We start from the raw sequence: 110,896 nt of genomic DNA, 5'->3' as shown, positions 1-110,896 counted from the left end.
CAGGCCTTGGCCTGCATCAGACGCAGATAGAAGGTTCGACAAACGCAGATAAAAGGTTCAGACGCAGATAGAAGGCTCCTTTCATATACCAAGATCTATATGTACGGCTCTGCTCTGCTTTAGCCCTGTAGAGTGTGCTTTTTGCTGAACACCGGTGCACCGCAGGAAAACAAAGCCTGTGAAAGCAAGCTTCACAAGTGCTGCTTCTCCGCAGTGCACCGGTGCTCGGAAAGAAGTGCGCTCAACGGGGCCGCGAGGACAAAAAGTATGAATTACACGAAAACGTGGTTCAAATTAAGCGGCTTATGAATATATTGAAAACGTAGCGGGACAGCCCAAGTTTTTAAATTTGTTTGACTTAACCAGAGGTATTAAATCTCCGAGTTTGAATTATCGCGAGCCTACTGTCTACTCTAAAGGAGGTATGGCTCACTTGATTGTGCTTAATATCACTGAATGGTTATGCAAATTTTAATTTGCTAGTTTTGATTTCTCAAGCACTTGTTGTGTTGGGTATTCAAATCAATGCAAATTTTTACTTTGGTTCAATTTATGGGAGGTTTGTTTTATATATCATGTGCAGTAGAAAGGTGGGGAGCTGGGCTAGGTAGTAAACACGTTGCCTGCTGATGTTAACCATGTATGTCATATACAGCTTGTTGTGATTGTGTATTGATTTCGAATCCTCTTCTGCTCTTTATTTCAGGCTGCTCTTATACGCACCATGAAGATATCGAAGAGTTCTCCAATTGAACGACAACTATAAGCACAAGCATGGAGGGGCACCTAGATGGCGAGCGCAAGGACAACTGTAATGTAAAATTTCTCCCAACTTAAAGCAAGGCATGCCTTTTTCCAATAAAGGCATTGTGGCAAAACTTCTTAATTGGTTTGTTTGTTCAGCTGTCATCTCCACAAACAGCTGATCTCACACAAACGAAATCCCGGCAAAGAGTAGTAGAGGTTGTGTGCTCTTTCTTGTTGAACTCTTTTTGTTTTGTGTAAGGATAAAAAATTATACAAGTTAGTATATTGAATGACAGAGCCTATGAACTCTCCATACCAATCCATACCTCAAAAGTTTCATGTGACTTCGGCTTGCTTGAATATGGAAGCTGTTTGCACTAAATAACGGAGCACTAGACCTTTCTGTCTTCTTGAAGCCCATAGCTACGAGCCATCCGCACCAATCCTGCACCTCCAATACGTCAGGTGACACCCCTGACAAAGGTATAGCCCTTCCAGGGAAGTCGCCTGATGTGTCGGAGGTGCGGGTGGTACGGATGGCTCGTACCTTTGGCCTTATCTAAGGCCGAAAGGTATAGTGCTTCATTATTTAGTGCCGACAGCTTTCATAATTCCTACGGATAGCCCTCCGTAGTGAGCTACAGACATTCCGTCATTTTACGAAATTGTGTGCCTTGTTTTTACAGACTGTCCAGTTTCTAGATTACGGGAAATCTTGCCGGCAATATAAAACCAGCAACTTTTACCAATAAAATGGGAAAACGGATAACTGTCTGTTAAGTGGAATATAGACGTTCCGTCATTTTACAAAATTATATGCCTTGTTTTTAACAGACTGTTCGGTTTCTAGATTACGGGAAACCATGCTGACACTATGGAACCCGCAACTTTTACCCATAAAATTGAGTGAAATTTTTTTGCAGTGCTCCCATACCCCTTGTCCAAGTCGAAGATGGTCAGACATCTCCGATTCCCACTAAAATGAAGCATCCGTTTCCATTGAAAATAAAGAGTTTCACAATTGATGTCGTAGCACGTCATTTGCGTTCTTACGTATCTTAAGAAGACATTTAAATCCCAAAATGGTTCAACGATAACGGCCACAAAACATTTTGAAAGACGGCTGTAAAACGGTTTCGAAAGACCGCCGAAAAACGGTTGACAACATCGGTCAGAAAACGGTTGGCGATATCGGTCTCAAAACTTTCCCCGTGATCGGTTCAAGTTATTGGACCGATCCGGAGCCCGGGTGCAAATCATTATTGGACCGTTATTTCCTAAAACTGACCGATATTTGTTCGTTATTGGTCCAATATGTTTGTGCTGTCTGGGCTCGTCCCCCCTATCTCGTCGGGAAAACCTGTCCCCCTATCTCGTCGGGTGAGCCTGTCCCCCCAATCTCGTCTTGAAAAGTAAGCGTGGCAACGCCTCTAGGTGGCGTTGCCGAAGACGACCAATGTAAAGAGCCTCCAAGAACGACTGAGCGCTCCCGCTTTCTCGAAGCTACGCATCACAATGACGTACCTCCTTCGGTGTCTAACAACCTAAGGGTTATTATCGACGGCCACGACGCATCTGCACTCGTGGACACCTGAGCAGACTATTCAGTCTTGAGTGGGAGGCTCTCTCGGTACCTGCGAAAAGTGAAAACGCCGTGGGAAAGCCCTGTAATACGAACCGCCAGCTGGTGCTCCATTACAACAGTCGTGAGATACACTGCACGCGTCGAAATCCACGATGAGACGTGCCTTCTGAAGTTCGCCGTCCTGCAAGACTGTGTGAGGAACGTTATCGTCAGAATGGACTTCCACTGCGAGTATGGTGCCGTCATTAACCTTGGAGCTAACCGGTTGACGCTGCAAAAACCTGTTTCACCACCGGAGGAACCCGAAGCGACGTCATCTGCGGTCCGCGTCCTCTCAGGCCACGTGAACGTATCGCTCGGTCGAGTGTTTTCGTACATTTTGGGATCACCGAAGCATTCTGCGGCGAAGTTCTGCTGGAGAGAAGCCTCCAGTTGCTTCTAGAAAGAGGAATAGGCGTCGAAAGAGGAGTAGATGAGCTTCAGGATGGCCGCATTGTTGTCCTCGAGACGAACTTCCGAAATCTAAACGCAACATATCCCAAAAGGTGGAGCCGTGGGCCACGTTGGGGAACTCCGAAACTCCACCGAAATCGCAGCCATTACTGACGAATCCTTTCCACCTCAGCAAGACACTGCGTCGCCAGCGCAGCTCAACATTGACCCTAAGCTTCTCGGCCCGAAATGACGGCAGCTGATTAACCTCCTCACCGAATACCGCGACTGCTATGCCACGTCGTCGAAGGAGCGCCAAACCGCCGTTACGAAGCACCGCATCGTTGCTGAGGACGACGCGCGCCCTGTGCAGTGATCGCCGTACAGAGTCTCCGTTATACAAAGAGAGGTAATCCATGAGAAAGTTCAAAAGATACTGAACGACGACAGAATCCAACTTTCAAGCAGTCCGTGGGCCTCTCCAGTCGCACTGGTTAGGAAGAAGGACGGAATGCTTAGGTTCTGCGTGGACTACCGGCAGCTGAACGCCGTGACAAAGAAAAACGTATATTCACTCCCTTCATCGACAACGCACTAGGCCGGCTGCGCACACTCTCGATACTTTTAATCGATAGATCAGAAGAGCGGCTACTGGCACATTGAAGTCGACGAACGGGACCGAGAAAAGACAGCTCTGTTCACGCCAGATAGACTGTACGAGTTCAAGGCGATGCCCTTGGGCTATGCACGGCGCCAGCAACACTCCAGCCTGTCATTGACACCATACAGGTTGGGCTGAAGTGGCAGAGCTGTCTCGTCTTCCTTGACGACGTCGTAGTGTTTTCAAACGACTTCGACGAGTACTTGCGATGACTCCGAGTTGTACTCCAAGCTATACCAGCCATAGATCTCAATCTCAAGCCGTCGGAGTGTCGGTTCTTCTACGACGAACTGAAGTTCCTAGGCCACGTGGTTAGGAATGATGGTGTTCGCCCAGACCCAGGACGACTCGTGCCGTCACGGCAAAACTAGTGCCCACAGACAAGAAGGCTGTGCGAAGGTGCGTTGGACTATGTGCCTACTATCGGCGCTTCGTTCGCGATTTCGCTAGACCTTCCACACCACTCACAAACCTCACAACGGACCACCAGAAGTTCGAATATGCCGAGAAGCGACAGCACGCATTCGACGAGCTGAAGCGACAACTTCAGACCCCTTCAGTTCTTGGACACTTCGATCAAGATGTGGAAACCAAGATTCATGTGGACGCAAGGAACGTCAGATTCGGCGCGGTACTGGTTAAAGTGCAAGATGGCACGGAGCGGGTCATCGCCTACGCAAGTCGGACCCTGTCCAAAGTGGAGATAAATTACTCCACAACTGAAAGGGAATATCTTGGGGTCGTCTGTGCCATAACAAAGTTTCGCCCGTACTTGAACGGCAGCCCGTTCCGCGTTGTCACGGTCACCACTCGCTCTGTTGGCTTGCGAACCTAAGGAACCCTTCAGGACGCCTCGCTCGATGAAGTGTCCGACTGCAGGAGTTCAAGATGAATGTGTTCTTCAAGTCAGGCCGCTAGCACAGCGACGCCGACTGCCTGTACAAAACCCCTGTCCAGACATCTTCCGGTCGCGCCAACGACGATGATTACGAGTACATCCTGGCGCAGTGAACACCGACAACGTGGCACGATGTCAAAGAGACAATTCCTACTTGTGCGCGCAAATCGAGCACCTCGAAGGACAAGCGGTTCCATCAGCCATGTCTTCTTGAGATCCCTGCCGACTTTTGTCTTCCGACATGGTGTGCTTTGCTAGAAGAACTTCGGAGAGAACAACTCGCCATGGCTGCTGGCAGGGATGAGCAGTATTTCAAATACAAGTATTTAAAATCCCTATTTCAAATACTTTGTGTATTTTGCATTTGTATTTAATTACAAATTGGGTAATGTATTTGACGTGTGTATTTAAATACTAAAACGTGGGTATTTCAAATACAATTGTAATTAAATACATTTTTGTGGGCGAAAAAACATCCCTCAAATTTTTTGTCACGACAATTCTCGTTTTTATGCATGTTGTTGTAGGATATAGTTTCCATCATTTATTCGGCCGTTTCTTCTTTTTCTTCTCCTGCTTTATTTTAAAGGCACTGTACACAACAGGAAGAAAACTACGTTCTGCACCGAGTGCAGTGTCCCTCAATCAAGCACAAGCGTTTAGTGGCTTTGTGATTACGTTGCTAGTCCAGGGCAAGTAGAGTGTCCAAATCGGCGTTCACAGGAAGGCTGGCTAAATAAGTGCCTGTGACAACTTGTCATGCTTTCCATCCTGATTTCCATCCATATTTTTGCCTGAAACATTCTAAATGCGCGGGTCGTCCAAATTTTCGTAACTGTGCGAGTTGCAACAATAAAAAAATTTCTAACTTCTGCTGCGCGTCTTGGTCGTCTCGCTTCTTTGTTGGTCTATACCAAAATGTAATCCACCAAAAAAGCTGCTTGAAGCTCTGTACTTCTTTCATGTATCACGTCCAAGCTGATTACATTTTTTTAATTATATTTCTATCACGTTACTAGAGCCTCGCACACTAACTCCCGAGTGTGCGATGCAAAATTAAAATGAGATACCCAGAAACCCGCTGCAGGTGCTCTGAAGTCGCTGAAACTAATTTTGAAGAATGTGTTCAGAAAAGTATTTGGAGGAGACCAAATACATTTGGTTGTATTTGTTTCTTGTACTTAGATGCTTTTTTTGGAAATGTAATTAGATTTGTAATCAAATACATTTTCGACGAAGTATTTTGTATTTGTATCTCGATACATATTTGCATGTATTGTGCCCATCCCTGGCTGCTGGTAATCCCTACAGATCTTAGGGCGGAGATCTTTCAAGCCTCCCACGACGACCCGGCGTCGGGACACGTTTTACAGCTGTACGCTGGCCCGAGATCGTGAAAAAGTTCTACTCGGCCGAGCTGCCGAAGCCCGCTCACCTCTACACACGATCGTGCCACGAGTGCCAGCGACGCAAGAAACCGCCGACGAAGTCGGCAGGTGTCCTGCAGTCGATTGTCCCTCCCCCCCCCCCCCCCCCTCCCGGCCGCACCGTTCCAGCAGATCGGAATGGATATACAGGGTCTTTTTCTTCCATCGACACATGGAAACAGACGGATAATCGTTGCACAGATTATCTCACGCGGTACGCCGAAACGAAAGCCCTACCTTCAGGGGCTGCTGTGAAAGTTGCGAAACTTTTCGTCATGTCCATCGTCCTCCGGCACGACGCTCCCGAAGTTCTGATCCCAGATCGTGGATCCTAGTTCATGGCCCAGCTGACGCAAGAAATCCTTTGTCTCAGCCACACCAGCCAGCGGTGCACCACGGCGTACCTCCCGCAGACCAACAGGCTGATGTAGATGCTTAAAAGAACATCGCCGACATGATTTTCATGTACGTCGACGTGGTACACAAGACATGGGACGAGGTGTTGCAGTGCGTAACATTAGCCTTCAACCCGGCCGTGCAAAAGACAACCGGGGTGACACCCTTTCAACTGGTTCATGGTAAAGAAGTAACAACAATGCTCGACGCGATGTTACCTCACGAAGCGGCTGTCGACGGAAGCGACGACGCCCAGATGGTTGCCCAACAGGCAGAAAAAGTCCGTCAGCTCGCCACACTCCGGATTCCAGCCTAACAACGTAACGACGCTGGCCGCTACAATCTTCGTCGTCAGAACGTCCACTTCCAGCCCGGAGATAGGGTGTGGGTGTGGACACCGATCCGAGGGTATGGACACCGACTCAGCGAGAAACCCCTGAAGCGCTACTTCGGACCCTAGAAACTGCTTCGTCAACTCGGGAATTTGAACCATGAGGGGATGCCCGGCGGAACACGGACTTCATCACGCCGCCCCCCACGACCGGAAATCGTCTACGTTGAGCGCCTCCAGCTGTTTCACGATCGATAGGACTATAAATTGCGTTTCGTACTACGATCGATAAGATTTTGTTTAACAAGTCACTGTATTTTGCCGTTATTCTTGTTTGTTTTGGTCTTTTGTTTCCCGGCAGGTCGCATCAAGACGATGTGCTTTTAAAAGGGAGGAGTATTCCCACGCGCGCCGCCGAGCGAGCGCGTGTAAGCTAACCGAAGTTAGAAGGTTTGAAGATGGCTTATAAAAATTGCATTACAAGTTTAGTTGTAAATAAGAGAGTTACAGAAAGCATTGAGATACGTTGTTCAATTTTTAGAACCGTTTTGTTTGAGACTTCTTCGGAACGATAACGTACGTGGTTTTAAGCTAAACACGAATGAAGTAAAAGTCCTGTCGTATGCGGATGGTCTTGCGGTTCTTTGCGTGGATCAAGAAAGTATTCGCGAAATTGTCAAAGTTGCCTCTTCTTTTTGTGCGAAAACCGGGAGTGTCATTGATTGGGACAAAACAGTAGGGTTTTGGCACGGTGATTGGGATAGAAAACCAAATGTTTTTATGAATGTTAGGTGGGAGAGTTTACCCACCAAGTATCTAGGTGTGCCGTTAGTGCATTATCGTGACAGTACTTCATACTGGAATAAAGAGACTCAGAACGTTAGAACAAGGGCGGAAGGGTGGAGGGGGAAGGATTTGTCTATTTTCGCGCGTTCCACTGTGTGTAATGTTTTTTTGATTGCGAAGATTTGGTATGTCTTACAGGTACTCTATATGTCTCGGGCCAATGTGGAGAAGTTCCACAGAGTTCTTGCTGTTTTCATATGGAACTCAAATTGGGAGCGCTGTGCCCGCACAAATCTTTTTCGTTCAGTGCGAAGTGGCGGACTAGGGCTAGCACATTTATTTATAAGGCAAATTGTTTCGAGATTTATGTTTCTTAGGGATCAAAACGACCCCTTCTTACGTACTGTAATTCAAGTTCGCCTGCAAAGTTTTCTGCCTGAATTTGTTGTGTCATCCGGTGTTGTAATAGGCGCAGGTGTTCATGGGTACATGAAAGACGTTTTATGGTCTTTCCGCATGTTGAAAGTCCGTTTTTCTATGGAATATTTGGCTACAGTTTCAAGAAAAAAATTGTATAAAGATTTAGTCGATGTTTTGTTTCCTATACCATTGTATAGATCATTATACTGTGTCGGCAGTGGTTTAGACGTACTAAAAAGAGTGGAAAGAATGCCGGTCAGGCCATGTGTTAAAACCTTTTTCTTTCAATTACATTGTGGCGTTCTTCCGGTGAAAACTTGGCTGGAGGAAAAGGGTTTATTTGTCCCCTGGTCCACCAATTGTTTATTGTGTAAGAAAGCCGAAACCGTAGAACACGTGTTTATCGAATGTTGGGACGCTGTGTTCCACTGGGACATCCTCCAGCGCACCCTCAAAAAAGATTTACCTGTCAACCCACGCGGTATTCGTTATCTGGCTGTGAAAAATGAAGATGAAATTCCGTATGATATGATTATGTTATTGAGTCTCCAGAGTATGTGGAAGACTAGAATGAGTTTACGACACGCAGACGTGAATGTTCGCACTGTGCGTGAAAACTTTATTGAAAACATTGTCTATGTAAGAGAAGTTTATCGCGCCCTCGCCGAGCCTCCAGACTGGTTACCACTGTTGGATCAGTTGGCCAGTTTTAAACGCTTTTAACCGCCAAGGCCTTCGTACGGCTGAACCGTTTTAGCCTTTCCCTTTTGTGTGTATTGTAAAAAAAAATCTGTCTAAGCAGGCAATAAAGAAAAAAAAAAGGTGTAAGCTAACCGAATGGTTAACGCGCTTGACTGTCACGCGGAAGGTCTAGGTTCGATTCCAGTCAGCGGAATGTCTGTTTATTTATTTTTCAACTTGACGTTTTCGCAAGTTTAAAAACATTTTCTTCAGATCGAGTTACGAATGTTCTACGCGCCGAAAGTTTTATGCCGAATGTTATAGAGACTGATGAGGGTACATAAGGGATACCGGGTTTCAAGCTTCAGTCAGTCTCGCTCCAGCGTACGTTCCAGCTGTTAGTTGCCATTGACACCCGCGACGTCCTACTGTTATCTTTCGTTTCCTTTTTGTTCTAGGCAGCAGTTCGCCCCGTTAAACGTCTATATTTTTCAGTCATCATCGTCTCGTCAATTATCATTCATGTCAGTATGACCTTTGACAGGAAGCTTACTTTTTTCCCACTTAAATTGTTTTAAGGAAAAATGCCTTAAAAGTATGAACCCCTCATAAGTCTTGGCTAAGAAGATTTAGGGGTGAAATAGAAGATGTCTGCAGCTTAGATTCAATTTCCTTGTGCGATCCTTTGTTCACTAAGGTGCTATAGTGAATGGATCAGCACAACAATCGGCTATGAAAATGTTGGGTCTGCTGCACCTCCTTGGTTTACGACTACGTGTGCTTTCCGTACATCCTCCATTCTGAGTTTATACGCCGAGTGCGACGAGTTGTTGTACAAAAGACGCCAGTGTCTAAGTATGACATATTCCTACAAAACCTTAGCTTACCGTCGCAATCGAACGTATGATTTTATATATCGTTCAAGGTTCTCTCGCCTTTTCGAAACCAAGCCCAGCATGGTGCGACCATTAAGCTTCCACCTTGCAGACTAGCGTACATCTCTTCAGATTTCTTCTAATAGAATGGCCTTACTTTCACCCGTTGACAGTATTGCCCCCTTGAAGATACTGCCGGTTCGTAGCGACTGCACGCTTACAACATATAATAAGCACAGTGTTACCTCGGTGGTGACCCTGCAAGATTTTTAAGAGCTGCAGACAAGGTATGCTGACTATTGTTGTTTTTATACCAATAATGCTAAAGCCCAATTCTTCACTAGATATGCCATGCATTTTGCTAACTTTTTCTGGAACTAAGCGCCTTATTTTTATCGCCAGTATCTTTACAGCAGAACTGCATGCATTGTTGTAGCAGTTGACCATATTAACTGATTAGAACAGTAGGGTCGAGAATTTATATGGACAGGCAAAGCGTGATCATTGCAAATAGTTCCCTAAAAGACTCCAGAACTATGCTTGTACAGCTTGAGCGTACCAAGATTAATTTTGCATTGCAGAGCGGACATCATATTATACTTTGCTGGGTTCTAAGTCCTGTAGGTATATTGGGTGATGAGAAAGCTGATAGACTCGCTTCTACCTCGGCAGTTAACATCCTTCTTACCTTACCAGAATATCAAATCGGTCGTGAGGGCATCAATATTTTAGATATAGCAGACAGAATGGGACGAAGAATCTGGCAATAGCTTCAGTTACCCAAGCCCATTTTTAGACTGTGGGGGAGTGCCTTTTTAAAGAATCGATTCCATGAGGTTTTATTATTTCGCTTTCGCATAGGCCATTCCAATATAACTCACAAATATCTCCTCTGTGAAGAAGATCCACCCCGACGTATACATTGCAGGGATGTTATTTCCATCATCCCAGCAATGCATATAATAAAAAAGGGAGACATCATTTGTCTGAATTTTTACATATCATATGCCTATTAACATTGTTATTTTACTAGGAGTTCACCCGCTTATCCCATGGGAGCGTGTGCTCAGTTTTATTTCTAGCACTGCTTTTTACACCAGCAATACACATATGATAATGGAAAGCAACATCCCATTTTAACTATAATGTGAATGAACAACCCAGTCTGTCGCAGTTTGTCCTCAGTAGCATTTTGCGCCATAAAGCCTCATGTTATCATCATGATGTCAGACGATGGCCTCATCAAGAACTTAACTAGAAGAAAGTTTTACGCATAATATAATTGGAGCTGGAGATACTGGTCGTGAGCGTTGAGTATTAGGCGTTTTTGTAAACTTTCCGTTTTTGTTGAGTGTGTTTGTGACAAAGAATTACAAGCTGCAGAACCCAATTCAAGCCTTGACCTAACAAGAGAGGACAATAAACGAACAACACAGTAAAATCGATAGGTGGGCTAGGTGGTACATGTTTCACTTGCAACCTTTTGAGGGTAAAAGCCATAAAAACAACGGACAAGCAAAATAAACGAACAGATAGCGCTACGTGCAACTAAAGTTTATTCTGGGAAAGCATGCATATATATACACCTAGAAATCATGGCATGTATGACAGAAATTTTGGTATTATCTAAGCTGTGCTTGTCTATCTGCTTTCTACTTTACGAAATATTTTAAAAACGCCACCTCAGAGCCAAACAGGGCTATAGATGTAGCGCTGACACGCGGTGCTTCAAGGCACACCCTTATTAAAAACGCTTCGTATATCTTCCTTTTTTATTTTGTTTCGGTTTCAGGCTAAGATAATAACGTTGTCAAATTTCGGGACACCCCTATCTGTTACCGTGCACAGCCATATTTCCCGAGGGTAACGATATAACTGACGGTGCATGCTCCAGAGCCTATCATTTATAAAACCCGTATGGCCTGTACATAACTTGCCACATGATAAATGAATCATGTAAACCCCGCCCTCGCTACACTCCACACACCTGGTCTAATGTTTTTTTTCCTCTTGACCGACACCGACGCGTGCCTCCTCTCGTCCTACTTTTCCACATAATCTACCCATCTTTAAGGAGCTGAGAGTAATGCAGGAACACCATGTTTTCGATCCACTTCCTTTTTATTGTGGTTCACCTTATGCACATAAGGTATTACGACTGGTATACGCCTTGGCTTCTCTCTTACAGCACCACATCCTTCGCGAAGTTTCTTTATCAGGCATTCCGCCACCCCCTTCCCCCCTGAAAGTGTAGGTGGAAAGCATACTTCGTCTAGCTTCACAACTTGAAACCTAAAGCTATCTTCTATCATATGTGGGCAGGACTTCGTGAAGGAAGCCCTCAGGCATGTAAAGACTATAGCCCTCTTAATTACTTTGAGTAATTATAATCAAATGGTAACACCCCTTTCTTACACCTAGCGCAATAAAACCAACAGATATGCAAATGCCGAAATAAAATCTTCAGATCTAAAAACTGTAAACTATCGTCCGTGGTACTTTCAATGGTGAAACTGAGCCCTGAAGCACTGTCCCTAAACACCCCTAACAGTCTTGAACTGAAGCCCTGCCTTTCAAAACCCTTCTTCAAATGAAAAAAAAAAAACACTTAGTAATTGTCTGCATACCTAAAAACTCAAATGACTTTTTCACCCAACCGGCTTTAAATGTCCCTGTCCCACTTAGCTAAAAACAGGTCGCACATCACCGGCGACACGCTCGTCCCAATACGTAAACCGTCCTTCTATATGAGCTTTACCCCTCCAAAAGAAACATTGGTGGAGCTCAGATAAGAGCGTAACGATTTTAAAATAAAGTACCTCATACGCGCCACACTCATTCTGAAACTTTGAAACTAAAAACGTATTAATAGTTTCTCTAACCGCCTAAAAACGTGCCTTACATGGGATAGAATAAAAAAGGTCTTCGACTTTGAAGGAAACCGCGTCACAAGTACCGGGATTTAAATCTTTAAGGTATTCTACCACACCCTCAGAATTACTGACCCTAAAAGGATCACGCAAATGGAGCTGCGACTGATGTCATTGAAGGTGCGACGACAACTGTGATTCCCCCGACCCCTTCTACGTGGCTATCGCCCTGAAGGGCACAGCCTCCTTGTGTGTTTTAACCGAGAAAAAGATGATCAAGTGAATACCTTTAGCACGTACAACCGACGCTTTCAATCTGTCAAGGTCCAGGTTTCGACACATATCAACAGCCCTGTACATAAACTTTGCAATTGAAACCTCCTTCACCTCCTTAAAATTCTTCTCCAGCGCGTGGTTTCCCCCACTCGACCGCGGCGGCAGGCTCACGTGGTTCACAATGACTGAAAGGGTGGCTGGCGTAGTTTTGGATCTCTCCGGAAGTACGATGCGCTTTCGCAGCGTCAACCTGTTTGCTTCAAGGTCGATTACGGCACCCTACTCACACAGGATACTCAGGCCTAGGATGGCGTTCGCGAAACGTCCTTGAGGACGACGAAGTTCACTGTACATGTCTTCCCGCGGATGTCCACGCGCACAGTACACCTTCCCACTCTTGTCGTGAGATGTCCGCCGACGGATCGTATTTTCGCTCCGTCGCACGGCGTCTTCAGTTTTCGAAAGCAGCGAGAGAACTTCCAGAGTAATACCGAATAGTCTGCTCCGGTGTTGATGACTGCCTTTGCGTGGTGGTTGTCCATGAATACGTCAAGGTTATTCGACACCGTCGCAGAACCGTCGTTCTGATGCGTCTAGTTGCTAGTGTGGGAGCCCTCCAAAATTTGTGGAGGATATTTGCGTCGTTAGACCTCTGCAACACTATCTCCCGGTATTGCCGCATTTAGTTTTACTGGCGGGACAAGGGAGAAAGGCTCTCTCGGCGGGACCGATGCACAGGTGATGCAGGCCGTCGAGGTGGAAGCGAGCGAGCTCCTGGCGGTGCAGCGGGTGAAGGAGACGATGGACGCCGAAGATACTCGTCGATGTGTCTTGGGCGCTCACCGTAACCTAGGCGTGGGTCGTTCTGGGGGATCCCGGGCAGCTCGAGCTGTCGCTAGGGGCATCGGCGATAGACATGGTCGGCTTCCCCGCAAATGTATAAAAGCGGGCGTCGGTCGGCCGTTCGCCACACGTCGGTTTTTCTCGGCGAGGATCACTCTGGGCAGACGTCCTGGACCCGTTCTTCGCGACGTCGGGAACAGTGCGGTGCTAGATGCTAATGACGTGGAGGCTCCACATAGGGACGAACAGGTGGCGGTGATCGGCGGGCCATTGCGGCGTAGCACAGCGTCTGTTCTTCGGATGTTGGTAAGTCGACGGGAGTTTCCAGCTGCAAGGGCCAATGTACCCCGTCGCGCACGATCACGGCGACTGACAGCGACTGCGGGCACTCAGCAGCGCGGAGCCGCTTGCGGGGCTCCTCTTGGACGACGTCTCGGATGATCTCGCGTATGTCCGATTTAGTGAAGCCCAAGTAGCAACCTGATGACGCGGATGCAGACGCCAGGTTGTCGCTGGTAGTGGGAGGCTCGTGCTTGGTGAGCACGTTCAATATTCATGGCCTCCGTCACAAATTGTTCCATGGTCGGCGGTAAGTGGCGCACAATACCTCCGAATTTCTTCTCCTTAACGCCACGCGTGAGAAATGTCTGCTTCATTTCCCCCGTCACATGAGGGTCGCCACGTGCACTTAGACGTAGCGAATCTTCAACGAAGCTGGTTATGCTTTCGTTTTGGGCCTCAATCCTTGTTTGAAGCTAGGCCTCCCCCTTCTGTCGCCGGCGTTGGCTCGAGAAGGTTCGTTCAGCTCGGTGGTGCAATGTCCCACGAAGGGAGCGAAGCCTCGTGGGTCTCGAACCAGTGCCTCGCGGTGCCTGCCAGCGATAAGTTGAAATTCTGGAGGCGTTGCTGAGCGTTGCATTCGTTATGGTGGGGCACGCGCTCGTAGTGTAGAATCCAGTCCTTGACGTTTTTATAGAGTTTGCAATTCAAGGGCATCGGCGATGGAGGGGCGACGGGCATTTAGATGACCGGGGAGGCGGCAGGGGTCTGCGACGATTGGCTGCTCATTGTCGGCTTCGTCGGCTGGTGGGTCTTCTCCGGCAGTGGACCGAATTCCGGGGGCAAATGCTGGACACTGCAGCCTCATCGTGTCTCGGTCAATTCCCCAGACGGTCCTCTGGAACCGGGAACTGGGCTTGCGCTGCGATGCCTCAGAGGGGTACGCTTCATGGGCTGCAGTACCGCGAGCACCCATCAGAAATGTAACGAAAGAAGGAGACGAGATGACGAACAGTGAACTAAAAACAAAGGTTTAATCGGCGAACTTGTTCCTATCAAAAATGAAGAACGAGCGTCGAGGCAGCAGAAAAGCGGGCGGCGATTTGGCGTTGCAACGGTAAGCGGGAGCGAGACTGACTCGCCAAGCTCGCGGGCAGCTACATATCTACAGTAGCGTCACTGAATCGAACGTTCTGCAAAGAAGGTTTGAGCGTCGCGCGGTCGGGGCGAGGACGAACTTGGACTTTCGAGAACAAGAAAGAAGGACAAAAGTTACAACCCTAACCAGGACAAACGCGAATATTCTAGAAGTCCGTGACCGAGCGTTGCTTCTTCGGTCCTGCGGGCGGCAATATCAAATTTCATAAAAAAAAAATACACGAACAAATCTAATACTTTTAAGACGTTCAGGAATGGTCTATAAAATGAACCGAAGAAATGTAAAGCTTTCTATTAAAACTTTTTGTGCACTACGGTATCGCACCACCCTGACGTAATGGGGAGAAATATAATTCCTGTTTTGAATCGTAGCGAAATGCAAACTAATATGAAATCGATAACTTACAAAAATATTCGATTTACTAGAAGTACCGTCTTTAACAATTTAAGGGCTTTTCTTAAAAAATTTGAGAGTTAGTGTCTCGACCTTTATGAAGTAAAAAACAAAAAAAATCCACTTTTGCGTGCATGTCCTTGTTTTGTTTGTTTCTTTTTAATTGACAAACATTCAGCTTTCCAGCAGCTCTCACCCCTTCACCATCTTCCGAGTCACGTGCCCTGTGACGTGAATGGGGGACGCGCGGGATTCCGGTGAAGCTCTCTCTCCAGGGCCATCAGTGAGCAGCGAGAACTCACCCGCTCGCGACCACGTGACCACGTGCTTGAGCTGCGCGATCTACATGGCGAGAGGAGGCAAGTCTCGTCCGGGCCCGGCCATCCCCGTCCGCTCTGCACGGTCCGCCTCCGGATTCTGGCGGCTGTTCGCGGTAGCAGACAGAGCTGACGTTTCTTTTTTTTCACCTCGGATAGTTGGCGCCACTAAGCCTTCTCATAATAACGGTTCTATCGGTGATGCCAGGTTTTTGAAGCATTTATATTTATGTTGGAACGACAAGATATATATATAACGTACATTTTATCGAGATGGTATTCGTACAACTTCCTATATTTTTTTAAAAATCACGCATTGACGTCACCCTAGTGAAAAAAAGTAATTTGTATGAGAAATGTCTTGTGTCCCATAAACACATATGAATCATACAAGATATAAGAACACATAAGAACCATATAAGAACTACATAAGAGCTATATAAGAACTATATAAGAATTGTATAGGATATGTAAGAATATAAGAAACTTTTAAGAAACTACCCGCAAGTTTAATATATATCTTGCATGATTCATATGTGTTTAATGGACACAGAAATTTCTTATACAAATAAGAATTTTCAATAGGGTATGGCGCCACGTTAAGTAATGTCACATGATAAACAATGTGAAAAGTCAAAGATGCAAATTCTTTCGACGTGAGAATCGTTAGACAGCTCCTTTAATGATTATTTTTCTGTAAACCTGTGAGGGTATTCACACACAACCGGCGCATGTCATTTTGTGAACCTTAACATTGATGATAACATTTATTAAGATCCGGGAACTGAAGGAGAGGTAGTATCAGTATTCCGCGTACTTGTGATGACTGTTTGCGTGCAGCTAATGACATCAGAAATCGTCTCAAAATATGGGCTAGTGCAAATAATCACATAAGAACTAAAAACAAAATAAAGGCCGTGTTTTAGGTCCAAAATAAGGAATCTTGACTTTCCAAGTGATATTTGTATTGACTCCTCTCTTATTGAAATATTACGTTCCAAACTTTGGAGTATATTTTACGAAGCTCTGGACTTTAACTGAGCATGTGGATGATACCATTTCTAAGCTGGCGGGTATTAGTAGTATATTGCCGCGCACATGACCGAGAAGCAACGCTTCTCCGTGTGTATTGATGTTTTGCGTTTATTTTCACCCCGAGTGTAAAATATAAGGTTGCCAGGTTCACTTTGCCTAGTAAGTATCTCCGTAGCTCTCTCCCAAGTATTCTAGGTTAAGTATTTGAGGTGACGAGCACAGTATTTAAGGAGCCGAGCGAGGTAATGCCGATTCATTTACCTGAGTCACTCAAGAAATTGCTGCCTGCTGCCGACACCCCGCCGTCGCCGACGGTAGGTTGCGATGCTTTGCGAACGGTTGTTGAAAAACTCTGCTTAAGGTATGCTCGGCGCTGGCAAGGCTTCGCAGCCATCAAAAGAGCAATGGATTCGCAACGACAAAGTAGCGTCTTTCATGTTCAGTAAGCTAACGGTTGTCGCGAGGCTTGCGCTCACATTTCAGCACAGCAAGTGCGGTTGGCTAGATCGAGGCGCAGTCGGGTCTCGCGTCGCGATTGCTAAGTCGTTGCTTTGCCTATAGTGATGACAGGTGCAGTGACATTGGCAACAGCTCTCTCAAAATTGCAAGCGAGTAAAATAAACAAATTTCTAGGGCGGTGGAGGGTTGTGACAAGTGTAGTACTCACCTCGAAAGCAGCGTAAGGAGCGCGTGATGATCGCTGACTCCCGCGTCCAGAAAGACGAAACGTATACAAAAAATATTAAATATACAAACACAGTAAAGAATACGATACGCATACTAACAAACAATATAACGCACTGTAAGAAACAAAAATGAATAATTACAGCTAGAAAAAACGGAAGCTTGAGATAACCTAAGTGCTGAGTAAGGGGATGCGAAAGGAGAGCAGCCCGGAGGCACAACGTCGCACTAACGATTCGTCAGGCGCGCACAGGGCACTTGGACAAAACTGCAATATAAGACGCTTTTGTGCTATAGCACTCGCGACATACGCCGCATTAAGTTGTCTGAAATGTAACGGTTGGCTATCATAACTTCAACGCGCAGGTCTCTATAACATAATAAAAATTAAAAAAAACGATAAAAAGAAACAATGGCATGCGCTTGCTCGACTTCAGCAACCGCATGTATAACTATTTTTCACTTTTCTATTTCTGCATTGCTAAGAGGAAGCTCGCGGGTTTAAACCCCAGACGACGCAAAACTCCATTGCGTCGGCTAAAAAAAATCAATGGTCGCGAGTCTCTAGCTTCAGAGACATACATCATTTTATAGCCGGCTGAAGACCATTAAAAGGACGGAGACCTATAACTTTTGTGACATATAGCACCATTGAGACGGCTAGAGAAGATTCAATGGTCCGGATTTGTATATATGTTCAGGCACATAACGTTCCTCTACAGCGGGCTAAAGCAATTTTTTATACTACGGTGAAGCAAATGAATTGCCGCGATTTTACAGCCTTCTAGACACACATATTTTATTGCCGTCTATAAATATTTAAACGGTCTAGATTTTATAGCCTTAGAGACACATTATTTTGTAGGTTGCTTTAGCATGTTTTGTGAATTCTTATTGCTGACCATTGAGAGCCATATGCAGTGATAGCTCACCCTATAGACTTCTGTAAAGGTCCATGGACCTTTTTGTTATGGGATGCACACTTCCTTTTGAACGTTGATATATTTTGCACAACGGGCAGATCAAAAAATGGTAGCTGTTTATAAATGCGTAAAATTTCCCAAACAGAACCATTTTTGGGGCAAAAGTCCGTCTACTGAACGTGAGAGTGCGTTGTATTAGCAAGTATGGTTTATTGTCGCCTTAGACTAAATTGCCAATATAAATCAAGAAAAGATTAGTTTCAACTGGTGAAAAGATATTGCATCACATTTAGATTACCTGTAAAAATGTGCTCTCACTGCAGTAATTGAGAGTGTAAGGCCGGGCGTGGTAAGTCATCGACTTAACGCTCAGACGAAAACCTTATTGCAGCATCAGCGGACAATGAATTTTGAAGTGCAAATGAAGACTCAACACGCATGATCATAATAGGACACACTTGAGTTTCTTAATAATTTGTGAAACAGTTAGAGGATATAAATGGCTGACGCAGCCTTCCCGCAATGTTTTCTTAAGTATTCGAGCTACCCGCTGGAATAAGATCATACAACACCGATCAATTTGAAGGAAGATAATTAAGAACTGATCCATAAGAAGGTTTACAGTAAAATTTTAAAAGTTTTCTAGCCAGATTTAAATGATTGTGAATTTATTTCCTTTTTAGTTTAATCGATGTTTTTTTCGAGGCGATTGTCTTCCTTTATTGCACAACCAAATCTTTCTAAAATCTTGTGCGTAAAATGCTACTGTACTGCAAAAACGAATATATCCCAGTTCTCATCTTTCTGGCTGTGTTTCTTTTCTTGCCTTTTTAACAGTTTGTCAAGGACAAAGAAACTATTAGAACTCACCTCGATGCGTTTGAGGTACGTATTTTTTAACCAGTTTTTCAAGAGCTTGCTTAGTAGGAGCCCAGGTGCACATTCCAGAAAGATATAAATTTGCTCTACGGTTCAAACAAGGCATCGTCGTATTGATATGTAGCACAAAAAATTATACCACGAAATGTTATACGAAGCGAAGGTTTACTGCAGTTCCTTAGGGAAAGGGACGATCCGGTGCAGATGTGAGGATAATTCTTTTGGTTATTTTGTGTTATATATTGTATCACCTACGTTGATTTTAGTATATATTTTAGTTTTCCTAGAAAACGCACGTGTCTTTGTATTTATAAAAAAATAAGAACAACTAAAAAAAAAACAGGGAGCACCAATACATTTAGGGGGATACGTTATACTTTCAAATAAAATGGCGAAACACAGGTTTTAGAGGAAGATATTTTATTGGACGTATGAATGTTTCGTGTTAGTGAGTGCGAAAATCGTGAGAAAATAAAATTTGAGAGGAGGGAGCTGGGGGAACGGTGCTTAAAGGGGGACCAGCCGAGATATTCTTCCGCCTGGCGGAAAGTCCTCCTTGTCCTCTTTCTTTCCCTTTTCTCTTGTATTGTAGCACGGCGAGGCGAGGGGAAAGGTCCCCTTTTGCGCTGGCTTCTTCTGAAAGGATAAGCCGAGAAAATCCCCTTTTTGAGGGACGGGCGATGGGTGCGGCAGCAGCGACCTCGTGACTTACAGGTAGCTTCAGCTCCTATCGCGTAATCTTCCCTATTTTTTGGCGCTCGCCAAGCCAAGCCCCTCGGGTGTAGGTTGTACGAAGCTGCAAGGCTGCGCCCTCGAGGTCACCGAATTTGAGCTGTCGAAGCTCTTTGGTTCCGCCCGTGGCAAAGTAAACGCATACCTGGGAGCTGCGATGCATCCCCGCACCTATTGAAGGAACGTTTCATATAAATTCTCGGGTGATCAAGGAGCTCAAAACACAGGAGCGAGATGTGACTTGAATATATCAGGATGACTTACATCTTCACAAAACATTCCATCTTCAAGAAAACGGCTGATCACGCTGAAACCTGCCTCAAATTGGGATCGATGGAAAAGAAAACGATGTAGCTGGCGCGGGCATCTTGTAGAAGGTCTCTGTTTTTTTTACAGCGGGCACAAATAATTATGTGCCTTACTCACACTGTATATGATGACCAACGAATGTATATGACATTTATATTTACGTATCCCAACAACCAAATGAATTTAGAAGCCAAGAATGGTGTGTGTCAATACTGAAATAATTTAGTGGATGTGGATTGCTTTCAGCGTTAGAATAACCTTAACCAACAACAATATATAAGCTATAACCTTTCTGAGAGCATTCGTTATCGAGTGCGGCTATCGAAGCGTGTCGTGTTATAGTTCAACGTTGCTTAAATCGGTGCTATAGCACCTGCTGCCACTTCAAAGTATTTTTGAAGAATTCAAAATAAAAATACATCAAATGTAGCCGATCTTCTTTAACATGAAACGCGTTTCTAATTTGTCATTGCAAACACATTTTAGGTGCACTGTCAAACGGTTAGCACGGACAAACTACCGCGGTCTTCCTAATTTTGTTTTCTTAGAAATGAGTGATGTTTAGAAAACCGTTAATGCCACTATCCTTGCTAAGTGGCAGAGCTCAGTGCTAGACAATACATGTTGCTGGGTAGAAATAGTAAAAAGCGCCGATGTCGCGTTCGCGCTAACAGTGCGACGTAATGGTCGCATACCGCTATAAGATCTGCGCGAGCATAATATGGCAGTGAATTAATTAAACAATTTGTTTTAATAGATGAAGGATTTAAAGAAATCGTCGCAGCACCTTGATTATCACAGATCAACACGAGTCACACTTATTAACGGCTTAGGCTTGCTTTATCAAGTAGCCAAAAGCAGTCATCTCCGTAGTTTCAGAAAAAGTGAGGTTCAGGCTTGGTCGGAGATTGTTGCGGTTACACTAGTATGAATTTTTTCAGTTCTTTCTGGAATATATACGCTTCTTGCTCAAAGAAACAGGGGCATCTGACTTTTCGCTGATCTTGGCCTTTAGCGCCACTGTTAACAAGTCCTGGAACAGACCAAGCAAAAGTGATTTACACAGGATTATAGGTTGAGTAAAATATTTACAAAGTTCGAGGTTCCCTGAGTTGTCTTTTGTATTCAATTCCCCCTCCACTCACCATCACTTCCTTTCCTCCAAATAAACAACGTAGATTATTGTGTGAACCACCAGTAATACAGCGCACTCGCGAAATGTCTATTTGGCGTAAGAAAGGCCTTGTTTAAACGTTCGAGCAATGAACTCGTCTTCTTACTGTGCGTGACACAGCTAGAACGAACACAATAATAACATTTTTACGCAAGGGCCATGCAGAATTTTGTGTATAAGAACAAATTGATGCCTCGTAAGTTGGTGTCCACTGGAAACACTCTTTACCGAATTGACGAACAGTGGCCCGTGTCCGACTCGTTGCTGTGGCCGCCGGCCCTTCGCTGGTCGGTTCCTACCTAGCATCAGTTCCCCCTATCTCTAGCCGGACAGGCTGTCCTATCCCTCTCCGCGCCCGCACCCAGTGACACGAAGCTTCATTGTTCCCCGTCATGGTGAGCTCATACCTGTCCTTACCTGAGCGCACGCGCGCGCCCCTGCCGGGGACTGGGGACGACCTCCGCGACTTCAGCAGGACTGTGTCGCGTGCCCTTCGAGCTCAATAAGTTTGTGGACCTACCATTTCTTCGTCCCTTTCATTTGTATATTCATCATCATTTCACCTGTTAACACAGAGCCGAGGAGGCAGCCAGCACTTGGTTGTAGGGGCTTCTGCCTTTTAGCTGCCTCAGGCACTCGGCTGTGTGAAAGTAGTGCCATTAAAGACCTTGAACTTTGAACCTTGAACCTTGTATAAAATAACAACTTTTCAACCATAAAAAAAATAACTCCACTTTTTGGGGGCCACTAAATTTACTGATTTACTCCGTTAACGTTGATTGTGTAGCGAAATGCGTACATTACGCGACACTTAGCGCAAACACGACATCGGCGCTTTTTGCTATTTTCCCCAGCAATGTATTGGCTCGCACTAAAATCTACCAGTTAGGTTGGATACTCACATTAACAGTTTCCTGACAATCATTTACTTCTAACAAAAAAAAAACGTATAAACACCGGCGATAGTTTGTTTATGCTAACTGCGTAGTGTAGGGTCTCTAAACGTTTTTTTACAATGTTAAATACAATTCTGTGTCACGTTAAAAAAATTGTCTAATTTTGCTTCAGTTTCTTTGAGGCACCACAAATACTTCGAAGTGGCGGCCCGTGCTATGCTACCAATACAAGCAACGTTGAACCAAAACACAACAAGCGAGACTCGACAAAAAGGGGTTTAATATTGTCTTTTCCGCTCTATAGCCGCACTCGATAAAGAATGTTCACAGCGAGTCTAGCTTACATTTCGTTTGGGGTACGGACCGTACGGTTATCGAAGTGGCTAAAAGCGGCCCACTACAACTTTCTAATATTGATATCCACCCTTGATGCACTCTCACGTCAGGTGGTTGTTGAGAATGTGTAAATATGCATTTCATACATTTTGCTGGCCATCATGTTCTGCGAGTTAGGCACACAACAGGGCATTTTAGCAAATCGTTTTCAAAGGCCCGCTGCCCCTTGAAGCGCGCGCTTCAGAGAATGCATCGAAGTGACAGCGCGAGCTCCCGCTAAATATAGCGTGGCCTGAAAACATAGTCTGCTAAAGTTCTGCAATGATTTGTGCTAGCTGCTAGAAAAGAGAAACCTTCTACGAGATGCCCGCCCCTGTTCTATCGATAGCAATTCGAGAGAGGTTCGAGCGTGATAAGCCGTTGTTTTTTGAAGATGGAATGTTTTGTGAAGATGTAAGTCATCCTTACATATTCAAGTCACCACATTTCGCGCATGTGATTTAAATTCCTTGATCGACCGAGAATATCTATGTAGCGTTACTTCAATACGTGCGGGGATGCATCGCAGCTCCCAAGTATGCGTTTACTTTGCCACGGGCGGAACCAAAGAGCTCCGAGAGCTCAAATTCGGTGACTGCGAGGGCGCAGCCTTGCAGCTCCGGTTAACCTACACCCGGGGGGCTAGGCTTGGCGAGCGCCCAAAAATGGGCAGATTACACGATACCTGTAACTCACAAGGTCGCTGCTGCCGCACCCACCGTCCGTCGCTCAGAATGGGGATTTTCTCGACTTATCCTCTCAGAAGAAGCCGGCGCAAAAGGGAACCTTTTCGCTCGCCTCGCCGTGCTACAATACAAGAGAGAAAGGAAAATAAAGAGGGCGAGGAGAACTATCCGCCAGGCGGAAGAATATTTCTGCTGGCACCCCTTTAGTTAAGACATTATTCACAACCACTGCAATACAGTACATCTTAGTCACCCATGAAGAACACCGTAGATGATCTACTCACAGGAGTATTGTACCCGCTCCACAATCAAATAAATAATGGCTTGTCCGCTTTGCGACAGACCTCTTCAGATGGAGATCAAGATAGGCTCACGAGTGACTCGAATCAACCTGGACACATTTTAAGAAATGCTTCTAGATCTCCAAATAAAACCTTCGGTAATAACACTGAAGCCGAACACCGACAAGCCCATGGTTCCACTGGGATTAATTCAAATAGGGATGTGGTGCAACAGGCAAGTCAAGTGCCACGAAATCGAACGGGTGAAAAATGGGGTACCTCTAGGAGCAGGAGGGACATGGCTTCAGGACTTCCAGTGAACTGAAATGAAGAACGCAACGTGTAAACAGAAGGATTAACTTTTGCAAGTGTGCTAAAGAAACATGATTCTGTTGTTGAAGGTCCAGGATAACTGAAGTTCTATACCTTGAAACAGCGTAAATGTAGATGCTAAACCAAAGTTTCTCGTGCCAAGGTTAGTTCCATACGTTATTTTTAAAAAATGATTAGAGAGGAGCTGGATCGCAGCCAATCATACTTATAGGTTTCTTTAGTTTAAGAAAAAGAAAGAAAGAAGGAGAGCCAAGAACACGTTTGAACGAATTGCATCGAGGATTCCGGTATAGCAAAATGAAGGAGCTTGCACAACACTACTTGTGGTGGCCGCTTTGGATCATGGCATCGAAACGCTGGTTCGAAGTTGTCGACCATGCCAGTTAGTAAGCAACGGGGCACCCAATGTTCCCATAGACCCGCGGGGATACCCCAAAAGAAATGGCAACCACTGCATGCAGACTTCGCATGAATATTGCCACGCGCGTCGCCAAGCGAGTGCTTGTGTGATCGAATGGTTACCGCGCTTGACTGCTCCAGAAAGCCACAAGGGAACATATGGGACTCCGCATGGCGAGAGGAGTCAGTCGGGCAACAGCGCTCGCGCCAGCTGTTTCGCCGACATGGACGCCTGGGACGCTGACCTTCTATTTTGTTTTCGGCACGAGGTCGCCAGATTAAAGGTTTATTTTCTTCAGTTATTCGCCTCGTCATCATTTGTGATTCGTGACATTTTGGTGGACGTGTTCGTGCAGCATACGTATGCAAGGGCCCATAGAGCAAGTCTAACTCCGAGCCCGTTGAGAAGAGAGCTGTACAAGGAAACTAAACCCTGGTCAGCCGCCTCATCGAGGGGCAGCAGGCTTTTGAATTTGGTTTGCTGCTGGACAATACCCAGTCGAACAAGACGACGATGGCCAACCAGTCGCAGAGCCCGGCCGCTTCTGCCGTCATATATATGCCCGTCGCACCAGAGACGGCTGCTCCTTTCCACGGTAAGCTCAACATAAACGTCGAACATTGGATCGGCTAGCACGAACGAGTCGCTCTCCAGAATGGCTGGACTGATGAGCAGCGCCTGCTAAACGTGTTTTCTCACTGGAGGAGACTGCCAGGTACTGGTACAAAAATCACGGGTCTTTTTGACATCGTGGAACGTTTTCAAGAGCGAGCTAAAGACGACATTTGCCAACCAACACCACCAAAAAAGAGAGTCGAAGACCTACCTCGAACCAGGACCCTAGGCCGCAACGAGAGAATCATCTGCTTCGTGGAGAAAGTTCTGCACTTGAGCGCCCACGCCGGCTCTCAGGCTACAAAAGGAAAGGTTAGCGTCCCCCTTCGGCGGCCTTGTCCGTAACCCTCCTACAGCAGTCAAAGGTTTAGTCACCGAGGCGATAAACATCGAGGGTGCCTTGCCAGCACAAGCCAGTACCAACAATCATCTGATCACGCTGTCCTCGCGCCGTCGAGCGGCAACTTTGGCTCCAGTATCCCAAGCATTCGCGAAGTTATTCGCGGCGCCGCACGGGAGGAGTTCAGAAGCTGCTTCTTTCTACCAACCAGCCGGCTTCGCTGTCGATTGCTGAAGTCGTACGCGAAAATGTTCAGAGGGCTATTAAACCGGAGGCTCCACCCAGCGTACCAGCACCCGTGGAGCCCACCCTGACGTATTCTACAATTGCCGGGAGCCCAGCGCCACCTCCCCCGCAGTATTCCACTCCGCCGTGACGTGAGCCAGTGCGTCAGGGTTTTCGATGTCAGGAAGGGCAGCCGCAGCTCGTCGGCACGGATAAACCGACACATAGAAAGACAGATCTGCGACGCACGGCCGGTTGACGACCACTCTGTTATCACTGAAGCGAGGCGAACCACGTCTACCCTTGGTGCCCGTACCGAGAAGTGGGACTGCAAGGTGTTCACCGGGCGACCGACGACCCCACCTCAGGGAGCGACCAAGGGATATCGAGGAGTACCTCTGACGACCCCTGTCTCCGGCGCCGACTCCACAGCAAGGTTCCAGTTCCCATTCGCCTCGACTTGCTCTCTCGCCCCACCGCCGCTCTCGTTCGACAGCCTACCCCCCCCCCCCTTCCTTATCTCGTTGGGAAAACTAAGTGCGGCGATGCATGGAGGTGGCGCTGCCGAAGACGTGTGAAGTGAAGAGCATCAAGGAACGTCCGAACGCTCCCACTCTCTCGTCACCACGCATCGTAACGACACCCCTGCAACGCTTCTCAACAATCTAAACGTTGTTATCGAGGGACAGGACGCATCGACACTCGTGGACATCAGAAAAGACTACTCAGCCTTGAGTAAGAGGTTATCTGGCCGCCTTCGAAAAGTCACAACGCCTTGGAAAGGACCCCAAATAGGAACCAGTGGAGGACACCTCTTAACACCAATAGAAAGATGCACTGGTCGCGTCAAAATTCACGGTGAGACATGCCCTGTAAGTTCGTCATTCTGCAAGACTGTGCGAGGTACGTTATCCTCGGAAGGGACTTTTCCTGCGAGAATGGTGCCATCTTTGTCCTCGGGGCAAACCAGTCGACGTTGCGAAAGCCTGTTCTACCGCCGGTGGAGAACAACACGACGTCATACGAGATCAGAGTATTAGCGACCATTTCAACCTGCCACCGCCGATGGTTGTTTCCGCAATCGTCATAACCGACCCAGCCATGCACGGTCAATCTCTTATGGAAGGTAGAGTCCTACCGCTCCTTGAAAAATGAAATGGCGTTGCGCGAGGTGTAACAATTCTCTAAGAAGGACGTTCAACTCTTCTCATGAGGAACGTTCTAGAATAACCGCAGAAAGTAACGAAGGCTGCCACCGTGGGCCACGTCGAGAAGCTTCAGGGGAAAGCCGTGGTCACCGCAATCTATAATAGAACCTCGTCGCCACGGCACAAAAACACGAAGCTCGATATCAAGCCCGCGCTCCCAGCTTCAGAGCACCGGCAACTGGTTGGTCTACTCGCTTAGCGCAGTGACTGTTTTGCCACGTCGTCAAAAGTTTGTCAAACACATGTGGCTAAACATCGCATTGTTACCAACGACGATGGCCTGACAGTCCACCAGTCGCCGTGCCGAGTCTCCTTAAATGAAAGGAAGGCGATTCAAGGTAAACTCTAGAAAATGTTTGACAATGACATCATTCAACCGTAAAGAAGTCCGTTGATGTCCCCAGTCGCCCTTGTAAGGAAGAATGAAGGAACTCTGAGGTTTTGCGTAGACTATCGTAGACTGAACGCGGTTACTAAGAAGGACGTCTATCCGCATCGACGATATGTTAGACTAACTGCGCCACCCTCGATATTTTTCGTCAATAGAAGTCAAAAGTGGTTACTAACAAATTGAAGTCGACAAATGTGACCACAACAAATAGCCTTCGTCACTCTCCACGAACTGTACGAGTTCAAAGTGATGCTGTTTGGACTTTGTAAAGGACAAGATACCTTGTAGAGTCTCATGGGCACCGTGCTGGCAAGTCTAAAATGGCGGAGCTGCCTTGTCTACCTACGCGATGTCATGAAATTTTCATGGAATTTCGACGAACACCTGGGACGACTTCGAGCCACGCTTCAAGCCATCAACACCGCGGGCCTGTCCCTCAAGCCAACAAAGTGTGGGTTCGCCTACAGTGAACTAAGGTTTCTTGGCCACGTCGTGAACAACAAAGTTGTTCTCCCTGGCCACAGGACGACCCACACCGTACCTGCATTTGTGACAGCATCTGAGAAGAAAGCCGTGAAAAGATTCCTCGGCCTCTGTGCCCACTACAGATGGTTTGTTCGGGACTTTGCCAAGCTGTTCGCATTACGGATGCACCTCAGGAAAAATATTCTGTAAAGTTTATTGGACAGAAGAACACCAGCAGTCATTTGATGAGCTCAAACGAAGACGCCAGACACCCCCATTCTTGTCTTGGCCATTTCAACCAGTTCACCGAAGCAGAGATCCCCACTGATGCCATCTAACACCGGACTTTGCGCTGTACTAGTTTAAACGCAGGACGGGGCGGACTGAGTTATCGCATACGCTGCCGAACGCTGTATAAGGCGGAGAGGAACTTTTCAAGGAGTGAAAAGGAGTGCCTTGCTGTCGTCTGATGAATAACAAAGTTACAGAGCACCACTCGCTCTGCTGGCTCGCGAATTTAAAGGAGCCCTTCGGGCGCCTCACCCGGTGGAGCCTATGATTGCAGGAGTGTGACATGACCGTGGTGTACAAGCCCGGCCAAAAGCACAACGACTCCGACTGTCTCTCAACGGTTCCTCTCGAGGGCGGATCTGCTTGCACCGAACACTACGACCGTGAGCGTTTCCTCGGCGCTCTGGATTTCAGCGACATGACAGCACTCCAACAAGACGACTCTGACCTGCAAGCACTGATCAAACACCCAGAGGGACAAGCGAGTACGGTTTCCCGTGCTTTCTTACGAATCCTGCCTAACTTTCCATACGGCAAGGGGCGCTGTACAAGGAGAACGTCGTCGACAAAAACACAGCGTTTCTGTTGATCATTGCTTCTATCCTTCGAGAAGAAAACTTCCAAGTTGCCGTGACAACCCAACGGCTGGGCACTTTGTCTACACTGGGATGCTTGCCTGGATTCGGGAAAGTACTAGTGGCCGAGGTACCTCTACCCTCGATCGTGGAAAGAGTTCAACGAGACAAGAAACCACCGACGACGCCGTCAGTACTTCTGCATCCAACTGCTCACCCGTCGACGCCGTTGGAGCAGACCGAAATGAACCTACCTGGCCCTTTTCCGCCGACAACTTCGGAAACCGCTGAATAACCGTCGCCACAAATTATCTCATGCGATACGCAGAAACTAAAGCCTTTCCATCAGAGACTGGTGTGGTCGTCTCCAAGATTTTCATCAAGTTCCTCGTCTTCCGGCACGGCGCTCCCGAAGTTCTGATTAGAGATCGCAGGTCATCGTTTATAATACTGCTGACGCAAGAGATCCCCCGTCGCTACCTCACCAACCATTGGCAAACCACAGCCTACCATCCTCAGACTAATGGGCTAACTGAAAGCCTAAACAATACCATCGTCGACCTGCTGTCGATGAATGTCAAAGTAAAGCAGAAGACGTGGGACGAGGTGTTACCTGCCTGCCGCTTGCTTTCAACAAGGCTCTGCAAGAGACAACAGGGTTGACACCGTTTTTACTGGTGCATGGCCAAAAAGCAATGACCATACTCGACTTGATGCTGCCCCATGCACCAGCTGATGATGGGAGCCAAGACACACAGGTTGTTGCTTAACGGGCTGAAGAATTTCGCCAGCCCGCATGACTCCGGATTCAAGATCAGCAACGTGCCGTCGCTAATTGTTACTATCTTGGTCGGATCGACGTTCTCTTCGAGCCCGGAGACCATGTGTGGGTTTTGACCGCGATAGAACAACGCGGTCTAAGCGAGAAACTCTTGAAGCGCTACTTCGGACCCTACAAGCTGTGTCGTCGACACGGGGATCGGAACTAAGAGGTGATACCCGACGGAACACAGACTTGATTGCGCCTCAATCCATACTACGATCGATAGGACTGTGACCTTCGTTTTTGTACTACACTGGGCAGGACTGTGTTTTACAAGCCTCCGTAGTTTGCCATTTTTTGTTTTGTTTTTCTGATTCATTGCTCGGAAAGCTGCATCAATACGATGCTTGCATTAAAAGGATAAAAGTAAGTTCGATTCCATTCAGCGGAATATTCTTTTATTTATTCTTTCAACTTGGAGTTCTCGTAAATTCGAGAACATTCACGTCTCATCGAGTTGCGAATGCTCCACTCGCCGAAAGTTCTAACCCTAAGGTTCCAAAAAACCCACGACCGTACATAAGGGACTCCGCATTGCGAGAGAGGTCAGTCTAGCCCCAGGGCTCGGCCCTGCTGTTTTGCCAACATCGACGCCTGCGACGCTAACCTTATATTTCTTGGGGGTCACCAATTCGTCCCATTAAACATTTAGTTTATTCAGTTACTCGCCGCCTCGTCATTGGCCATTCATGATAATATTTCAAGAAAGAAATTTCTTGCTGAACATTGATGCATACAGAAATGGTGGTCGACGACTTCGGCAGACACAATAAGATTTTTTGCCTTACTCTATCTTCAAGATATGAAAAGCCAGCAATTATTATAACAAGCTATAGCCCGCAATTCCGATCAAGCGAATATCTGGATTTCTCGACAAGCACAGAATGCAGCAGCCATTTTCACCTGCCAACCATGTCGCAACGAACGGTATAATAGAAAACTTCCTGGAATCATTAACAAATTTGTCAACGCACGCTTCAGGTCAGGGACAACCATGAAAAAGGCATGTCATAACTTTGTTGTGGCACACCGGACGCCCGCGCAATTGATACCAATCCCAACATGTGCCAAAGTATTGACTGGAGAATATTTTTTTCGAAGTTAGACCTTCTTAGCCCATCAATAACCGATGTTGCTCATCTAAACGAGGCGTACAATACACATCAAGCTTCTGTAAAGAAATACATCTACATTAGAACCGGTGGCAATCAGTTCATCGAACGACGGCTCATCGACAGACGTGTTTATCGCCACGCATTGCTTCATCGACAAATGGCTTCAACGACAGTTCAGACTAGCTATTCTAGTAATCTGCTGCATCTGACTATCGCTGCGAAGCGACGCGTATGGATGGGCCAGATGGGTCAATGTTTGTGTAATAAGCCGCCAGAGACGGTCGCAGGCGAAGCGGTTTCAACGGGCCGGCCGGATGGGTTAACACGCGCCCAGGCAATGCACACTTGACGAAATGTCCCTACAGCGTGCAATTCGCGTAACGAGTGTTGATGAAACGTATGTCCGTGAAACGCGTGGTCATAAAGAGTTGTCCACGAAGCGTAATTTAAAGAAACCAGTTTTGACGAAACGATAGGGGCACAGAACGGCCAGTTCTGGGCAAGAGAAAACAGGAACGAAACGAATTGGTCGCAGGGCGTCGTCGTCTGAGTTCTAGAAAACCAAATAAGCAAAACTCGCACGAACGACGGAAACGCCTGGAAATGGCACATTCAACATGTATAACATTTCCCAAAGACGAGTGTATATTTACACACCAAGAGGATAGCCGCAAGCGCAAAAAAACCTAGAAAAGTTCACGCTTTCCTAAAGTATTGTCATAGAGACGGTTCACCACCTCCGATCTCTATTGAAGACTTTCTAACTTCATTTAAAGACCGTCGGAACTACGCGGCAACACCGCAGGCAAGCACTCCGAACTCGACAACCACTCCGCTTAATGGCACGCGGGACAAAGACTCGGGGGCAGCCCTCCTGTTGTCAAGAGATCAACACGAACGTGCAAGACACCTTTGTGGCTCTGCCTGCAAAACTTTAAAGTTTTCTCCTTTTTTTTTTTAGAGTGAGGATATTGTCGTGTATTACGAGCGTGTTCGCCGTGCATAGCGAACACGACCTATGGCACCAGAACAACGGCATATGCAAACCGAGGCACCGGAAGGGGAGAGGCGAGAGCCGTTTATGGAGCGCGACGGTACGCTGAAAGCAACAAGCCGGGCGTGATCGCAGAAGATACAAGACGCTTCTCACACCGATTTTAACATAAACTGTTAAAGATATTGTCGCGCTCTTGGTGAATTAATGAGTTTAATACAATTAAGAGAGATTTGACTATGATGGTGTCGCCAGGACAATAGTTGGAGCAATCGTTCGTGCGCACCTCGAGCGTTTCCGCTACTGCCCGAGATGCGCGGGGCTTTTTGGTTTAGCCTCACTTCTTCTTTCTTCCTAAGAGCTATCTCCCCGTTGAAAAAGGGCCTGCCCGTCGGACATGCTGCTTGGGGACTTGGCGGCGGTAGCGTTTCAGTCGAGCGACGTGGATGACATCAGTAGGTTTAGAGCGGTTGTCCCGGGGCGGAATGACGGGAGTCACATCATGGTTCGTTGGGACAGCTTGCGAGAGATGAGAAAGGGGCCTCTGAATTGTTTTTGGAACTTTTCGCATTTTCCGGACTTCCGAGAGGGCGTCCAAATGAGAATCTCGTCGCCAATGTAGTAAGTAGGTAACCGGAGTGTGGTGCTCGGCGTGACCCCTAATTTGTTACTGTTGTGATTCTAATGTTCGAATGCGGAAAAGTTGCCAAACTACTTCGGCGCGGTAGACGATGGCTGGGGTGTGAACGTCCAGAGAAGAGTCATCTATGTACGGAAGAAGGGTGTCGATCGTAGACAGTAGCTCGGCGTGCATACAATAGGTGATGCGGAGAGTAACCGCTGGCGGCTTGACGCTTGGCATTGCAGGCGTATGTAACGTATGGTAAAATTAAAATCCCAGTTGTCTCGGTCATCTGTGATATACGTGGAGATCATGTCGGTCAGAGTGTGGTTGAACCGCTCCGCCAAGTCATTTGTTTGTGGATGATATGCAGTGATGACGTTACGAATGGTGTTTGCAAGGCGGCATACTTCTAGGAAAAGGCTTGCTACAAACAGCGTGCAGCGGTCTGTGATAATATATTGGGAGGCGCCATGTGGGCGGACGACGGAATGAAGAAAAAATGGGCTGCATGAAGAGCTGTGGCGGCGGGAGAGTTTGTAGTCGATAGCTACAATTATTCGTTGACTCTTTTCTTGCAACCGGGGGAACAGACCGAGGAATTCGAGTTCTATGCGCTGAAATGGCTGGCGTGGTGGAGAAAGTGGGCGGAGTGGGCCAGGAGGTGCAGTTGTTGATCGTTTCTTTGCTTGACATAAAGGGCATGCGCGCGCATATTTATTAATAGAATTGTGCATGCCGGCCCCGATAATTTTCACGGAAACTGAAATAATTTTTAGAAAATCCAATGTGTCCGGTTGTGGTGTCGTCGAGATTTCCGGCTAATATTTTCTTTTGTAAGTGTCTTGGAACCACAAGGAGCCATGGTCGTCTTTTGGGGCTCGCAGTTTCGTCTATAAAGATTGTCACTACAAAGAGTGAATAAACGCGGGCGTAGTTTGGTGCGCTGAGGGCACGACGTAGGTGTGCCTTGCAAATAATAAATCAGCAATTGCAAGGAATCATCTGAGAGTTGCGCTGTAGCCATATCGATGTTGTCTAGAGTTACTCTCATCTGTCCCTTGTGCGTGCGGAGGAAGGTGCGCGTCGTTTGGAAGCGGACATCGAGATAAGCTGTCGGCGTCGAGGTGCCGCTTCCCTGATTTGTAGACGACCGCGGAGACGCGAAGATATAGTTCTGGAGCTTCGATGACCAGCGGCCGAGATGTCCGGAGGAATCTTTCAAACTAGCCTACCAACAAAGGGCGTAGTGGTCACTAACAATACGGAATGGGGGGCCATATATGTAAGGGCGAAAGTTAGATACAGCCCCTATGACAACTAAGCATTCTTTCTCGGTGGTAGAAAAGTTGCGTTCAGCTTTAGTTAGGGTTCGACTGGCGTATGTTATAACGCGCTGCGGGCCGTTGTGAGCTTGGGCGAGAACAGCGCCTATTCCATGGCCGCTGGCTCAGTGCGAATTTCCTTGTCTTGACCTTCGGCGAAGTGGCCAAGAACGGGAGCCGATGTTAAGGCCGTCTTGAGGCGTTCAAAGGAGGTTTGTTGGTTTAGACCCCACGTGAAAGCAATACCATTCCGTAGGAGGTGATTGAGAGGCTCAGCATTATCGGAAAATCCCGAAATAAATTTTCTGAAGTAGGTGCATAAACCCAGGAATTTCTGTAAGTGCTTGATGTTTTGTAGGGCAGGGAATTGCGAGACTGCCCGCAGTTTGTCTGAGTCCGGTCGAATACCGTTTACTGTGACCAAGTGGACAAGGACTTCTATTTTCTGGGCACCAAAAGTACATTTCTTGGAATTCAGTAGCAGGCCAGCAGTACGCATGCAGTCAAGGACTCTACGAAGCCGAGATATGTGTTCGTAATATGTAGAAGACGACAATGTCGTCGAGGTAGCAAACGCAAGTGTTCCAAGTAAGGCCACGGAGCAGGGCGTACATCATGCGCGTGAATGTTGCAGGCGCGTTGCAGAGGCCGAACGGCATGACGTTGAAGTGGTAAAGTCCATCAGGTGTTATGAACGCTGTTTTAGGCCTGTTACCGGACGCAAGAGAAACTTGTCAATACCCGCTTCAAAGGTCCATAGATGAAAAGTAGGATGATCCTTGTAGCGTATCGAGGGTATCATTTATTCATGGCAGAGGGTAGACGTCTTTTTGTGCCACTTCATTGAGGTGGCAATAGTCCACACAGAAGCGCCAGGTGCCGCCTTTCTTTTTGACAAGCAGCACGGGGGAACACCAGGCACTAGATCAAGGTTCAATCATTCTTTTTTCTAGCATGTCGGTGATGTGATCTTGAATCAATTTACATTCCAGGGCAGGTACTCTGTATGGTCTGCTTCAGAGTGGAGGGGAGACGCCACTATCAATGTGATGCTCGACAAGCTTGGCACGGGTTAACACTTGACCTCCGAGATCGAAAACATCTCTGTATGAATTTAGGAGGGAATGCGTCTGATGACGCTTGGCTTCGACGACTGTTGAAGACATAATCTTTTCTATTGCCTCGTTAGAATTATATTCAGTGAATGGTTTGTAATTGAGGATTGCGGGGGCAAGTGCAGCAAAGTCGTCTTCAATATGCAACTGAAGAGTGGCGACGCGGCTACCTGGGGGAAGGATCTGGCGCTACGACGAAGTTTTGGTTATCTAGATGTGACATCTGTCGTCTTTGATTGTGGCGAGATTATAGGAAATGACGATTTCTTTCTTAATAAAACAGGTCTCAATAGGTTCAATGAGGCAAACAGATCCTTGAACTGTATTTGTCATAACCAGTGTAGCAGCGGCGACAGACTGAGGTGGTAGGAGTGAATAATCGTCTGTGTGAAGAGCTGCGAGTGACGCATCAGAATGGGGACTGATGCGTCACTCGCTTAAGCTGAATTTCACTATTGGCGCAGTCAATAAAAGCGGCGGTTGAAGATAACAAATCCGATCCAACAATGATGGCTGCGATGCAGCTCGAGAACACGGTGAACATAACCACATATCGGTTGCGACCGTTGCGACCGACATGCAATGAGGCTGTGCAATATCCGAGCGGCTGCACCAGTTTGCCATTTACCATTCGCAACAGGTGCCCCCCCCCCCCCCCCCAAAGAGGGGAGTGAAAACCTTGCGCAAGCGCCTTCTAACACGTTCAGGAATGCAGAATTTCGCTGCTCCAGTGTCCACCAAAGTGTGAAAGTTTTGTCGTCATATTCCTACAGTTATGTTTGTCGGTCCCAGAAACGGAGGATTTTCCATAATTTCTGAAAGTGCAGCGTGACCTCCATTGTCAATGCAGGCTGTGGGGTTTAGTTTAGTAAGGTACGTTGTTGGGCTAGTTGGTTCATCTTAGTAAAACATATAAAATAGCGCAACAGAAACAAGGACAAGAAGTAATCAGGACAGGCGCTATTCCTGTTAGCTATTAGCACCTGTCCTGTTTACTTCTTGTCCTTGTTTCTGTTGCGCTATTTTATATAGGGTTTAGTTTGACTGGTGCAAGATGGAAGGGATAGAGTCATTGAAAGGCGAAACTGAGCGGCGGCGAGCAGGATAGGGTGACGGCCAACGACCACGGGGGGACTGTGCTGTCGCGAAGGGGCTGGGCGAACGGCGGTCATAAATATCTTGTCCGACGTTAATGTTGTCTGAATAGGATGCGCGAGAAGCAGGGAAAAGCCGGAAAGAGGAGTTACCATAGCGGCGGTGGTCATAGGAAGAGCGGCAGTCTCCGGAGTTATTGCTGTACTGGTTGTTAGAGGGTGGCGTGCTAGTATCGGCGATGTGGCGTCGGCAGTACCGGAGAACGTGATCAGGCGTACTGTGACAAAACACATACCGGTCGGTTGTCGTCAGTTCTCCAGATGTCCGATTGGCGACATGTTTGACGAGATGGCAGGGGTGGTGAGGCGTATGGAGGTGGCTAAGTCTGGTATGCGCACAGCGGTGTCGTGGGAGGGTGCGGTTGGTGTGCAGACGGAAGGGGCGTTCGGCAGGGGCCCTATAACAGCACGAAGCTCGTCACGATCCGTGGGCTGGGTGTCAAGGCGATCACCGCAGGGTTCGTTGTCGCAGAAAAAATCTCAGTTCATCTTGGATGATGATGAGTATCATTGTTGAAATAGTTGTGTCGGGGTATGACCCATGAGACACCTCGGGGAGACGATTGAATGGTCTCCTTAATATTCGCGCGTCGTCCAGTTGCTCATACTTCCGACATTCTGAGACGAGCTGGACCACGGTTTGCGGAGATTTCGCAGCAACAATAAAAATAATTGTTGGGAGAGTCCTCTGAAGAGATGACGGATCTTGTCATCTTCACTCATGTGAGGCTCAACCCTGCGGCAGAGTCGGAGGACATCTTCAATATAAGCTGTTGATGTCTCGGTTGTCGATTAGTAACGGCGGATCAGTTCGTCTGGCGCTTTCAGTTATTGGTGTTTAGGTTCACCAAAAGCCTCCGCAAAAGCTGTCTTGAAGCCGTCCCACGAATTTATGACTTCATGGTTGTCGAACCACCGGAAGGAAGTATCCTTGATGGCAAACACAACGTTGGCGAGCTTAAATAAGCCATCCCACCCGTTGGGTTGGCTTACCCGTTCATAATTCTTTAGCAAGTCTTCCACGTCCGAGTCAGGACATCCTGTAAATATCGGAGGGTCGCGCTGGCGATGCTTGATTGTCACAGTGGGAGGACGGGGCCTGGTGGAGTGTCCTTCTTCAATGGGCATGGCGAGTGGACGGGCCTGCCCGTCCACTCGCCATGCCCGTTGACGGCGATTGCGAAAGGTAAGGAGCCACAGCCCTCCGCCAATCCGTCAGGCTCTTGGTGAATTGATGAGTTTAATACAATGAAGAGAGATATGACTATGAGGGTGTCGCCAGGACAATAGTTGGTGCAATCGTTCGAGCACACCTCTAGCGTTTCCGTTGCTGCGCGAGATGCGGGGGGCTTTTTGCTTTATCCTCAATTCTTCTTTCTTCGTAACAATATATAATCTAGCATTATCCTCTCTTAAAAAATACATATCAACCTCCACTGTCGTAAACCAACCCAAGCTATACGCGCACCACCTACGTGTCCTCCATCGTGGTCTACCCATTCACTGGTTACACGGGCCTTCCAGAATACCCGATAAGAAAAAAAAAAAAAAAAAAAAAGCTCCGGTGATTGCTTTTAGGGTATTTCCAGGATGCTGCTGCTCAACATGTTGGAACCCGGATTTAGCTTTCACAGCATTGCTTTGGCGCAATGAATGTGAAATAAATGTTTAACCTCCACCACCACCCGTGCGCTAAGGACTCATATAAGAAGTGTCAATCAAACACGGAATCAGAACTTAGAGAGTAAGCGAAAATGACGAGAAAAGACTCACACACGGGCTGAAGAGGCGGCGTACCAACCAAAGCGGCATCACGAGGATAGCGTATTACTCTAGCGACGGTCTCGCTGTAACAAACGTTACTAAATGGCGTAAATGAACTGACACGTTGTTTTCGAGGACACGCTGTGCATAGCCAATGCCGTCTAAAGCCTGCGCTTTCGCCTCCTAAACGTCATGAGCCGTGGATCCCAATAGCGCCGTGTAGCTTCCGTCAGCCTGACCACCAGAGCATTGTGCAGAGTCTCAGCCAGCGTGACACCAGCACGCGGCGACCGCAAGTCACCGCCACCTGCGGCGTCTGTTGGCGAGATTCATTGTGTGTAACGCGTGGGATGGGGGGAAATCCACTAACGATGACGTATATTTGACGCCTTGTTAGCTAGATCGTATTGACATAACGGGTGACATGTCGAGGTCGTTGGTTCATGTAACTCATTTTTCTTACCCAGGAATTGTTTAGCCAACACGGGAGCGTGTTCATACAAAAAAACTTCGACGCAAGTGTTGTTACTTTAGTTCTCACTTTGTTTTCTCGCAGGGGTGTGTCATCGAAAATATTGAAAAGCTTGAAGCACCGATATAAGTGCTGCGTCTGAAAAGCTGTTACTCGGATCCCCTCAGAAGCTTGGAGCGTGTATCTGAGAATAATAAAATGGCTTTAAATAAACCGTTCAATCAATAATCTGACCGTCCCAAAAGTCTTTTTTCCACGCGTGTGACGAAGATTCGGAATAATATTATCGTTGCACTATCCGCGAAAGATTAGTAATCTTTCTAATTCTAAAGGGCGCTGGCAGTGCCGCAGATTGATTCTTAGTTCAAAAGAAGGCGTGTATTCAGTGACATTCTAAGAAACGCCGGGTGAGCAGGCATCTTATTGCCGCTCTTCAGCAAATGAAATGGTGAGCTTTGAAAGCCATAAAGTCGAAGAACAAATCCCGAGTCCTGAATCGCCAACATCAAAAATCACGCCTTGCATTTCTTAAGTCGTCGGTGTCTGTAGTATAAAGAAAAGAAACCTGTGAAGCATATCACCATCATCAGTATCATTCATTTTGCTTGAGAGCCCAGGGGCCATTATACAATGGAGTCAACACTTCGAAAAACAAACAAAGAACACAACTATTTAACAACAAAAACATGCTGCAGTCTAGTTATAGTCCAGAAAAAAATAGGGTAATGGCCGCAGCAAAATTTTTAGTGTCATATACGGAAAAAATTACGTCACGCAGTGCGTTCCAGTCGTCTAAGGCAAATAGCAAAGTACACATTTCGTGAGGGACGGAAGACGGTGAAATCGGACGGAGTTTACAAGAATGGTCGAGATGGGGGAAAATTCAATAAGGAGGCGATAAAAAACTTTGTCTAGATGACTGTTCTTATAAAATATTCGATGAAGAAGAGAAAGACCAGACACCCTGTGGCGGCGAGGAAGTGTGTCAAGGTAAGCCGATTGGCGAACCTCGACACATGTCAAAGTTCGCCAATCGCATATGCTTGCATAAGATGTGCTTGCGTAAGGGAAATAGTTGTAATAAATAAAACGGAGGGCTCTTCTTTGAACAGATTCCAGGTTGTTAGTATGCCTTCCACGTTGACAATAAAAAAGAAGCGAATTCTAGTTTAGTTCCGACTAAAGCATTATCAGCTAGTTGTTCTACTGGGAATGTAGCTTGTCTGAGGTTATAGGTTGTCTGCGGTGGTGAGTAGTTCATGACAAATCAGTTGTCAGATAAATTCCAACTTACTTAGAGGATGAGCACCCTATTGAATAAAACAGCAAGGATATCAAGCTGGGCAAGCTGGGCAAGCTGGTTTTTAAGCTGGTTCGAGGTCGTTCGGTAGTAATCAAGCTGTTTTTTAAGCTGGTTCGAGGTTGTTCGGTAGGTAGTAATAAAGCTGGTTCAAGCTGTTCAAGCTTGTCATGCTGGTTCGAGCTGGTTTGAATCGGGCCCAAGCTGGTTCAAGCTGGCCAAGCTGGTCTTGCTGGGAGCGCGCACGCCAAGGTCGGCTAGAGATAGCCGAACTGGCATTGCTGGGAGCGCGCGCGCCAAGGTCGGCTTAGGCTGAAACGAGGCCATGTCCTGTTCTTTGTCCTCTCGTTTTTGGTAGACGACCGGGCGCGTCAGGCGCGCTACAAGTTACCTTTGTGTGCGAGAAAATAGAGAGAGAGACTGGTATGGAACGGAGAATTTCAGACGCGTTTGGCTATCTTGGACAGATTTTCGAGGGGACGGCTGTGTGTGCGTTGTTTGGCGACTACTTGAACGGCGGTGCAAGCGAAGCGGGATTTAAGGAGACAGCGAGCGGCAGTCCGTTCAGCGCGGAAAGAAGTCGGATGCCCCGACTGAGGCGTCGTTTCGTGTCTTCGAACATCTGTGTGCTCGTGAATGACGGTGGTGCCGAGGAGTATCGCCAATGCCATCCAAGTTACACGGATTTCCTCGTCTCTGCCGACTACGCAAGAGGACGCTTCTCCCCCATTACGGGTGGGACCCAGGTTCGCTTCTCCCATCCGTGTAGTATTTTTCATTGTTATTGCTTGTTTTTGGCGTGTGTCTAGTATTTTTCGTGTTGAGAGATAAGCAATGTAGTTTTAGTAGCATTGTTTGTTTTCCACCGAGAACTACTATCTGTGCGCCGGTTAGTACTGTGTCAGCGCAGTGTATACGTAGCATCTCAGCTCATGTGAGCAGACCGCGAATACGAAAATATTAAATAAGATGCCGAGCTGACTTTTCTAAAGAGTTTGGCTTGTTTATCCTGTGTATTCATTTAAACTGGTTAAATTGGTGGGGAAGTACACCAGCCTAACCAGCATGAGCAGTCTACACAGCATCACCCAGCATTTGCCCAGCATTCACCCAGCTCGACCCAGCATCCAACCAGCTCGACCAGCACGGCAAGCTGGGCATACTGGAGCAATAACCGAGCATGAAGCTGGGATGCTAGGACCAGCTTGTGCTGGTTTTTTCAATAGGGCAAGCAGTTACTGTGACGCTAGAAAGCTGGTAAGAGGATGATGGAACATGTGAATTGCGGGAAAACGATATCGATTTACATTTATAATAGTTTAGAACCATTTGCCGTTTTTGACACCAGTGAATTATAAGCTGGAGATGGCTCTGTGATATTAGCTGATAGTGGCGTTAATGCATCGGTCTATAGATAACACAGTCATCGGCGAACAAATGTACTGCAAATGAGATTCCGTAGCGGAGATCATTAATATAAATTAAGAAAAGGGGGCCGCGAACGGTTCCCTGAGGGACGGCAGAAGAAACTGTACTTGTGGTACACTGTTAGCAAAAATAACACGCCCAGACGTGTAAACCGTTGCCCCATAGCGGACACGTCGAAACGTGTTCGTTTTACACGAGGCCATCAGTCTTTTTCGTCTACACATGAGGTGCGGTGTAAACTTACCACGCTACACCGTGTCTGCCTTCCGCAAAAACGTTTCGAGCGTGTTCCTTATGAAACATGGCGGCCAGCGGCCGAGAATAGGCGCGCGGTACAGCCGAATTGAAAGCACACAAGGCGCGTTAGTTCTCGTTCGATGTCTTTTATACACAGTAAAGTCTCCAAGCGGCGGACGTAGCTACTTGCAAAGGTACGTACGTGCGTTGTCGGCGGTCGGCGGCGTCGGTAACTTCAACAAACCGCTAGACAAAAAAAAAAAAAAACGACTGTCAAACTTACATGGATAAATAACTTGAGCAAACTATTTAGAATCGGGCGGTAACTTGCGCCACCTATCGAGATTTCTAGCAGCCTGTATTTAAAAAAAAGACGAGTCTGTTAACACTGCGAACTACCACGACCACACAGCAACCCTACATACAACGCAGGCAACACCAGTACCACGTACTACACAGCACCGACATGTACACAAACACAACAACGACACTACGCCCGACACTTCCTACTCGATATCCATTTCTCCCCGCGGCGCATATAAGCTTGACATGTGCGGGTGAGCTCTTTGGTCGCTGACCGTTACAGATTTAAATAAGAATACACAAAACACGGCGCAATGGACAGCCGTGTGTTAGAACTGTTTGCATTTAAAAAGTACGGAGGCAAAATCTATAATGTTAGTCCGTTGCAATAAATTACGATATGTTAACAATAAATCTTAAACCGGTCATGAAAAAGTTCAAATTTTTGTTATTTTCTTGCTTGACCAGTGTTATGAGCAGTCCGACTAGCTTGAATGAGATAGGAAAAAAATTATTGGGATTGTGTCATTACGTATACAATAATAAATGAAAATGATCCTTGCGCCAAGCATTTTTCGTATATTTCTGTGAAGGGCATCCGGACATCCGCCCAACACTTCACTTCCGCTAGTTGCAGTACGGGAGCAGATGCCTTCACTTTTGGAGCGTTTTGATGCAGTTTGTTGTCGTATGTCGTGTCGGTGTCGAGAGGAGCGGTGGGGCTTGGGAATTTGTGACCGGTGTTATCCGTGAACACTGGTTTGGGGCGCTGATGCGTCTTTTTTTTATACTGCCACCACACCGAACTTTGAAGATACACGGGCCCGTAGCAGTGCATTTTGCTGAAAAAATAGTCAGAGTGCAGGCGAGCTGGTGTAAGTTGAACATGATCGTAAACCTGAGACTGGGGCAGGAAGAGAACACAACAGAAGGTAGTAAAAGAGGAGGCAACGTCTCAATTGAGACGTTGCCTCCTCTTTTACTACCTTCTGTTGTGTTCTCTTCTTGCCCCAGTCTCAGGTTTACAATCATGTTCATTATGCTGAATCGCGAGCTCCTTCTGTGTTGACGTCGGTTTCCTGGTGCCACTCGTGGATACGGCAAGCGTTTAAACAGTGTGCACCGTCTCGCCTACATCCCCGGTGACGCACTCGACCTGTTGAAACTTATTGCTTCCGTCATTTTATAGTGCGCAAGGCAGTTATCTCGTTGGTCTGGTTTCGGTTATAAAAGCAAGGCAAAACGCTCGCAGTTCCCGCCCTCAGTAGACGTTGGACATCTTCCACACTTTGACACCGGATAACTGAATGAACGAGGATTTACATTCACTTCCGAGGTTACTCTCGCCGCTTCCTCACCGTTGAGCAGCAGGATGAGCTGGCGACAAGCTGCGGATGAAAGGCTTGAGCATCAGCAGCCCAAGCGCACTCGGTGCCGATGCGGGCGACGTAGGTTTCTGTCAACCGGGAGGCCAGCACAAACCGTGACCGTTCCAGCTCTTCGTCATGACACGGTGTTGCAGAGAGCAGGGTAAAATACAGCTACACGGATCACCGAAGCAAACGCACTGCTATCTTAAATCTTGGCTTGTGATAGCGCCTTTGTAGTAGATCATCTTATTCTTTTTGCTGGAGAGACGCAAACGACGGGCATAAGAAAATCGCTTGCATATTCCGCATATCTCACAAAAGCATTTACCCTGTCACCTTGCGAAAAGTGCGAAACACGGAGTCCGCACCGTCCTAAGCTTCCCGTTTTTTACCTGATTTAGAGCAGTTTGTACCTGCTAGTAGATATGCCTACTGAAACTGAAACAGGGCAGTGCCAAAGAAAAAGAGACAAAGTTGGGAAAGCTTGCTCGTTCTCCAATTTCTTAACTCTCAAGTGATTGTACCATAAGAAATGCACCCAACGCCTCTTCCAAAATAAAGAAAGAGCACTACGTTCACAACGTAAAAAATGGCCTCAGAACATGCATCTGTGGGCACGTAGGAAACCTTGCCCTAATTTATTCACGCCGCATGATTGGCGCAACTAACTCCTTGCAGGACCGAATCATTTACTCGAGCGGTGTGCGTCGCTGTGCAAACGCAGTCCAACACGAAGCATAAAAAAAAAACGGCAGATTTAAGACAGCAATCCGGAGTCCATTATTCAATTAAAACGACGTAATTTTGTTGAAAACGCCCGCTGCTTCTTACTGACGGTATGTGTCGGGATACTTCCACAGTTTGAAACGGAACGAAGGAAGATTTACTTTTAAAAACGCTCCCTGCGTCCTCCCGGACCAGCTGGACCGGATCAGCTGACGACGACGGGACTCTACCCGTTGAACCTCCACCCCGCAACAAACAATTTGCGATCCATGTTAAAAGCGTGGTTCAAACAGACCCGGAATACGAAGAACCGCACCACACACGACGAACGTTTCAGCTCTTTTTCGCATCGCCGGGTTGCACCAAACAGAACGAGATCGCCGAAGTCAACTCCGCGCTGTCGTGAGCCTTGGCTTGTGGTTGCGAACTCGTGGACCCTGTGACTCCCTTCGCTTTCAAAGCACACACGACGATTACGAATGGTTTTTTCCGTCCTCCAGGAACATCACAGGGGCACTACTCCGGTCACGTCTTCACTATGTGCTCGCAAACTCCTAAGCTCTATGCGAAGCTTCTCGCGTCCCGTCAAACCAAAACAGTAGCGGCGCCATGCGTACTTGACAGATTTTCTCCGGTCAAACAAAAACAACGAATGCCAACAAGCTCTTGCTTCCAGCGTACATCGGCGCTTGCGCCGTGGCCAGATCGTTTGCAGTTGAAGGTTGAAGAAAAAACGAAACCAACTGCAATGTCACGTGTTCACATCGAGGACACGCTTTTTATATCCATTTTAACTGTTTGAAACGAATAATTAGACCCATGACTTTATTTGTGGCGTGTAAGAAACTATTATCAAGACCCCTAAACTAAATACAAACATGGGCGACATGAGGGAAGCCGCATTGCCATCGGCCAGAAAATGGCGGCGAGCACGGTAAGCGCGGGTTTCGCCAACGTCCTGCGACATGGCGCAATTGCTTTTGGTGCATATCTGCCTCCGAGACATGTTTCTTTCCGCGGCATTTGTCTCGACGGTCCTTTCTAAGTGCGTGCCCAAGCATTCCGGTGCTACGATAGCCGGCAATGCCGCGGTCGTCGCCGGGGGCGATGCGCGTTATTGAGGTCGGCTACAAGGTTATGAGTGTATGACCGAACCAAAACACGTTTTTTACAACCTCGCATGATTTCTGAACGAATAATCCGTTACTCATCGTGTAAATTTATGGTAATTTGTGTAAATAGCGTGGTTTTTACCCCAAATATTCGCCAAATACACGGGACTTGCTAACAGTGTAGATATTATTGTTAATCGAAGTATACTGAGTGCGATTAGTGAGCAATTCATTTGAGTGCAAAGGGGTGAAGGATATATCTGAGTTTCATTCAAATACGTTGATGAGGAACCGTACCTAATGTTTCGGAGAAGTCAATGAAGACGGCGTCAGTTTGAACACTGGAAGCGAAATTTGTGTAAACTTCAGTTAAAAATGCTGTTAGCTGAGAGTCGCACGAGTATAACTTGCGAAATCCGTGCTGGTGCTTAAAAAAGAGGTTATGAGAGTCAACAGAGTTTATTATGATTGAATAGACAATAAGCTCCAAGTGTTTACATAAAACGCTGGGGAGCGAGATTGGACGATAGTTGCTGATTAGTTTGCAACCGCCTTTTTTACGAATGGGTATGACGTAAGCGAATTTCCAATCAGATGGAAATTCTGAGCGTTTAAGAGATTCAAAGAATATGTCGCAGATAAAAGTGGAAGAAATGTGTTTGGTGTTTAATTATACCTTGGAGCTAATTTTGTCGTCTCCTGAGCTAGAGGACACTTTCAGTTGATCGATCGCCTTAAGTACTCCAGTTTGGTCAATTAAGATAGGATTCATAAAAGGTGAATGTATTGAGACGAGTCTGGAATATTTAGCAAGTCCTCATTAGTAAAGATATAGCAGAAGATATTGTTAACAGCAAGAGCGCCGTGTATACCTGAAAGCGGAAGTCCGCCGCCATCTACAAATTGCAATTGAGGTGATAGTGCCGGATTGATTATTTTCCAAACCTTTTTTGGTTTGGTGGTTAGTATGTTGTGGAGGCTGTGACAACAGAATATGGTTTTAGCGTGATTAATGGCAGATTCTAAGCTCTACCGCAATCGCGGTAGGCGCTCCACGAAGCCGTAGTGTTGACAGCCTTAGCCCGCTTGTATTGTCTTTTTTACTGTTGGATTTTATTGGACCAAGGGTTGGTGTTATCAGATATAATACAGGTCAGTGGAACGAAATGTTCGATTAGATCACCTTGCTTTCGAAGAGAGTTCACTCTTCATTAGCCGCTCATTTCCAGAAGTTAACTGAGAAAGTATCAAAATAAATATTCGAGGTTCGAGTCGATAGTTGCGTAGTCAGCTCTATCGTAATTGCGCATGTATTTTTAGTAATGTGGTCTACGAGGAGCAGAGAGAGATAATTATATTCGAGACAAGATGATCACTAACTCTGGGTAAGTACATGATGTTACTAAAAAGTGAGGGGTCTAGGCTTACGCATAAGTCGAGCATATTGCTGCAGTGATTAGTAAGTAATAATTTTTGAAAACAAATATAAACCTGAGGAACAGACGCTTTTTGTTCTCGATAGCTTTGAGGTTTTGTCAAATAGTAGAAATGGCCAAAAAAGAAGGTTGAACTATGGTCGTAATAAATCAAAATTAAAAGTAAATAAAAGCAAAAGAAATGAATTCTTCTCAACACAGGCTCTTCACTTCAAAATTAAAAAAAATACGACTTTTTTTATAATAAACTTGTATTAAGCCCTACAAGGAAATATACTTGACGTCAGAGATGACTGATAACGACCGAATCAAAATCGTGGGCCGAGTGAGCACCAATAAAGCAGTGGGATACGATCAATGTAAGGGCAAGGGCCACTAAATGCCACATGCACATAATAAAACCAGTTCTGGTCCAGCAATATAACTGCATATTCTCTAGTGTTTTCATTCCTGCAATACTTAAGGCTGCCATTGTTCGGCCAATATATAAGAAGGGCGAGAAAAAATTTACGTACTACAGCCCCATTTGTATACACTCGGTAATTAAATATACAGAAGGAAAATACATAAATAAAATACTTCCGAGTTTCATCGCAAAACCTATTATATTGACTGATGCGCAATATGAGTTCAGAGAAAAATCGATAAAGTCAGATCGTCTGGAGTACTCTTTTGATTATGTATATAAAAACATTGACTGTACAAAATATGAATTGGTAGTTTTTATAGATTTTACACGAAAGAGCTTAAAAAAGATAAATTACTCTAGTTTCATTAGGTCGCTTGTACAGCATAGGCTTTTTGGGAAAAGTACACGACTTGTTACAAAATTATCTTCCAGACATATATAAAGTAGTGCGACTAAGATCAAAATATGGTAGGGCAATTAGGGTAAAACATGGAGTACCGCGAGGTACAGTTCTGGGCCCTCTACTGTTTAATTTATGTCAATGAAATTGCTCAAGTAAAACTGACAAGCAAACTATTCCAGCTTTCAGGAGATACAGTAATTGTATATGCCCACAAAAATTACGAAGTCGCCGTTCGATAAGTACAAGAAGGTATTCACAGTATTTTTCAAAAATCAGACTATTGTAAATACCTCAAAAACTCTAATAATGTGCTTTAGAAACCCCAGAAAAAAAAACTGCTATTGTTGTGTTTGTGTAGATGTCGGTGCTGTGTAGCTGTGTGCTGTGTTGCCTGCGTTGTATGTAGAGTTGCTGTGTAGTCGTGGTCGTTCGCAGTGTTAACAGACTCATCTATTTTTTAAAAACAGGCTGCTAGAAATCTCAGTAGGTGGCGCAAGTTACCGCCCGATTCTAAATAGTTTGCTCAAGTTATTTATCCATGTAAGTTCGGCATTCGTTTTTTTTTTTCGTTTTTTTTTTTGTTTAGCGCCTTGTTGAAGCTAGCGACGCCGCCGGCTGCCGACCGCCGACAACGCACGTACAAACCTTTGCAAGTAGCTACGTCCGCCGCTTGGAGACTTTACTGTTTATCAAAGACATCGAACGAGAACTAACGCGCCCTGTGTGCTTTCAATTCGGCTGAAAGGCTGGCGGCTCGCTGGGCTCGTCTCTCGCCTGTTCTCGGCCGCTGGCCGCCATGTTTCATAAGGAACACGCTCGAAACGGTTTTGCGGAAGGCAGACACGGTGTAGCGTGTTAAGTTTACACAGCACCTCATGTGTAGACGAAAAACACAGATGGCCTCGTGTAATACGAACACGTTTCGACGTGTTCGCTATGGGACAACGGTTTACACGTCTGGGCGTGTTATTTTTGCTAACAGTGTAGCTACGCGCCCCGATCAGCTTGTGCCTGGATCGGATAAAGTTGGATCTTTCGGGCTTCGTGTTTTGGATCAGCCTAAACATGACGTCTCTTATATAGACGCTTTGCAGCAGCTGTGCATGGACGCCGCCATAACTGACTTTCAGCTTTTGTTTCCTCTTTTTTCGTTTACTTCACTTCATCATTACCATAGCAGGCTAGGTTATTGCCGCATTAGATTCAACTGTGTCCCTTTCTAAAGCATCGGCCTTTGTAGAGGATCGTCAACTACTGTTTCAGTTGCTCGGCATCTCGGTAAGACAAGAGAAGATCAGCAATGGCGGCTGTAATTTGGCGCGTGTGTAAAGCGTCTATATTGATTATACAACAAGGTTGCGATGCTGCGCGGGTCGTTGCTGACAAGCACTGCTGCGTAGGGTACGCCCTGCACGAGAACGTTTTTGCGTTCGCACGGCAAAGGCTTCTCAACGATAAAGCAACGTCCTGTATCAACAGCAAGCTAAGGCTGCTCGAAAGTCCCACGCTCAAATTTTCGGAGAGCGAACGCGGACAGTCAACGTAGTCGCGGTCATCGTGGTCGCAGTTAATTTTTCATTTTATATTGGCATCTTCAAGCTTCCCGTTTTGGGGGCCATTTTCGGGCTTCGGAGTTCCTTTGGAAGTATGGAGCAGTCCTGTTCACTCGGTATTGACAGCAGAGTAGACGATATGCTTGTTTTAGGCCAATGGTGTCTCCGGGTAGGATCACGTGACTACAGTCTCCAAGGGAAAGAGATAAAAAAAGCACGGCACCTCCCGAAAGCAAAGGCCACGGATAACATCCACTGGACCATCAACTTTGGGTCGAACTTTCAAGAAGTTATAAGTCACAAATCCTCTCGTTGTGTTCGTTGTTGGGATACCCCTGAAGATAAGCCTCTTTGAGCCCAACCCCCTTTTGACCTTGAAGGAGCTGTCACTTTCCTACCCCTTCTCTTTTTTCGCCTCTCTTCCTAAACTGAAAGGGTGGAAGAATGTAAGAACTCGCCGAACCAATCAATAGGAGATTTTTTTATGAGTTCACTCCGCCCTCTGGGTGCGGGTAACTTCAGCACGTTGTAGAAGTATCCCGGATGACGCAGTAGCTTATCCCAATCCCGGAACGCCTGCTTCCTGGCCTACTTTCTTTTGTGCTAGGCTGCGACCTGTGGGACTTGTGTAGATTTTGTCCGCGACAACGTATCCAAGGCAAACAGTATTTGAAAAGTACTTTGCGTATAACGGCAAAAAAGCGATTTGTTCAAAGAAGCCTAAGAAATTCGTGTTACGCGTTTAGTGTGCGTTCGGCAAATGACTACTTCTGCCACATCGTGCTAAATGAATCTTAACGGACCCCTCTCTTCCCGTTTTTGTGAGGTTGTTCTGCAGTGCCCGTATTGACATATATCTCGGAATGCATCTCTCAAGTCCGCTAAGTTTATGGTAAGTGCACTGAACCCGACTTGTTGAAAACGAGTGACCGCTGTTCTACGAGTACTCTACAAGATTATTTATAGAATCAGGCACTATCTATTCTCTCGGCAGAAGGATCAATAATTTCCCCGAAAGTCTGCCCGCAGTCGCCTCCAAATAGCTGGCTGAAATCAAGCGCCAATTATACCGGACAATATTTATTTTCATGTTCTCTAGGCATTTTGTGGAAACATGTGTCATAGGCGACTTTTCGTGAATGCTCGTTTGAGCGGCACGCTTTTGTCGTCAATAACATATCACCGACACTTGTTACGCGAATTTCACACTGCGGGGACATCTTTTAGCGGGTGTGTCGATCAGTGGCCGGCAGTCCCGTCCACGCAGCTTCGCGGCGACATTCTGCAACGCCTCCTTACAGAAACGTTATCCCACGTGGCCCACCCTACAAGAAATTTTACGGCGACAATCTAAGGTGACTTCTTACAAAAAAAAGAAAAAAACAGGCTACTCATAGTAGCTGTTTATAAAACAATCTGTAGATGAACGATCCTTCGACAAACTAATTGATACCGCCAATGAGATGCGTTTGCAGGTACAATTTTGGGGAAGTTATCTTTCCAGCTGCCGGGAGAATAGGCAACGTATACCGTAGTCTTACTCCTGTTCTTGTAGGCTTTGCATTCTTCTCAGTTGTATAAAAGCTTAGAAGCACCTTTTTACATTTCGCAGAGCGCTTCCACGTTTGTACCTATCTACGGGACATGCTGTGCGTAATAAACTTCTAGGAGGTTTGAAAGCAAACTTTTATGTCTGTCTTCCTGCCCGTTTGCAAACACCTGCGCGAGTAATTTCTTACGGGTTTCCTTCGTGTTTTAAGTAGGTTAATTCACTTCGGGACATCTTTAATAAGTTTGAGATATCCAACCTTCCAGATGGTGCCCATTTAGGGTTAACGAATAATTAGCCGGGGTGCCAGATTCTAGCTTGAAAGCGATTTATTTAAACAAGCATTGGTCAGTGAAAGGAATGCCGCGGCTATGCTTCTGCTAGAGCAAGTGAGCCAACCCTGCCTCCCGTGGCTTGATCGCGTCTGTTCATTTGCTTGTGCGTGATATATTCAGCTGCATAGTCCAGAAAGAGCTGATGATGGCCAGTCATCCTCGACATCACGACGACTTGGTTGAGGTTACGGAAAACCTTCTAGCCTATTGTGAGCCAAGCTCTTGAGAACATGTCGATGAAAGATAAACAAGTGAACTTATGTAGAGCCTTGGACGTCGTCAACCTATGCGGAAGAAAACTGGAGTCGTCGATAGAGTTGGAATACAAACAAGGCTCGAGAAAGAGCGGTGTGCGTGTGTGTTGTAACAATTGCGGTGCTATACTACGCTTCGCTTCCTGATAAGATTAGTTGGTGCGGCGCGATATTGCATTTCTTTCTTTTTGTCCGGTCCTGATTGGATACAGGATCCTTAAAAGCGAACTTGCTTTTATAATAAAGACAGATCGTTCTTCCAGCAGAGAGTCTGCCTGTTCCGTCGGCAGCCGTTCCGTCGTCGAACCGCCGGAAACGTAACAGCTGTTGGCAGCGGTGGCGGCGGTATGGAGCGCATGTCGGCGGCGGCCTGGTGCCCGATTTGGTGAGCGCACGATTTCCTTGCTATCATTGGGAGCCTTAGCTGGTTGAAATTAGTGGTAGCGTGATCTTTGACATTTCAAAGACCAGGCAATCATGAATCTCACGTCGCTAACGAAACCCGAGCTCGTTATGCTGGCTCAAGAGCTAGGCATAACAGCACAGAAGGCAATGCGCAAGCAGGAAATTGTTGACGCAATATACAAGTGCGGGAGAGCAGACGACGAAATAGAAGAAAGCTGGAAGGCGGTCTCTTTTCAATTAAGAAAACGTAAAGTTGAATTAAAGTTAATAGTTTCAGCCGCACAAACTTGAAGAAGGTGCAGCCGCATCTGAGGTAGCCACACGCCGCGAAAACTTCGACATGCGCGGTTTCCTGCAGCCGTTTTCTGTTGGCAACAACATCAGCTTGTACCTTGTGAACTTCGAAAGGACATGTACAAATGCAAGGTTTGAGAAGGACACTTGGTCACAACGGCTTCTGACGTTGCTCCCAAACGAGGCTGCAGGCGTAATCGCACGAATGACTGTCGAAGAGGCGCGTGACTACGACAAGGTGAAACTTCAGCTTAGGCAAAGATATAGTTTGTCCACGGAAGCCTTGAGATTGAAGTTTCGTAAACAAGGCGTCGTCAAGGGGAGTCATACTCCGAGTTTGCGTACAAAGCCATGAGCTTTCTGGAGAAATGGCTCAAAAGCGCGAGCGCGTATGACAATAAACAGAGTGTTATTCAGCTGATAGCACTTGAACAGTTCTAACTCTTTCGGAACCGATGAACCTGTGGATTCAGGATTAGCCAAATGTAACTACTTTGCAAATGGCGGCTAGTCTAGCTGATGAGTACTGCTCCCGTAGGCTGGATAGTTCGGAGGAACTGCAAAAAAAGAAACCTTCGGGACCGTTCAGAATGTTTCAAAAGGGATCAAAGGAAACAAGCTCGGCGAACGCGTCCGAGAAGGCAGAGCAGCCCCAAACGGCCAAGAAAGAGGGAGTAAAAACTTCAAAGTTTGAAGAAAAGCGGGCGTTAATTTGCTATAAGTGCCAACAGCCAGGAGATATCGCCGCGGGCTGCCGGCAAGCAAGTGTATCTGTTAATTTGCTCACGGAAGAGAGTGACTTGCTTCTGCCTTACACATAAGATATGCCTGTGGATGGGCGTCAGCTGCAAGGTGTTTCAAGACACGGGTGCAACTTTTGATGTCGTTCACCCGTCATTCGTTCAACCAGAACATTTCACAGGGGCATGTGTATGGGTACGGCAGGCACTCCAACCAGACACAAAATGCTTGCCGGTAGCGAAAGTTGAAATGGAAGGCCCCTTCGGCAAGTTCCAGACGGAAGCAGCCGTTTCCGATAAGCTCCCTCAGAAAATTCCTTACATTTTTTCCAACAAGTCGATGAGGGAATTACAAAATGCAGCGATGGAGCCAGACGTAAAGCCAGTCATGGTAATCACAAGGGCCCACACGAAGCGAATGCAGGAAGCTACCATGACTGATGCTGTCGCGGTATCGGAAGAAAATGACGCGAGCGAGACAGTCACCGCCGTTCCGTCCGCGTCTGAACCAGATCTCGACGATAGTGAGACCGCAACTTCTGAATCAAATCGAGAGCTGATAAGCCCAGTCAGCGAAAACTTTAAGCTTTTAGCGAAGGTTGATAAACACGCGCTAAGAAAGGAACAGGCAGACGATGCGTCACTGCAATCGTGCCGGAAAAAAATTGGATGTAAACGCAAAGGAAGCATTTTGTTATGAAAGACGGTCTTTTGTACCGAATGTTCAAGAACAAGCAAAGCCGTTCTTTCGAACAGCTGGTCGTGCCGCAGAAGTATCGTACAGCACTTTTGGGCTTGATTAACAGTGACAGTTGATCTAGCCATCTAGGAATAAACAAAACCAAGAGCAGGTTGCTAAACGACTACTACTGGCCGATGTGCTTCAAAGATTCTGAGAACTGGGTACGCTCGTGCAATGTTTGCCAAATGACGGGTCGACCAAATGAGAAGGTCAAGGCACCTTTGGTTCAGGTACCCATAATTGGTGAACCATTCCGTAGGTTGGTGGTAGACATTGTTGGCCCGTTACCGCCAACTGCAGAAGGAAACAAGTACCTGCTGACGCTACTTTGTCCTGCAACAAAGTTCCCGGAAGCAGTCATTTTACCAGAGCTAAGCTCTACAGCAGTCGTTAACGCGCTGCTTGGCGTCTTTTTGAGGGTCGGATTTCTAAGCGAAATCCAATGTGATCAGGGTTCGGTCTTCACCAGTGCGCTGACTCCGACCTTCCTAGAGAAATGTGGCATAGCAATCCACCACAGCTCAGTGTACCATCCGCAGAGCAATTCTGTGGAGAAGTTTCACTCCGTAATGAAGCGCATTTTGCGTACGCTTTGTTACGAAAAGAAAGCGGATTGGGACACAGCTGTTTCGGCAATGCTTTTCGCATTGCGCTCTGTTAGCCACGAGGCGACTGGATTTACTCCAGCTGAATTGGTTTACGGGCGCGCACTAAGATCGCCGTTAACCTTGTTGAAGGGCAAGTAGGAAGACAAATTCGTCCAGAAGACGGTCGTCGAGTATGTGCATACCCTGTTGAAGCGCTTGCGCGAATCGCAGGAATTAGTCGAGCTGAACATGAAACAAGCAGAGCAGCGTGCGAAAAAGTACTACGACAGGAAGGCTCGGAAACGAACATTTAAAGAAGGTGACAAAGTACTGATTCTTAAGATGTCAAAGGCAAATAAGCTGGAAGTAGCATGGGATGGTCCGGTGGTGGTGCAACAAGATTTAAGGCACTAACTACTTAATGACGTCCCCTGGCAGACGGAATGAGGTGATAATTTATCTCTGTAGTTTAATAAAGCCTTTTCTGGAACGCACCAAGGTTGTTAGTATCGCTCTAAACAAGCCTGAAGAAGTTGCCATACGAATCCCACCACTCCCATCCCCGTGCTCGCTTCCTTCTACAGAAGAGATATTACCAAGGACAACTGAAGGTGAACGGTTGAATGCACAGCAAAAGGAAGAATTAAAAGAGGTGCTAGACTCGTACAGGGCCTTGTTTAGCCCGCGTCCAGCTAAAAACTAACCTGTTACAGCATGACATCGAGTTGACCTCAGAACAAACTTTCCGTACGCGAGTACGCAGAATTTCACCCCGTCATGAAAAGCTGTTAAATGAATCCGTTTAACACATGCTGGACTTGGGGATAATTGAGCGAGGGGAAAGTGATTACATCTCCCCGATGTTCGTTGTCGAGAGTGCTGGTAAAGAACCGCGGCCACGCATAGACTACCGCAAACTCAACGCGATAACAAAGACAAAAGTGTTTCCCATTCCGAATGTTGAGGCACTCCTTGAAAAAGTGTCGGCGGCGCGGTATGTGTCAACACTAGACCTCGTGCGGGGCTATTGGCAAGTGCCTCTCACGGAGAACGCTAGTAGGCTGGCAGCTTTCATTACCCCTCCCGGAACGTTCCGCCCCCTTGTCCTTTCGTTAGGACTTCAGAACGCGCCCTTTGTTTTTACAAGCTACCCAAGCAGCACCAGAAAGTGAATTTGGATCGGCCGACGGTTGGCCAGTGTCTGGACAGCTTGGCCACTTTAAGTGCTTGGCCACCGGAGACACAAACAAGGCCGCAAGAGTCCGGCCACAAACTAGTTGTTTTTAGCTTGTCCGCCGGAGACATAAACACTGCCGGCAAGCGCCTGGCCAGAAGTGCAGATTTTCAGCTTGGCCGCCGGAGACATAAACACGGCCGGCAAGTGTTTGGCCAGCAGTGCTGATATTCAGCGCGGCCGCCGGGGACATAAACACGGCCGACAAGTGTTTGGCCAGAAGTGTTGATTTTTAATTTGGCCGCCGGAGACATAAACACGGCCGGCAAGTGTTTGGCCAGTAGTGCTGATTTTAGGCTTGGCCGCCGGAAACATAAACATGCCTGGCGAGTGTTTGGCCAGCAGTGCTGATTTTAGGCTTGGCCGCCGGAAACATAAACATGCCTGGCGAGTGTTTGGCCAGCAGTGCTGATTTTCAGCTTGGCCGCCGGAAACATAAACACGGCCGGCGAGTGTTTGGCCAGAAATGCTGATTTTCAGCTTGGCCGCCGTGGACATAAACATGGCCGGCAAGTGTTCGGCCAAAAGTGCTGATTTTCAGTTTCGCCGCAGGGACACCAATAATCTAAACTTTCATCGCGTTGACGAAGCTTTGGCATGACGACAGGCAGCGAGAGAAGCATCATGAGCGAATGGTTGGCAGGATATTAGTGCGTGCACCGCGCGAACACTGTTAGCGCAAACGATCGATCATCGTTTTATTCAGTTTTCTTTTCGTTAGACTTGAAAGGCTATTGTCTTAAATAGCACTGTCGTGCGATATGTTCATTTGGAACATTACCAGAAGTGGGAAAATATTGTGCCCGTCATTTTTCGATGAAAGTAAAATACGAAAACAGTGCCCACGTCATTTTCGCGCTAACAATACCGCTCTGTCGCTGCGCGGCACTCTTAGCGCGAATACCCCATCCGCGATTTTTAGGTTAGTGCTCCACATATTTACTTCCCAACTGCATTCGAAGAAAAAAAGTTGTAGTCGGGTGCATCGGGCGCACATGCTCCCCTTTCCTGGAAAACGCGCCCTCCGTTACCCAGCCAGAGTATACTTGTACACCGACCATAAGCCCCCTTCTCTACCTTAAAAACCTATAGTTACATCAATGCACTCAGCTTAGTAAAGCGCCACGCTAGACACGCTTCCCGATCAGCTTGTGCTTAAATCGGACAAGATTGGATATTTCAGGCTTTGTGTTTTGGAAGAGCCTAAACAAGACGTCTCTCATATATTGAATAAACTTAAGCTAGTCTCAGTAATGTTTTATATAGGTGCTAGGATACTGATTTCCTGAGTCAACGAAAGCTAACAGCTTCGGTTAAAACCGCAACGGAAACGTTCAAAATCGAACCACACGTAAAAAAAAATGAACATCTCGACCTCGATGTGCAGAACGCTGGTTTTGTTGTTAACAACGTGGTTGTTGGCGGGTGGTGGTCAACGCCGTGGCGCTATTGACGCTATCGTGGTGATTGACGCCAGTGATGCTCGGCCGTACTACACAGTAAGTGTTCCCTATTGAAAATAATTCTAAAGGGCCCATCAGCCTTGAAGGATTATGGGACCGCACAGGCCTTCAAAACCCTTCAAAAATACCCTTCAGGTATACCCCTCCGAAAAAACCCTCCAGCCCCACAGCCCTTCAACCCAAACCCCTTAGCCCATCAACCTTTTAGACGCCCAAATGATTGTGAACCATAGAAAAAATTCAGTTCAAAACGTCATTGAAACTTTATTGCGAACATTGGGTTTTACATGCGTATTAAACTCAAAAAGACGATAAAAACCAAAGCTTGTTCAAACCCGGGCACAAGCAGCTGTCGACGAAAGAGATCATATCAAATAGGAAAAACTAACTTTTTTATCACAACGAAAAATATATTTCAAAGTACTCACAATGCCGTTGCGGAAATTCCTGATGTACGGTAGTTCAGCTAATAAAACGGAGCAGGTGCACCTCACGTACTCATACACAGTCTCAGTAAGCACGTTTAGCGAAAACCACGAATTCGCAAGCAAATCCCGTCACCATTGAGAAATTCCGAACAAAGTCACGGTTTCGTCCACGATGCCGTCGGGCGGCGTCCTCGGCGTATTTTTCGCTCGCCGGATGCTTCCGAGGCCGGTCGGACGAAGAGGCGCAAGGAACAAGGCGGGACAGCGGCCGTCATCCACCGTCCCAGGACCCACGGTGCTATGATCCCGGTGCGCAGGCACTACATGCGGTGGGACGCTGATCCCAACTGCCAGGCTTGCTGCGAGTAGGCCGACCCCAACCACCATCTTCTTGAATGCGCTGAACACGATGGCGCTCGAGCGGTACTGAAGGCGGCCAACGCCGAACTGGGGTTCACCTGCGAAACCAAGGAAGAAACGGCACGGATTAAAACAGACCAAGGGGCAAGCCCTCAAAGCAGTGCTTACCTTTCTGGATGTAGGAAACCGGTCCGTTCGAGATCTCCATGGCAATGAGAAACAAACCGCCCACGAGCGGAAGGAAAATGGCTACAGCGGCCTCCTGACTTCTTCGGCTTCCTCACACCACTGTCTCCCGCCGACCATTGGAGAAGCGTGCTGTCCGGAACTGGTGGTATTGCACCCTCTCCCTATTGCCGGGCGGAGAGAAGCGCAGTGTGTGTGTGTAGGCATTGTAGAAGGGGGGGATTTGAGTTGCCTGTTCGTGTTTTTGGCGACGACGAAAAAGAGAGGACTTCCGACTCTGGTGAAAAGCAAAGCGGTTTTTTTTTTTTTTTTTTCCTTTTTGAGGACCGTCCTTCGCGGGCAAATCGGTTCCCGGCACGAGTCGCTGCAGCTTCGCCCTCGGAACCTCCCCAGCGTTCCTGAATTTGGGCAACGCGCTGCTCTCGGCTTGCCCTTTTTTATTAATATTGATGCAACAAGTAAAGCTTGTTCGCCTCAAAACGCCGCTCGGCCAACAACATTCGGCCCGCTTCTTCTCAATTCTCCACATGGGGCGATCGAACCCGTAGCCCCCTTGGCGACCGAACACCCGGCCAGTGACAGACGGGTCGAGGAGCCCAGTTCTGTTTGATAGAAGAGGAGTAATAAAAAAACTGACCGTACACACATACGATCGACATTCTCCAAATAAGTATTTGTTTTCCCGTTGTGAACAATACGTAGCTGTGTTCTAATTCTGCGACATGTATTTTCTCCACCTAGACCGTGTCCCCAGAGATATCTCAAGAAGCCTGAAGGTTTTCCCGACCCCATCAGAAAAGTTCTCGACAGGCTTTCAGACATTTCAAGGCATTGTAAAGGGGACTTCAGACATTTCAGGAGAGCCTCTGACGGGGCCAACGAACCCACCAGGAAATATCGGTGCACCTTTCAAACATCACAAGAATTCCTGAAGTCCTCTTCACACCATTTAAAGAATTCCTGGAGTCCCCTCAGAGCGATTTTCAATAGGGTTTACACCTTTAAGGGTGTAAAAGGGGTGTTGTAGCTACTTACACCCTCTGCTACACCCTTTTAACACCCCAAAATCTAGGAATACAACCTCATAATTTTAACGAAAAGGGTGCAGTTTCGTGTTACACCCTACATTTAGTGAAGAATGTGAGCAGGGTGCAGGAAGAGGGTGCTAAATAAATAATGTGAAATGGTTTTGGAAAGCTTGTACATATATGGCTCTGTCCATAATGTACAGGTAAGATTTGTGCTTGAAAAGCAACAGTTGTTAGCAGTCTAGTTTTTTATAAGGTCAGTTGTAATTTATGCAAATAGCTGATAATAAAGTGCCTCTTTTGCATTAAATTCTTGTTTGCAAACAAAATTTTATATATGAGTTCATATTTCATTTTCATTTACAAATCACTCCATGCTCAGAAATTGGAAAGTAGGGTGAAATGCTCTATACTAGCATTTTTTACAGATATTTATTGGTGCAAGTGTACAGATAAATAAATCAGATAGTCTCGAGTTTATATCTGGAAACATGAAATCAAGATATAGTGAAAATGTTTGACAAATATTAATGACTTGCTGCTAGAACCTGTCACATGACCATGTCAACCAGAGTAAAATATTCATTTGAGAATATGGTGACATGCACAAAAACTCACACACATAAAGAGGCAAATCCCATAATAAACCAGTCCGAGACCTCCAATACAAAAAGGGCCTATGGTCGTCTATGGAAAATTAATGGCAGGCTCTAACACAGGCATGCAAACGCGCAAAACCCACGCCCGCGCGCAGACGCACACGCACCCACAACCAGAGACGCACACACGCATGCGCGCGGACGCATCCACACGCGCGCGCAGAAACACGCACGCGCTTATACACGCACACACACGCAAACAATTACGACGAAGGAAACGTTGCTCAAGTTAGTTTCGGTTTCGGTTTACACAAAAAAGAAACAGCCTAAAGTTTAAATAAAACCTAAGATTTACTCAATTTTTGTAATGTTTTACATTATTATTCTAAGGACATTCTTATTGTTACTAATATAATAATAATTTGCGTAGTATCGTTCTAAAAGAATAACAATAAATAAAAAGGAAATGAGACTCTTGAAGACTGCGCAAGGCAATCGCTATTGCAATCAGCTTCCGTTTGGGTCGGTTGAGTGGTCGTTGAAGTTCCAGAGGTTTCGGAACTCTATTTTTTTTACGTTTTAGCCGTTTTAGTAGATGTTTTAGATATCTTCCTTACGAATACCGTGTTCAAGAATATCAATCGATGAGTGAGAGCTGGGAGACGCTGCGTCTTGCCAACGCCCGTAAGTTCAGAACCGCCCATGCACGACTCGTGCAAACGCCGTCACAAGCAGCACGTTGTGAATGGGGAATGGGCCATCGCTGGCAAGTGTACTATGGCCAACCAGATTTTGGATGGCCCAAGCTTGGCCAAAGTGCTCGGAAATAGAAGTGTTTTCATCCTCGTCTGGTGACTTGCCATTCACTTCATGCCAGTCGCTGGCCATTCACCTTTGTCCAGTGGCTGGCCATTCACTTTAGGCCAGAGACTTGCCATTTACCTTTGGCCAGTGACTAGCCATTCACTTTAGGCCAGTGACTTGCCATTCACCTTTGGCCAGTCACTTTCGGCCAGCCACTTGCCATTCACGTTTGGCCATCCACTGGCCGTTGACTTCCGGCCCGTCACTGGCCGAAAGTGGCTGTAGTTATACACTTAATACATAATTTATCACAGACTGCAAGAGAATTTGGGTGTTGCTCAGAAGACTGTCAAGAGTTTCGGGAGGGCAAGTTTTAGAACTCAACCCCAAAAAACTCTTACATAGTAATGACACGCGAAGCTGCCGCAAGGCTGCTCAATATTTTTTGGACTTTTTGAGGACTAAGACTTACGACGCTGGTTGCTACCACCATTCTAGTCGTCGTGGGTTCAGGGATGGTATGTTGTTCCACCATTAGGATCCCCCGTTAATGCAGCAGTAAAAAAAAAAAAGTAACTTGGGGGGGGGGGGGTGCTCGCGCGCCCAAGCGGGAAGGGGGCCTCGCTATTAGTCAAGCGAACTCTGCCCAGCGGCAGTCGCCGCCGGGAACTGGAGAGGTAATAAGCACTTGTCTCTTGAACTAAATTCCGGGTGCCGTACCCCCCTACGGGCAGCAGCAAGGTCAAACCGCTGCAAACTTTAGGTGTGTACATTTGAGGTGTACAGCTGTGTACAGCTGTATACCTCAAATGCTGTGTACATTTAGCTGTGTACATTTGAGTTTATTGTATGGGTAAGAGGCCACCAATAAATGCACAGATGAGCAACATTATCTCTAAAAGAAGGCAAAAAGCAGGGACGTGTCGGCAGACACGCTTTCTCAGGCGGTGTCACCGGTCACCAGCGTTCATTAAGTGCGATAATGGCTTCTTTTCGGTATCAGCGAACATAGCCAAGGGAAGTCAAATTGCAAAAAAAGGGACAAACACCGACAGAAGGCGGGGAGCTTAGGTGCTGCAATCTGTTTGCCACACACGCACCCTTCTCACCTCGCCACCATGCATTTATGAACCGTATAGGGCTGCCGACTGACCATAACGGTACATGCTAATGTTTTTCCCTTGGCCAATGTTAATTTTTTACCTCCTCCTCTACACTGAAAAACCCAAAGATGAAGGTTACAGAAAACAGCCAACATAAAAATGTTTCGCATGTAGCTGTAGAAATTAATTTTCAAGGGCTACATTTTAAGTACAGTCGCCGGCCATATGAACTCCCCCGTCCGAACACCAACCGGTGCAGCAAAAAGCCAGCATGCCGCGTGTCGAGGTTGAGGGCTGCGGTTTTCAACGGTGGAGGTGGTGATTACATATTAAAAGGTGCTCGTGATTATATATTTCTACAGCTATCTATGATACATTGCTGCGTTTGCACCTCAATGCACCCCTCGAATCCGTGACAGACAAAATTGTTCTGACAAAATATACAATGAGCTGTCTGCGTCAAGAGAAGAGCAATCTCGGTGGCCCAAAAGGTAACCTGCGGCTGCTGGATGACTTTATGTAAACGGACCCAGAATTCACGGGCTTGGAGAGAGGCGCAGAAACTATGTGACATTCAACTGAAAAGTTAATAAGCTCACATTTTTATCCATTTTAAGCCAAAATCCACGATTCGCACATGCCTATTATTTTCACAATGTCGCCAAAGGCGAACCAAGTAGTAGTCCGTTGATTTATTGCCGAATAGAATACATTTTGAGTACCAAACTGGATGCTTTGCTTATGTTTGGAAGGTTGCAATGACGAATGCAATACTTAATTATATGAAAAGCAAAAGTTTTGTAACAATTATGTGCATGATTACATTCTACAAGTCGTTTTACGTGTATACACTCTGCACAGCATTCTATTTGAAAGCTAACAAAATTTAAAAAAAAGAATGCCGTGAGAGTTCCGTCGATGTCTTCTTCACTGTGTTCGTGGGACTCGGCGGACATTAGTAAAGGGGATAAATGTCACAATACGTTGACTAATTGACCAAAATCTGTTAGCTTTGTAATTCATGGCTTTATGGACCATGTTGCAACTGCAGTGTTAAAAGCCAGTCAATATTAAAGGCTATCCCTATTTAAACCATTCACAAAAAGCCAAGCGGCTTGGAGGTATTCATTGTCCAACTTTTGCGTTTTTAATGTCGAATGCAAAAACCGTGCTCAGCTTGAGCTCAAGATTTCGTGCCGTTAATAATGGGCAGAATAGTCCCCTAGTCATACCGGGTACGTCGTCACTATCTCGACAGTGTGTCCTTGGCGGAAGCATCGGCGTCATACTTCCGGGATAGTGAAGGTGCGTCCGAAGCAACCAGGTCCGCACGACATCCTGAGGCCTTCTGAGCGCAAGATTTTGGAGCTAGGCCACGAAAAGGCAGATTTTTAGCACTGAATATTTCGAAACTTGTTGCCATTCGCAAATCGTGTCAATTGTGCTAGTCTTTAATATTCACTGCCTTTGAAACTAGAATTGAAACATGTCCCGTACAACCATTATTAAAGATTTTGGTTAATTAGTTTTGAATAACATACTGCTAAGGGTTTTCCCCTTATGTATTCTGAGCCCCACAAACACACATTGAAGTCAACATCCAAGTAACACTCACGCCGTTTTTTTTTTTTAAACTTTGTTTGAATCAAAATAGAAAGCTTTGTATTTATGTATATATATATATATTTATGAATTTCATAAATACCGGGTGCATGCACATGCAGCCGTGCACCATCCCACTATAGAGGTCCACTTTTTTCTGAAGTAAAACTGGATCAAACGGATAAGGCCAGTTTTACTTAAACCCCCAGCACTGCATGTACCAAAGACTGCCAAACTTGATTGCTCACCTCATAGAACACTCGGCGCGGCTTGAAGATAGCGGCTTGCGGTCTTTGACGGTGAGTCTACTCGTTTGGTGCAGCTGGGACCTGCAATGAATTCACTACCGCTTGCCATATCCCACAAATTAACAAAGAAAAGCCAGTAATACACAAGTCTACAGCACGACATGTCCCAAGGACCGCTAGAAATTCTCGCTCGACTCGTAGAGCACTTCATGCGAAAAAACCCTGCATTAAGGACCGATTGAACTTAGTATAAATGTTGCAGAAAAATATGGATCTGTATTCAGCTGTGTCAAAACACGTGATCTAATGTAATAATTGTGTGGCCTTAAAGGGGTAGGGAAACGAAATTTCAGTGCTCATTTTCTAGCTTGAATGTGTTGCATGTTGCACCCTAATCTCAAAAAGACCAGCCTTCCGTTGAAAGGCACAAGAAAACTAATTTTAAAGCTAAATAAACGATCTCTCAATGGGCACCTGGTGGATGCATGCCGAGCCTATTTGGGAGATAATCTAGCAACACTGAGGAACTTGCTACGTAGTCGTGACATAGCAGACTCCTTCGGAGCAGCGCCGCCCTTTGGAATTTAAACACTTTCTTTCTTAGCTTTCCTCCTGGCTCAACTCACAAATCGTGCATCCTACCAAACGGTCCAAGATGACGGAAAGGAAGGACTCCCTTCATTCTCGGACCTTCGTTCGTGCAACCGGAAACAGCCATTCTACCCCTAGAAGATTAGCCCGTCGCTCAAAACTCGAAGGAAAGTTGCTTTCGCCATCCCGTTCAGCCCTAAGCTGACAGTGTTGCGGACGCTACGTGCTCCTTGGGCCAGCCCACGTGGGCCAGCCACACGCTCGTCACGCCACGGGTACATCGAACGGCTCGGTTTTAACGTGCTGACGCTATTGACGCCACCACAATGCTGACAACGCCACCAAGGGCAAAGCTCATAACCACGCCTGCCTTGCTACTCAACGAACGCGGGGAATCTTTTCGTTCTGTTTTTGTTTGCGCCGGATATCCCATGACGCATCGCGCTCTCCGTTCGCTTCTCTTCGAGCGCTTGCTCGAGTGCACCGTTTGAAACGAAAAATATAGCCAGTCGTTCAAAATACAAACGTGCGATTATCGTTTACGGTGATCCGTCATGCTTGACTCACTTCCGAACGAAATTTGAATATTTCAATTTTTGTTTCCGTACCCCTTTAAAGAACACAATTGTGACGATTTAATGAATGATGATGATGAAATAATTTTGACTAAAGAGAGTGACCCGATGTGTATACTGAAAGAATCACTAACAATGATGAAACCTAGAAATCTATTAGTACCTTCCCTTTGTTTTGCCATCGAGTGGAAGAAGTTTCTTGGCCTATATTTTTGTTAGAAACAGGTGTGATGCGTCCGTCTGTTGTTTTTTCAATCTTGATGTTGTGAATATTGTTTATTTCCAAGGTTGAAAGCTCAAGACATTCCCTGTTTGTTCAATCACATTTACCCAAATGTTAGTAGGTTGCTTTTTAATGTTTACTGTCCTTGGGTATGTCAGGGGTTGTGAACAGTAAAACGCTGTAAGGCCCAAGAAGGAATTCCCTTTGTAAAGTGGTGGCAAGCAGAAGAGAAATTGTAATGAATGACTTCATGTCTTCCCCTACGTTTTCTTTTTTGGGTCGCCTATACATTTTTTGCTCATTAATACTCAGCTGTGTTTGATACTTCTCTGAGTTTGTGTCATCCTTCAGAGAACCCGTCTTTATTAAATTATGTGTTTAGCCTGTTTAGCTAGCTTGCACCCTCGTTTTTGTTTATTAATAAATGACTGTAGGATTCAACTGCAAGCACGGTGTTAATGCATACTAATAAATAGCAGCATACTTTTATTGACTAATGCTGATGATTGGACTAATTAGTAGCCAATTATTGAAAGGAAATCATGAAGAATATGGGAACAGAGGATATGAACACAACACAGCGTTTTGTTGATCTCCTCCTTACCATTCACATTCCATGTTTTTAATAACACATTTATTATTAATTTTCTGCTTGGTATCATCTGTATAGGGGTTCACTGGAACGACCCAACTGCTATTGCATTCACTTTAGGGCAGCTCCACCTTCCTCATGGTGCCATGGTTCAGGAAGTGCAAGGCGGGTGTGACTCACTCTTGTGGTTCAGTTCCCCAGGTTCCCATAGGTTTCAAGCTGGTAGCCAAACTGAGTCAGGCCTTCCAGCCCCGCAGGAATTGTCAATTCCACTCTTTCAGACGTAGACACCCACATTTTGCGTGTACGTGAAAGAAGCTCTAACAGAGAGGAAACAAAATGATTGGCCTTTTTTTTAATGCATCCTGTTCTTTTGCTGAGAACATACATAAACGTTACACGCTTTTTGTAAATTCAGTGGTGCGGCTTAATTTAGGAAGAGCACCTTTTTTCATAACTTTTATATAAAGAAAAAACTCAATATACTGGGTCGGGCATAAATGGTTGCTATGAACTGCCCTATACATTTACACAATACCTGATATCATCAAAAGAGTAGAGTAGCGTAGGGCTGCACTGCACCAATTACGACTTTGTATTCAATTAATAGTTGGCATTTATTTGTTTATTACTATTGGCTATTATTCTTTAACAGAAAGAATAACCGGGCAAGTTAGTACGGTGGTAGTCTTTGAACTCCATAGAGTATTCAGGTTTGATATTAGTTAATTTTTTCCGCCTTTTTTCGTGTTTTTGATTTTTCTAGCTGCTCTGATTTTTGTAAGGGCCTTCCCCACTACTACAAAACGTGACATCTAAGTCCTTTTATTTTTTGCATTCCACAATCGTAAACGTAAAAAGTGTGCCGGTTCGGTAAACGAGAAGAGACCTAATTTCCGAGGGTAAAAGCTCTGAAAACAACGAACAAGTAAAAGAAACAAACAACACAGGGCGTTGGTTGTCCGTTGTTTTTAGCCCTTTTACCCTCGGAAATACGACGAAGAGACCGCGCGTCTCTACGGCGCAGGCATTAGCTTATGCAAAAAATCATGCAGCATGCTTGCTCTTGTAACGTTTTTCTCGCTCCCGCTTTATGGAACAAATCGGTGGCGAGCGGCTGTTAGGACAAGACGTCAGAACTAGCATGACCTATGATTAACACTTTGGTACGGCGACTGAATGCTTGAACTGCCGTCAGACGGCACTTGAACGCTCCGCAAAAGCGTCGTCGGACGAGCGCCGCACGACGGTGCCCAGAACATGCATGCCCACAGTTTTGCCGCACGGGAATCTTTCTCACACTGCGGAGCGAGACACAGGTTTTGAAAAAGATACGCTCTTTCAAATATCGAAATAACATAAGGCAGAAGCATAGTTAGAATCAAGTATAGCTTAGCAAGCACACGGTGCACGACAAAGTTTGAAACAGCAGCCCACTTCGCAGAAATAAAAGAAAGTTGCTTACCGGCGTTTGCACGAGTCGTCCATGGGCGGTTCTGAACTTACGGGCGTTGGCGAGACGCAGCGTCTCCCAGCTCTCAGTCATCGATTGCTATTCTTTAACACGGTATTCGTAAGGAAGATATCTAAAATATCCACTAAAACGTCTAAACCGTAAAAAAAGGGAGATTCCCGAATCCTCCGGAACTTCAACGAACATTCAACCGAGCCCAACGGAAGCTGATTGCAATAGCGATGGTCTTGCGCAGTCTTCAAGAGTCTTTTTCCTTTTATTTATTGTTATTTTTTTTTAAACGATACTAAGCAAATTATTATTATATTAGTAATAATAAGAATATCCTTAAAATATCAATGCAAAACATTACAAAAGGTAGGTAAATCTTAGGTTTTATTTAAACTTTAGGCTGTTTTTTTTTTGTGTAAACCGAAAACGAAACTAACTTATGCAACGTTTCCTTCCTCGTAATTGTTTGCGTGTGTGTGCGTGTGCGCGCGGGCGTGGGTTTGCGCGTGTGCATGCGTGTGTACGTGCGTGCGCACGTGTATGGGTGCGACTGCGAGCGCGCGAGCGTCTGTTTGTGCGTTCTATTGCACTGCGCCCGCAAGAAGAACTATGGGACGTCCCTGGACACTGTTAAAACACTAACTTATTGATTATTATTATTATTATTATTATTGTTGTTGTTGTTTGAGAGGTCCATTTCTTTCGCTTCTAACTTTTTAACCAACCGGTCTCGGATGACTTTGGTTGGCGACAGAAAAAGTTCTAGGGCTTGGCTGAGAGAGGGGGTGCCGCAGGGCTCTATTTTGACACCTCAACTATTTAACATTTATGTTAACGACGTGCAATGTTCTATTCAGAACTGCACCCTTTAGCAGTACGCGGATGACACCCTGCTTTTATCTCGCCATATGCAATATAGTACCGCGATAGATATGCTACAAGATGACGCCATACACCTGATGGATTTGTTTACGTCGAACCTTATTACTATCAATTGCTCAAAAACAAAACTTGTCTGTTTTTCAAACCCTCTGAGGAGTGTTTGCCTAGATAGGCCCTTGATTTTGCATGCATCATGTTGTGCCGATTGTACATGTGTTCCTGTTGAATATGTTTCTGATGTTTAGTACATGGGAATTGTGTTCGATTCTGATTTATCCTGGAACACGCAGATGGCAAATATTTGCAAAAGAATGAGAGGAGTATCCTGTCTATATTATTCTATAAAAGTGTTTGTCCCGATGTCAATTCAGATACATATTATGCAGACACTGGGATACAGTATTTTAAGGTATGGCATTACTTTATTTGGAAACTGTCCCAGGCGATAGCATACCAGGATTGTTGGTATCTTGAAAGGTATGCTGAGAAGTGTAGCTTCCGACTCGGAGTTTCTCGCAGAGGACAACTTGTTTAAATCGTTTCAGATGCCTAATTGTGAGACCCTGTTCAAGCACACCATTATCACCAGGCACTACTGGGACAGTTCCTTTAAGAATCCCAAGCATGTGTCTAGGTCTTTCAGGAACAATCAACGGTTTGAATTGCCTGAAGAAGAACTCATTATGGAGAAAGCGTAAGATCATATTACGTAACCAAAGATATTTAATGAGCTTCACAAAGACTTACATAACATAGAGTCGTTGCAAAAATTAAAGAAAGCTCTCAAGTGTGTTTGCTAAGGCCCATCTCAAGACCGATCGAGAAAAAAATGCTCATGCTTTGTGCATCTCTTCATTAGGTTTGATGGTAATGCTGTGTCACATAGTGTGAGCAATCGTATTAAATTACCTTTTTTCTATTTAAGTGACTACGGAAACACATTTTGTTAGCATTTGTGATTTCTGTTTCATTTCACGAGCAGCATGCTCATCAAGATGGTGTTCATCATACAAGCCCTAGTAGACTTTGATGAACCCGAGTTTGTTTTGGTTCTGTGTTCGTGCAATAAACTATTATTATTATTATTACAATTATTGTTGTTGTTGTTATTCAAACATAGCCCTGAGTCTTTAGACACAAGGCCCTAAACTTTTCTATAGCTGGCTGTAGCTGTATCTATAAATTTCTAAGGCCGACCATGCAAAGCTACAGGGGGTGATAGCCTGCCATTGAATTTTCCAGTGACGACCATAGGCCATTTTTGTATGGGAGGTCTCGGACTGGTTTATTATGGGATTTGCCTCTTTATGTGTGTGAGGTTTTGTGCATGTCACCATAATCTCAAATGAACATTTTACTCACGTTGACATGGTCATGTGACAGGTTCTAGCAGCATGTCATTAATATTTGTCAAACATTTTCACTATATTTTGATTTCATGTTGCCATATATAAACTCGAGACTAGCTGATTTTTTTACTGTTCACTTCCATCAATAAATATTTGTAAAAAATGCTAGTATTGAGCATTTCACCCTAGTTTCCGATTTTTGAGGATAGAGTGATTTGTAAGATTTAATATAAACTCATATATAAAATTATGTTTGCAAACATAAGAATTGTATGCAAAATATTCACTTTATTATCATTTATTTGCATGAATTACAACTGACATTAAAAAAAACTAGACTGCTAACAACTTTTGCTTTTCAAGCAGAAATCTTACCTGTACATTATGGACAGAGCCATATATAAGCTTTCTAAAACCATTTCATATTTATTTAGCACCCTCTTTTACACCCCTCTCACACCCTTCACTAAATGTAGGTCGTAACACGAAACAGCACCTCTTTTGGTAAAATTATGAGGGTGTACTCCTAGATTTTGGGGTGCTAAAGGGGTGTAACCAAGGGTGTAAGTTGCTACAACACCCTTTTTACAACAAGGTGTAAAAGCTTTTACTGTGTAGTACGGCCGAGCATCACTGGCGTCAATCACCACGATAGCGTCAATAGTCAATAGCGTCACGACGTTGCCCACCACCCGCCAACAACCACGTCGTTAACAACAAAACCAGCGTTCTGCACATCTAGGTCGAGATGTTCATTTTCTTTTTCTTTTACGTGTGGCTCGATTTTGAACGTTTCCATTGCGGTTTTAACGGAAGCTGTCAGCTTTCGTTAGCTCAGGAAATCAGTATCCTAGCACCTATGTAAAACATTACTGAGACTAGCTTAAATTTAATCAATATATGAGTGACATCTTGTTTAGGCTCTTCCAAAACACAAAGCCTGAAATATCCAATCTTATCCGATTCAAGCACAAGCTCATGGGGAAGCGTGGCTAGAGTGGCGGTTTACTAGGCTGAGTGCATTGATGCACCTAATGGTTTTTAAGGTAGAGAAGGGGGCTTATGGTCAGTGTACAAGTACACTGGCTGGGTAACGGAGGGTGCGTCTTCCAGGAAAGGGGAGCATGTGCGCCCGGTGCACCCGACAACAACTTTTTTTCCTTCGAGTGCAGTTGGGAAGTAAATATGAGGAGCACTACCCGACAAATCGCGGATGTGGTATTCGCGCTAAGAGTGCCGCGCAGCGACAGAGCGGTATTGTTAGCGCGAAGATGACGTGGGCGCGGTTTTCGTATTTTATTTTCCATAGAACAACGACGGGCACAGTATCTTCCCACTTCCGGTGATGTTCTAAATGAACATATCACATGACAGTGCTAATTACGACTTTCAAGTCTAACGAAAAAAAAGAAACTGAATAAAACGATGATCTTTTGCTTCCGCTCACAGTGTTCGCGCGATGCACGCACTAATATCCTGCTAACCACTCGCTCATGATGCTTCTCTCGCTGCCCGTCGTTATGCCAAAGTTTCGTCAACGCGATGAAAGTTTAGATTATGGGCGTCCCTGCGGCGAAACTGAAAATCAGCACTTTTGGCCGAACACTTGCCGGCCATGTTTATGTCCACGGCGGCCAAGCTGAAAATCAGCACTTCTGGCCAAACACTCGCCGGCCGTGTTTATGTTTCCGGCGGCCAAGCTGAAAATCGGCACTACTGGCCAAACACTTGCCGGCCGTGTTTACGTCCCCAGCGGCCAAGTTGAAAATCAGCACTGCTGGCCAAACACTTGCCGGCCCTGTTTATGTCTCCGGCGGCCAAGCTGATAATCAGCACTTCTCGCCAGGCGCTTGCCGGCAGTGTTTATGTCTCCGGCGGACAAGCTAAAAACAGCTATTTTGCGGACGGACTCTTGCCGGCCTTGTTTATGTCTCCGGTGGCCAAGCACTTAAAGTGGCCAAGCTGTCCAGACACTGGCCAACCGTCGGCCGATGGAAATTCACTTTCTGGTGCTGCTTGGGCGGTAAACAACTTTCTTTTGTTTCTTCAAAGTGGGCTGCTGTTTCAAACTTTGTCGTGTACCGTGTGCTTGCTAAGCTATGCTTGATTCTAACTATGCTTCTGCCCTGTGTTATTTCGTTATTTGAAAAGGGCGTAACTTCTTCAAAACCTCTGGCTCGCTCCGCAGTGTGAGAAAGACTCCCGTGCGGCGGAACCGTGGGCATGTTCTGGGCGCCGTCGTGCGGCCAGCCGAGTGCAGCTGTAACCTCCACCGTGGTAAGGAGAAACTAGCGCCGCAAGTCGCATGTGGCAGAAAGTAGGGCGTGAGACTGAAAAAAGTAAATCAGTCAGTCAGTCAAATGGGCCAAAACTTTTTTTAAAACAGGGTGGGCATTTGTAGGAGGAGTGCCTCTCGTATCGTGAATAAAATAAAATATCGAGAGGCCGCCAGATGGCGCCATCAATGTCGTTGGCGTGCGCCCTCCGGCCTTCCTCCTCCTCCTCCTCCTCTCTCTCTCTCTCTCCCTCCCTCCCGCTCCTTTTTTATTATTTTTTTTTGTCCGGTTTGTTTTCCTCGTTCGCTCGATCGGTGTCGAGCTGGCCGCTGCAAGCGGCCAGCGCGTCAGCGGTCAAGCAGACGAGCCGCCCGCGCTACACTTCGCAACAAATGCGCTTCGTGAGATATTAATTACCAGTGCAATAAAACAGAAACAGCACGTTCATTGAAATGTATTTTTTATGGAACACCATTCAAATAAGTTGCAGTATTTCAAGCACGTATTTACAAACTCCGTCGGCAGTCCACCGCCCCTTAAGCGGAACCAAGAACTGTAGTAGGTAGTAAACGTTATCAAATATGTAAAAACAAACAGAACAGCACTTATAGTCGAATAATCTAAATGGGTCTATGAACTCCTGCAAACAAAAATGCTGAATACCCAAACAAACTAATCAACTCCGATATAAAGCAGGCTTGCATTTTAAGTTAATTAATGCAGGGTTGTAGGCGAGCTCCATAAGAATAAAAGATAAATAAGCCATAAACAAACGCGCTAATTGGCAACGCAAAGAAAAAAAAAACTCTTCTGGAGTGAATATGTATCTGTCTGTGGGTGCTTCTAGGTACTCTATCCTAGGTATAAACACGAAGCTGTCAAATTAACTAAAGGCTGTGACAGCAACTCACTTGGAGGAACCAGTCCTTGCAGCAACGGATTCGTAACAAGAACGGTGAGGCACGCGTTTTTCCGCAAACGAATCTTCCTACATTTTGCAAACGCGGTTGCGTGGGCGTGCTCGCTGCACAGACGACACGGACGCAGCTTGCTCACCGGCAGGCTTCCAAAGTACTGGCGCTTTGCATACGCAATCCATTTCAATGCTGTAATGGAAAGATTGCGAGATCGTATATTTCAATGCTTCAAGTTTCGAACGTTGACAAAAAAGTTTGATATAAAGGCTCACCCGCCGTTTTTTGGAAACCGGAAGAATAAGCACTCAGAGTTCTTTTGAAGAACTGTTACACCACTTGGCCGCGCAGTAGACTCCGTAATACGCCGTCATGAGGCACGCAACCCACTCGACAGAATCTCTGTCAAACTAGAGACGTCTCTAATCCCTCTAATCATGTTCTGAGCGCAGACGCGCTGCTCCGTACTCAGGAAAATCTACACTTTCGATTTCAGCACGCGCGGAACAGTTTGAAAGCTTGGAGTGACGAGCTCAAGCAAAAAGAGAAGAAAAAAACGGTCGTTTGCCCTCACACTGAAGGTTGGTGATTGGTCGGAAGAGCCCAGAGTGCTTCGGTTTTTGTAGCGAAGATCCTATCCCCGACGCCAGCGCTCAAAAGCACAGAGGCGAAACAGTCTGGTGTGAGACTGTTGGCTAGACCAACGAATCTGCTCTTTGGGTGGACGTACGAGAGAGAAGCCAGCGACGCGGCGCCTCTATCGGCCCAACCGGAAACTCCGTTAGCTGCATTCGGCTGGTGCGGCGCTCGTCCGACAACGCTTGTGCGGTGCGTTCAAGTGCCGTCTGACGGCAGTTCAAGCGTTCAGTCGCCGTCCCGAAGTGTTAATCACAGGTCATGCTAGTTCTGACATCTTGTCCTGACAGCCGCTCGCCACCGATTTGTTTCATAAGGCGGGAGCGAGAAAAACGTTACAAGAGCGAGCATGCAGCATGATTTTTTGCATAAGCTAATTAATGCCTGTGCCGTAGAGACGCGCGGTCTCTTCGTCATATTTCCGAGGGTAAAAGCGCTGAAAATAACAAACAACGCCCTGTGTTGCTTGTTTCTTTTGCTTGTCAGTTGTTTTTAGAGCTTTTACCCTCGGAAATTAGGTCTCTTCGCGTTTACCGAACCGGCACACCTTTTACGTTTACGATTGTGTGATGCAAAAAATAAAAGAAGATTAGATGTCACGTTTTGTAGTAGTGGCGAAAGCCCTTACAAAAATCAGATCAGCTGGAAAAAGCAAAAACATGAAAAAAGGCGGAAAAAATTAACTAATGTCGAACCTGAACCTTTGATGGAGTTCAAACATTACCACCGTACCAACTCGCCCGGTTATTCTTTCTGTCAAAGGATAATAGCCAATAGTAATAAACAAATAAATGCCAACTATTAATTAATTACAAAGTCGTAATTGGTGCAGTGCATCCCTACGCTACTCTACTCTTTTGATGATATCAGGTAATGTGTAAACGTATAGGGCAGTTCATAGCAACCATTTATGCCCGACCCATTATATTGAGTTTTTTCTTTATAAAAAAGTGATATGAAAAAAAGTGGTCTTCCTAAATTAAGCCGAACCACTGTATGTACAATAGCGTGTAACGTTTATGTATGTTCTCGGCAAAAGAAAAGGATGTATTAAAAAAATGCCAGTCATTTTGTTTGCTCTCTGTTGGAGCTTTATTCACGTACATGCAAAAGGTGGGTGTCTACATCTAAAAGAGTGGAATTGACATTTCCTGCAGGGCTGGGAGGCCTGACTCCGTTTGGCTAGCAGCATGAAACCTATGGGAACCTGCGGAACTGAACCACAAGAGTGAGAGTGACACCCGCCTTGCACTTCCTGAACGATGGCACCATGAGGAAGGGGGAGCTGCCCTAGAGTGAATGCAATAGCAGGTGGGTCGTTCCAGTGAACCCCTATACAGATGATATCAAGCAGAAAATTATTAATAAATGTGTTATTAAAACATGGAATGTGAATGGCACGGACAAGAAGGAGGAGATCAACACAGCGCTGTGTTGTGTTCATATACTCCGTTCCCATATTCTTCATGATTTCTTTTCAATAATTGGCTACTAACTAGTCCAATCATCAGCACTAGTCAATAAAAGTATGCTGCTATTTATTCGTATGAATCAACACCGTGCTTCCAGTTGAATCCTACAGTCATTTATTAATAAACAAAAACGAGGGTGCAAGCTAGCTAAACAAGCTAAACACAGAATTTATTAAAGACGGGTTCTCTGAAGGATGACACAAACGCAGAGAAGTATCAAACACAGGTGAGTATTAATGGGCAAAAAGTGAATATGCGACCCAAAAAAGAAAACGTAGGGGAAGACATGAAGTCAGTCTTTACGATTTCTCTTCTGCTTGCCACTACTTTACAAAGGGAATTCCCTCCTGGGCCTTACAGCGTTTTACTGTTCACAACCCCTGACATACCCAAGGAGAGTAAACATTAAAAAGCAACCTACTAGCATTTGGGTAAATGTGATTGAACAAACAGGGAATGTCTTGAGCTTTCAACCTTGGAAATAAACAATATTCACAACATCAAGATTGAAAAAACAACAGACGGACGCATCACACCTGTTTCTAACAAAAATATAGGCCAAGAAACTTCTTCCACTCGATGGCAAAACACAGGGAAGGCGCGAATAGATTTCTAGATTTCATCATTGTTAGTGATTCTTTCAGTATACACTTGTGGCAGGGATGGGCAGTAATTCAAATACAAGTATTTGAAATCCCTATTTCAAATACTTTGTATATTTTGCATTTGTATTTAATTACGAATTGGGTAATGCATTTGACGTGTGTATTTAATACTAAAACGTAGGTATTTCAAATACAATTGTAATTAAATACAATTTTGCGGGCGAAAATACATCTTGTCTTTCTGCATGTGGTTGTAAGATAGTCTCCATCCTTTATTCGGCCATGGGGCTTTTTTCTTTTCTCCTCCGACTTTATATTAAAGGCACTGTCCAGAGCAGGAAGGAAACTACGTTCCGCATCGAATGCAGTGTCTCTCAATTAAGCACCAGCGTTTAGTGACTTTGTGATTACGGTGCTAGTCCAGGGCAAGAATAGTGACGAAATCGACGTTCACAGGCAGACTGACTAAATAAGTGCCTGTGACAACCTGTGATGCTTTCCAGCCTGATTTCCATCCATATTTTTGCCTGGAACAATCTAAATGCGTGGGTCGTCCAGATTTTCGTAACTGGTGCGAGTTGCAACAATAAAAAATTTTCTACTGCTGCGCGTCTTGGTCGTTTCGGTTCTTTGTTGGTCTATACTAAAATGTAATCGACAAAAAAGCTGCTTCAGCCTTTGTACTTTTTTCACCTATTGCGTCCAAGCTGATTACATTTTTGTTGTGATTATATTTCTATCACGTTACTAGAGCCTCCGATGCAAAATTAAAATGAGATACCCAGAAACCCGTTGCAGGTGCCCTGAAGTCGCTGACGCAAATTTTGAGCAATGTATTTAGAGAAGTATTTGGAGGAGACCAGATACATTTGGTTGTATTTGTATCTTGTATTTAAATGCTTTTTTGGTAATGTAATTAGATTTGTAATTAAATACACTTTTGGCGAAGTATTTTGTATTTGTATTTCGATACATATTTGTATGTATTTTGCCCACCCTTGACTTGTGGTCACTCTCTTTAGTCAAAATTATATCAGTAGTCTTCTACAAGGCCACACAATTATTACATTATATCACGTGTTTTGACACAGCTGAATACAGATCCATATTTTTCTGCAACATTTATACTAAGTTCAATCGGTCCTTAATGCAGGGTTTTTTCGCATGAAGTGCTCTACGAGTCGAGCGGGAATTTCTAGCGGTCCTTGGGACATGTCGTGCTGTAGACTTGTGTATTACTGGCTTTTCTTTGTTAATTTGTGGGATATGGCAAGCGGTAGTGAATTCATTGCAGGTCCCAGCTGCACCAAACGAGTAGACTCACCGTCAAAGACCGCAAGCCGCTATCTTCAAGCCGCGCAGAGTGTTCTATGAGGTGAGCAATCATGTTTGGCAGTCTTTGGTACATGCAGTGCTGGGGGTTTAAGTAAAACTGGCCTTATCCGTTTGATCCAGTTTTACTTCAGAAAAAAGTGGACCTCTATAGTGGGATGGTGCACGGCTGCATGTGCATGCACCCGGTATTTATGAAATTCATATATATATATATATATATATATATATATATATATATATATATATATATATATATATATATATATATATATATATATATATATATATATATATATATATATATATATATATATATATATATATATATATATATATATATATATATATATATATATATATATATATATATATATATATATATATATATATTATATATATATATATATATATATATATATATATATATATATATATATATATATATATATATATATATATATATATATATATATATATATACATAAATACAAAGCTTTTTATTTTGATTCAAACAAAGTTAAAAAAAAAAAAACGGCGTGAGTGTTACTTGGATGTTGACTTCAATATGTGTTTGTGGGGCTCAGAATACATAAGGGGAAAACCCTTAGCAGTATGTTATTCAAAACTAATTAAGCAAAATCTTTAATAATGGTTTTACGGGACATGTTTCAATTCTAGTTTCAAAGGCAGTGAATATTAAAGACTAGCACAATTGACACAATTTGTGAATGGCAACAAGTTTCGAAATATTCAGTGATAAAAATCTGCCTTTTCGTCGCCCAATTCCAAAACCTTGCGCTCAGAAGGCCTCAGGATGTCGTGCGGACCTGGTTGCTTCGGACGCACCTTCACTATCCCGGAAGTATGACGCCGATGCTTCCGCCAAGGACACACTGTCGAGATAGTGACGACGTACCCGGTATGACTAGGGGACTATTCTGCCCATTATTAACGGCACGAAATCATGAGCTCAAGCTGAGCACGGTTTTTGCATCCGACATTAAAATCCAAAAGTTGGACAATGAATACCTCCAAGCGGCTTGGCTTTTTGTGAATGGTTTAAATAGGGATAGCCTTTAATATTGACTGGCTTTTAACACTGCAGTTGCAACATGGTCCATAAAGCCATAAATGTAACAAGATACAAAAGTCTAGCAGCGTATCATAATACATCGCAAAAGTATTTCACTACTGAAACACAAATAGATTTCGGAAATACATTTCTGTACAGAAATAGAGATACTCGCAAGTGCCCCTAAGATTATATCGCAATACTTGCATGTTGTGATGTTGCCCCGATTGTAATTCTTCATTCGTTTTACATTGCTGCAGACACCGGTTACTTGTTCCAACATAAGCACTGTATGCCTGTGTGGAGGCTGATGCTCATGGCCTTAACTGCAGCGAATAATAGCAGTTGACAAGAGCAAACAAGTTTTGGACTTCTACATTAAAATATGTTTTGCATTATCCTTTTACCTAACGCAGGACGAGAACACCCCACCGACACCATGTGTCCTCTACAACAAGCGAGAGCTGGACGATGCAGACTTTCTTCAGCTTGTTGAGGATCGTGAGCGCTTGTTTTCCGTTTTTAATGCAGAAGAGGGGCTGTGCATGTTGTTGGCAGCATAGAATAGAATAGAATAGAATAGTTTATTCTAGGTTTCTTGCTGCAAGGGTGCACGCCGACCGGGACCGGGCGCTGGCGCAGGAGACTCAGGCAACTCTGGACGTTCTCAACGCAATGCAGAGAGCTCATCAGGAGGAGCTTCAGCGGGAGATCTGCAATCTCAAGGAGGGCTACGCCCACTGCATGAAGCACGGGGCCGCAGACTGGCTGCAACGGGAGCACTGGGAGGACCTTGAGCAGATCCATGGAGAGATCCTGTCTCTGTCCGAGCAGTTCTCCCGCCAGTGCCGAGAGAAGGCCTCCCTGGAGGAGAAGCTGCAGCTGGCCTCGCAGCAGCTGCACGAGGCAAACTTCAAGGTGCTGGACTTGCTGGCAAGGAACAAGCAGCTTTCTGCCCAGCTGAACCTGCAGGTGCTCCAGAGGGAGCAGGCGTCCCAGGACTCCCCGGAGGAACTTCAGAAGCTCTTGGTATTGAGGGGAAAGTCAGCTTGTGCAGCAGCATGAGGAGAACGCCCAGGCCGTGCATTGCCTCCAGCTGGCCGGAACGAAAATCAGCCAGCTGAGCAGCCAGTGCCAGCAGCTGGGGAACAGCCTGCGGGCGGAGCGTGGCTCTCGGCAGCTGGAGTCGCAGCGCCTGCAGGCTCGCCTCGACGGACTGGTCGCCTCACCTGTACCGGAGGAGGTGACGGGACGTCCCGCTCCGGAACGCAGATCTTCCCTGGGGGTCCGCAGGCACGCATCGCTCTCGTCAACCACAGAGTCGTCCAAGCCCAGCGGCCATTGCGAGGCGCCATCCCCCGTCAACTGAAGAGGGCAGCTAGAAACTGCGGTCTCCGCAGGCCAGAGCCCCGACACTGGTCTGGCTGCTCCTCTGGTTGGAACCCTCCCCTAGTGACAGAAAGGTCATCAAGGACATCGGCCGAGTCGGGAACGGACCGGCCGCATGATCCCAGCATGGAAGATTGGCAAAACTGGCACGATGCACGGTCAAGCTGGAAACGTACAGGCCGAGATTGCAGTATTGGCAATATATTGGCAGGACATCGGCCAAGTTAAGGCGCTCGGTGGTGCGATCCCAGCGTGGAAGATTGGCAATTCTGGCAAGATATTGGCAAAGTTAGAACGAACCAGACACTCCTGGTTCGTCGATGGAAGCACGTCGGCAACTCGCTGCTCCGGCATTCGCAAGTCCGTCACACTCGCCGCCAGAGAGGCCATTACAGCGACGCCCTCCTCCCGACGGGCACTTCGACAACTGCCAGGTCGTCCGACGCCAGCTTGTTCCCGGCCCCTTGCAGCAAGGTTGAAAAGCATATTGGCTTTTCAACATCCAGTACGAATGCAGGGCCTCCAACACACTGGTTGCTCTGGACAGGATTTTCCTTGGCTTGAGCGACGCCGATCCAAGGACAGTCGTAATTAAATGTTTGAGCAAAGTTTGCAAAAGGTATGTGGTTGAATACACGTTTTGTGAGCCGTTTTAAAAGTGTATAATTCACATTTCTCGCCAGTATTATCAGGTTAATTTTCATTTTGCTTCCAAAACTAATGATAGAAGGTTTTATGGAGGCATTTATTTCTTTAAATGTTGGGCACTTTCTGGGATAACTATTGCTGACCCCCTGTAGACGAGGTGCTTAGAATTCAGCTGTACGAGTTCCTTCTCCATAGTCGTCTTTCAGAACTTTATAATTTTTTTTGTACGTGAGCAAGAGGATAGCGTCTTCTACTGAAACGTTTGCTCTTTTGCCGTAGAGTGCAAGTTCATTCTGTAATAATTTTCATTACATATTTGCAGATAGCATTCATCATTTCATGGAATGACATACATTGTATTTTCCATTTCTCAAGGTTCAGTAAATGTTCAATTTAGCACATTCTAATTGATGTTATAATCAGCTTCACCCAATGAAATACTGCTGTGGTTCAGTCAAGGGCTAAACTACCCCAATCTACCCTGCTTCAAATTAGTAAACAGATGCACGTAGGAGACAAGTGATAAGCGAAGCGTGTTGCCTGCAATCCTCTGAGAAAAACAAAACATCTCACTTGATGTTTTAGTAGATCGCTCCCATGACTCCGATAACGATACCCGATACTCCGCCACCGCCTCCCTTGCGCATGCATGGTATCGTTATTGGGACTATCGGAGGTATCGGAACGATCTACTAAAACTCTCTATTGTTGCACTGTCCCTTCACCTCAAGTTACCTCTTTTTATTTTTTTATTGCTGCACTACCGGGGGATATTAATGGTGGGACCACGGACGACTGAAGTGGTCGTCGCAACCAGTGTCGTAAGACGTAATGCTCAAAATGTCCAATAAATATTGAGCAACCTTGCAGCAGCTTCGCGTGTCAGTACTATGTAAGAGTTTCTGGGGTTGAGTTATAAAACATGACCTCCCTAAACTCTTGACAGTCTTCTGAGGAACACTGAGGCAGTCTGTGATATATTATGTATCAAGTGTATAACTACAGCCACTTTCGGCCAGTGACTGGCCGGAAGTCAATGGCCAGTGGCTGGCCAAAGGTGAATAACTTGTCACTGGTCAAAGGTGAATGGCTAGTCACTGGCCAAATGTGAATGGCCAGTCACTGGCCAAAGGTGAATGGCCAGTCTTTGACCTAAAGTGAATGGCCAGCCACTGGACAAATGTGAATGGCCAGTCACTGGCCTAAAGTGAATGACCAGCGACTGGCATAAAGGGAATGGCAAGTCACCAGACGAGGACGAAAACACTTCTATTGCCGAGCACTTTGGCCAAGCTTGGGCCATCGAAAATCTGGTTGGCCATAGTACACTTGCCAGCGATGGCCCATTCACAACGTGCTGCTTCGGTAATGAGCGAAGTGCTCAAGGGTGTCGAGTCTTTCGCAGTTCCGTACCTCGATGACGTGGCTATTTTTTCCAGTAGCTGGGAGCAGCACTTGCAGCACCTACAAGAAGTATTCGCTATAATACAGAAAGCAGATTTAACTGAAAATGGCCAAATGTCTCGCCAAGGCTGAAGTTCAGTATCTGGGCCACGTTGTGGGCCAAGGGAAGCGCCGCCCGTCCGAAATAAAGGTTATGGCCATAAAAAAGTTTCCTTCGTCGAAAACAAAGGCGGACATGCGTTCTTTCATCGGTTTAGCCCAATTATTACCGAAACTACATTCCTAACTTTGCGCATATCGCTGGCCCACTCACAGACGCTCTTCGCAATGCAGAGCCAAATGTCGTGCGCTGGACCCAGGAACGTAAGAACGCCTTTCTCCGGATCAAAGAGCTTTTAGCAAGCGATCCTGTGCCAACTTCGCCAGACTACAGGCGTACCTTCATAGTGCAGTGCGACGCGAGCAACCGTGGCTTGGGCGTTGTCCTCGGCCAGGTAAACGAGAAGGACGAGGAACATCCTGTTGTATACGCCAGCAGAAAACTAGCAACACGCGAACAGCATACAGCACAGTAGAAAAAGAGTGTGCTTGTATAGTACGGGCTATCGACAAACTCGTGCTATCTCAAAGGATCTTCATTCATTTTCGAGACTGACCACTGCCCTCTCGTGTGGCTTAATCAGATGTCGAAAAAAAAACGGTCGTTTAATGAGGTGGAACCTGGCCCTCCAACAATTTACACTCACGGTGCGGCACAAGAAGAGCAAAAATCACGCCAATGCCGATTGCCTGAGGTGCATTCTTTAGTGTTACTCTAATTCTGCGTGAAAGTCCCCACAGAATCATTTTTTTTGTGCAAATTTTAGTTGGAGATTTTGCGATGTTGAGGCTTATGACTGAACTTAACTTTGTCGAAAGTGCATTGCATTGCACCGCTCCTAACGATTTCAAGGGGTCTGGCCTTGCTGGGTTGTGGCGGCGGATTGGTCCCGATGGTTGAAAAAACCCCGAGACTGCGGGTAAACGACACAACACTAAAAAGTCTTTTAGAGACTTTTTAGTGTTGTGTCGTTTACCCGCAGTCTCGGGGTTTTTTCAACCATGTGCAATGTACACCAGCTCGTTTGCGCCCTTACTTTTTGTTCATTGGTCCCGATGTCGTTTCTGCCGCTCGTCTACCAAGTCATTTCAGCTCTTCGGCTTGCTGCTCTCCTGCCCGAGGTCCAGACTGCCCGAATATCTGGGTGCTTTCCGGCTGCCTTCTTTGTTCCGCCCCAGTCCTGCCTCTTTGAAGCTTCGCAAGCACAGCGGCGTCCGCGCTTCAGCGCCCTTGCCCGAGAACGGAGAGGCGTCCGCGCTTCAGCACCTTTGCCCGAAAACAGAGCGGCGTCCGCACTTTAGCACCCTGGCCCGAGCGACCCTTCCAAGACCTGGCGACTGTGGCTTGCTACCCTGTTGACTTGCACATGACTCGCAAGCTTACTTCATGAAGTCGTCGTCTACCAAGGCCTTCAGCGTGCTACATGCCTGTCTCCTACTTTTCCTGCATGCACGAACTACGTGGAGGTCAAACGGCCGCAGCTCGGCTCTCGCCTTTTGGGATGCTTCGACAGGTTCTACGTCTCCAGTTACTCAAGAGGCGTCAGCCTGTTGGCCAACTTCCGAACTGGATAGCATTTGCCGAGCTGTAACAATTGCGGTGCTATACTACGCTTCGCTTCCTGATAAGTTTAGTTGGTGCGGCGCGATATTGCATTTCTTTCTTTTTGTCCGGTCCTGATTGGATACAGGATCCTTAAAAGCGAACTTGCTTTTATAATAAAGACAGATCGTTCTTCCAGCAGAGATCGAGTCTCGTTCCGTCGTCGAACCGCCGGTAACGTAAGTGTATGCGGGCATATCTTTTCGATCACAACCCACGTGCGGATACTTTTTAATAGGTAAACGAGACCCTTGGTAAGTGATGTTGAAGTGCTGATAATGATTTGAGCAATTGCATTCTTTTTTTTTTGCTTCAACTTTATTCAATAAACAGAAAGCAGCCGTTCATTCCAACATTACTTTTTACTTCTTAATGCACTAGGGGCTCCAACAATGCCATTTCTACTCTGATTGCGTGCATTGCCCTGTACCAGTTCGTCTTGCTGCAAGCTGTACCATTTGAGTTACAATCATAAAAAAATATCAACAGTATAAGTAAGAAAAATCAAGCCACTTTGACTTCGCTAAGAATGACGTAAACCCTTCCTTGATCGAAGTTTTTTTTTTTCTTGTTTTATTTTGGAATAGTAAAAATAAGTCAATGCACATATGTTCTTTTCATTATCTAAACGGGCACATGCAGTGCTGGCAAGCTACTCAGATTGACAAGCATCGAATGAAAATATTGAGGTTGAAAATTTGTCGCGATTCTTCAATTTGGTTTTATTTTAACGCATGCGCTTCCACTTCATTCCGGGAGTATCAGACTCCGTACCGCAAGTACAAAGTACAAGTTTTCTTACCTTTAACGGTGTAAAAGGGGTGTTGTAGCAACTTACACCCGGGGCTACACTTTTTTATCACCTTTAAATCTAGCAATACACCCCCATAATTTTCCCAAAAGGCGCGCTGTTTCCCGTTACACCCTCCATTTAATGAGGGGTGTAAGAAGGGTGTAGAAGAGGGTACTAAATAAATAATACGAAAAGGCTTTGGAAAGCTTATAGATAGCTCTAATCATAATGCACACGTTAGATTTCTGCTTCAACACCTACGATTGTTAGCAGTCTTCTTTTTCATTAATATCAGTTGTAATTCATGCAAATAGTTGATAATAAAGTGTCTCTTTTGCATACAATTTTCGTTTGCTAACAACTTTTGATAGATGAGTTCATATTTAAATTTCTCACAAATTACTCCGCGATCAGAAATTTGAAACCATGGAGAACTATTTAATAATTGCGTTTTTTACAAATATTTATTGGTGGAAGTGTACAGTAAGAAATTCAGTTAATCTCAAGTTTATATCTGACAACACGACATGAAATCAAAATAAAGTAAATATGTTCGGCAAATATTCATGACGTGCTGCTAGAACCTGTCACATGACCATGTCAGCCTAGGTAAAATATTTATTTGAGAATATGATTACATGCACAATAACTCACATACATAAAGAGGCAGAACCCATATTTAACCAGACCGGGACATCCCATAAAAATGGCCTATGATCGTCTATGGAAAATTAAATGGCAGGCTATCATCTCCAATAATCTTGTATGGTCGGCGTTACAAATCTAAGAATACAGCTACAGCCAGCTATAGAAAAGTCTAGGGCTCTGTGTCTAAAGCCAGGGAACCAATAAATTTTCTTTACCCGCCTACAGACAATTCTATGGTCCTGAGTCTAAAAACTCAGGGCCATGCTTCAGCCACAACGACAATAATCATAATCGTAATAATAATAATAAAGAAGTTCGTTTTTAATACTGGCCAGGGACATTGAATTGGTCGTCTTGCTGGCGCAGTTCAATAGAAAGCGCAAACAGACGCTTGCGCGCGCGCAGGCACACACATGCACGCGCGCAAACGCGCGCACACGCACAGACGCACAGGCATGCACAAGTACAGACGAACACACGCATGCACGCGGACGAATCCACGAGCGCGCGCAGACACATACACGGAAACAAATACGAGGAAGGAAACGTTGCTTGACTTAGTTTCGGTTTTGCACAAAAAAGAAAAGGCTAAAGTTTAAATAAAACCTAACATTTAGTAAATTTTTGTTAATATTTTACATTCTTATTGTAGTGAAATTCTTGTTGTTAATAACATAATGGTTTGCTTCCTTTCGTTCTAAAAAAAGAAAAAAATTATCTTGAAGCCTGCGCAAGACCATCGCTATTGCAACCAGTTTCGGTTGGGGCTGACGTTGAATGGCCGTTGGAGTTGCAGTGGCTTCAGATATCTCCTTTCTTTTTAGGTTTTAGCCGTTTTACCGGATATTTTAGTTATCTTACTTACGAGGACCGTGTTCAAGACTAGCAAGCGATGACTGAGAGTTGGGAGACGCTGCGTCGTGCCAACGCCCGTAAATTTTGGACGGCATGGATGACTCGTGCAAACGCCGGTAAGCAACTTTCTTTTGTTTCTGCGAAGTGGGCTGCTGTTTCAAACTTCGTCGTGTACCGTGTGCTTGAGAAGCTATGCTTGATTCTAACTATGCTTCTGCCCTGGCGTTATTTCGTTATATGAAAAGAGCGTATCTTCTTCGAAACCTGTGGCTCTCTCCGCAGTGTGAAAAGGATTGCGTGCGGCGGAACTGTGGGCATGTTCTGGGCGCCGTCCTCCGACGCTCCTCCGACGACGCTTTTGTGGGGCATTGAAGTGCCGTCTGACGGCAGTTCAAGCATTCAGTCGCCGTCCCAAAGTGTTAATCACAGGTCATGCTTGTTCTGACGTCTTGTCCCAACAGCAGCTCGCCACCGATTTGTTTCATAAAGCGGGAGCGAGGAAAACGTTAGAAGAGCGAGCAGCATGATTTTTCGCCTAAGTTAATGCCTGTGTCGTAGGGACACGCGGTCTCTTCGCGTTCGACGAACCGGCGCACTTTCCCAGTTTACGATTGTGTGACGTAAAAAATGAAGAGTTTAGATGTCACGTTTTTTAGTGGTGGCGATATTCCTTACAAAAAACTTAGCTACTAGAAAAAGCAAAAGAATAAAGCTATAGATAGGCACTCCGGAGTGCACTTCGCACGGAAATGGCTATACGCACTCCGCGGAGAGCTCGTGCCGTTCGGGCCACCCTTTTCGAACGGCGCGTGTATTACTGGGGAGCTCGTTAACACAGTCCCCCGCCTGCGTTCACGCCGTTCCGCGGCGACAGTATACGGCTGCTAATTACAAAACTTAACCAGTACACGCCGCTACGCGGCGTCCAGCTGGCAACCCAAGCCCCGCTGTCCCCGATCGTACCTCAGAAAAGGGAGTTCCATATCATTTAGTTCTGCAAAGTTTCGTCGACATTAGTTTTTTTAGTGTTTATTGTAAGAACAAAATGTCGCAAACATCGCCAAATGCCTAAAAAAAATGTTCGAGAAAAAAAAAGTAGGCCCACCGCGGATTGACCTGCGTCTACTGCGTATAAAGCGGACACCTTAACCCCTATGCTATGCCATCACTCAGAAAACTCGTTGTGGCCATTTGTTTTATACAAAATTAGCGGAGTGCGTGTAGCCATTTCCGTGCGAAGTGCACTCCGGGGTGCATATAGCTTTATTCGTATCAAAAACATAAAGAAAGGTAGAAAAAAAAGAACTTAAATGCCGAATGTCCAATCTGATTATTGCATGGAGTTGGAAGACTACCACCGTACCAACTCGCCCGGTTATACTTTCTGTTAAAGAATAATAGCCAATAGTAATAAATAAATAAATGCCAACTGTTAATTGGTTGCAAAAATCGTAAATGACGGTGTGCAGCCCTACGCAGCTCTGCTCTTTTTATGATATCAGATAATGTGCAAATGTATAGGACAGTTCATAGCAACCATTTATGTCCGACCCATTGTATTGAATCTTTTCTTTATGAGCTTGAAGTTATATAAAAAAAGTATTCTTCTTAAATTAAGCTGCACCACTGAATGTACAATAGCATGTGACTTGTATGTATGTTCTCAGCGAAAGAAAAGGATGCATCCAAAAAGCGCCAATCATTTTGTTTCTTCTCTGTTAGAGCTTCTTTCAGGTATACACAAAATCTGGGTGCCTAGGTCTAAAAGAGTGGAATTGACTTTTCCTGCAGGGCTGAAAGGCCTGACTTAATTTGGCTAGCAGCTTGAAACCTATGGGAACCTGGCGAACTGAACCACAAGAGTGATAGTGACACCCGCTTTGCCCTTCCTCAACGATGGCACCCTGAGGAAGGGGGAGCTGCCCTAAAGTAAAAGCAATGGCAGGTGGGTCGTTCCAGTGAACCCCGATACAGATGATGCGAAGCAGAATATTATTGAAAAATGTATTATTAAAAACATGGAGTGTGAAGGGCACGGACAAGAAGGAGGAGATCAACACAGCGCTGTGTTGTGTTGGTATCCTCTGTTCCCATATTCTTCATGATTTCTTTTTAATTATCAGCTACCAACTGGTTCAATCATCAGCACTATAGTGTTGATGCTTGAGCAAGTTGGTAGCCAATAGCAGCACACTTTTATTGACTATCTGCAATAAAAGTATGCTGCTATTTATTAGTGTGCATTAACACTGTGCTTGCAGTTTAATCCTAGTCATTCATTAATGAACAAAAGTAAAAACGAGGGTACAAGCTAGCTATACAGGCTAAACACAAATAACTTATTCAAGACGGGTTCTCAGGAAGATAATACAAACGCAGAGAAGTGTCCATCACAGCTGAGTTGTAATAGACAAAGAAAGAATAGGCGACCCAAGAGAGGAAACCTAGGGGAAGACATTAAGTCACTCTTTACAATTTCTCGTCTGCTTAGCGCCACTTTACGAATGGAATTCCTTTCTGGACCTTACAGCGTAACACTGTTCACAACTCCTAACATACCCAAAAACAGTAAAAGCAAAGAAGCAACCTACTAACCTCTGGGTAAATCTGACAAAACAAACAGGAAATGCCCTTGAGCTTTCAACAGGAAATAAAAAATATCATGCACAACATCAAGATTTCAAAGCACAGACGGACATCGCACCTGTGTCTAATGAAAAATATAGGCCAAGAAACTTGTTCCACTCGATAGCAAACACAGGGAAGCCATTCAACTAATTTCTAGGTTTCATCATTGTTATTGATTCTTTCAGTATACACTTGTTGTCACTCGTTAGTCAAAAATTTTTCAGTAGTGTTCTATAAAGCCACAGAATTATTACATAGATCACGTGTTTTGGCAGAGCTGAATACAGATCCTTACTTTTCTGCAACATTTATACTAATTTCAATCAGTCCTTAATGCGGGGTTTTGTTGCATGATGTGTTCAATGAGTCGAGCGAGACTTTCTAGTGGTCCTTGGGACATGTCATGCTGTGTCTTATGCATTACTGGCTTCTCTTTGTTACTTTGTGGTATATGGCAAGCTGTATTAAATTTATTGCAGGTCCCAGCTGCGCGAAGCGGGTAGACTCATCGTCAAAGACCGCAAGCCGCTCTCTTCAAGCCGCACTGAGTGTTCTATGAAGTGAGCAGTCATTTGTGGCGGTCCTTGGTACATGCCGTGCTGGGGGTTTATGTAATAGTGGCCTTGTCTTTGTAGCTTTCTGGTATATGACAAGCTGCATTAACTTTCTTGTAGGTCCCAGCTGCATCAAGCGGGTAGACCCACTGTCAAACACTGCAAGCCGCTCTCTTCAAGCCACGCAGAGTGTTCTATGAGGTGAGCAATCATTTCCAGCGGTCTATGGCACATGCTGTGCTGGGGGTTTATTTAAAACTGGCCTTGTCCACTTTGATCCAGTGTTTCTTAACAAAAAAGTGGACCTCTATAGTTGGATGGTGCACGGCTGCATACACATGCACCCGGAATTTATATATATTTTTATATACATATATACAAAGCTTTCTACTTCAAACCAAACAAAATTAAAAAAAATGGTGTGAGTGTTACTTGGATGCCGCCTTCACCGTATGTTTGTGGGGCTCCGATGACATTACATAAGGGGAAAACCCTTCGCAGTATGTTATTAGAAACTATTTAGTCAAAATTTTAATAACATTTTTAATAATGCTTTTAGGGTTATTTTTCAATTCTAGTTTCAAAGACAGTGAATATTAAGGACTAACTCAATTGAGATAATTTGCGAATGGCAAACATTTTGAGATATTCAATTCTAAAAATCTACCTTTTTGTCGCCCAATAACAAAATCTTGCGCTCAGAAGGTCTCGGGATGTCGTGCGGACGTGGTTGCTTCAGACGCACCTTCACTATCCTGGAAGTATGACGCCAATGCTTCCACTAAGGACAAACTGTCGAGATAGTGACGACGTACCCGTTACGACTATGTCACTCTTCTACCCACCATTAACGGCACGAATTCTTGAGCTCAAGCTGAGCGCGGTTTTTTCACCCGGCATTAAAAACGCAAAAGTTGGACACTGAATACCTCCAAGCCGCTTGGCTTTTCGTGATTAATTTAAATTTGGATAGCCTTTCATAATGACTGGCTTTTAACACTGCATTCGCAACATGGTCCATAAAGCCATTAATTACAAAGCTAACAGACTGTGGTCAATTAGTCAACATACTGTGACAATTATTCCCTTTACTAATGTCCGCCGAGTCCCACGAACACGCAGTGAAAAAGGAATCAACGTAACTCTCACGGCCTTTTTTAAGAATTCTATTAGTTTTCAAATAGAGTGTTGTGTATGCATGTAAAACGAATTGTAGAATATATTCATGCACATAATTTTTACAATGGTTTGCTTTTCACCGATTAAGTATTGCGCTTTTTATCACAACCTTTGAAACATAAGCAAACCATCCAGTTCTATGCTAAAAATGTATTCTATTCGGCAATAAATCAACAGACTACTACTTTGTTCGCCTTTGGCTTCATACTTAAAATGATAGGCATGTACGAATCATAGATTATGGGCTTAAACTGAATAATGATTTGAGCTTATTAACTTTTCGGTTGAATATCACATAGCTTCTGCACTTCTCTCTACGCTCGCGAATTCTAGATCTGTTTACAGCAAGTCATCCAGCAGCCGGAGGTTACCTTTAGGGCCTCCGAGATTGTTCTTTTCTTGACCTAGACAGCACGTTTTATATTTTGTCGGAACAATTTTTGTCTATCACGAATTCTGGGGGTTCAGCGAGGTTCAAACTCTACAATGTCTCATAGATAGCTTGAGAAATATGTTATCACGAGCGCCTTTTTATGTGAACCCCCCCCCCCCCCCTTCCCCCGAGCTCCACTGTTGTTAACCACAACCGTCAACCTCGCCAGGCTGAACGTGCTGCGTGCTAAATTTCCGCTGCTCCGGTTGGTGTTCGACGGGAGAGCTCATATGCATATGAGCTCTCCCGTCGTGCCGCTGGCCATGGCCAGCGGCAAGACATAAAATGTAGCTCGTGAAAGTTAATTTCTACAGGTACATGAGATACATTATATTTGCTGTTTTCTGTAACCTTCATCTTTAGGTTTTTCAGTGTAGAAGAGGAGGCAAAAAATTAATATTGGCCAAGGGGCAAATATTAGCATGTACCGTTATGATGAGTCGGCGGCCCTATAAGGTTCATAATGCAGAGTGGCGTTGTGAGAAGGGTGCATCCGTGGCAGACATAGATTGTAGCACCTGAGCTCCCTACCTTCTGTCTGTGTTTGTCCTTTTTTTAAAAAACTTGCCTTCCCTTGGCTATGTTCGCTGATACCGTTAGAACCCATCATCACACCCAATAGACGCTGGCGACGAATGACACCGCCTGGCAAAGCGTGTCTACCCAAACGTCGCTGGTTTTTGTCTTCTGACTCTTTTGGTCATGTTCTTTCTCAGCTGTGCATCCTCTTACCCAAACGTAACCTCAAATGTACACAGGAAGGCTGCTTTCTGCAGAAAGAAAACCGGCCGCTGTAAAAGCGAAATGTGAGAACAAAGCAAAAAAACCACTCTCATTGCGCAAAGGAAGAAGTGATGCATCGGATTTTTGGCCTGGCTTCTATTTTGTTTTTAACTCATAACCTGTCAGTTCATTTCCAACAGTAAATGTATCAAGATACGTAAGTCTAGCAGCGTATCATAATACATCGCAAAAGTATTTCACTATTGAAACACAAAGAGATTTCGCAAACGCATCTTGATACAGAAATAGCGATACTCAAAAGTGTCGGTAAGATTATATAGCAATACATTCATGTCGTGATGTTGCCCCGATTGTAATTCCTCATTCGTTTTACATTGCTGCAGACGCCGGTTACTTGTTTAAACATAAACACTGTATGTCTGCGTGGAGGTTGACGCTCATGGCCTTAATGGCAGCGAATAATAGCAGTTGGCGAGGGCAGACATGTTTTGACCTTCCACATTAAAATATATTGTGCTTTATTTATCCTTTTACCTAACGCAGGGCGAAAACATCCCACCGACACCATGTGTCCTCAAAACCAAGCAGGAGCTGGACGATGCAGTCTTCCTTCACCTTGGTGTGGATCGTGAGTTTTTGTTCCCCGTTTTTAATGCAGAAGAGGGGCTGTATATGTTGTTGGCGGCATACTGGCTGCTCAGCATCCAGTACGAATGCAAGGCCTCCAACGCGCTGGTTGCTCTGGGGAGGCATTTTCCTTGGCTTGAGCGACATAACTCTAAGGACAGTCATAATCAAATTTTTGAACAAAGTTTGCAGACACGTATGGAGTCGAAGAGATGTTTTTTGACCGTTTGAGAACTTTATAATGCACTTTTCTCGCAAGTATAAACAGGTTCATTTTTAGTTTGCTTCCAGAACAAATGATAAAAGGTTTTATGGGGGCATGTTTTATTTTTCATTTTTTTAAATGTTGAGCACTTTCTGTGATAACTTATGCTGACCTTTTGAAGGCGAGGCATGCTTAGAATTTAGCTTTACGAGTTCCTCATCCACAGTCGTCTTCCAGAATTTATAATTTTCCTTGTACGTGAGCTAGAGGATAGCGTCTTCTACCGAAACATTTGCTTTTTTGCCGTAGAGTGCAAGTTCATTATGCGATATTTTTCATTACACGTTTGCAGATGGCTTTCTTTATGTCATGGAATGGCATACATTGTATTTTTCACTTGTCTCTTAGTGTTCAATAAATGTCCAATTCAACACAATCTAATCGATGTCGTAGTGAGCTTCCCTTATGAATTACTGCTGTGGTTCAGTCAAGGGCTGGACCACCCCCCTCTACCCTGTTTCCAATTAGTGATCAGATGCGCATAAAGGGACAAGTGATAAGTGAAGCGTGTTACCTGCAATCCTCTGAAATAAACAAAACATGTCACTTGTTCTCCTAACAGGAAAGCTCCCCTTGCCTCGTTTGTGGCAACCCATGATGCTTACAATGGTTCAGCCGTGCAGTACGATGCTTGGGGCCACTGCTTGCTCGCTTAGAGTTCGAAAAAGGGGGAGCCTTAGCACTTCCCCATTGCCCCCGGCGTTATGATCTGGCTTACAAGGAGCTGTTTTGTATTACTTCATAAGTAGCGTACAGTGTGACGCATAATGTCTTTATCACGTGCCTCGTATGTGGTGGTGTCGCTATCCACCTAAGTTAAAAAGTGTGAATGTGTTCAGTAAACATGATAAGCTGTAAATCTCATAATAATAAAACAATAAGAATATCCAATACCATATATGATTTTTGTACAATTTACACATTCTGATATATGTATTGGACAGATTCCTATATTATTTTCACTGGTGCCTATACTTCGTTTCCCCCTTCGTCCGAGCTTGGCGGACACTACCAGCCAATCCAGCGTCGAGAGAGCGTGATATGACCTTGAACTCCACATAACCAAAACTTCGCGTGATACTCTCCGGGCACCGGAATGGCTGGGGTGGCCCAGCATCCACTGGGCATCCATGCCAAGCACCCTTTCCCAAGGGTGTTATCAAACACCCATTATGAGGGGTGCTTGCCTGAACATTATGAGGGTGTTAGCCCTGATACAAACTGATTTACACCCTTAAGTGTGTAAAAACTTTTACTGTGTACTGAAGGCTTCGCTTTCTCATTAGTGCCAGTAAGCTTGTGTAGTGACAAATATTGTAACTGAATATCGTTACACTGTCCCTTCACCTCAAGTTACTTTTTTTCCTTTTTTTTACTGCTGCATTACAGGGGGATCTTAATGGTGAGACCACGGACGACTGAAGTGGTCGTCGCAACCAGTGTCGTAAGACGTAATGCTCAAAATGTCCAATAAATATTGAGCAACCTTGCAGCAGCTTCTCTTGTCGTTAATAGAGAGTTTTAGGGAACCGGAACAAAATACGATCGATAAACAAAAACGATCGATACCTTGGATCGGGCGTGTGGGCCGATCGTGTGCCCTGAAACGGCTTTGGGGGAACCGTATTTAAAGACGATAGCAGACGATCGGTACAGGTCGCGCCCCCTGGCAACGGAAAACTGCATCCGCCTCATCGAGAAAATACAGATTTGCGTGTGTTTGTACAAATCGCAGAAACTCAAGTAAATAAAGATCGCACTCTAAATATATAAAGAACCAAAAATATAGTATACCTACTTATAATTCGTCTCGTTTTTTTACTGGAATGTATGCGCTTCCGTAATACAAAACCTGGCGCACCACGGCGTGTCGCCCCTAGCACAGCAAAGTTCTAAAATGTTCGTCTGCTAAAGAAGCAGACGTGCTTTCCGACAACAATGGCGCTCGATCTTTTTCACCATGACTTGGAGGTGGCTCTATTCAGCGAAAGCAATGTAGAGAAAGTGATTTTGTACGACTGTCTGCGCACTAAGTGTGGCGTGAGTCTCTTTTGAACTTCCCGCTTTCTATAAGCGAGGCACGCACGCGCGTGCCGTGGGGCACGCACCCGCGCGCCGTGGGGCCCGTGACTTGTGCAGGGGCACGAGGGAATAAACATTCTTTTTGGTTTGCCGTGACACGGAGTCAGTCGCATTTCTTTCGGGTGCCACCGAGCACCGATACACTAAGAGAAGGCGCTTGTTGGCGGCAAGGCATAGGACGTTCAACTTGGCGTAGCTTTTGTGTAAACAAAAAAGTTGTGATACCACGAATAATGTGCCAGCGTATTTTTTTTCTTTCAGTTTACAAGGTTTATATACTTGGGGAATACAATAATGCCCCGACTGTACATGGCAACTTGTTTTCTAATAAATCATGCGTTCTCAGCGGGCAAGCTTCGGTGTTTTACATCAACCAAATATGATGTTTACACCAACCACGTCCTGATATGTTGAAATGTTGCCGAAAGCAAACTAGATTTGGCACAAGAACACGCTCGCGCGCGCTTATCATCAACATTCGAAGTCGCCTGCTAGCGATCCTGTCTCTTTCCCTCGAGGCCCAATGCAAGATCGAGTATTAAGAAAGCTATGGACAAATAAAACTAGAAATATTAAATCTCGAAGAAAATACAAAAATAACCAAAATATACTCACTTTCTCAAGTTGATGCGGTCATTTTTCTTGTACAAAGCTAATTCAATGCAATTTTCAATTAAATTTTTTATTTAATTCAATTTTTATTTTAAGATAAAGACATACAAAATAAAGAGCTGGCCCACAAAAGCAGCATCCTGCTTGTATGTGGGGCCAGGCGACCAACTACAATACATTATTATAATGCAATTAAATGCAAAGGTACAAGCAAGCTGGACAAGAATGACGAAAGTAATCCCTGGAGAAGGGGAACAAGAGGGACAAAGGACAAACATAAATCTCCAAACACAGCTAGGTGACTGGTGAGCGACCGAAAAAATCCGCCTGGTCCGGGTTCGATACCCGGACCAGGCGGATTTTTTCGGTCGCTCATCAGTCACCTAGCTGTGTTTGGAGATTTATGTTTGTCTTTTGTCCCTCTTGTTCCCCTTCTCCAGGGATTACTTTCGTCATACAATACATGTTGTTTCAAAAAAAAAAAAAGAAAACACTCCGCAGCACAAAAAAAAAAAAAATGAAAGGAACACAAAATTAGCAGCACAAATAAATGCAAAAAGAACACTTTAGAGCATGAAATATAGGTGTTTATAGCCAATTCTATTCACGCAACCATGAAATAAAAGTACGAAATATCTCCAACGGTTAGGCTACGATATCTACAGCTCAGATGCTTGACAACAATTCCTTAGTTTCCTTTTTAGTACCCTATTGGATTCTATATTCATAAGGGACTCTGGGAGTTCGTTAAATAAGGAAGGAATGTTTCTGTATTCCTTTCCATACAGTGTGAATATTTTTGGAATGACGTATCTTTCAGTACGTCTCAAATCTCTATTTTTATTTACGAGGAGGTCAATCCGTTCCTTCGCTCCTCGCAACGAGAAGTTCTTTTTCAACGTTGCGTCATTCCAAAGTGCTGGAGCGAAAAGGGAGCAGCGCCTAGCACCTCCCGAAGTAGAAAGATGTTGTCTACTGCTGTAAACCGCTTGCGAGGAGGAGGCGGAGGGACGGAGGTAGATGCGCTGCTCATGTTGCTCTCTTACGGTACAGATAGCAGACGATCACGGTCGTACGCCCGCGTACCGATCGTTGCGCCGTGTACGGTACGACCACGAAGAAAATATAAAGGAAAACCTGTAACTTTACTGCTGTGCACTAATTAAAACTGTCACCCAATATTCAAAGGGCTCGTTTTATAGGATATATGTGATTAGCATATGTAAAGAAATTTTTAATTCATGCAACATTTTTAAACTAAAAAGTATCCAGAGCCTTGATGCAGAAGGCTGTTGCTCCCTCTGTTGCCACTACAGATAATCCTCAGTCATAACAGCAGCTGTAAAAAACGGGTGATAAGTGCTCATAATGCACATCCTATGTTTGTATAAAAAGAAAAAAAAAAACTAGTAATATGGAAAAAAAAAGTGTCTGGGCCAGCGGGATTCGAACTCTCCAATATCGGCGCTCCACTCCACTAAGCTACCGAGCACACGATTTTTAGCAGCGCTAAACACCAATTTATTTCTATTGAAAAAGTCCTATTGCGTTTTGTTCTTTATTTATTTTTTTTCTGCTGACTCAAACTTTATGGACTTGCTGTCACACATGGCGCTCCTGCCAGGCACTGCCACGATTTATTTTATTCATGTTTGGACCCACAGCACGCTCTCTCCGCCAGCGAAATAGCCGTTTTGCTAACCAAGCGAGGCTGTCCATGTCGGCCATTGGTCGTGCCGGTCGTGCCTTACGGTTCCACCAGCGCATTACGGTAAGATCGCAGAAGACAGGCGCATGCGCAGTTCGTACCGGAGGGCCCATCGTACCGTATCGGATGTGCAAAAACGGTTCCCTAAAACTCTCTAATATGTAAACGCTTTTGGGGTTGAGTTTTCAAGCTTGAGCGCCAGAAATTGTTGACAATCGTCTGAGAAACACCAAAATGTTCTGGCAGTCTGTAATAAATTATATATGAAGTGTATAACTACAGCCACTTTCTGCCAATGACTGGCCGAAAGTCAGTGGCCAGTGGCTGGCCAAACGGCAATGGCCAGTGGCTGGCCAAACAGGAACGGCCAGGGGCTGGTCAAACGTGAATTGCTCCTGGCTGGCCAAAAGTGACTGGCCAGTGGCTGGCCAAAATCGAACGGCCAGTGGATGGTCAAAAGTGACTGACCAGAGTTGAATGGCCAGTGACTGGCCAAAAGGGAATGGCCAGTGACTGGCCAAGAGAGAATGGCCAGTGACTGGCCAAAGGTGAATGGCCAGTCACCGGCCAAAGGTGAATGGCCAGTCACTGGCCAAAGGTGAATGGCCAGCCACTGGCCAAACCTGATTGGCCGGTCACTGGCCTAAAGTGAATGGCCAGCGACTGGCATAAAGTGAATGGCAAGTCACCAGACTAGAGTGGCTTCATGTACGCTTCGCATAGAGTGATGACAACTGCCTGTTTCCCTTTCTCATACCCTCTTCCAGCGCCATTTTGTTTCTCTCAATGTTTCCCCGTGCGCCGGAAAGTGGCCTTTGTGTCCATCGGTAATCCCATCCGAGGGGGAAAATGCTAATCCTCCCTCCGTGGGTTCCACAACGCTGCTCCGAACTTCTGAGATAAGGTGCTTGTTTCCGGGAGGGTTATAAGCCCCACGAATTATCGCCGAGGAACAAAATGGCTGCTGGTCTGTCGGCGAGTGGTATTAGAAAGGGTGGCATCACACTAGCAAAGCGCAGATGAAGGCTCCCTACACCAGACGAGGACGAAAACGCTGCTATTGCTGAGCACTTTGGCCAAGCTTGGGCCTTCGAAAATCTGGTTGGCCATAATACACTTGCCAGCGACGGCCCTTCACAACGTGCTGCTTGGGAAGCCCGTTCCACCGGTTATTGTGAACGTCTGTATGATCCGCTTCTTTTCTTATAATTTGTTTGTATGATTAAACTCGTAGAATGAGTTGAAACTGGAAAAATTCTGGCTGTCAGTCACCTGCTGTGTCCCCCGCACACAGGTCTTTTCGGCTTGTGTGGGTACAAAGCAAAATTTATTCAAAAAATAAAATAAATTGTATTGTAGTGTTGTAGTAGGTTGAGTGATAACATTTGGAAAGTTGAAATCTAAACAAAAGTATATCACTTCTTGAGAAAATGCGCGACTAGAAGAGAGTGCAGATCAGTGAATGTTCGCTTAATTGATATCGCCAAAAAGAGTAACAAATGCTTTAGGGTATTTAGTTGTGATTAAAAAAAAAACACTTATATAGCTCGGTAAATAATTCTTTATCTCTATTTGGCGGTATGTAGGACGGACCCATTTTTACGGGGGGCGTCGTAGCGACGTACACCGAAAGAACCTCCACGTTGCTAAGGATTGATATATCCCGAAACGAAATTTGATTTTTTATGGCTAAAAGCACACCTCCCCACCCCCACCCCCTAGCAAATTTATCACTCCTATACACACGAAAGCTTGGAGACAAAGGAAAAAGTTCAGTATCAGATATATCAGATCTTAGCCACGTCTCGGTAAGTGCTAGGAAATCTACGTTGCAAGCTTTAATCAAAGAAAGCACATAATCTCCTTTTGGTATCAAGCTTGTAATGTTAGTAAATAAAATAGAATGATAAGAAGGTTTGTTACTGATTTCATGACGTTTCGCAGGTTAATTGAAAGACGAAAAACGAAATGAACCGTGTCATTGCTATGTACGTTTTTTTTTTCTTTCACGGCACCAAGAGTGGCGTCAAATACATTACACGTATTGTCAATAAACAGCTTATCGTGAAGTAGCCTGTAAGTCGTGCCTTTAGGCTTGGCAAAATCAAGAAGATGACGGCGCGAGTCGGAGGAAATTCGAACATTTGCGCTGATATTCGCACGTGTCCCTCTGAGCCTAAATTCCTAAGAAAGAATGCCCTATTTATCATAAAATAATGAACACTTCACAAATATTGGGCGATGTTTATGCGAGCGAATTGAACGCTCCTAAGCGGTGCGCACTTTCAGTTTTACTAAAGTCAAAATTCACGCCTAGGTTTCTGGAAGGCAAGCCAGTTATCATTCCCTCGGACTGAGCCCAGGTTTTCCTATCGGTGTCAGTGACGCCAAAAAATAAAGAAAATTTATTGCAGTGGGATTTGCCCTCCGCGTCGTTTCAACGAGCTGTCAGCTGTGAAAGTTCGTTCAGGGCTGTATGAAACTGAGGTTCGGTAGGTGTGACGCTGCAATATCTCTCTGCTTTTGTAAGTCGAGTTCAGTTGTTAGGTTATTAACGCGTTCTTTTAGCGTGGAGGCAGATTTGTAATTTTCTATTCCTTTCTGTTTTAGTAGGTTTACCTCTTCTTGCAGCACAACAAGGCTACTCTGAAACTTCGTGACTGTCTTCACAAGTACAATGAATTGGTCCCTTTGTTGCTTCCTCATAAGGCCTGGGTACTTCTCTACATACCCAGATATCAAAAGCAACAAAGCTATAAAAGATTCAATACAAGCTTCGCGGCAACGAAACACAACTAGGCAAACATAATTTGACCCAAAACAGTGGCAAAATGTATGCCTTCTAGCCTGTGATAAGACGAGTAACATCAGCCACCTCATTGCTACAATTCGTACACGCCCACAGGCGCGCTCTAGCCGGGGAGTCCCTTTGTAGGCGCTGCCGTTGATGTCACTGAGGATGGCATAGCACGAGCCGAGGTCCTCTGTTATCTTGATCCCAGCAGGAAACACTGTAGTCGACGAGCGCATGGCGGATGGTAGCACGAAGCTCATAAACAAAATCGAAGCCGCGCCGTTATCGTGCCGCCGGCTGCGCCGTAATCGCGCTCACACGTTTATAAACGTGTTTTTATAAACGTGTGAGCTATAGGAGCTGAGTAAGACGAAAACGAAAAAAAAATACGTTTTACCCCAGGAGCTGGTGTAAGACGAAAACGATCAGCCACTTCATCTCTGCAATCTTCTATGCCCACTTCCATACGCACAAATGACATAAAACGAGGTGGCGAATTGATCAAAAAACGTGAAAAGCAAATTGCTAGGCAAGTGCGGTTCACACTTGAAGCTTTTTTGAATCATGTATGTTTAGTGGTACTCTCTTTCCCGTCGCTCTTCAGATTGTTTGACGGGTACTAAGTGTATACTTAGTAGTTGTTCTTAGAGCTTAAAGTATCAGGGACAGAATTTGCTACCCGTACTTGCTTACTGGGAGCAGCTGGGCCTCATGGCTTCCCCGACGTGAAATTGTTGTCACGCGTTGTAAATTGCGCAGTATATTTATCAAGGAAGCTGAATTGTTGTAGAGGTTAGGTGGCATCAGCTCATGTGACGCCAATTTCCCTTCTAAATTCATTGGGGAAACAGAATTGTTGTATACGTCACGTAACATAAAGTCGTGTGACGTCATTTTCCCCTCTAAATTTAGCGACGCAACTGAATTGGCGTTAAGTCACGCGAAGACAAGTTTTTCGCTAAATCTAGTGCGGACACTTAATTTGTATAGAGGTCACCTTCCACCAATTAAAGTTACGTTACTTGTTTAGTTAAACTTAGCGGGAAACCCAATTAGTGTTGATCTTGCAGAAACTTCCTCCGAGAAGTTCTGATAATAGAATTGATTTAATATGAAACGCTCCTGAGGGCGGTTCCACGATTAGTGTAGAAAAAAATGTGCTGCGTACTTGGTCCTTGGATGGCCCGAGATCTTCCTTTTCTTCGTCGGTCCTATCTTACAGTCGGGATATGCTGGTAAGACTGAACGAAATCTAAGTGATTTAGAGAGCGACGAGAGTGAGTGACGAGAAGCGGAGTTTTCTCGATGTTGCTCATCGCATCGCTAAGATTTTGGATTGATTGATCGATTGAGGTTTACTGGAGCAGCAGCATCCAAGGCCATCATGCGCAAACAACAATGACTATTGCAGGAAACCATGGTTATGGAGAAGAAAGAGCTTTAGTGGCTTGTGGGTCATAAAAACTTAGAAAATAAGAGAATACCCACATGGGCATGACTCCAGGAAACATGTTAAATTATAGCTGGTCCAGTAATCTAATATCTCTAAGAAAATTAAAAACACACTGTTGTGGTGTCAGCGGTTCGTCGCCGAGAAAACTAATCAAATGTAATGGGGTACGCTTTTAGTAAATTCTTGCAAAATGTATGTGACGTTCACGGTCATACATAGGGTATACAAGTAAAATGTGCGGGATGCTAAATGGTATATGTCAGTGTTCACACTCTGGAGCATCCTCTCTTTGCAGAAGGTGCCCATGGGTAAGACGTGTATGACCGATTCGTAGTCGACAAAATACCACCTCATAAAATCACTCGCGATGACCTGCACTCTCCCATCCCTGAATTAAAGTTTTTACTGCGCGCAAATCATTTTTCATTTCTCGGTTCCACTCTTCTTGCCACCTGCACTTTGTAGGCTTTTTCATGGCATGTCTATAATCTCTGTAGGGTATTTTGTGCAGATCTACTTGTCGATCCTTATCATTGCTCGCTACGCAGTTAGCATCGTCATTCTCACGAATTCTAACATGGGAAAGAAACCACCATAATGGTATTTCTTTTTTCCTTTTTAATGCTGAAAATAACCGGTTCCTTATTTCTAAAACAGGTGGATTTTGAACGTCCTCCGTTGTGCATAGAGCTCGTAAAGCACCAAGTGAGTCAGTGTAAACAATTGACTTATGGATCTTCTTTTTAATAATGTGGTATATGGCCAAGGAGTAAGCCATAAAGCTCTGCGGAAAGAATACAGACACTATTGTTAATTTTCTGGATTCACTCACAGAAGGCCCCACCGCTGAGCAGCCTACGTAGAAATCAGTTTTGCTCCTATCAGTGTAAAAACTTGTGAAGTCTCAGTACTGGTCCTGCAGTTCAAAACGTTCCTGTCTCAGACCTTCATTAGGGGTCTGTTTCTTGTGGTATTTTGTTAGTTTCAACTCAAAGTGGATAGGGATGAGGTCCCAAGGAGCTACTCAGTTCAAGCGTTGCACAACTGAGGGTAGCACATCCAGCCCTACGGAGTCAGCAGAAGAGCGAATTCTTATGACGAGAAGTCGAAACAATTAAGGCTTATATATGAAAGTCTGCTCATATTGTACTTAATCTGTGCAGTCCAGAGTGGTGTGACCAGGAACAGACGTGATTCGCAGAGAGTACATGAAGCCTAATTCAAACCTCTCTTTCTCCAGTGAGGGCTCATTTGCCTCTTCGTATAGGCTGAGTATTGGATATGTGCGAAAAGCACCAGTGGAAAGTCTGAGCCCCAAATTATGAATAGGGTCCAGCATCTTACGAACCGATGCCCGCGTGGAGCCGTACACAATACAGCCATAATCAGGTCGGGACCGTACGACTGAGCGGTAGATGCGCAATAAACAACACCAATCAGCCCCCCAGAACACGTGCGACAAGACCTTTAGTACAATAAGTGATTTCACATATTTCATGTCGAGGCTCTTAACATGTGGAATGAATACCATTTTAGAGTCAAATATAAGATTTAAAAACTTCTGTTCGTTCTCTACTGCAGCACGGACTTCACACATATTTAGGGCAGGCTCAAGTCAAATTCCGCGGCGACGAGAGAAGCACCCACAAACCGTTTTCTCAGGAGAGAACCAAAAACAATTTATATTTGCCTATTTGACCAAATTGTTGATTGCGAGTGGAGTCGACGTTCACAGATCGACGGATTACAAGATGAGACTGAAATTCGTACATCACCACCATAGAGCGAGTACAGAACAAATGGGGGTATAACGCGATCAATTGAATTCATTTTTACAATCAGAAGTGTGATGCTAAGCACACCGCCCCGTGGGACTCCATTTGCTTGCGAGAATTCTTTAGAAATGGTTGCCCCAAGCTTTACACGAAAAGTGCACCCGAAGGTAACTACGGATGGCATCTAGCAATCTGCCCCGCACACCAATGTTGAACAAACTCGGCAATATGCCATAGAACCAGCCCGTATACAATGCCTTTTCGAAGTAAAAAAGAGACAGAGAATCAATGCCGTTTATTTGCAAAGGCCTCTTGCACAGCAGTCTCAAAGCCGACCAGATGATCGACCGTCGATCGAGCTGATCGAAAACCACACTGGTAAAAGTCAAGTAGCTTGTTTCTGTCTAAATAAAATATAATTCTTTTATTTATTATCCTTTCTAGTGTCTTTAAAAAACAACTCGTGAGGGCTATCGGCCTAAAGCTATATGTACTGCTAGGATCCTTTCTTGGCTTCATCAGGGAATTTATAATAGCCACCTTTCAAGATGAGGGAAGCAACCTTTAAGCCAAACTCGGTTGAACAAATATAAAAAAAAGCTGAAGAGTTAATGGATGGAGGTGCTGAAGCATTTTGAAATGACTGCCGTCTGGCCCAGGAGCTGTCTCTTTTGACAAATGAAGTACCGCTGTAGTTTAAAAAGTGTAGATAGTGAATTATAGTGCTCTTGCAAGCTGCCAGACAAAGGAACTGCCTTTTTTGTCTGACTGTAGCTTTTGTCTCTGAAATGACCAAGTATAATGTTGAGAACTTGAAACGAATTCGAAATACTCCCCAAGGACATTCGCCTGTTCCTCTAGGCTGGCAGAGCATACTCTGTTTAGGTTCAGGAGTGGGACAGAAATTACCCGGTAGGAGCCTTCAATTTTATGCACACGGTCCCAAACTTCATTCGAAGATGCACTGCTATAATTGAAGAAAGATACTCTGTAAAAATTTGCCGCTTGGCATTCCGTCGGCTATACCTCGCTGGCGTTTTTTTTTAAACCTATCAGGTTATTTGCCATGGGGTAACGCCTGAAAATGCAACATGAACGATTCTGTTCTTTTTTTGGTCTGGCGGCAGTCTCCGTCCCACCAGTGCTTTGGCCTTTTTGGAAGATCTGAGAATGTCACGGGAAATGGCAAGCATAGCGGCCTGCAAGATGTCCTGAGTAATGTGCTCAGCGACATCGTCGATGGAAAGATCATCAAGGGATGAACATGCTATAAGAGAGGCTTCTGTAGGATTGACCAGTCAGCCTTTTGAAGCTTCCAACGAAGGATGCGTGTTAAAAGAGTAGCAGGAGGATGGTTGAACTCTGAAATAAGTGGAAATTGGTTAGTCCCATATGGATCTGGGATGACGTTCGATAAAAAGGGGGGTACAACGAAGGATGACAAAACAAAAGATCAATGGAAGTAAAACTACAAATTGCTGAACTAATATAAGTGGCTTTTTTGTGTTGAGCAGACACAATCCTGTCACAAGAAGAAACCGTTCAACGAGTGCTCCTTAAAAATCTCGTCAAAAGCTTCCCCACAAAAGATTGTGTGCATTGAAATGAACTGAAATAATGTAAGGGACCGGACGCTGGCTAATTCGATCATCAAGCTCCTCGTACTGCAGCTGTTATCCCGGGGAGATGTATACTGAGCAGACGATAATCACGCGGTCCAACGGCATGCGGACAGCCACAGCCGCGAAAGAGGTTAGCAAAGCCAATCCAGTGGACGGGAGGAGCTTCACACGAAAAGTGCAATCCCGGAGGTAACTATGGATGGCATCTGGCAATCTTCCCCGAAAAAAAATGTTCAACAAATCCTGCAATATGCCGTTGCAGCAGGCCGTAACAAATGCCTTTTCCAAGTAAAAGAAAGACAGATAATCAATGCTGTTTATTTGCAAAGGCCTCTCGCACAGCACTCTCAAAGCGGACCAGATGGTCGACCATCGATCGACCTGAGCGAACACCACAGTGGTAACAGTCAAGTAGCTTGTTTCTGTCCAAATAAAATATATTTCTTTTATTTATCGTCCTTTCTAGTGTCTTTGAAAACAACTTGTGAGAGCTATCGGCCTGAAGCTAGATGTACTGCTAGGATCCTTTCCTGGCTTCACCAGGAAATTATAATAGCAACGTTCAAGCCGAATTCGGTTTAACAAATATAAAACAAGCTCAAGAGTTGATGGCTGGAAGTGCTAAAGCATTTTGAAATGAATACCGTCTTGCCCAGGACCTGTCTTTTGGACGAATGAAGTACCAGCTGTAGTTAAAAAAGTGTAAATAGTGAATTATAGTGCTCTTCCAAGTCACCAGACAAAGGAACTGCCATTTTTCTCTAACTGTAGCTTGTGTTCCTGAAATAACCGAATATAATGTCGAGAGCTTGAAACAAATTTGAAATACCCTCCAAGGACATTCGCCTCTTCTTCTAGGCTGGCAGAGTATACTCTGTTTCGGTTCAGGTGTGGGACTGAAAATACCCGGTAGTAGCCTTCAATTTTATGCACACGGTCCCAAACTTCCTTGGATTCACTGCTATAATTTCAGAAGCATACCTCTAAAACTTTGCCGCCCTGCTTTCCGTTGGATATACGTTGCTTGCGCTTTTTTTTAAACCTATCAGGATATTTGCCGTGGGGTAACGCCTGAAAATGCCCCATGCACGATTCTGTTCTTTCTTCGTCTGGCGGGAGTCTCCGCCCCACCAGGGCTTTGGCCTTCTCGGAAGATGTGAGAATGCCATGGAAATGGCAAGCATAGCGGCCTGCAAGATGTGCTGAGTAATGTGCTCACTGAAATCGTCGATGGAAAGATCATCAAGGGATTAACATGCAATAGGTGAGGCTTCCGTAAAGATTGAGAGTCAGCCTTTTCAAGGTTCCAACGAAAAGTGCGTGTTAAAAGACCAGCAGGAGGATGGTTGAACTCTGAAATGAGTGGAAAGGTGTTACTCCCATACGCATTTGCGATGACCTTCATTAAAAGCAGGGATTACAACGAAGGATGTCAGAACAAAAGATCAATAGAAATAAAACTACAAGTTGCTGAACTAATATAAGTGGCTTCTTTGGTGTTGAGCAGACACAATCCTGTCGAAAGAAGAAAATGCCCAACGAGTGCCCGTCGAGAATCTCTTCTACAGCTTCCCCGCAAAGGATTGTGTGCATTGAAATCACCTAAAGCAATATAAGGCACCGGAAGCTGGCTAATTAGATCATCAAGTTCCTCGTACTGTAGCTGATATCCCGGGGAGATGTACACTGAGCAGACGATAATCACGCGGTCCAACAGCATGCGGACAGCCACAGCCTCGAGAGAGGTTTGCAAAGCCACTTCAGTGGACGGGACGATGCATTGGACAACCACTGCAACACCACTGGAAGCCACAGACGGGTTTAACCTATCTTTTCTGAACACTTTGAACTGTCTAAGCACGTTTGAAGGACTTTCTTTGAGGTGAGACTTCTGCAAACGAAAGGCAGCAGGGTTGTGCTCATTTAATAAAAAGATTATGTCGCCATAAGTGGAAAAAAAGTCCACTGCAACTTTATTGTAAAAAAAAAACATACATGAATAACATTAGGCAGTTAGCTTTTCACCAGAAAGTAAGAACATTTGTGGAATGCTAGCTTGAGAAACCCTAAGCCAGTCATTGAAGTTAAATTTCGTAAAGTTTGAAAATGGACATGAGTGATGACTGAATGAGTCTGGAAGGCAGCTCCAACGGAACCTTTGAGAAAAGAACAATTAAAAATAAAGCCCCAGGCGAAGGAGTCGGAAGTAGTCCTCTGGTTGGTCTATATAAATCTGCCACCTCCGACCTCCAAGAGAATCGAGACTTTGAGTCGAGGCCACTGGCGAGGGAGTTGCCGTTACTCCTCTTTCTCGGCTGATCCCTAGGAGTAGGTAAAGCGATGCGAATGAACAAGATACCTTGGTGTCGTGAGGCTAGTGTAGCGACTGAGGATGCACAATGTTGTTTCTGTTGAGAGAGCAGACGAGCCTTGTGGAGTATAATTGTCGCTTTGGTGGAATAACTGGTTTTTCACTATTGAACTCGTCCTTGCGGTCCTGCCACTCCTTGTCGTCTGGGTCAGACGCAGGAGTGGATGGTTCGGCACCCTCCTATATTGGTTCTGCACCACGTGTGCAAAGGCGCCCTTGCGCAAAAACGCGAAGCGTCGACGCGCCTCTGAGTATGAGAGGTTTTATTTCAATTCAATTCAATTCAATTCATTTATTTACTCCCATTTGTACATATGGGTGACGGAGACAGGGAAAGAAGCTGCAAAATGTGCAGCTTGACAAAGCCCCTGCCCCCTATCGGCAGATCGGCAGACAGGAGACTTTAACAGAAACATTTTAAACGCGAAAAAACAAAACAGGCAGTTCTATGCAGGAGAAAAAAGTTTAAAAGTTAGAAGTTAATATTGTGCGTATTGTTTTCTTATTTAGTGCATCAAAACAGACATGGTGGTCTCTTAAAAAGTTCAGTAATGTTGGCAATGTATGCTCTAACATTTGAAGCACATAATTTGTTCTAGGACGAGGTACTCTCAGGGACCCGGCGCTACGTACTCCGTATACCGTATTTTTAACACTTAGTCTAGAAAACCGGAGCAATGGGTGGTTAAAATACTTAAGGGATGCCGCGTATACTGTCGCAAGCTTATATTTGTAATATTCACATTAAGAGTACGAATTTTCATTTAATATTTCCACGTCTTACACGACATAGAGTAAGCGGGATGGGGCTCTTTGTAATTTACTCAGAGTGCGTCGTTGGAGCAATAGCCTGCTGCGTGGTCAGTTTTGCCACACTTAGCACATGTGCCTTTGCCGCGGCAATTTTGTGTGCTGTGTCCAAATCCTTGGTTGTTGACCCACCTTCTCGGGTTTGGAAAGAAAGTACAAACTCTCCTGTAGAGTTATCGAGCTTTCACAAAATCGGGAAGTGTGGTGGAGTCAGATGTAAGCACGATGTGCCTCATTTTCAACCCTTGGCCGTCGCCACGCAAGGAGATGCGCCTTGCAGCTACAACCCCATGGTCCCAGAAAGGCCCTCCACTACTTTACCCTCAGACGCATTCAGAAGGTCGTCCTTCCTGATAACTCATTGGATATTGTTCAATGTCTTGTAGGGTGTCACTGTAACCTTGTAGTCCGACACACAGTTGGGTGCAAGGAGTGCAGAACTATGGCGGCTGGTCTCAATTTCTACAAGTAAATCGCCAGATGGCAGCTTTTTAGCCTGGAAACTCTCTCAAACCACACTATCGAGGACTTTTGCAACAAGAAATGGTGACATTGTCGACGGTGGATTGTCACTTTCAGATTGGAGTACCAAGAAATTCGCGAAACTAGGCGGACTAGAATGTATCTCTTGCAAGGCAGAAGCTTCAATGCGACCCCTTTTCGAAGGCCGATCAAGGAAAGCTTTTTGTGCAGACCCATAGAAATGGGGGAATCTTCAGTGCCCATGCACACCGCCCAATACGGAGCCGAACAAGGGTGTAGGTAATGTGTCATAACAAGAAAGTCTTCCACATTGAAGTTGAATACTCGGCATACTGGCCCTATTCAAACAGTAGCATTGCCCGTACTGCACTGCGTGGATATGGCAGCGCACGCGTTTGCCTGTCTCCGCCTCCTGATATGCCTAACAGTACTGCTGGCGCTTCGTCAAAGACTTCCCTCGCCGCCGACGACCCATAAACTTCTGGTGGCGGATCCCTGGACAACGGCATCGGTGTCAAACGTCGCCGCTCGTGGAGAAGCCTCGTTATGGCAAGCTGGCGTTGGGCCTAGTTACCACCGGCTTCCCACGGCTGCCCTCGTCGCAAACCGTACCTCACTCTTCTACTGCTCATCGCTGGGGACGTGCCATCAGATCCCGGCCCACGCCCTACCTGTCCGCGCTGTTCCCGGTCCGTGTTCGACAGCGTTGCCGCTCTACAATGTGACGATTGTGACTCGTGGTTCCACCGCAAATGCGAAGGCGTCTCTCTTCCTAACTACAGGCGACTTTCCTCGTCACCTTCCGAGTTGTTCTGTGCAGTGTGCCAGCTCCCGCCTCTGGCCGACGACCTGTTTCCACAGAAGCAACAAGGAGCACCTGCCTCCCCCACTACCATCACCAGCCCCCCCAAGCAGTGTTCCGATTCCCCTCCGATGAGCGGCAGCGACGGCGGTGCCCGGCGCTCTTCTGACAGCTTCACGGCCGACGGTGCTCCCGGTGCGTCGAGAGAGATTTTCGTATGTTTTTTCAAATGTTCGCTCCCTTAAGAACAAGCTGCCCGACTTCAAAGCACTGACGTCATCCTTTCCCGACACAATATTTGCTGTATGTGAGGTATGGCTAGACGCCTCCGTCTTTGATGGGCAGCCAGTCGATCTCGCACAGTTCTCCCTGTTCCGGCAAGATCGTCCCTCAACCGGTGGCGGCGTCCTTCTCGCCGTACAAATACACCTGCCCTGTCGTCGTCTCGATTACCTCACCCAGCCTGGTCTTGAAGCCATCTTTGTAGAAGCATTTTGCAGACGCCGAAAACTTCTTTTGGCGTGTGCATACTGCCCGCCTTCGGTCCGCGAATACTCCTATGCCCTCCTCCACGACAGCCTACAACGCATCGATCCCAGCTGATTCTCCGCACTGTTCCCCTTCGGCGACTTCAATAGTCATATCGACTGGTCCTACCCCGAAACTCTCACACCATCCAATCCACTTGACGACGTGCTATTAGACATACTGGAAACAACCGGCCTCACCCAACTCTGCGATTCCCCCTGCTATACCTTTAGGAACGGGACCACAACTTTCCTTGACCTCGCCCTCACCAACAACCCCACCTTATCCCACCAATGCACTGCCATCCCTGGTCTCCCAGGCTCCGATCATCGTGCCCTCGTCACCAACATCCGCTGCACAGCTCCCAAGCAAGGTCACCAAGCCAGGAACTTTCTGGAGTTCGCAAAAACAAACTTCCCTCATCTCAACCAACTCATTCATCTCGCCCCTTGGTCTATAGTGTTTGATCACCAGTCAGCTGATGACGCCTACTACTTATGCCTCAAAATGATGTCAGCTATTCAGCGCGAGTGTGTTCCCGTCAGGGTCAGCCGGAAGCGTGGCAACCTTCCATGAATGAAAAAAGAGATTGTGACCCTTGTAAGACGCAAAAATCGTCTATTCAGCAAATCGCGGAAAACTCAAAACCCTACTCATCTTAGCCAAGCCTGCAAAGCCCGTAAGGAAGTCAAGCGCCTAATTTACGTCGCCCACAATACATACTTACAGCAACTAGCAGCCAAAGCCACCAGACAGCCCAAACTTTTCTGAGCCTATTTTCACCACCAACGCAGAATGTCCCAAGCCCCTGTGTTCACTCATAACGGCATACCCTACTCCAAACCCGAACACATAGTCGAACTCTTCTCCCACCACTTCTCTCTGGCCCCAACGTTAGTCAACCCTACAGCCTCCGACCCCCGACCCGCTCAGCCCAAGATTCCCTCACTTTAAATCAAACAAGGAACCACCCTTTCCTCCATAGTGATCCTTCCCAGCGAAACCTACGAAGCCCTCGCCCGCGTCAATCTCTTCCAACGCCCCGGACCTGATGGTATTCATCCTGCGCTACTCAAAGCCTGTGCTGGTCGTATCTCCCCTGTGCTCACTCCACTCTTCAATGATTTTCTCTCCCACAGCTCCGTACCCGAATCCTGAAAAGTCGCCTCGGAAACGCCTGTCCACAAGGGGCATGGCGCCCCCAAGTCCGACATCTGCTCTTACCGGCCAATCTCTACAACTTCCATCGTATGCCGGACAATGGAAAGAGTAATTAATAAACATCTCCTGACCCACTTAGAGCTCTCAAACCTCCTCAGCCCCCACCAATACGGTTTTCGTCCAGCCAGAAGCTGTGAGTCGGCCCTCGCGACTGTCACTTATACACTGAGTGCCAGTCTTGACGGCCGACTCCCATGCAAAATCGTCCAACTTGATTTCAAGAAAGCCTTCGACAGCCTCGACCACGACTTGCTCCTTCCCAAGCTACAAAAGATGAGAATCTCCGGCCCCCTCTACGCCTGGCTAAAAAACTTTGTCATAGGGCGTAGCCAATACGTTGTGCACCAAAATGCTCGCTCCTCCACAATCCCTGTTTGCCGTGGAGTTCCCCAAGGCAGTGTACTCGGACTAACCCTATTCAATATTGTCATCAACGATGTCACCTCATCCCTTCTTTCTACCCCTCTTCTCTATGCCGACGTTCTGACCCTCATTAACCCAACCGCATCTCTTTCAGACTATTCACGCCTCCAAGCTGACTTGGACAACATTCATGCCTGGTCGCTAACCAACAAACTTCCACTGAATCTCTCCAAGTGCGCTTCAATGCACATTACCAGTTCGCGTCAGCCCCCAAGCCAGACGGCCTTGTTCCTGAATGGCGCCGAAATCCCGAGAGCGACGCATATGCGCCTCTTAGGTGTCACAATCGACCACCATCTTGATTTTCGTCGCCACATCCAAGACGTCGTCTCCAAGGCAAGGCGACTTGTTGCCTTCGTCATTCGTTCGTCCAAAGGAGCCTGCCCCAGCGTGCCAAGATTGCTGTTTACAGCACTGGTTCTCCCCGTCTTGGAATACTGCAGTTCAGTTTGGGACCCGTCGTCAGCTCAACTCATTGCCTCACTTGAGTCACTGCAACGTCGTGCCACCAACCACATTGTGAGATGCCAGCTCGGGCAATCAACACCGCCCTACCAGGAGCTGCGCACCAGTGCTCTTCTCCGACTGGTCGGCTGGGACCAACTTCAACTGCGACGTCAAGTTGCGACAGCACGCCTCCTGACCACTCTCAGCCTGCCGAACTCCATGCTTCCTTTCGCTTCCTTTTTGCGGCGTACTCGTTCCGGCGGCCTACAGCCCCTGTTAACCCGCACCCTCCGTCATTCCCACTCTTTGGGCTCCCGCGCGGTACGACTCTGGAGGTTCCTTCCCACGTCGATCACCAACCCAGCACCGAATGACCAGGCCTCCCTTTGCACGTTCACCAAAAACGTCGCAAGCTACCTGCGGAACAATTGAGTGCATGACTCGTGTAACATTTATGTAGCCGGTGACTCGCCCCCCCCCCTTGTTTTGTATATATAATTTCCTTCCCTTCTCTGCTTAAGAGGCACTGTAAACCTTTCGGTATGGGCGTAACGCCTGATTCACAGTGACCCAACTCTCCAGAGTTAAATAAAGAAAAAAAAACAAAAAAAACAGGATTCTGAACCCGGCATACCCGAATTTGAACTGGGGAAAATGGAAATCGAACTGACTAAACTGATGATATAGGAAAACAAACTGGCCGAATTGGAACATTAACAAGCCAAACTGCCTCCTTAACCTGCCAAACATGCAGACAAACTTGCCAAGCAGGCAGCCAAACATGCCAAACAGGTCCCCAAACTGATTAAACAGGAAACAAAACAGGACAAGCAGGCTGCCGAACACTGTCAAATAGGAAGCAAACTTGCAAAACAGGTAGCCGAACCTGCCAAAAAGGAAGCAAAACGTGCCGAAGAGGCAGCCAAACTGGGGAAACAGACAGCTGAACTTGCCAAAGAGGCTAAACTGAGTGCTAGACAGGTGAAAGTGGGAGCAGAACTGGTCCTACTGTTATTCAAACTGTTCAAAATGGTGACTGAACTAGTTACACTGATAATCAAACTGTTTTTCAAACTTTTAGCAGATCTTTGATTTGTGGTGGAACTGTTCAAACTGGTAGCTAACTGCTCAAACTGGTAGTCAAACTGTTCAAATTAGAAATTGAGCTCCTCTAACAGGCAGTTGAACTGTTCAAAATCGTGTATATATACCGAACAAAGGTTGTTTTATAATCTGCCTAGCAGCACATTTTGGTAAATTACTTTGTAAATGTAATTTAATTATAGTTACAACGTTTGCCGCCTTTTGCTCCTGCTTCCCAGAGCTGTGGTCTAAACAAACCAAACTTTACCTTTTTCCGAAATAAGGTAATTACAATTAGAACTACTAAAAAAAAAGTAGTTCATTGGAATTTAGATTACTTTTAGAGAGTAATGCAATTTCACAATTGCATTACTTTCTTTGAACTTTGAACCACGCCGAGGTGGTTCAGAAGGCTCTGTCTGCTAATACTGACGACCACCTGCCAGATTCTGCAAGGGCTATTCGACAGTGGTACTGTGCCAGGAACGTGGCAACGAGCTTTGGTCACTCCGCTACACAGGAGAAAAGGAAAGCCGCCGAATGAACCGAAACATTACCGTCCTGTGTCAATCAGCTCGATTGTCTGTCGAACATTTGAAAGGATAGTTAACGGCCAGCTTCTCAACGACGTTGAAGAATCCGGCTATCTCTCCGACAATCGGCACGGCTTTCGAAGAGGTTGCAGCTGCTAATCAACACTGGCAACTATTACCCATTTTATCAGTGATCACATAGATAATCGAACAATGACAGATCTAAGCCAACTTGACCTAAGCAATCCGTTCGATATGGTCGACATTAACCTCCTGCTTGAGAAGCTCACACACGCAGGCCATACACGTTTTCGTATTAACCTGAGTATCAAGCTTTCAGCGGAATCACAGCCAACAAGTTGTGTTCTGTGGGGCACGCTCTACAAAGAGGGTCATCTCATCAGGAGTGCCACAGGGCTCTGTCCTCGCTCCGACGCTCTTTCTCATATACGTGATCGACATGCCACGCAACGACAAG

General features: G+C 45.6%; 1 protein-coding gene and 1 pseudogene across 1 annotated transcript; both read left to right on the top strand.

Moving 5' to 3' along the window:
* The first annotated feature begins 50,469 nt into the window (after window positions 1-50,469).
* On the top strand, window positions 50,470-77,456 carry LOC120837054 (myosin phosphatase Rho-interacting protein-like). Its single transcript, XM_040206221.3, is given in 3 exon segments — window positions 50,470-50,579; window positions 76,411-76,840; window positions 76,842-77,456. Coding segments are annotated over 3 exon segments (870 nt in total). The 3' UTR covers window positions 77,172-77,456.
* LOC120837052 lies at window positions 77,343-107,482 on the top strand (annotated as a pseudogene).
* Window positions 107,483-110,896: the final 3,414 nt, after the last annotated feature.

Source organism: Ixodes scapularis, unplaced genomic scaffold (genome assembly GCF_016920785.2).
Source record: "Ixodes scapularis isolate PalLabHiFi unplaced genomic scaffold, ASM1692078v2 PGA_scaffold12__126_contigs__length_90152505, whole genome shotgun sequence".
NCBI lineage: Eukaryota > Metazoa > Arthropoda > Arachnida > Ixodida > Ixodidae > Ixodes > Ixodes scapularis.
Note: the sequence above shows the minus strand (reverse complement) of the source record. Positions and strands in the feature narration are given on the sequence as shown.